Source organism: Furipterus horrens, unplaced genomic scaffold (genome assembly GCF_987537825.1).
Source record: "Furipterus horrens unplaced genomic scaffold, mFurHor1.1.pri manual_scaffold_9, whole genome shotgun sequence".
NCBI classification, from domain to species: Eukaryota; Metazoa; Chordata; class Mammalia; order Chiroptera; family Furipteridae; genus Furipterus; species Furipterus horrens.
The window spans coordinates 48,193,936-48,304,718 of NW_028327179.1; the positions used below are offsets into that span (position 1 = coordinate 48,193,936).

Here is a 110,783-nt window from a genome sequence, read left to right on the forward strand (position 1 = left end):
TTTCACATATTCATCTCATTCAGCAATTCAAGAAGTTATGTAAAATAATATACATATATATTCCCATACATACACACATATAAATATGCTTTCATAACTGAATCTTAGTTTTAACAATGCTTGCACAATGTGGGGAATTTAAATATTCACTAGATTTGAATATGTACATTTGCACTCCTTTACCACTCTAAATGGGTACACCAGCAGACGAGATCAAATACATGATTTAACTGAATTTTCAGTTTGTCTTTTTGCATACCTGACAGAAAACTTACTCACTATGAACCTTTATTAAGTGGCTCACATTTCAGTATAAATCACACTAAAAAAAATTTTGAAGCTATTTACACTACAGTGCTGACACATTTAAAATGAAAAAAGAAATTGGTATAAATAAGCTCTATGGAAAAGCCTTAAATTGTTGAAAAAGAATTCTGGCTCATATTACTATATATATATATATACATATATATATATATATGTATATATATATATATGTGTGTGTGTGTGTGTGTGTGTGTTAATGTCAGCTTTATTCTAAAATCTACAACTCCAATTCAAATAACTTTTTAAAGACTCCATTTGTTTAAACCTGCAATGTTTACAGTGCATCTGGCCCTAAGTGCTTTGATTCTTCACAGTTATGGACAGGCACTGAGGAATGTTACAAAGCTACATAAACTATATTTTGTAACAGACTTGGGAGCAAGTCCTTGGCTTGCTTTCATAATTCATGAATCTTTATTACATTATTAAATTTTTAAAAAAAGGATTTTAAATTGTATGTACATATTTAGCATCATCTTTTCTATCTTGATTTGAATGTGTTGAACTATTTTGCCTTGTATCAACTAGACTTAAGAGACTTCCAGGGCACAATTCCTCCTTTAAATCTCTGTTGCTATTTTCAAAGTTGGCGTCCACACCAATCTTAAATTCTGTAAATTGAACATGATCAATTTTTGCTTTAACATTCTTGCCATCCATATTATTCGGTGCTCTAGTCTTTTCAGAAACGTAAACATTCACAGGGTCTTCATTGATTCTTACAGATGCAATAGGTTCATGTTTAATCTGCTGTACTTCATATTTAGAATGAAGTTTGTCTGAAAAAATAGACTCCAAGGAGGTTTTGCTTACAGCACAAATCATACTGTCACTGTGAGATCCAAGAATTGATGATGCGGAATCAGGGCATGTGCCCGTTTCATGAGCAGCTGTATTCTGAGCAGTGTCTTCCTCTGAGTGATACAACTTCAGTCGAACATGCCATGCTAAACTGCATACAGCTGAAACTGTCTTGAACTGATGAACAACATTCCTTGGAATGAAATAAATGTCATTATCATATAGCTGAATCCTGGCATAGCGAATGCCTTCCCTCCTCAGTTGATTAAGTTTTGCATCATCAACCCACTGGACACACTAAAAAAAAAAAAAAAAAAAAAAAAAAAAAACAAGGAATACCATAAGTCTTTTTCACAATAAACATTAAACTGAAGTCAATATAATTTAAAATATACCTGGGACAGTGGAGGTTCATGTAAATCTAACTGCATTCGTTGAACTACTTCTAAGAAATCTTCAGCATGAAAACAAATGACATCTTTGGTTATTCGGGGTTGATCAAGCCTAAAAAAGAATGAGAAAAGGAAGAAACTACCATTAATGTTTCATTCTGTTAAGTCCTTATTAAATTCAAAGTGAAAATAGAACCAATGTATTTAGAAACAGTTAAATTATAACCAGCAGACCACTTCACATATGTAAACAAAGCAATAATGCCATGAGTTTCAACGTAAACAGATAAACAACTCATTTCATTTTATTATAGCTATGTGTAACTATTTTGAAAAATTAAAACAATCTCAATTGGTTAATTATGCAAATCAAAAAACCAGGTGTTTTGTCTTAAAGTTAAGGTCAGTGCTTCAACAAATTAAGTGCTAAAGTTGAAAATACTACATAAAAATTAGAGTTAAATATGGGGGAAGGGAATACTTTCTTTCAATAGACATATATAACTGCAGTGATACCTAACACCCCTACCTAATAACCCTTAATATTAAGAGATATTCATTTAAAAAGTATTAATGAAATAAACTGTTACCACTTTATTTGCTTGTCTTTAAGTATAGTCCTAAAAAGTCCCCATTTAAATAGGAATATACAAATACATTTTTACAGAAAATGCTTTAAAAATAAGATTTTGAAATAAAGTTTCAAGCAACTAAATACACACACAAAAAAGTCATAACAAGGCAAATCATAACCAATTTTTTAAAGACAGTGATAAAGAGAAAATCTAAAACTCATGCATTATATTAACATATAGAGAAAGGATTAAGAATGTTTACAGGCTTCTCTTCAGAAACAATGCAAGCCAGAAGAGAACAGACTGACTATCTTTAAAGTATTGGAAGAAAAAGTCAATCTAGAATTCTATTATCTACCAAAAATACCTTCAAAATGTGAAAGAAAAAAAACATTTTCAGATAAACAAAAGCTAAAAGAATCTGTCACCAGAAGACTAGCACAATGAAAAATATAAAGGAATTTCTTCAGACTGAAGGAAATGATATTTAGATGAGAATATAGATCTATCAAAGGAATGCAGAGCACAAGTAATAGTGAATATGAAAGGTATTTTATTAGCATTAAAAAAGTCTCTTTGGAAATCCTTATAGCTAAAGTGGTATACTGGGGAGTTTATAGCACATGTAAAGTATAAATGTATGACAATAATTGGCAAAAAGTACAAAAATGGGGGTGGAGGAATAAATGGCAGTATGCTATTGAAAGGTTCTTAACATATTACATAAAGAGGTATATACTTGAAGGCAGACTGTGATAATTTTAGAGTAACCATTAATAAGGAAATAGTGAATGTATAATGGAATGCTTTAAAAAGACAAGAAAGAGGGGAAAGGAATAAAAAAGCAAATTACAAAAAGATGGTAAATTTAAATCAAAATTTACTGGTACATTATATGTAAATGGTCTATATACGCCAATTAAAAGACAGATTTTCATTGCTTTTTTTAAAAAGCAAGACCCAGCCTGGCTGGCGTGGCTCAGTGGACTACACGCCGGCCTGCAAACCAAAGGCTCACTGGTTCAATTCCCAGTCAGGGCACATGCCTGGGTTGCAGGCCAGGTACGTGAAAATACATAAAACTTAAAAACAGAAAAAAGAAAGAAAGAAAAATAAATTTAAAAAAGCAAGACCCAAAACAAGATATATGGTATCTACATGAAACAATATAGACACACAGCTGAAAAGCCAAACAGTGGGAAAATATGTAACATGTAAACACTAATCATAAGAAAACTACTGTCTGTATTAACATCAGACAAAGTAGAGCTCAGGACAGGGAATATTACCAATGATAAAAAGAGTATTTTATAATGATAAAGAGGTCAATTCACTGAGAAGAAATAATAATTCTAAATGTGTAGTCACCTATTAACAGAGCTTCAAACTACATGAACCTTGAAAACATTATGCTAAATGGAAGAAGCTAATCAAAGACCGCATATTATGTCATTCCACTTATATAAATATCTAGAATAGACAAATATAGAGAGAAGAAAGAAGATTAATGGTTGCCTAGAGCTAAAAAGTCCAATCCATAAACAAGATGTATCCCTCTTTGGGCTGATAAAAATGTTCTAAAATAGTGGTGATAATTGTACAACTCTGTGAATATACTAAAAACCACTGAATTATATACCCTTTAAATAGGTAAACTATATGTTATGTGAGTTATATCTCAAGCTGTTACCAAAGAAAAATACAAAGAAAAACAAAACAAACAAACAAACAAAACCCTAGCAAAACTGAAAGGAGAAAAAAATCAAATCCAATGTTAGAGTTGGAGATTAATAACTAGACAAAAATCAGTAAAAATATATATAAAATTTGTACCACACTATCAACAATATGACTTAATTGGCATTAATAGAGCACTATACCGCCAATAACAATTTAATATACATTCTTTTAGGTGCACATAGAATATTCATCAAGATAGACCATGAAACAAACCATAGGCAATTAAGAAAGGCAAATTATACACAGTATGTTCCCTGACCACAGGGAATTAAGTTGGAAAGAAAAAAAACCCTAAAAAATCTGGAAAAAAAATCCTGAAATACTGAAAAGTAAGCAAACTTCTCAGTAATCTATGATTTAAAAAAAAAAAAAAAAAAAAGACACCAAACAGAAAATTAGAAAAATTATGAACTGTATCGTCGGCGGCGGCAGCCGTCCGTCTTGAGAGACGATGGTGTAGCTTCTTAAGAGTCTATCTGCACCGCCGAGAATGGTTGTGCAGTCCGACTCGGGAGTGACACGGTATCTGTCTCCTCCCGTGTTGAATCGACATCTTGCGATGACGCTGGAGTGTCCTCTCCAGTGAAGCTGAAGCTACAGAGCCTGGGCAGGGTGATATGGAGGGTCTGCTGTTGCCCATGCAGCAGACCCCCCCTCTCTTCGCAGCTTGAAGGATCCAAGGGAAAGACGGAGTCAATACAGCTTGGCTTCAGGTGCGCCGCAGGAGTTGCCGGTGTTGACTACAACGTCAAACCGCCTTAGGGACTCCGGCTCCGGATTTTCTGTCAGGGTTTACTCCCTTAGCCTTTCCCCTGAAGAGGTATGCCGCAAGGCAGTGGAGGTTTTTTGGAGTCAGAGTTTTCCTTCTCTGATGTACCCTGACTGGAAGATCGAACCAGCGACACTTAGCTCGCAGGCCGACGCTCAATCCACTGAGCCAAACCAGCCAGGGCAATGAACTGTATAATGAAAACACAATTATCAACATTTGTGGAATATAGCTAAAGTAATGTTTAAAATTTTAGTTTTAAATATTTATATTAGGAAGGAAGAGCTCAAATCAATAATCTAAGGTTCTAACAAGCTAGAAAGAGAAGAGCAGGTTCTTTCCCTAAAAGAAAAAAAATAAAGAGCAGAAATAATGAAACAGAAAACAAAAAAAGAAGAAAAAAAAAAATCAATGAAATAAATTCGCTGGAAAGATCAATAAAATTAATGAATTCTGGCAACACATTAATATAAATATAAAAATCAACAATATGTTGAATCCAACACTAATTAGTATATTATCATAAGTATTATCAGATGTATGTATATATGATATATGAACCATATTTAATTATGTTTGAAATTAGATATATATCAGATATACACATATACTTCCCTTGGTTATTCCATATTGTCATATATGTATATAATTAATCAATACAGATACGATATGTATGATAATAAAGAATAACCAAGAGAGGTTTTTAATTCAAGGAACAGAAATGGAATTATGGAATTATGGAATTATAGGGTCCTAGAGTAAGTATGTTTAATTTTGTAAGAAAGTGTCAAACTTTTTTATGGTTCCCAGAGCAGTATATGAAAGTTCTGATCAGTTCACACCTTCACTACCCTTTTGTTATGATCTTCTTAAAAATTATTATTATTATCAGCAATTTCAGTGTGTATGCTGTGCTATCTCATTGTGGGTTTTGTAAAATATTTTTTAAGTTAAAAATTTTTTTATTTTAAAAGGTTTGTTTAAACTATACTTTATTGATTATGCTATTACAGTTGTCCCAATTTCTTTCCCCTTTGTCCCCCTCTGCCTGGTACCTGCATTCCCTCCAGCAATCCCTCCACCCCCTTAGTTCACGTCCATGGGTCATGCATATGAGTTCTTTGGATTCTCCATTTAGTTTACTATTCTTAACGTCCCTGTCTATTTTGTACCTACCAATTATGCTTCTTGATCCCTGCACCTTTCCCCCATTCTCCCTCTTCCCCCTCCCTGCCGATAACCCTCCATATAATCTCCATATCTATGGTTCTATTCCTGTTCTACTTGTTTGCTTAGGATTTTTTTTTTTTTAAGATTCATTTGTTGATAGTTATGAATTTGCTGTCCATTTTTCATTGCGGTTTTAACTTGCATTTTTTTTATGGCACAACTGAAGAACTTTTAATGTCAATACTTGTGGAATATAGCTAAAGCAGTGCTTAGAAATTTAGTTTTAAATACTTGTACTAGTAAGGAAGAAAGGTCTCAAATCAATAATTTAAGCTTATAACTTAAGCTAGAAAGAGTAAGTTCTTTCCTTAAAAGAAAAAAGATAAAGAGCATTTGTGTATCTTCTGTAAAATGCCTGTTCAAATATTGCCCAATTTTAATTGGACTGTCTTCTTATTCTTGAATTCTAAGAGTTCTTTATATTTTTGGATACAAGTCATTTACACACTTGCACACCCACACACCTCAAATATTTTCTCCCAGTCTACAGCCTACCTTTTTTTCATTATCTCAATGACATAATTTTCTCTTTTGGTTCATGAAATTTTTGCCTAATGAAAAATTTCCTCCAACGTTTTCTTCTACAAACTTTATAGTTTTAATGGTTACGTTTCATTCTATAATCCACTTTAAGTTTTTTTTTATGGCATGAGATAGAAGTCAAAGTTCATTGTTTTTAATTGGATACCCTATTGTTCCACCACCATTTCTTGCAAAGACTGCTTCCCCCACTGAATCATCTTGGCACCTTCACTAAAAATCAATGAACAGTAGACATTATTCTGTTCCATTAATCTTAAAGTTTATCTTTATACCAATTCCATCCTCTGTTAATTACTGTAGCTTCAAAGTAAGCTTTAAAATGACAGGTATTGTATATCCTTCAACATTATCCTGCCCCCTCCCCCCAGACTGTTTTGCCTATAATAGGTTCTTTGTATTTCTGTAAAAAAGCTTTGTGGATTTTGATTGGGACTAAGGTGATTTATAGATCATTTGGGAAGTGATATAATATTGAGTCTTCCAATCCATAAACAAAGTATATCTCTACATGTATGTAAGTCCTTAATTTTTCATTAGTGTCTATTTTAATAGTCTTCAGCATGTGTCATATATTTTTAAAATTTATCTCTTTAAGTACTGTAGGTTTTTATGCTATTGTAAGTAGCATTTTCCATGTTTATTGTTAATATATAGAAATACAATTGATTTCAATGTTGTCTTATCCCGAGACTTCGATAAATTTGCTTGTTAATTCTAGTACTTTGCTTATAGACTTAAAATTTTCTCTGTACACGATTATTTTGCCTTGCTCTATCTAAGACCCTGTAATTCCAGTTCTGTGTACTTACAGAAATGAAATGAAATCATATGTGTATACAAAGGCATATAAGTGAATGTTCATAACAGCTTTATTCATAAAACTGGAAATAACTCAAATGTCTACCATCAGATGAATGAATAAATCAGTTCTGAGATAGCCATACAATGACACACCACTGAGCTACAAGAAGGAGTGAACTACTAATACATGTAACAATGTAGATGAATCTCAAAAACATTATGCTGAGTGAAAAAAGTCAGGCAACATGCATGATTCTATTTACATAAGATCCTAGACTAGGCAATACTAACCTATGAAGACAATAAAAACTCCAACAGATTAAAGGATGTCTGGAGCTGGAGTAAGAATGGGGGAAATTAACTGCCAAAGGATATGAAGGAAACAAAATTTTCTATTATCTTATTTGAGGTAGTGGTAACATGGCTGTATACATTTGTCAAAACACATCAATAATAGTATGTGTGTATGTTATTGAATGTAAATTATACTTAAATGGTTGGTTTTTAAAAAAATGATTTCAAAGAAGCAATCTCAAATATACAAATCTACAGAGTGGGACAAAAGTAGATTTACAGTTGTTCATATGGAAAAAATATGATAATTAATAAATAGTAATATAAGAATGAACTGTGTTTCACATACACAACTGTAAACTACTTTTGCTTTACCCTGTATATGAATTTTTTCTTCATAATACATGAAGTGATATAATTTGATCATTACTTCATAAGGCTATCTAGCTGAAGATTTCTATAAAGTCTAAATCAATCCTAGCCTTTTATTTCAAATTGGGGTTAAGCCTGGCTCTAAGATAAAGTTAAGAATCTAATTCTCTAATACCAAATGTCATCTCGAGAAGAATTCAAAACACCAAGGAATAAAAGGAAGCACCAACTTCCTTAGTATACGTATACCTAAATACCAAGAAATTTATTATTATAAAGGGATCATAACCCATGTTTGCATCAGAGCCCTCTTATAGCACCAAAAAAATTATTTTCTTGCCATCTTTAGTATTAAGAGATTAAAGCAGCACTGGTCTAGGAAACAAAATTTATTTTATAATAGTGGGAAAACGCATAGCTAGCAATATCTCATTCCAAAATCTGTCTCAAGCATATTCTTAAATTTGGCCACCTTACTTATTAGTATACTAGGTTTGGCAACAGTCCCTATACTATGAAATTACTAGTCACAGAAGTGTCTTTTAATTAATAGATATTTATTGGGAACTACGATGGGCCCATGAAGGAAAGGATGCAATCCAAACTCAAATCGCTCATAAAGTGGAGGAGGATGTATACGTTATACCAACAATAATTCAAAGAAGCTTAAAAGACTTTAACCAAGTGCTATGGTCATGAAACAGTAATATTTATCTCTGAAAGTAGTAAATAGGTAGCTAACTTAGCCGAACACTCTAAATGAGATATCACCCTAAGTAATTCTTAATGTCACTCTTAAATCCTTTAAATCAAACATTCAAGAGAAATCTCATTAATTTGAAATAGGAGTTTGTAGTGATTTCCACAGGGATAAATTGTTTTAAACTAGATTAGAAAAAGAACATAGAAACTATATGAGCATAACCACATATATCTGAAAATTGCCATTTAAGTTAAACATAATTCAATTATAAATTATTATTGAATTATAAACTATTAATATTATTTTCCTAAGGATCTATTAGGGTTAATTCAGTACTAGCTACTTTGTGTACCTGAAACTGACAGTTTCATTTATGTTAAGAAAGGTCAGTTTACACTGGCTTCTCTGCATAGTATTAATTTAAAAATACTATAATTTTTTAGAATATTATAAATTAACAAAGGTCAATTCTGTATTAGTAGCCCTTGAAAATAAAATTTCCTCATGTATAAAATACAGGTTATATTTTTCATTATATCTTAGAAAACTATGCAACAATATTGACATTTTATATTCTCAGAATTAAGTTTCCTTTCACAATTAGAAAATGTTCTTGCATATTTAGTGTCTAATTCAACTGCTTCAACTTCCGGCCAAGATGGAGGTCTAGACAGACACGCTGGTTCTCCCTCCACAACTAAGAAGTAATACAACTACCTCAAAACTAGAGACAACCAGAAGTTCCAGAAAATCGAGCTGCATGGAAGTCCAACAAACAAAGATATAAAGAAGTACTCATCCAGACAGGAAGGAGGGGTGGAAAGGAAGTGGTGGTGGTGGCAACGGCAGCAGTGGTGGCAGCAGCAGGCAGGTGGAAAGTGCAGTCACACATTTTAAAAGGTAGGACATCTGGGGAGCGCTCCCAGAACCAGACCAGACTGCACAGCTCATGGTTCCTGCGCCTCATTGCTTCTGACTGTGGAAACCAGTGGGGGTTCAGGCGGAGGAAGAAACAGCCGGTCTCTCAGCAGAGTCCACTTGTTTAAAGGGTCCCCACGGACATAGAACATCCGCAGACCCATCCACTCTGGGAACGATGACCAGGGCAACAGCTAGAGAGGCGTCAGTCCCAAACGAAAGTGGGAGAAGTGCCTGGAAAGGGGGCAAGTGCTGAGCAAGCGGCATTGTTCCCTCTCAGACCCCTCCCCCACATACAGCGGCACAACGTGGTGAAAACAGGTCGCCCTGTACTGACAAATACCTAAGGCACCACCGCTTACAACGTAATAGGAGCGACAACTCTACCTAAGACACAGAGGCAAACAAACACAGGAGCCTCTCAAGATGAGGAGACAAAGAGGTATGGTCCAAAAGAAGGAACAGATCAAGGTTCCAGTGGGAGAACTAAGCAACAAAGAGGAGATAGTCAACCTAACAGATATAGACTTCAAAACACTGGTGTTAAAGATGCTCACAGAATTGACAGATATGCTTAAGTACAGCAAATGCATAAGGGAAGAAGTGAAGGCTATGCTAAATGAAACAAACAAAAAAATTCACACAAAACCAATGGTGAAAGGAAGGAAACCAGGGTTCAAATCACTGATTTGGAACATAAGGAAGAAAAAAAAACAGTCAAGCAGTAGAGAATGAGGAAACAAGAATTCAAAAACATGAGGAGAGGCTTAGGAACCTCTGGGACAACTTTAAGTATGCCAACATCAACTGCTTTAAAAAGTAAAATATCATATTTCAACTTAAGTTTCATACCTAAACAGTACTCAGTTTGAAAACAAAAACCTAACTGAGCACACTTATCTTACAGTATCCACTGATCAATAAATGGAAAAGTTCTTCATTATGGGATACCTTAAGTATATTAAAGAGAATTGTCTATTTTTTAAATTATGAAATGATTCAACGTGAAGCTTGAAAGTGTAGCTGGAAAACAATAATACAGACGAACAAATACTTAATACAATAGATACCAAACCTCAGCAGGGAACAACAAAGTAGAATAGTATAAAGAGAAAACAGGAGCCTGGAGTCAGATCTGAACTCAGTATCAGCTCTACCACTTATTAACTATATAACTATGATAATGTTATTTGATGACCCCAAGCCTCAGTTTCCTTGTGATAAATATGGGCCTAAAAGTAGCTGAAAATATTTGTAAATGGGCATATGTAAGCACCAAGTAAATCTTAGTTTTTCTTTTACCTTAGATAAGACAATTGTTTTAATCTCTGGTCATTTAGAAAATGAAATTACTTCAGCCAAATCCAAAAGAAAAACTACATTCTAAGCAACTGAAAATCTTCTTTAGTGCAATCATAGTTACAATATCCAAATACATGGGAAAATACTCACCCCCCACCAGTAAGGAGAATTACTGAGAAACTTCCCAAAATTTTACAAGCCAAGAAAACATTTAATTAAAATAGCAATAATTAATATATACCACTCTCCACAGTGCACAGCCTTCAACACTCCAACAGCAGCTGTAGTCTGTCGTTCAAAACCTTGTCCTATATGATCTGCATGAGCTCTTGTCCTGTCTTCAAAAAGCATCTCACGGGGTTCACTAGTTCGAGGTAGGTATTGCAGATTTTTTATTTCATTGGTAGTTCTGTTTAAAAAAATTACACTTATATTTTATATATATTTTCTACAGAGAGGGGGAAGGGTGAGGTAGAAAGAGAGAGGGGTTGGATAGGCTTATGAATTAAGGATTAATTACCCTCAATATTTCTTTTGATGTACTGAGGTTTAACTGCTATCAAGCATTTAGTAATAATTCAGAGAAATAGAATTATAAATCATCTGCTCCCAAATCAAGTTTTATTTTTAAAATGAACAAGTACAAACAAGAGCATGTATATAATCTACTCCTTTTCATACACCTTTCATAAGTGGAAGTGTAAAGACAATATATACTTGGATAAGAAACTAAATTACAGGTGGTGTGCTTTACCCAGGTTTCCCTGTACCCAGAATCTTTACCTGAAGTTTGAGTCTAACCTGTGGAAGCATGCCCCCAATCAGGTCACATGGCTAACACAGGTATGCATCTGGAACAAACAGGTAACTTTAAAAAGTACATTAATTTAATATTTATGGAACACCTACTGTATGCCAGGTATGATCTAGGCACTAAAGCCAGTGAATAAGACAATAGTGAATAAGACAAGTTCCCTACTCTCGTGGACGTTTGTAGTCTAATGAAAGGGGAAAAAAATCAAATAGCAAAAAAACAACAAATATAAGTGCTTCCACAAAATATGCATGATTTATTGGAGGTAGAAAGGAAAACCTTAGCTCCCTTTTAGAAAACAGCCATCACCCACTGGACCTCTCCTCCACTGCTCACCACCCAGGAAACACACACACACAGAAGCTGACTACTTAGCCTGACTCACTGCAGAAACCCTCTCAAATTTTGCTGTAGAAAGAGAAAAGAGAAGAATTTTTTTGATTGGGAATCATCATCTTATTTATCTTCCTGTATGGTTTTTCTGTTACTTCCAAAGACAAATACAGATTGCCCCATAATTTTCTCTATCCCTTAGGGTCTCTTCCTTATTAGTTCTTTTAGTTTCTCACCCTCAATCTCTACTACTTACTGCTTTTTGTGTAATCATGCATTCCAATCTTACTGCACACTTACACACACACACACTCACACACACACACAGATGATGCTACAACATATTTTTTTGCTCTTTGTGATTTATGTTCTTCAGGTGTCAGAAAACTAGATGATGATGTTGCTTCCTTTTGAAAGCTAACAAACAAGTTTTCAAGGTCACAAGTTTGGTCTCATTAACACCACATTTTAATGAATTAAGACTTTAGCATAGTGCTGGGGCAATGTTATTAGTTTAGTAAGACAGTAATGTGATATGAAATTACTGAATGTACCACGGATTTGCAATCCCTGCAGTGCAGGCAAATTCCTTAAGGGGCTGATGTACTATCTGTATCATTCTGGGTAGAGGCTTTCAGATCCTCAAAACAATTTATAAATCCAAATTAAGAACCTCTGAGAAACACTAATTTTACCATTCACTACCAACTTATATATTATAAAAATTTCATTCAACCAATAAAAACGTATTAAGCACTAGGCATTCCTTTTAGGTGCTAGAGACATATTAGTAACAAGCATAACCTAGTCCCTGCATTCATGCAACCTATGGTTACTCAGTGACCGTTTTTCCGTTGTTTTTTTTTTCTTTTTAAATTAATCACTCTAACCAGTGAAACCATTTTTCGTTATCTAAGAAAAGGGTATTATTTCCCTTACCATCACCCTCTCCATTCCTACCAATGTTAACCTAGTGTACGTTTTTCCATGCTTTTTGCTCTGCTCATATAAATATTGGATTGGCCAAAAAGTTCACTTGGTTTTTTCCGTAAGTTAGCTCTAGTAGCACTTAGTTGTCTTTAATATCATTTGAAACAATTTTGTTAGATTGTATTGTGACAGCACACAACCTTACGCACACTGGGAAGAAGCCCTACCACTATCTTGACTGTGACAAAGAGATTCAGCCACAACTCACACCTCACCGCCCACCAGTACACCTACCGTGGAGTCCAGCTCTACTCCTGCCCCCTCTGCAGCAAGAGCTTCAGCAGGCGCTCCATCCTGCACGGCATGAAAAGATCCATACCACAGGGCCCAAGGTCCTGGCCATGCTGATGCTGGGGGCAGCAGGCGCTCTTGCAGCACCCCCACCTGCTCCCACCGAAGAGGCCCAAAGGGAGGGGCCAGGCCCTGGGAAGGAGCGAGGGCAGCTGCAATGGCAGTGAGAGGGGGTGTAGGGAATTTGGGAGGTGCTGGCATGGGGGGTGGGGCATGGCAACACCACAACGAGTTAGGGTTATGAACAGGTGGGCTAGCTGTAAATTAAAGGCCTTGGAATTCAAAACAAAAACAAAAACATCAGCATGAATGTTTTAAAAAAACTTATCAAAATTTGTGAATTTTTGTGCAGCCATTTTAATATTAAAGATGGGAAAAAATAAGCAATTTTTCAGCATATTATGCTTTATTATTTCAAGAAAGATAAAAACACAACTGAAATGCAAAAAAAGATTTGTGCAGGGAATGGAGAAGGTGCTGTGACTGATCGAATGTGTTAAAAGTGGTTTGCAAAGTTTCATGCTGGAGATTTCTTGCTAGTCAACTGGTAGAGCAGTTGAAGTTGATTGCAATCAGATGGAGACATTAATTGAGAACATCAGTGTTATACCATGAAGAAGACAGCTGACATTCTCAAAATATCCAAATCAACAAAGTTATTGGTGAAAATGAAAAATGTGTCTTTTATTATGTGGAAAAAAACATATGGGCTTTTTGGCCAATCCAATATATATTTATACATGTTTTTAATTTCTTCTCATTAAAACAGAATCATACTGGGAATATTACTCTACATTTTACTCTTTTCAGGTGCCATGGATATCCTTCCAGATCGACAAACAGAAATAATTCATTTATTTTACCTATCTCACCATATTCTTTAATAGGAATGTGTCAAAATGTAGCCAACCATTCATGTTAAGGGACATTCACACCATTTTACATCTTTTTCTCACTACAAATAATGCTGCAATCAATATTTTTATTACATTTACCTTTAGGGCTTTTATGTCTTGGGACAGATTCCAAAAGTTGGGGTGCTGGATTAAAGAATATATAGTATATGAAACTTTATGAGCTATTGCTGAATTACTTTCACAAAGTAATTACAGCAGCTCACCTTTCTACCAACAATATGTAAATAACTTGTTTTCCCCACGTATCTACCAGCCTATATTATTGCTCTATTAATAATTTTTGTCAATGTAATAAATAAAAATAGTATCTCATAAATATTTTAATATACACTTAACTGCCTGAGGACTATTTTTCTATTGGATTGTTTATATTTCTCTTTTCAATTTAGGAATGCTCTTTGTATATTAACTTTAGTCTGCCACATGGTACAGATGTTTTAGTCAATCCATCATAGTTTTGAACTTTGGTGCTGATGTCTTTTTTCTCACTAATACTACTGCCATTATATTTTTTATCTTGCTGAGAAAGATCTCTCCTAGGCTTAATTTTTTTTACTCAATTATTTTTATTTTTATCTTATGTTTAAATCTCAAACTTAGTTCTTATATGAGGTATGGTTTTATGTTCTTTCAGATGGTCTGCCAATTATGCCGTATTATTCATTAAATAAATCTTCCCCTCCCCAATATACTTTGATCTATTTGTGTACTCTACCCTTTTATAAATGATGTCTTTGAACTTTATCTTAATTTTTATTACCTAATAACAAATGGACCCCTCACTTATCTTCTTTCACAATTTTCTTGGCTACTTGTTGGCTTTATTTATTCTTCCTTATAAACTTTAAAATTATTTATCCAGTATTAGAAGTAAATGCTAAGTTTCACAGAAATAAATGCTAATTTTCAAAGGACAATCATTTTTATCCAATCTAAAATATACTAGGGTTTTTTATTTGTTTAGACCTTATTTTATATCATCTATAAGATGTTTTAGTTTTCTTAGTAATGGTTCTAAATACTTATTAAATTTATTTCACATAGTTTATAATGTCTCTATTGTGAATGACATTTTTTCCATTTTTAATTACAATTTATTGTCATTACCTACATTTCTGTCATTAATATTTGATATTTTTTAAAAATCATATCAGCATGGTAGTCATTTTTTAATTTACATTCCAATTACTCCCTAAACTTTCACCTCATTCTTCCTCCAATTTTCAAATAACATACACACCTCCCCAATATACAAACACCCACTTCCAGCAAATTTGTATCCAACATACCTTTTCCTTTTGAAAGGTGACTTTGGCATATCAGCCACAGGGATCATTTGTTCTCCTGGGCGTACCCACATGATGGGACCATCATCACTATCTTTTCGACTCTCTAATTTTAGACTAGATAGTGTCCCCCATGGCAGTGTACACTAGAGGCAAATAATTACATAGAAATCAATTATTGTCAAAATGTACTTTTAAATATACATTAAAGAATATTGCCCCCCTTTACAAACTTTCATATATACTTCTATACTTACACACTTGTAATATATACCTATGTTGAATATATTCCTATGTATTCACACATTTTCTCTCAAAAAATTCTATTTCAAACACAAAAAGAGTAATTACTTTTGGATGATTCTCTCCCTCAGCCATCTCAGATATGACTCGCTATACTCATCACGTATTATTCTTCCTACCAAATATATGATGTTAATAAGTTGCCAAAGTAAACAAGTATTCTCATGAGAATCAATAAAAAAGAATAATTAGTTAAGAAATGGTTACCAAAAAAAAAGATACTTCTTTGATTAGTTATAATCAAAACCAAAATCAAAATTTATTTCTGTTGAGTACCTTGAAGAGATTGCTAGTCTAAAAAGTGGAGAGTAAAATTTTTGAAGAGAGAGAAAGAAATGATGAAGGGTCCACGAAATGGTGAGAATGTTTTGTTTTGTTTTTTAATTTACCCCATACTCCTTTCCAAAAATGGGAGAATTGTCAAATTAAATTTCCCCAGAATTAATGCATTCAGTTCATGTTTTTTTCACTTAAAATCTGAAACACAAATATTTAAATAATGGTGTTTTTAAATACCATTCAAAATAAATAAAAGCAAATTTCATGATGTCACTAGTTGGGAGAAATAGAAAAGGAACAAAAAGTTTAAAAGAATAAAAAAGGAAATAAAAGCGAAATGGAATAGGGTGAAAAAGAAAAGAAAGAAAAATAACAAGTACATACACACACAGATTAGAAAACTGAGTAAGCAGTAAAAGAAAGAAGATATCTTCAACAGGTTATGTGGTAAACAGTAATGATAAAATGATCTTGTCACATTCGGACCTTTGAATTACTAATTGTATTTTAAATGTCTTAATTTATGGATGAATAAAATAAAGCCCGGAAAGTTTAAATGGCTTGCCCAACTCAGCTAAATATAGCCAAGAATGAAATAGAGATATACAGTTTTCCAGGCCAGTTTTCCACAATACGAGATCGCCATTCCCTTCTCCTAAGTACTTTAATTTAGTAGATATCCTTTCTGTATTTCTTAGATTCTCTAGTACTCAGTATATAGCTAATAGCAGATGAAACCTAATTTCCTGAAGTGGCAGCAACAGGCAAGTGTTATTTTCTAGTCTACCACATAGGTTTGCCATTACAATTAATACCTGAGAAGTCATAAACATAACACACCCTAGAATTTAGTTTCTTCCTTTCCTTCCCTCCAATTCAAATAAAAGAAAATTTTGAAACAACCATATGTATTCACCTGTAGCATGAAAGTAACACCCACAATTCAGATTGCTAGATACTGTTTTATCTTACCTTTAAAAATGGTGAATCTTCCAACATGTCAAGAAACTCAGGGAAGTAATCTCCTACTTCTTCATCAACTGCTCCCACCAAGCTGATTTGTCGCATTGGGCCAGCTCTATAAGTACCGTGAGAATACGTTCTTTTTACCTGAAGGGTATGGAATTAATTAAAAGTTGTAAGTATGCTTACTCTCACTGTGTAACACTAAATTATATTGTCCAAAAATATTAGAACATAATGTGAGGCAAGCAAAACAAAAAGCCTTTACAACTGTTAAAAAAAAATCATTTAAAAAACCCGCACTAAATCAAGCCATTTTACCTTCCCTAGCTATCTATACCTATGCACAGCTTACAGAAAGTTGAGATAAACAGCATACTTCTAGACAACTGACCATAACTTCTTATAATGCATGAGTTCATTATCTGATCAATGATGACACTGAAATTATATTCAAAAGTTCATATACCTACATTTTTCTAACGGTTCCCATCTTTTTATCAGAATTTTCAAAAGTATACACTGTGAATCACCAGTGGTTTGTATGTCTAAAAGACCACCAGGAATGATCTTTCCTTCTAGATCTTAACATGTTAATTAGGATCCAGTTACACTTCTAGCTCTGATTAAACTACTAGTGACTGAGAAGCCAGGATGCGTAGGTCTCAAGTCTACCTTTGCTATCTATCAGAAATCACTTCAATTCCTTGAATTTTAGTTTCATTAATTGGAACAATTTACCTCAGATTTCTCAAGAAAACTTAATAGTTATATAAAGCCACCTGCAGAGTGCTGGCAAATGCGTATTATTCAAATATCAACCAAAAGACAACAGCCTACACCTCAAAATTCATTGGTACATGACTTTTCACAAGTACATTTAAATCCTGCAAAGAAACCTATGCCTTTTCATATACTAACACTAGTAAACAAGTCTTTTTTAAGTAAGACAACTTCCTTACACAAACGAACATTAAGCTAAATCCTGATTATCTTTTTCTCTAGTATAGCCTTCCTGGCTACTACATTTAGGGAGATGAAACAGTCTTATTAGTTTGCTCGGTCTATCCCAGTTTTAAAAAATAAAACAAAAACCTTAGTATAACATTATTAAAGCACAGAGAAGGGATAAATACAATTAATAATCAGGAAACCAGAACTAATTATTAACAAATTTAACATTCAGCCTTCGTAAGAGTAAAATTTCTGCATTTAAATGTTAAGTAAAAACATGTATTATTTAGTAACCAAAAAATGGGTAAAGCTTCTTGGGTGGTAACATTAAAGACAAATGGTATGTTTTATCTTATACCTTTACTAATTTTGATTTAACCAGATGTTGTTACCTTAGGTTAGAATAACCATTTTGTTGACTGAAGAGATTACTGACCTAGCCATGTCATTTCATTCAAATTACACCTTTATATTAATTTCCAAATTTATAAATGTTCTTTGTTTAAAAATAAAATAAAACTACATGTCTAAATTAAGCACAGAATGAATATTAAAAACTTTAACATAAAGTAGGACAAACTTGATTCTCCCCCCTCTCCTATATGTTTTGGGGTTACCTAAAAATAATCTATATCTTATGATTTTTAAAAAGTATGGTCCTATTAAAATTCAAAAATATTTTAAGGGGTATTTGAGAGAAACTGAATTTCAAAAAGTAAACTAACATAGACTCTACCTGGATTATAATCTTAAATATTATCTCTGAATCTTTATAGTTCTTGTCACCCCATAGCAAAATACATATGTATTATATGTAAAATTCACTTACAAACATAATTTGCTATAATAAAAGTACAGGTCCCTCTCCTTTTTGCTAAAGCTAAAATATGCTAAAACTGTAAAGTATATCCTGTTTATCCACTATTAAAATCACAAGTAAATTGCACTAGAAAGTATGGCCTTTTAAAAACTATGTATACTTAGCTATCATGTTTAAAACAAAATAGCAATTTTCTTCTAAAACATTTATTCTCTAAATACTCAAGATACTACTCTGATAACCTAATCGGACGTCTACGGCCATATCACCCTGAATGTGCTCAACCTCATCTGATCTCATACACTAAGCAGGGTGAATATAAATATATTTAAATTTAAAATCAAATTTTAAAAATTAAATGAAAATCATCAAAATATTAGTTGTGAAACTAATCTGAATATTAAAAAGACACTGTAATATAATTTTAATTATATACTATTTAACACTTTCTAGTTTAATAACCCAATACTTCAAACATATATTAAATCAGAACCAATTATTTAATATTCTAAACATGGCAAATTACATATATAACAGTGTATTCAAATTCAAAGAGTATATACCTCTTAATGAAATACACAGACAGCACTTAAGTTGTTAAAATATAAGAATACAATCCACACACTTCACAAAAAGTAAATACTTCTTGATTAACATGACAACTATTTTACAGCAATACTATATACAGTAAATACCCAGTTTCCCATATTACCTGGAATAAAAGTAAATCTACGATATCGTTAAGAAAAAAAACAAAACCCTCAATTCTCCAAAACTAATCTATCCAACAATTACAACGCAAGGGTAGTGGGGTGAGCAGAGGTAACAGGTAAGGGCTGAAAGAATCTCTTAGAGCTAAAATAAATACCACAAAGACAGTGACTCTTAAAAGGATGCTTTTATTACATATATGTTTCTACATTAGGCATTATTGTAACTAATCTTTAAAATAATAATAGATTAAAAAAACACAAATTTAGAAGGGGGAGAGGGGCAAAAGTGACCATAGCTACAGCTCCACTAGGATAGCAGTATTATAACATCATAATGACAAACCTAGGCTGAAAATAAAAAAATTAAGCTGCATATGCTCAGAAAGAGGGCTATCTTCATTAAAATCATGGTACTTACAATATGTTTCCACTATCTAGAAAAGTCATTTATCTGGAAAACCTTGTATCCTGATGACACTGGACATGAGATCACTGTTGTTGTTTTCTTTATTCACTTCCATAAACAATCTAAGCATCAGTTTTCTGATGCAGTTAAAAAATAAACCTGAAAATATCAAATCATGTCACTGCTTTAAAACATATTCTATATGCTTCCCAAAAAAGAAATGTAGAGCTATACAGTATACATACTATTCTACCCAGTTTAGGTATAGCACTCTCAAAAGATGACACAATAAAAGATAGGAATAGTATTTATATATTTGTAAAACCTTAATTTAAATAAATTTATATTTAATTAGTGCCTTAAGAACAGATATAAGATTTTTAATCTAAATCTCCCTACAGCCCCTGTACCCCAAAAAACCACCATCATAACTGCATTTTAACTTTTCCCCTCTTATTTTTTCCTATAAATGTTATAAAATAAAAGAGCAGGAAATAGGATGCTTTTTATACCTACTGCCAATGAGCGTCAATAACAAAATCTCAAAAGTTTTAGTTAATGGTAAATTAATTCTTTAATTTATGTTTAAACTAAAATCCCATTCATTATTCCTAATATAACCTTTTAAAAAAGAACTTTATGATTCTGAAGTTGGCTTGCTACAAAAAGAAAAAAGTAGCCTTACTAACAGGAAATACACTGTCAAATATAAATCTCTAAAGCTGAATACTGCTTTCTCGTATTTTTAATTCAAAAATTGTTGCAAGGAAAGAAGCAAATACAGTAATAAGTAATTCAAAAAACATCAAGAATGACTCAGTTAAAACAACTTGCTGTTTCCCAAAATGTGTTTCTAATGTGTCAATCCTTGAAGGTAAGTCTATAAGTCCAATAAGTTTGGAAAACTTTTCCTGTTTAGGAAGTTCACCAGCATTATACAAACTATTTTGACCTCAAAACCTGTTTTTCTTATAGTTATTTTAGCATACCTAGCCATATCGAAGATATTAAAAGTTACAAAGAATACTTTAATAGTGATCCATAGTAAATCATTCAATACTGATAACTCCCTTTCTTTCCCTGTAAGATATTATAAATATTTCCAGCTAGTATCAGCATTAATCTGAAGAAAATACAAAAATACCCTAATTATTACAGCCAAAAATTTAAAGGGGTGAGGACAAGAGGCTGTTGGTTCAATTCTGGTTGGTTTCGTGCGGGGAGGTGAGGAGGAAAATGAGAGAGGACTCTCTTACTTTAAAAAACACAGCCAGCTCATTACATTCTTACTAAGGCAATCCAAACAACTAACATAAATGAACATGCCACACGGGGGAGCCATTCCCTAAAACACTTGGCATATCCTTTCAAATAAAAATAGGTAATGACATTTAATCAACATTTTATTTCAAAATATCCATATAACTTCAACTAAAAAACAATGCAAGTGTTATTCATTTTAAAATTAGTACAATAGAGGAAAAAGGCTCTTTTTCTCAATTAGATCATCCTGTTTTTGCCATAATATTTTGTATAGATCAGTTTACAAGCATTCCCTTCAATGTGACAGGCACAACTAGTCAAAATTAAAATTTAATACAAGGCAAGCAATGGTTCAAAGATGGCATATTAAATCATCTTTATTGACCTAGCACAGTGAATGGCCCTAGCATGAACTCAATAAATGTTACTTTTCACTCTTCATTTTTGCAGAGAGGCAAGGCTAACAGATCACATCAGGCTTAATAATTGTTTCACTATTAAAATATTAGCCATTTAATCATGAATTAACACCTTGACTTAAGTTATCTGATACAAATAAGATAGAACCAGTATAAAATATAAAATAAGATTTAGAGTTTGGGGGACAGGGAACAGGAAATTAAAAAGGAATTGCTTCAGTTTTCATTTTCTCACAAGTCCTTACTACAGGGTTCAGACTATGTGCTGATTAAATATTGAGTGACAAGATAGAAATCTCATATATTCTTTAACAGATAAAATTCCCATTTTAGCCCTGGCTGGTGTGGCTCAGTAGATTGAGTGCTGGCTTGCAAACCAAAGAGTCACTGGTTTGATTCCCAGACAGGGCACATGCCTGGGTTGCAGGACAGGTCCCCATTTGGGAGTGTAAAGAGGCAACCACACAATGACGTTTCTCTACCTCTCTTTATCCTTCACTTCCCCTCACTCTAAAAATAAAATCTTAAAAAAAGGAAAAAAAGCTAAAAAAAAAAAAAAGGTCCTGTCTTACTTGCCTTTTTGTTTCCTTACCATCAAAGAAATAGGAGAACAATAAATGGCTAAATGAGTATTTGAATAAAACATAGAAAAACTAGAATGAATGTGAAAGATTGCAAAACTCTTGGCCAAAAATTCTTCCCAAGTATGTATCCTTGCTTCTGAAGAGCAATGTGACTATGAGTGACTCTGGGTTTGGCCATGCGACTTCCTTTGGCACATTAGCAAACACAACACAAGCAGAAGCTTGAGCACTGGGGATTGCCCTCTTTCTGCACTATGGAACTTTGCAACTACTACCATGTGTGCCCCGGCTAACCTGCTAAACAATGAGAAAAATCTGATCATCAACCCAACGGACACTGCACCAACCACCAGACAAGTGAATGAAGCTATTAAGCCCCAGCAGAGCTGACAGAATTGTGAGAAATAACATTAAACCACTAAGCTTTGAGGACTTTTGTTTACTACAGCAAAAGAACTGATATATAGCAGACAGGTTACAAACCTTCAGCAAAAATCATATATGTATGTTTCTATTCTCAAACAAATTTTTATTATATAGTTGATATTATACCACTCACCTCAGAGCCATGACATTAGAGAAATGACATGACCTATTAACACAATATATAATTCCACAAGGTCTTCAAAATTTTCAGGTAACCTGAAAGGATATATGAAGATGGAAAACCAAAGAACAGGATATCTTGATCCTTGGTCAGTATCGTGTGTGTACATATATATGCACACACACACACACACACACACACACACACACAAACCCTCAAATTAACATGTTTCAATGATAAAGGCTGAACAGGTACAAAATGAGTTTTCTCTGAAAACTACACACGAGTAACAGTAGAGAGATAAACACCATCACTATAAAGATCAGGAAATTGCTCATAATTTGTCATTTTTTGTTTCCACAAAATTTAAGGCAGTTTATTTTGGTTGTTCTGGTTGTACTATTTTTTTTTTTTTTAAATGGGGGAAAATTCTAGTCTTCTCAGGTTGTAAAGCCAGCATGAACTTGGTTTAGGTTCCACAAGGCACTGGTAGTCAGGACCATCAGGTTACACATTCTGGGGAATGTTATTTACATTATTGTGAATGGCTGCAGTGACAATTTATGCCATCATACAGTACAGTGGCAATGCTGGTAGTATTTATTCCTTGGGTCTGATCTAAACCTGGACATAAAATTATGGGAACCTGTCTTAAAATTCAGATGAATGGGTTTTTATTTACAATGTTCCAAGCTTCACTATTTGCACAGATTACGATATTATAATACAAGAAAACACAAAAAACATATTTTAACATTATATACACTGTTTTATCCATTAAAAGTAGTGTTAATTATATATATACTCATTACCATTATCATGAATTTCTTTCTTTGACACTGCTAAATGTATTTTCCAACATAAGATTAAATAAAAAGAATAAAGATCAGATTCATACTCTTCTCTATTATCTCTTTTCATATGTTTCTGGATCTTCTGGATACTCCTTTTTGGTCTGGTTTTGACTGGATCAAAGGTTTTTCAGAATATAAAAGGTAGGGAAAAAATTATAGGATAGTTACTGAGTTACAAAATTTTACAATTTGAAAGTTTTCTCTATAGGTCTGCTTCCCTCTGCTCCATAAAAAGCATTATCTCATAACTAGAGCAGGTTCTAGTGAACCTAATTTATTGAATTTAGTGAATGAGAAGGCATCATGATCAAACGAACTATCAAGCTTTATTCCTGAACAACCACTGAACATGAATTTGACTTTACCCACAACTTGTCTTCGTTATGATTGATATTAAGTGAAACTACATTCCAATATTAATAACTCCTTTTCCCTAGAATACTAAAACAGCAATCCCTCTCTTTATCGTGGTTCACTTATCACGACCTCACTGTATCGCTGGATTTTTTAAAATATTATATTTAATTATTTACCACAGATTTTTCATTATATCGCAGGATTTTGCAGTACTGTTGTTAAAGTTACATAGGTTTAATAGGGTAGAATATGTTTAAGAACATAAGTAGTATTTATAAAAGTGTGAAAAAGGTTAATAAGGGAGTGGGAAAGGTTAATAAGGGACTGGGAACGGTTTATAAGTGTGTGGGAAGGATTTATAAAGCCTTAAAATATGTATAAATACTAAAATAAATGTAAGGTTCCTACTTCGTGGATTTTCACCTATCATGGGCGGGGGGGTATAGAACTTGCGATAAGTGAGGGAATACTATACACATTAGTTCAATTAATATTATCACCTCAACTAATTCTTTTGAAGACAAATTTGCATGGCAGTATCTAGGCTAATTTATTTCACATCAACAAATGTATAATGGGTTGGACAAAAAGTTCATTTGTTTTTTTCTGTAAAATGGCTCCAGTAGTGCTTAGTTGTCTTTCACCTCATTCAAAAGAATTTTGTTAAATTCTATTGTGACAGCTGTCATAATAGCCTGCATTTTTTTAAAAAACTTACCAAAATTGGTAATTTTTTTTGTGCAGCTATTTTAATAAAATGCACCTTTTCGGCATCTTATGCTTTATTATTTCGAGAAATGTAAAAACAAAACTGAAATGCAAAAAAAGATTTGTGCAGTGTATGGAGAAGGTGCTATGACTGATCAAATGTATCAAAAGTGGTTTGCGAAGTTTCTTGGTACTACTGACATTTTGCCCAAATAATTCTTTGCTGTGGGGCTGTCTTATATATTGGAAGATGTTTAGCAGCACCCCTGACCTCTACCCAGCAGAAGCCAATAGTGGGACATAGCCAGCACTCAAAATATCCAAATCAATAAAGTTACTGGTGTAAATGAAAAATGTGTCTTTTACGGAAAAAATAAAACGAACATTTTGGCCAACCCAATAGCTTCCCTATGTGATTTTACTAACAAACTTGTAAGATAATGACATAGGTAAGGGGGTGGGGGGGGACACTGAAAGAAAAATGATACAAAATATTTTCAATTTCTGAAGATGAGTTAACATCACACTCTAGTACATGCTCAGAGCTTCCAAATTCTCAAAAATAGTGATTAACAAAATGAAGCCCTCAAATAGCTAAAAATAAGTATAACAAGATGTGCAAGATTTGTAGGCTAAAACCAAAAAATATTAAAGAGAAAAAATAAACAAATATGATGAGAAATACCATGATCACAGACTGGAAGATTCAATATTGTGAGGACATCAATTCTACCCAAACTTATCTATAGATTCAATGTAATCCCAATCAACATCCCAGCAAATTTTTCTGTGGAATATGACATGCCAACTATAAAGTTTATATGGAAATATAAACAATCAAGGAAATCTTGAATAATAACAAAATTGATACTTATTCTACTAGCTATTAAGTATATTACATAAAGTATACCAATTAAGACAAACAGAATAATGAAATTAAAGAGAGCCCAGAAACCCACACATATATGATCAATTGATTAAAACCACGGTGGCAATGCAACTTAATGGGGAATAATGTCTGTTTGACAAATGACTGTGGCCACTGAATACCTTATGGAAAAATAGGAACCTTCATCTTTATTTTATACCATATGCAAAAATTAATTCCAGAATAACTGTAGATTTAAAGATGGAAGGTAAAACAATAACAATTTCCAAAAGAAAACTTAGGAGAACATATTAATTACCTTGGGGTACGCAAAGATTTCTTAAATATGATTCAAAAAGCACTAATAATACAGGGGAGGAGCTTGTAAATTAATTACATTAAACTTAAGAACTTCTGGTCATCGAAAGACACTCTAAGAGTGAGAAAGTAAGCCAACAAGTGAAAGGAAATATTTGCAATACACACAGCTGACACAATTCACATTCATAATATGTAAAGAACTCCAACAAATTAGGGGGAAAAAACCCATTGGAAAATGGGCAAAAGAGTAGACCAGGTATTTTTACAAAAGTGGATATCCAAATTAGTCCTCAGGGAAATGTGAATTAAATACACAATGAAAAATTATTATTACACAGCCACCAGAATGGCTAAAATGAAAGAGAAACAACCAAGTGTAACCAAGGATGTGAAACACTGCTGGTAGGAATGTAGAATAACATAAAACTGCAGTGGCTGGTATAACTGAACATTTGCATACCTTTGATTCTGAAATTCCAATATTATATATATACCCAACAGAAATAAATATATATGCTCACCAAAACACATGTACAAAAATATTCATAGCTGTCGCAACTGTAACAGCCACAAACTGGAAAGAATTCAAATATCTATCCACAGTAAACAAGGATAAATAAACCATGGTATATTCAAACAATGGAATATCATACAGCATTGAGAAAATAAACTGTTGCTACACACAAAATACAGAATCTCACAAACAATGCATAAGGAAAGAAACCACACATGACAATGTACATATTAATTGAATATATTATATAAAAGTTCAAAACAGGCAAAATTTATCTGTGGTATTCAAAGTCATGAGAGTAATAACCTGGGTGTTTATGTATTACAGGTGGTGGGGGTGGGCAGAACGGTGATAAAGAGGGGGTTGGGGAGAGCTTTTGGCTACTAGTAATACTCTACTTTTAAAAATCATAGATATGTTCATTTTGTAAAGATTAATCAAGCTATACATTTAGAATGTATGCATTCTGTGAACATATTATAATTCAGTAAAAAGGTTATTTTTAAAAATCAGTTTTAAAAAGCTTTAAAATGTTTATTTTTTAAAAGTTTAAAATAAAACATAGAACTACCACATGATCCTGCAATTCCACTTCCGGGTATTTATCCAAAGAAAATAAAATCACTGTCTTGAAAAGATATTGCAACTGCCATGTGCACTATACAGCATTATTCACAATAGCCAAGACACGGAAATGGAAACAACTCAAGTGTCCACTGATGGAAGAATGGATAAAGAAAACACACACACACTCACACACACACACACACACAACTAGTATTCAGCTATAAAAAAAGAAAGAAATCCTGCCATTTGAGACAACATGGATGGACCTTGAGGGCATTATGCAAAGTGAAAATAATCAGAGAGAAGACAAATAATTATATGATCTCACTTATATGTAGAATCTTAAAACAAACAAACAAACAAAAAACCTGAACTCACGGATACAGAGAACAACTAGTGGTTACCAGAGGGGATACAGAGAACAACTAGTGGTTACCAGAGGGATGAAAAGGATAAAGGTGGTCAAACGGTACAAACTTATTATTAGATAAATAAGTCACAGGGATGTAATGTTCAGCCATGTTGACCACAGTTAACACTACTGTATATTTGAAAGTTACTAAGAGAATAGAGATTAAAAGTTCTCATCACAAGAAAAAGAATTTGCAACTATTTGTGGTAATAAATATTAACTAAACTCTGCGGTAATCATTTCACAATAGATACATATATCAAATTGTTGTGGTGCAACCTAAAACTTATATAATGTCAGTTATCTCCAAAAAATATCAATTAAAAAAATTAAGAAAACTTCTTATCCACCAAGCAGTTACTTCCCATTTCCCCCTACCACCAGCTTCTGGCAACCACCAATCTGCTTTGATTTCTAATTTACCTATTGTGGATGTTTCATAAAATGGAATCATATGACCTTTTGTGACTGGTTCTTTCAGTTAATGTTTTCAAGGTTCATCTACACTGTAGCATTAGCAGTATATTACTATTTTTTATGGCTGGATTATATTTCATTGTGTGTACGTAACAGAATTTAATCAACTTTTATCTAAGTATTTATGGTAATTTTTGGTCTTCAGTACAGTATTCTCTCACTTATCACTGGTATTACGTTCATACCCCTCCCCCGCAACAGGTGAAAATCCGCAAAGTAGGAACCTTACATTTATTTTAGTATTTATATATATTTTAAGGCTTTATAAACCCTTCCCACACACTTATAAACCATTCCCAGTCCCTTATTAACCTTTTATAAACACTACTTATGTTCTTAAACATATTCTACACTCTTAAATCTGCCCTGGCTGGTTTAGCTCAGTGGATTGAGCGTCGGCCTGCGAGCTAAGTGTCGCTGGTTCGATCTTCCAGTCAGGGCACATCAGAGAAGGAAAACTCTGACTCCAAAAAACCTCCACTGCCTTGCGGCATACCTCTTCAGGGGAAAGGCTAAAGGAGTAAACCCCGACAGAAAATCCGGAGCCGGAGTCCCTAAGGCGGTTTGACGTTGTAGTCAACACCGGCAACTCCTGCGGCGCACCTGAACCCAAGCTGTATCGACTCCGTCTTTCCCTTGGACCCCTTAGCTGCGAAGAGAGGGGGGGTCTGCTGCATGGGCAACAGCAGACCCTCCATATTACCCTGCCCAGGCTCTGTAGCTTCAGCGTCATCACAAGATGTCGATTCAACACGGGAGGAGACAGATACCATGTCACTCCCGAGTCGGACTGCACAGCCATTCTCGGAGGTGCAGATAGACTCTTAAGAAGCTACACCATCGTCTCTCGAGACGGACGGCTGCCGACGACGACACTCTTAAACCTACGTAACTTTAACAACAATACTGCAAAATCCCGCGATATAACGAAAAACCCATGATAAATAAATATAATATTTTTTAAAATCCTGCGATACAGTGAGCCTGCAAGGGAACCGTGATATAGAGAGCCACTACTGTACTTGCTGAACTCCCTACCATCAATTAACACCTTTTAAGGATCTTCAGTCAGTCACCTACTAAACAAAATGGAAAGCTGTTGTAATAACACACTGAATCAGTATAACAACTCTCTTTGTAAAACTTGTTACAGTCTACAGAGCATTTCTAACCACTACCCTGTTAACTGAGCACTGTCATCATGATTATTTTGTAGGTGAGGAAACTGACACATAAAGAGTTTAAGTAGCTATTCAATGTCACAGCTGGTACATGGCAGAACCAGGACTAGACTCCTTCCCCTTTCCATCTACCTGACATTAGAGTTCATTCAACTACCCACACTAACCCAGTCACAACTTACTATTACATTGAAGTTAAAATAATTCTACAAACTAAATTTGAAAGAAAAGTTCTCATATTCAGGACAAGAAAAGCCTCAAGTTATAAACTGGTTTAGCTGTAAATATATGTCTATAAGTTAGCCCTGCAATTTACAAAGCATTTTCCTGAATGGAAAACTATGGAAGTAGTTTTTAAAAACCATTTCCTGCCAGCCAAGATGGAGGCATAGGTAGACACTATGCGTCTTGCTTCACAACTAAGAAGGAATACAACTATCTCAAAACTAGGGACAACCAGAAGTTCCAGAAAATCGAGCTGCATGGAAGTTCAACAAATAAAGATATAAAGATATTTAGTCAGGCAGACAAGTAAGAGGGATAGAGAGGAAACAGTGTGGCAGCAGCAGCAACAGGACAGCGGAAAGCACATTTACACATTTTAAAAACTAGGGAGGCACACTGGGAAGCGCTCCTAGCACCACACTAGACCTCACAGCTCACGGTTCCAATGCTGGGAAAAATAAAGCCTCATTGCTTCTGACTGTGAAAACCAGTGGGAGTTGGGCAGAGGAAGAAACTTCCAGTCTCTCAGCAAAGTCAGCTTGTTTAAAGGGCCCCCACAGTTCTAGAACAGCCTTAGACCCACACACTCTGGGAACAACAGTCAGGTCAACAGCTAGAGAAGCACCAGGCCAAAATGGAAGTGGGAGAAGTGCCTGGAAAAAGGGTGAGTGCTGAGCAAGTGGCATTGTTCCCTCTCAGACCCCTCCGCCACATACAGCACCATAACGTAGTGAAATGGGCCACCTGCACTGTGAGACAGCTCTAACTAAGACACAGAGGCAAACAAACACAGGAGCCTCTCAAGATGAGGAGATAGAGGTATGGCCCAAAAGAGGGAATGGATCAAGGTTCCAATGGGAGAACTAAGCAACAAGGAAATAGCCAATCTAATAGACACAGAGTTCAAAACACTGGTGTTAAAGATGCTCACAGAATTGACAGATATGCTTAAGTACAGCAAACAAAGAAAGGAAAAAGTGAAGGCTATGCTAAATGAAACAAAGGAAAATCCACACAAAACCAATGGTGAAGGGAAGGAAACTGGCGTTCAAATCAATGATTTGGAACATAAGGAAGAAATAAACAGTCAAACAGTACAGAATGAGGAAACAAGAATTGAAAAAAATAAGGAGTCTTAGGAATCTCTGGGACAACTTTAAATGTGCCAACATCCAAATCATAAGGGTGCCAGCAGAAGAAGAAGAGCAAGAAATTGAAAACTTATGTAAAAAAATAATGAAGGAAAATCTCCCAAATTTGGTGAAGGAAATAGACATACAAGTCCAGGAAGCACAGAGAGTCCCAAACAAGCTAGACCTAAAGAGGACCACACCAAGACATGTCATAATTAAAATGCTAAAGGTTAAAGATAAAGAGAGAATCTTAAAAGCAGCAAGAGAAAAGCAAAAAGTTATCTTAAAAGCAGCAAAAGAAAAGCAAAAAGTTACCCGCAAAGGGGTTCCTATAAGACTGTCAGCTAATTTCTCAAAAGAAACTTTGCAGGCAAGAAGGGACTGGCAAGAAGTATTCAAGGTGATGTAAAGCAAGGACTTACAACCAAGATTACTGTACCCAGCAAAACTGTCATTTAGAATGGAAGGGCAGATGAAGTGCTTCCCAGACAAGATAAAACTAAAGGCATTCATCGTCACCAAGCATTATTATATAAAATGTTAAATGGACTTAAGAAAAAGAAGACCGAAACTATGAACATTAAAATGACAACAAACTCACAACTATCAACAACTGAATTAAAAAATAAAAGCAAACTAAGCGAACAGCCAGAATTGGAACAGAATCATAGGTACGGGGATCATTTGCAGGGTTGTTAGCTGGGAGGGGGAAGAGGGAGAAATGTTGCAGGGATTAAGAAGCATAATTGGTAGGTACAAAATAGACAGGGCGATAGTAAGAATAATATAGGAAAAGGTGAAGCCAAAGAACTTAGATGTACGAACCATGGACATGAACTAAGGGGGTGGGGGGGGACTGGTAAAGGGAAGGGGGTACTGGGCAGAGGGGAGCAAAGGGAAAAGAAATTGGGACAACTGTAACAACATAATCAATAAAATATACCTAAAAATAATAAATAAATAAAAATCATTTCCTCTAGGGATAACACAAATTAGGTTAAGAAAGGGAGCTTTTAGTGAATGTCAAGAAACTGAAATAAACCTTAACCAAAGTAAGTATGCTCATTTTTGTGCTACTGCTCTCTTCTGGATCCCATTCATGTTCATGAAGACAGTGCATAAGGACAAACCCAAGGTTATCTGCCAGTCTGCAGGAAACACTTCCATGTTTAAGCTCTTAAAAAAATCAAACAAACTAAGAATCAAGAGTGGAGGAAATATCAAATGAACAGTTCATAGCAGCTTTTCACTAGATATGCGTCCCCACACCATAGAAATGACTGGATCTGGAGGGTCTTGGAATAAAGGCACAAAGACCTAGTACAGTCACCTTCCTACATTAAATATAAAGCTAAAGAGGTAAAAGCAGTCCTTGCAGCTGACAGATCACATAGATATGGGCCAGACCCACAGCTGGTAATGAAGAACACAAAACTGTCAGGATGGCACAGATCGTGATAGAGATCCCAATCACACAGCTGACCAGACAGCAAATATCTAATCTAACGAAGAAGCAGATAGGAAATCTTTCTGAGGCACAGTTCAGAGCTTTGGTTATACAAATGCTTACAGATCTAACAGCAGATCTTAAACAAAACGGGGAAGGAATGAAAGCTAGCCCTGCTGAAATGAACAAAAACACGTACGAAACTAGTGGTGAGGGAAAGAAAACCAGGGATCAAATCAACCAACTGGAACATAGGGAAGAAACAAACAGTCAACCAGTGCAGAAAGAGGAAACAAAAAGTGAGAAAAATGAGGAGAGGCTCAGAAACCTATAGGACAGCTATAAGCGGGCCAATATCCGAATCATAAGGTTGCCAGAAGGTGAAGAGGAAGAACTAGAAATTGAAAAATTATGTGCAAAAATAATGAAGCAGAACTTCCCTAACTTGGGGAAGGAAATAGACTTACAGGTCCAGGAAGCACAGAGAATTCCAAAAAAAACTGGACCCAGGGAGAACCCCACCAAGACACATTATCATCAAAATGTCAAAAATTAAGAATAAAGAGAATCTTAAGAGCAGCAAGAGAGAAGAAGAGAATTACGTACAAAGGGGTCCTAATTAGACTATCAGCTGATTTCTCAAAAGAAACTCTGCAGGCAAGAAGGGACTGGCAAGAAATATTCAAAGCAATGAAAAGCAAAAACCTACAACCATGATTACTCTATCCAGCAAAGCTGTCATTCAGAATAGAAGGGCAGAGAAAGTGCTTCCAGGGCAAAATAAAACTGAAGGAGTTCATCAGATCCAAACCACTGTTATATGAAATGTTAAAGGGACTTGTCTACAAGAAAGAGGATCAAAACTATGAACATTAAAATGAAAACTGTATCACAACAACCAACAACAGAAGATAGGGAACCAAAACAAAGGCAAACTAAGTAGGCAACAAGAGTGGGAAAAGAACTATAGGTATGAGGAACATTATGGGGGGAGGTCAGCAGGAAAGGGGTAGGGGGGAAAGGGAGGAAGATGGTATAGGAATTAAGAAGCATAGTAGGATGGAATGGAGTAGACAGGAAGATGTTGGGGAAGAACTATATGCACAACCAATGCGCATATACTAAGGGGGAGGGACAATTGGAGGGAGGGGTTCACTGGGCGAAGGGGAACAAAGGGAAAAGAAATTGGGACAACTGTAACAGCATAATCAATAAAACATATTAAAAATAATAATAACAATAATTCCTAACCTTAAAAGAAAATTTGAAAAGCAAATGTAAGAATTATGATAGCCGTGGCCAGTGTGGTTCTGTTGGTTTGAGTGTTGTCCCACAGACTGAAAGTTGTGGGTTTGACTCCTAGCAAGGCACATAGCCAGGTTATGGGTTCAATCCCCAGTTGTGGCGTGTAAGAGAAGGCACTGAATCAATGTTTCTTTCTCACATCAGTGTTTCAATCCTTCTCTCCCTTCCTCTCTCTCTAAAAGCAATTAAAATATCCTCAGGTAAGGATAAAAAAAATACATGACATTTTAAAGATGACTGAAATAAACTTGCATAGTATGACAGTGAGAAAGTTTGTGACAGTGAGAAAGTTTGTGACATAGTAGAAACAAACGGGAATGGAAGTCAAGAGGTCTTAGATAAAACCTGACAAAATCTTAACAGACAAATAATAAATGACAAACAAATGATCTCGTACTAAAGGACTTTGGACAAGTTATTTCTTCTCTCACTGTATCTCCTTCCTATTGCTAAAATAGATTGTAATGAAGACTGAATGGTGTATTGCATATAAAGTGCTTAGAGCAATTCTTGACACACTCAGTACTCAATCAATAATACACACTATTACCAGATCCCGGTATGGTTTTACCACTAAATTCGGGTGTAACCTCAGACAAGTTACTGGTTATTCTGGAATTCTATAAAATGAGAGAGCTCTGAAAAATATTTAAATTCTGATTCTCAAACATATTGTATTAGTGAATAATTCTCACACACATACATTGAAACTTTAAATACTACCATAATTTCCAGACTATAGCATATTACAGAGTATAGACGAAACATGTTGTGGGGGTGGGATGTTTGGTTTGTGTGGAAGTGACTGGACATCCAGACTATCACATAAGGTGGAGACTACAACTTAAACACATGCGTGTCTGTGTGTATACACAGATACACATATGTACACACACACACTCAGAATAAGGAAGACAGTCCTGGATGAAGATTAAGTAGATTTTGACCTATTCCTAGCACTGCTGCCAACCGTAAAACAGTAAGTTACTTCTGTCTTTGTCAGTTTATCTGTAAGTTGAGAAAGGTTGGGATAGATCATCACTAAGATCCTTCTGAAACTTTAACATTTTTCCTCCTTCCGAATTAGAATGATGTCAATTATTACCTAGAAAACCAGACATTTAAGCACCAATAAGTGTGAAAATTGGCTGATTTCCTGGCCTAAAGAGTCCCTGATCTGAGTGGGAGAAAACCTCACCAGGTTTTTAAATGGTCCTACATTCACCTTTAAATGTCAGCACACTTAATTCTGTTTCTGCTTTCTAAAATAATATATATTCACCTTGGAGAAGGGCAGGCAATGAAAATTAGCTCAATATATGCATTGATGTGTGAACTTTCTCACATAATCATAAAATTAACTGATGACTGCCTTGTTCCACAAAATTTTTAATAGCCAGAATTTGTTCACCATCTACTATGTGATGGATCTGGTGCTGAGCAATTTTAAGGCACTGTCACATAAACAAAGAAGATAATTTCAGGTAACTTTCAGGTAAGGACTGGAAAATACATGGCTGAATTCATTCATTTCATTTCCAAGGTAAATCTTTGAAAAAGAGCACAACAGAATCTTAATTATTTTGTTAATTACCTTTAAGAAAAAACAGATAAGTAGAATCCAATTTAAACTCCAATGTCCACAACAAGAATAATTTATTCTTAATAATCCCAAGAGGTTTCATTTCATTAGTCTTACCTTTTAATTTCAAAACTACAGCAAAATAAGAAACAACAGAAACTTGTCTAAAAATATAATTAAAAGTTTCTTTTTTAAAAAAAGCTAAGAACTTCTTACCTGAGCATGAAAATTGGACATAGTCGTTGTCTCTATATCCTTCTTTCCCAAAATCTCCATTTTCACTGGCGAATTGGGAAAATTAAACGAAAAGTAGTCTAAAAAGTCAGGTAAATAAGCAGCTGCCCCATGAACAATACCCATTACATAGAAAGCTGCAGAGTTTTCATTTTCACTGAATACTAGACCCACAAACTCTTCTGCAAACCTCTCCATCTCCACAGGAGACAGACGGGTAAGTTCATTACTGTAGGCATGGATAACTGACGCACCTCCATTAGGCTGATGCTCAATATGAATGAGCTGTCTGAACTCCAAAGTGTCCAACCTTTTGAGGTTATTCTGAACCCGTGGCTCCTTTAATGAGACAAATGGAAACTCACTGTTCTCTGGAATTCTGGAATCATAGTTCCTGGTATCCAAATTCTTTCCACTGTAATCCTTTATGTTATCATTTAGGATGCCTTTGGCTTCTTGATCTTCAACATCAGATAGCAATCCTGAGCAGATGGTTTGAATAGATTTGCTATACATTTTTGGACGCTTCCGTTTTTCATTCTCTTTGTGTTTCTTTTTCTTTTTCTTCTTTACCTTTTTAATTTGTAAGTCTTCTACATTTGTTTTTGGTTTCTCCTTCCCACCTGTTGGGAAAATATGTTTTTTTTGAAACTCCATATTTTAGTTTCTTAAAAAACCATGCTTTAGGGACTGTTTTATAATAAATAAGCAAAGTTTACTTAAAATTAAGTTTATATTTGGGACTCATTTTACACAGTATTGATAATCATAATTTAGTCACACACAAAAACCAAGGCTTAAGGCAGTTACACCTTTCTGACATATAGCAGATGCTCAATCAGTGTTTACTGAAGCAATGAAATGAGTGAATATTTTAGAAAGCATAATTTTCAAATTTTAAATATAGAAAATCAGAAATGAAAAGTTGAACAAAGATCAATACAATGCCCTCCAGATGTTTCCCAATGATATATATGATGATATATGAGATAATATATATTTTAAGTTCTTAAAAATTGCATACAGATATCAAGATTCATAAACCATTAAAGGAGAAAAATACTTGCTTAGTAATAAAAGCAACAATCAGCAATTTCTTAGTTTTTTACTATATTTCCTCCTTAGAAAACTACCCTTGCATCTAAAATGGGCTGTTTTAGGTGCACTAGAGTTTACCAAGTTCCCAGTGAATATCCTACCTTAAGGAGATGACAATACTAGAATAATTTCTGATGCCCGAAGCACAAATGATACCCATGCACTAACAGATATAAATTTAAAACAAAATTTTTTAAACACATGGAGTATAGGACTATATATTAACAAGCTTCTGTCACTGAAGGCAAGTACACTCTGGGCTCAGAAATTTAGAACTCCAAAGAATAAAATAATTAATCCACAGAGACTTTAAAGCTACAGAATCTAAGTGTATATATATAAACACTTAACATTACCACAGTATATTTATTTCTATACAACAGGAAAAAAGTAAACATTCTCAGTAAATTATGCTTTGTAAGATATTAAAAAGCCATTAAGCTGTTAAATTGAAAAAAAAAGCATTCACTGTTTTCACCTGTTATTTCACTTTTATAGATAACCTTCCTGAATTTAATCTTCCCAACCTACTTCTTCACCTAAATTTTTCCATCTTTACATATCTCTTTTATTCCTGTCTCCAGTGAGTAAGATGCCCTGCTTACTTTCCAAAATTAAGTCCCTCCATCCATTCCAAAAACATTTGCTTAATAGTTCTTTCCCCTTCTTTCATCATCAGAATTCTTGTAAAGGACAGTCTATGTCCAGTGCCTTCTCGTTTTTAGCTTACCATTATTCTCATCCCTTAAAATGTAGGCCTGCTTCCAGTCTACTCAAGTTTTCTTTCCCGGGATGTTCAAATTATTAATGATACCGTCTCACATTATTCTTCCTCATCTCTCTACGGTTAGACAGAAATTATCTAGCTCATTCTTATTTTTGACGTCCTTGATACAACTGCCTCATGGCTGTCTCTCATCCTGAATTCTGGAGCCATATTAATCTTTAAGTTTTATACACTGTTTTAATCATATTCATTCCTTGACTCAACTGTTTTCAAGGGTTCTCAATGCCTACCAAATAAAATATAACCTCTCCAGACTGGAAGACAATGCCCTCAAGTAACTCATGCTCTGGTCAATCTTCACTACTTATAATTTCTTATAAGATATAACCTAGTTCTACTTTATCTTTCTACCACAGACAAAGGCATTTCCTCTCCCTAAAATACACTTGCCCTGCCCAATACTACTGAACTCTTTCTTACTATTCCTTTAAAAATTCTTGTCATTTACTTCATTTTGCTTTCCTTTATCTCTCCAGTTGGGACTGGAATCACTCTAAAATTACTCTATATTCCACATATGTGAATATATGTGATACACTTACTATTTTTTTCATTCATAGGATACCTGTATATCATATGTCCTTTAGGACATTGTATAATATGAGTGAAACAAATAACTTTCATATAAATTCGGAGTGAACTGATACTTTTCTCCCCCCCATCAATGTGTCCCTCATGGCATCCAAAACATTGCTACTGATCACTTAAATGAATCTGAATGAAAAGATTTCTCTTACCAACTGACTACCTGAGGTTTATAGGTTTTTCCCTTGCCTCCTTCTCAGTTTTCCACTATATGAATACCACTTAATCCCAAAACTGGAAACAAAAATTCCCTCAAGTTGATAGCAATTCTAAAAAGGGGAAGTTTAATGTTAATAAACTTTCACTTCAAAAAATTCATGCATATGCAATGAAGACCAAATTAATATCATCATGAAAAATAAAAATAAAAATCTGTCATTGATTACATAGGTTTATAAAGTCATAAAGCCCTGGGTAGGTGGCTCAACTGGTTGGAGCATCCTCTTGTTACACCAAAAGGTTATGGGTTCGATTATCAGTCAGGGCACACACATAGGTTGCATGTATTAAAATCTGTGGGCCAGACGCTATAGTTGGCACATCCCCCATATTTTATCTCATTTAATCTTCACAACCTGAAAGGCAGTAATTAATTATTATTTGTTTCCACTTTACAGTAAATGTATTTCCCACTGTCATCCTAAAGGTCACCAATTCATTTCCTAATGTACTTCATTTTCTTATCATCACTAGGTTTCAGTTTAACTCAATTTAAAATATCTCCTAAATTTTTTGTCTACTTTAAAGTCAAGGATTCCTTGCATGTTACTAAAAAAAAAAAAAAGAAATTCCATTGTTTGAGGCTATTTTAACTTTCTTGTTTGCATATGTAACCTCTAAAGTCACATATTTCACATTAATGGTATGTTAGGAATCTAACAATTAACTGACTGACAGGAATTTACATCACTGTACATTTAAATGAATAAGAAAAGGACTATCTGACTGACCCAGTAAAAAATGACTGCATGACTAAACCACTAGGGTGAAGTAAACAATTCAAGCATTAATCATTAGCTGCTGTATATATCACTGGTGTAATTAGATTTGATTCCTGCCTCAAAGGCTTACAATCTAACTAGACAACACAGATAAAACACACTGGCAAAAGAAATAGAACAAAAGGACCATGAGCATTAACTAAGTAGCCATGAACTTAACCTCTGGCATGTTTCATCAACATCAACATAACTTTACAGAAAATAAAGTTCTGACAAGTAGAAAACAGAGCTTAAATAAAAGTGCCACCAAAGAACATGTGGAAACATGACAAAGAATGAAATGAAAATATAGAATCTATTACTGTTTATTCAAAATAATATAAATTAACCAGTTATTTCATTGCACATGAGGTGCTATGGCCTTTTCTCTGTTATGTAAATATAAAGGCTTATCAACCTATAATTTCAATATGAAATTAATCAAAGCCAAAATGTTTTGCTCTGCAAACTGTCAACTTGACAGGGCAACTAATGAATTTGTTAGCTGCCTAGCAACGAAATACCATTGATTCTTCTTACCTTGCTGAGTGAATTTAAGACTGTCCTTCTACTCTACCACAATTCCCTCTGAAACAGTTCAGATTTATTGATAGCATCTGTATTATTACCCAATGACCCGCCTCCATGTATAAACAGAAACTAAAAACAATTTTAACAATCAAGAAACAGAAAGAGAATATTGTTATGTAAGAAACATATAGTAAAACAGTATACCATCTAATTTAGCTCAGAATAAAATGTTTCTTCCCTCCAAATCCCAGACTATGATATAATGACTGTCAAATATTTTTAAGAACACTCCTTTCATCATCCTTTTTAAGCTACAAATAGCTTTAGTCTTTTATTATAGATGATCTAAATATGAATGAAGACTAAGCTTACCTTTACTACTTTTTAATGACTCAGTAAATAAATATACCAAAGACACGTTACGCTACAGATTAAACTCCCCACTATTACATTTAATTTTCATATTCTGACCATTTAGTCTCAGAAAATTCAGCACCAAACATTTCTTATTTTAAAACTAAGCCAGTAAGTATACCAAACAATATAATACAGTACAACTAAAATCACTGGATATAAACTTACTTTTCAGCAAAATCTTTACTTCTCCATTTTCTTTCTTGATCTCATTCATTGCTTTATATTTCTTTTTCTCTCTCTCTTTTTCTTTATCCCTTTCTTTAATTTTGTCTTTGATTTTATCTAAAAGACAAAAAAGGAAATATTTTAAACTATTTTACAATTTTGTTTTTCTCCAGTGAATTATAGTACAATTTCCAAAATTTCCTTCATATTTTGAACATGGAATACATGATACACGTCATAAACTACTAAAATTTATCATTATACATTTCCTTCTAAAGATTATTTTTCATTTACTTCATGTCAACCACACTATTAGACTAACTTCAAATCACTTAACATAATTGCTAACTTGAATTGACACAGTAAACTACAGTTGGAAAAGTACTAGCTTTGAAGTTGGGCATATCTAAACTGGTAACATAACATTGAAAAAATTACTCAGTCTTACGGTAAAATGGTAGTTGATATCTTTCTCAGAGGTTACTATAAAGACTAAATGGAAAAAGATAAAATGATTTCCCAGTGCCTGTTATATACTACTAGATGTTAGTTCCCTTACTTTGTACCTTTTATAAAGCATATGTCCGATCTGGTCAGTTGGTGATATTATATTAAGATAAAGGGTATAAAAACTCTAGGAATTACTGTCTACAATCTAAAAATTCAAACTTTAAGTTTATAAAATTAATTGATATCCTATTAATTCTTGTTTTTTCAAGCGCCTATGTACCCAGCAAAAATCAAGAGGTAGAAGAGAATTTAAAAATAGTGATATAGTCCTTGTCCTCAAAAAGCATACTACTAATTATAAAGCCATGACAGAAGCACGCAAAAACCATAAAATATCCTTCAATGTAACAGAAATTATATAGTTATATGCATATTGTATAATTTTTAAATCCTTCCTTACTATCCTTTCTACCCTCATTCAGGCCCTAATCACCTAACAATTGGGTTGCTGTTTAAATCAGCACTATCCATTAGAAATATAATGTTCATGACATATGTAAATTTAAAAATTTACTGAAATGAGTGGAATTAATTTTATAATATATTTAACCAATATATCTAACATTTTTTAAATGGAACACTAAAAAAAAAATACTGTGATTTTTACATTCTTCTTTCATAATAAGGTTTCAAAATGCAGTGTATACAGCACAACTCAAGTAAAGTATTAATAGCTCCACAGTAAGTGTTCAATAGCAACATGATAATAGTGACTACCATACTCAATAATCTCAGGTCTAGACCACTTAAAACAGTTCCCCAAAAAACTAAATCCTTATATTTAAATAAGCATCTTAAAAGTTACACTCATTAATGATAAAAATATACAGATTCAAATAAGATATTTTCACCTATCAAACTGACAATGTGGTTTTTTTTAAGTGATAATACTGAAGACAGATGAAAAGAGATTCATGCTGAGTATAAGAAAAGGGTTAGGGTACAGAGGTGAATAAGACACATAACGTCTTCATTGTTCACATATAACTTAAATTATACTAAATTAAGCTTTTCTCACATTTTTTATGAGTTTGCTATTCTTACTTTTTGATACTTAAAGTCCTTTTATAGGCTGTCATCCACCTTTAAAATGTTACTCCAAATACCTTGGGCTTAGACCATATATGTTACTATTTTCTAAAAAATCACACATTAAAAAAAAATTTTTGCACATCATTTAAAATCAAAACTGAATGCAGAGGTGGAGGTGGAAGAGACTACCGGGGGGGGGGGGGGTGGTAATGGGAAAACTACATACATACATACGTGGAATAATAATAACAATAAAATAAAGTAAAATAAAAATTAAAACCGAAAAAGTCATCTGAAATATATCTGCATTTCATTTTCCAGTTATCTCTATTAAGCTTATTATCCTAAACTGTTATTTCAGTAACTATTAATCTTCTAATATACACACAGGAAAAAGCATATAAATTCAATTTTCACAAAAATGAAAGCACCTCAAACCCCTCTGTGCTCCCTTCTAATATTTATGCAGCACCTCAAAGGTCAACCATGATCCTGACTTCTAACCACATAGATTAAAACTACTATACACTTTTAATGGCACATATAAAGAATATGGCATTCTATAACTATACTAGAGCCACAAAATATTTTACAAAATAAAACTATATTAAAGTGTCAGGAAATAATCTATAATATGGTATAACCCAAAGTTTTTATAGACTTAATTATAAATACACCTATAGACTTTATTTTTTAGAGTAGTTTTAGGTTCATAGAAAAATGAACACAAGGTACAGTTTTCCCACATATACCTCCTACACTTACACATACTAATTTTTAAAAATATTTATAACTGATATACACTTTCAAAAAACACAGCGAAAGTTAACAGTTCAAATTATTAAAAACCATTATTTTTTAAGCGACAAAAGTTTTTAAGATGCTGTAATAAGAACATGTTAGTTTCATAACACAGGAAAAAGGGTCTTCGTATATGCCTTCAAGTTAAAGTAAAGTTAAATAGCTCAAATAAAGATAAGTTCAAGGTGTGAGGTCATTATATGAAAAACATCTATAGAGGCTCTGGTCATGATGGCTGTGTAGGTAAAAGCAGTACTAGGAACCTCTAACAACCACATCAAAATAATAACTAAATAACAGAACAATCTTTATTCAGAAGCCTGAAATCTAGCTGAAGAGAAGTTCTAGAGACATTTTGCCAAGATGGGAGGCGTAGGTAGACATGCTGTGTCTCTCTCCACAACTAAGAAGGAATACAACTACCTCAAAACTAAAAACAACCATAAGTACAAGAAAATCGAACTGCATGGAAGTTAAACAAAGGAAGAAAGAAAAAAAGAAAGAAGAAATGCTCAGCCAAACAGGTAGGAGGAGCAGAACAAGGGCGGAGAGGACCCGGTGTGGTAATGGCAGAAAGCACAGTCACACATTATAGAAGTAGGGAGGGACACCTGGGGAGCTATCCCAGCACCACATCAGACCTCGAAGCTCATGGTTCCAGTGCCGAGGGAAATAAAGCCTCATTGCTTCTGACTGTGAAAACCAGTGGCGGCAGCAGAATCCATTTGTTTAGGAAGCCCCCATGGTCCTAGAACGTCCATAAACCCACGCACTCTGGGAACCACAACCAGAGCAAAAGCTAGAAAGGCGACAGTCCTATCCAGGAAGTAGGAGAAGTGCCTGAAAAAGGGGAGAGTGCTGAGCAAGTGGCCTTCTTCCCTCTCAGACCCATCCCCCACATAAAGCACGACAACCTCATGAATACCTAAGGCTCCACCCCTTACAATGTAACAGGTGCAACAGCTCAATCTAAGACACAGGAGGCTGTAAAGTTGAGGAGACAGAGAAGTACAGCACAAAAGAGGAAACAGGTCAAGGCTTCAGTGGGAGAACTAAGCGACGAGAAGATAGCCAATCTAACAGATGAAGAATTCAAAACACTGGTGATAAAGATGCTCACAAACTTGAAAGACATACCTGAGTATGGCAAATGCAGAAGGGAAGAACTGAAGCCTATGCTAAGTAAAACGAAGGGAAATCCACTTGAAACCAGTGGTGAAGGGAAGGAAACTGGGATTCAAATCAATGATTTGGAACATAAGGAGGAAGTAAACAGTCAACCAGTACAGAATGAGGAAACAAGAATTGAAAAAAAATGAGGAGAGGCTTAAGAACCTCTGGGACAACTTTAAATATGCCAACATCTGAATCACAGGGGTACAGAAGGAGAAGAGGAAGAGCAAGAAATTAAAAACTTATGTGAAAAAATACTGAAGGAAGACTTCCCTAATTTGGCAAAGGAAATAAACATACAAGGCCAGGAGGCACAGAGAGTCCCAAACAAGCTAGACTGAAGAGGACCACACCAACACATCATAATTAAAATGCCAAAGGTTAAAGATAAAGAGACTACATATCTTAAAAGCAAGAAAAACAAAGAGAGTTACCTACTTAGTAGTTCCTATAAGACTTTTAGCTAATTTCTCAAACTCTGTAGGCAAGATGGGACTGGAGAGAAGTATTCAAAGTGATGAAAAGCAAGGCCTCACAACCAAGATTAGTCTATCCAGCAGAGCTATCATTTGGAATGGAAGGGCGGATAAAGTGCTTTGCAGAAAATGTAAAGCTAAAGGAGTTTATCATCATCAAGCCATTACTGTATGAAATGTTAAAGACAGTTATTTAAGAAAAATGAAGGTAAAAACTATGAACACTAAAATGACAACAAACTAACAACTATCAACAATTGAATCTAAAAAATAAAAAAATCCAGCTAAGCAAACCAGAATAGGAACAGAATCATAGGTATGGGGATCATTTGGAGGGTTATCAGCTAGGAGGGGGAAAGGGGAGAAATGGGGAAATGGTGCAGGAATTAAGAAGCGTAATTGGCAGGTACAAAATAGACACGGGGAGAGACTTTCGGCCAGGATGGAGGCCTAGACTGACATGCTCCATCTCCTTCCACAACTAAGAAGGAATACAACTACCACAAAACCAGAAATAACTAGAAGCTCCAGAAAATAAATGCAAGTTCAACGTATGAAGTTATAAAGAAGTGGTGCTTGTCCAGATGGGTAGGAGGGGCAAAGCCAAGGCAGAGAGGTCAAGCTGTGCTGGTGGCAGCAGCAGCAGTAACGGCAGCAGGACAGCAGTAAGCACAAATACCCATATTTAAGGGAAGGCGAGAAGCATCTGGGGAGCACCCCTGGCTGCAGACCAGAACCATCAACTTGCGATTCCAATGCTGGGGAAGGCAGACCCCCACTGCCTTAGACTTTGAGGCTCAGAGGGGGTGGGGACAGAGGAGGAGGCTCCCGGTCTCTCGGCGGAGAATGAACAGCAGGAATCCATTTTGGAACACCAGCCCCACAGAAAACGCCACAGCGGTGGTGAGAAGGGTCGCCTGGTTGTGATGAGTGCACAGGGCTCCGCCCCCTGTAGCACAGGAGGTGTGACAGCCCTGCCAAGGAAGCAAAGGTAAACACAAAACTGTCAGGATGGCACAGATCATGATAGAGATCCCAATCACGCAGCTGACCAGACAGCAAATATCTAATCTCATGGCTCAGCAGATAGAAAATCTTTCTGAGGCACAGTTCAGAGCTTTGGTTATACAAATGCTCACAGACCTAACAGCAGATCTCAAACAAGACGGGGAAGGAATGAAGGCTAGTCCTGCTGAAACAAACAAAAACATGTAGGAAACTAGTGATGAGGGAAAGAGAACCAGGGATCAAATCAACAAATTGGAATACAGGGAAGGAACAAACAGTCAACCAGTGCAAAAAGACGAAACGAAAAGTGAGAAAAATGAGGAGAGGATCAGAAACCTAGAAATCTACGTGACAGCTATAAGCAGGCCAACATCTGAATCGTAGGGTTGCCAGAAGGTGAAGAGGAAGAACTAGAAATTGAAAAATTATGTGAAAAAATAATGAAGCAGAACTTCCCTAACTTGGAGAAGGAAATAGACTTACAGGTCCAGGAAGTACAAAGAGTTCCAAAAAACTGGACCCAGGGAGAACCACACCAAGACACATTATCATCAAAATGTCAAAAATTAAGAATAAAGAGAGAATCTTAAGAGCAGCAAGATAGAAGAAATTAAGTACAAAGGATACTAATAAGACCATCAGCTGATTTCTCAAAAGGAACTCTGCAGGCAAGAAGGAAATGGCAAGAAATATTCGAAGTAATGAAAAGCAAACACCTAAAACCATGATTACTCTATCCAGCGAAGCTGTCATTCAGAATAGAAGGGCAGAGAAAGTGCTTCCAGGACTAAGTCAAACTGAAGGAGTTCATTAGATCCAAACCACTGTTATATGAAATGTTAAAGGGACTTGTCTACAAGAAAGAGGATCAAAACTATGAATATTAGAATGAAACCTGTATCACAACAACCAACAATAGAAGCTAGGTAACCAAAACAAAGGCAAACTAAGTAGCCAACGAGAGTGGGAAAAGAATTATAGGTATGGGAAACATTATGGGGGGAGGTCAGCAGGGAGGGAAAAGGGGGGAAAGGAAGGGAGATGGTACAGGAATTAAGAAGCATAGTAGGAGTGAATGGAGTAGACAGGAAGATGTTGGGGAAGAACTATATGCACAACCAATGGGCATGGACTAAGGGGGGGGGGCAACTGGAGGGAGGCGCATCGCTGGGTGGAGGGCAACAGAGAGAAAAGAAATTGGGACAACTGTAGCAGCATAATCAATAAAGCATATTAAAAATAAAATAGATTGGGGAAGTTAATAATAATATAGGAAAGGGTGAAGCCAAAGAACTACATGCATGACCCATTAACATGAACTAAGGGGGGTGGGCATGCTGGAGGGAAGGGGAGTACTGGGCAGAGGGGAGCAAAAAGGAAAAAAATTGTAACAACATAATCAATAAAATATACTTAAAAAAAAAAAAAGACAAAGAGTGACTGAATGGATAATAAGACCCTTACTTAGGTGGTTTACAAGAGACTCACTTGAGAGCAAAAGACACCCACAGCCTGAAAGTAAAGGGATGTAAAAACATATTTCATGAAAATGGAAACAAAACAAAATAAAGCTGGGATACCAATACTTAGGCAAAAAAGACTACACTACAAAGTCTATTACAAGAGACAAAAAAGGATCCAGTAATTTCATTTCTGGGTATTTATCCAAAAAGAAAAAAAAACACGAAATCAAAAAGACATATATATCTGTATGTCTATTGCAGCATTATTTAAGATATGGAAGAACCTAAGTGTCCATCAACAGATTAATGGATAAAGAAGCAATGTTTCATATATACAATGGAATATGATTCAGCCATAAAAGAGAATGAAGTCTGTAACAGCATGGATGGCCCTAGAGGGTATAATGTTAAGTGAAACCTACAAAAAATTAAATAAACAAACAAGCAGAGCACAAGTAGACTCAAAGGTAGAACGTTTTGATGGCTGCCAGATGGGAAAAGGGCTGGGGAGTTGGGTGTAAAAGGTGAAGGGATTTAGAGTACACATTGGTAGATACAGAATAGTCATTAGGATGTAAAGTACAGCATAGGGAATATAGCGAATAATATTATAATAACTATACATAGTGTCAGGTGGGTGCTATAATTATTAGGATGATCACTTCTTAAGTTATATAAATGTATAATCACAGTGTTGTACACCTGAGGCTAATAGAATTTTGTATATCAACTGTAATTTAAAAAATAAAATGTTTTAAAATATTTATAGAAACAAAAACAAAGGCATAGCTAAGACAAGAGCAGTGACTGACAACATAATCACAGTTACTCCCACCCCACACACAAACTGTTCTAAGTAAATGAAGCAAACACATACCATCCATATACGCATAGTAGAAAAGCAGTTTTGTTGCACAACTGCTATCCAAAAATGTACACCTTTCTAGGTCTTTCAATCTACCTTTAACTCATCCTAGAAATTTTGACTTGTCAGAGCATGTACTTTTTCAAAATCCAACTACAAATTCTTCAATTAAGTTTCTGTAATCATGTTACAGATAACAAAGATGTTACGTTACATGTTACAGGTAAATACGTTATAGCTACAAGAAAGCAGAAAGTCTATAAGCTCGGAATACCTCCCAAGTTCAAACGCTGCAAACTTGATAATTAATAAACTTTCAGATCTATAGTTTCAGCTGTAAAATAAAGTTTAAGTAGAGACTAAATAGGAAATACATACAAAAGCATTTTATAAAGATATAAGCCTTATAAATGTAGAATATTATTATCTATTGAATATATCTAGATAGATACAGATACCTACCCATAATAGTGAGTCATAAATAAACATTTTTGGCCATGAGAAATCACAAAACCACTGTCTATAAAATCTTAAGTCAGTCACTACCACAATGTTATGCATTCATACTTAAAAGTCACTGCCAGAGCTTTTCACAAGGAAAATGGCTCCCTGGCATTGTGTTTACTGTAATATATTATTCTTAAGAAAACAAAAACAAAAACTGTCCTTCTTAGTCAGTTTTTACTCATTTTTCATTCATGACCAAAAAAATGTACAATTTTATCCTTCGTGGTCAAATCTAAAGCCTGAAAAGAATTTTTAGGTCACTTAACCATCACAATTCTCAGAATAAAAGTAAAAATTATTACACTATAAAGACAAGAAATGACCTGTTTTGAAAAGTGGAACTTAACATAAGGGTTACATTATTCCCTCACTTACTGCGGGTATTACGTTCTAGACGCCCCTGCGATAGGTGAAAATCCACGAAGTAGGAACCTTAATTTCAGTATTTATATATACTTTAAGGCTTTATAAACCCTTCCCACACACTTATAAACCATTCCCACTCCCTTATTAACCTTTTCCACACTTTCATAAACACTATGTTCTTAAACATATTCTACACTCTTAAACCTACGTAACTTTAACAACATACATATACAGTACTGTAATATTTTATATGTGTACTCACCAGTGAAGTATACTACAACTTGAATGATAAGATGATGAATTAGCTGTGCAGTACTGATGACGATACCCCTGGCTGGTTTGGCTCAGTGGATTGAGCGTCGACCTGCGAGCTAAGTGTCGCTGGTTCGATCTTCCAGTCAGGGCACATCAGAGAAGGAAAACTCTGATTCCAAAAAACCTCCGCTGCCTTGCGGCATACCTCTTCAGGGGAAAGGCTAAGGGAGTAAACCCCGACAGAAAATCCGGAGCCGGAGTCCCTAAGGCGGTTTGACGTTGTAGTCAATCAACACCGGCAACTCCTGCGGCGCACCTGAACCCAAGCTGTATTGACTCCGTCTTTCCCTTGGACCCTTCAGCTGCGAAGAGAGGGGGGGTCTGCTGCATGGGCAACAGCAGACCCTCCATATCACCCTGCCCAGGCTCTGTAGCTTCAGCTTCACTGGAGAGGGCACTCCAGCGTCATCGCAAGATGTAGATTCAACACGGGAGGAGACAGATACCGTGTCACTCCCGAGTCGGACTGCACAACCATTCTCGGCGGTGCAGATAGACTCTTAAGAAGCTACACCATCGTCTCTCGAGATGGACGGCTGCCGACGACGACTGATGACGATGAAGGTGATGAAGATGAGAGGAATGTACTGCACAGCAAAGAAGAGCATTACAGCTCTTCTAAAGGCACCACTTCATCAGGCGCTTCTTCAGGTGGTGCAGTAGTATCTTCGGCCTCATCCGCAACCTCTACTTCCGTTAAAGGCGTAGGCATAACCGACCTCTTCGTTCGCGCGATGAACATAACTATGGGGTGTTGCTGGCGCTGCTTCTTCTTCTGATTGAGAATGTTTTTGTAAACTGACATGGCACTGTCAATTGAATTTGCAAACTGCAACAAACGAACATATGGGGGTCCCATTCTTTAGCCACTCGTTGAAGCTCTTTGGCCATTCTGACCATGGTTGCAAGATGATCAAGTATTCGGCCAACCTACTCCTCTTCTTCAACCCGTTGTTCATCTTGTTCCTCATCCTCTTCTTCACTTGCTGACTTAGTCAGCTCCTCCAGGTCTTCGTCTGTCAATAGTTTAGAGTGCACATCGATCAGGGTATTTACGTCTTCAGTAGTCATGTCACTGAAGCCCTCTCCTCCCAGTATTTTTGCCAGCCTACGGCCTTATCCACCAGAGTGATGGATTTCATCAGGAGAGAATCCCTTGTAATCATGGACCACTTCTGGCCACAATTTTTTCCAGCCGGCATTCAAAGTCTCACTCTTCATCTCCTTTATGGCCTTTTGAATATTTTGGAGACACGATGCAATTGTGTACTCATGCCAGTACGCCTTTAGCAAGAAGTCTTCAACCGAGTCCAAAACTTCAACAAGGTTTTGCAGGGCATTTCAGGTGTAGAGCGCCTTAAAAGTGCAAATAACGCCTCGATCCATTGGCTGAATGAGCGATGTGGTGTTCAGCGGCAAGAAGTCCATCTGGTAGAATGTCAAGTGCCTTGCAACTGGATGTCTCCCCAATAAGACAATCTTACAGATTTAGAGACTTGTTTGTGGGTTATGTTACATAAATTAACATGTGTTTTCTGTTTTCAAAGGGCATAAGCCTATGACCACATTACCTGAGTGATTGTCTGTACGCATAAGCCTCACTTAATCCTCTGCAGCGCTGCCTCCTGAGACTCAATGGTTTGGCTGAACTAAATGGCTGGGTTGGTGAAGAATGGGATGGTCTGTGGGCTTCACTTTAAAACTGGTTTCTCTCTTCTATCCTAATGGCTTGGACAGAAAGGTCCCAGAGGTCTGAGAGGGGGGAAACCTAAATTATTTCCCTCAGCCCAAACTAAGTATGGTGGGCAAAAGGGTTTTGGACAGGTGAGATGTGCCTGGCACACCTTCCTCAAAAGAAGCCCTTCTTTTCCCTAATGTGGGACATTGAAAAATTAATCCCTGCCTTTTGTCAACTAGTGGTTATGGATTGAATGATGTCTTTTAACCCTTTTCGCCAAATCTGTAGCCCCCAGAACACAACAAGGATGCCAGCCTGTTAAACCAAGCATGCCGTTGTCCGGGGATAGCCAACTGACCTGGAGTCTGCACAATCCTTCCCCATGTGAGAAGGCCACCCTCCCCTCCACACCCCCACTATTATTAGGGTTTTCTGGACCCAAGGGTAGGTCGGACAACGACCATGTCCAGCTTGAAGCAGCTAGAGGAGCTTGAGACCTTCGCCCATTGTCCTTTACAAGATTACAAAGGGTCTTAATATCTGAGAGGGAGGGATAGTTATTTTTCACGAACCATGGGTATGGACTTGGGGGAGGGTTGCTGGGGGAGGGAGATGCTGGGGGGAGGGGAGTAAAGGGGAGAAAACTGGAACAATTGTAACAATATAATCAATAAAATACATTAAAAAAAAAAAAAAGAAGTCCATCTGGACACCATCACACGTTAGGTCAACAGCATGGCCTCCAGCATTGCCCATTATCTGAAGCACTCTGAAGTCAAGGCCTTTCTCTGCCAGATAAACCTTAACCTCCGGGATAAAACATTGATGAAACCAATCAGTTGTGAGGAGTTTTGGGATTCAAGCCTTAGGACTGTGCATCCAGTACACAGGCAACACATTCTTATTTTTGTTTTTTAGGGCCCTTCGGTTCTTGGACTTAAAAATAAGCCCTGGTTTTATCATAAAGCGTGCAACATTCCCACACGATTAAAGTTACCTTATCTTTTTGGGTCTTGAAACCAGGGGCTTTTGCTTCTTCCTTCATAATGAAAGTGCAAGACGGCATCCGTTTCCAGAATAAGCCCGTTTCATCCATGTTGAAAACTTGTTCAGGCAGGCTTATAGCCTCCTTCCTCGATGATGTCTTTGAACGTGTTGTTCATGAACTCCTCAGCTCCGGCTTTATCCGCACAATCAGCCTCTCTGTGCAGAGAAATGCTCTTGAGTCCGAAGCGTTTCTGAAATTCGTCAAACCAGCACTTGCTGGCACTGAATGGGGCTGGTCTGGTTGGAGAAGCACTTGAAGGTCCTGCTTCAGCATTGTGGTCGTCGCCCTCTTCTTCATTCTCATCATTGTCGTGATCATCCCTTTTTGCTGCTAAACAATCATACAGTTGCTTGGCCGTCATCCAGATGGTGTTTGTATCCAGCGATATATTCTTTCTTCTGCAATAGTTTATCCACATAGTTAGTGCAGACTACATCTTCACAATGATCTTATTGCGGGAAGTAACCACCCTCTTTGCTGTTTTGTTGAAAGTCACTGATGCCGTAGACCTGATATTCTTCTCGTCCTTCTTTATATAGCAAACTATAGACTCGTTGATCCCGTAATGGTGGCCAACAGACACATAGCTTCTCCCTTCCTTCAGCATGTTGAGAAGTTCCACCTTCTCTTTTATGGTAAGCATCTTCCTCTTGCGCTTGGGTTCACTGCCAGAATCCTTAGAAGATGCAGAACGTTTGGGTGGCATCATAGGACTTGCAATAAATTCAGCCTTTAAGGAAAATTTCACAAAACACAACACCGCTGAGCAAAACTACGCAGTGATCAGAGGTAGGAGTGAAGTGGACAAGGCCAGATGCTGAACATATGCGCACAGTACGGGTTAGCAGACAGACTGATGCTACGATTACTAAGCCAATCAGTGCCCAGGATACACAAGACAATGCCTTCCACCAATCAGCAAATCATGTGCCATGTACAATCTCACATAGGCAAACGAGCTCGAGCATACATCTCATTTTCAGCGTAATGTATGTGTTCGTCCGCAAAAAAAATACATACTGTAAACAGTGTGCAGTATTTTATTTCGATTTAATATTCTTTAAATGTTAGAATCATTTATTATATTTTTAAATATTTTTTGAAAAATTTTAGGTAAAAATCATTAAAATCATAAACACTACATTATAAATACATATACAGTACTGCAAAATCCCACAATATAGTGAAAAACCCGCAATAAATAATTAAATAAAATATTTTTAAAAATCCTGCGATACAGTGAGGCTGCGATAAGTGAATGCCGATATAGAGAGGGACTACTGTACAGTTTTATTTAAAAATAAAAAGGGGCACAGAGGGAAAACAGATGCCAACAGACCAATGACACAGTTTGAACCTAAAGAGACAAAAGAAATAGGAAAGGAGAAGGAATAAATGACTAAGTCCTTATCAACCCAGAACAAACTATAAATTATATATGTGAAAAAATACTGATAGGCTAAAGACATACCTTATATGTAAAAGTAAAGATATATATTTTTAAAAAGCTGACTAAATTAACTTAAAACAAAATATAAATGGGATTTTCAAATATATGGTCTATTTATGATTTTATAGCATATGGCATACATGCATCAGTGTAACTAACAAGTATTTCATTCACCCAATACATTTCTATTGTACACTTATGTGCAAGAGATAAAAATAAATAATAGTGGTCCACTAAAGAATCTTACAATTAATGAGATATCAGTTGATTCTTATTATAAGTACCACTTTGGAAAATCAGTTCTGAAATAGCAGAACCTTTTTATATATATACACATGAATATAAAAATATTAGCTGAATCACTTAAAACATAAAAAGCATTGTTAGAGAATCGTTTTAAGAGTTATTAAATAATACATCAACAACCTATTTACTTGGAATCTTCAGAATTAACTCATAGATTTCTAGATAGAGAAGACTGCCACTTTTTTCTTTCTTTTAAATTCTTGTACGTACCCTGACCCAGGATTGAACCCTCAACCTTGCAGTGTCACTTTAACCACCTGAGCTACCCAGCCAGGACAGTTAAGACTGCCACTTCTTAAAACCATTCTAATAACTTTCAAAAAGGTATTATGTACATACTTTAATGCTTTAAAGATATATAAGAAATATAATTTAGTCTTCTCACTATGAAAAAAACTTAAACTCTCATTTTCATACTCATATTGATGACCTTAAAAACAGGTAAAAAATTAAGTACACAAAACTAAAAACCAGTAGTTGAGTATCATTTCATTTTTATTGTCTCAGCCATCATTTATCATTCCAGGTCAGAGAAGTGATAGCTATAATTTCTGGCAGTCATTGACAGGCTTATTCTCATTTATTCTGCGCTAAGAAACTAAATCAGGTCCATTATTATTATACTGTATAATACAGTAAGCAAGTTCTCTTATCTCTAGCTCTGTTACAGGAACTTCGACACTACATTCTAGTTAGTTACAAGTTTCTATCTCTTTATTATCGTCCCTGTCCCTCCCAATATACCATCTTCTGGGTAGAGAAAGCTCTCGCCCTCAAATAAATGCTTATTAGATACATGAAATAGGTCTATTAATAATGTACATTATGACTTTCTCCTGTATAAGATGCTCTATGTTGATCTCTGTTAACCCTTTCTTCTTTTCCTCAGCCATGCCACAGCAAAGAAGGGAATTCTTAGACCTTAAAATCTTCTATAATTTATTATTTCCCTTTTCTAACTGGACTGTTATTTTTGACAAAAAGCTCTTAAGATTTAATGAAGCTACTCCAATAGTATTAGGGATCCACAATTTTTCTGGCTAAGTCTCAATAAAGACAATTCCTCCCTCAAAAGACAATGGGCTAATTTTTTTTTATATAGAGCTCTTTATATATAAAGCACTCTTACAACTCAATACCTAAAAAGAATAAGAAAAATAAAAAATAAAATGTAATTTAAAAAAGTAAAATATAGTAAATAGAAAAAGGTGCAAATTTCAAAGAATGTTAAGGTAAAGAAACATTTAAAAAGTCTTCAACCTTATCATTACTCAAAGAAATACAAATTAAAATAATATGAAACTAATTTTCACTTATCAAGTTCACCAATTTTCTTTAAAATAATAACCAGTGTTTAAAAGTGAAGTGAAATAGGCACTTGTATACAATGATAATGAGTATAAACTGTTATTTTTACTAGAGGGTAATTTAAAAATATGTTGAAAAGGCATTAAAACTGATCATTCCTTTGATTCCACTATTACACTGCTAGGATTTCATAAAAAGAAAACCACCACGTCTACACAAATACCCATATACAAGGCTCCTCATTCCATATTATTTATAATAGTGAAAAACTGTAAGTAACTTAAAATGTTTAATATGGAAATTGGTTAAATAAATTTGGGCATATTCATAAATGGAAAATTATTAAGCCATTAAAAATTTGAGTACAGTTAACATCATGGGGAAAATATTCATGACATGTTAGAGGAAAATTGCAATATATATAAATGTAAATCTATAAAAGGATCCCAAGTCTGTCACATATATGTGTATATGTACACCTATAAAAACATACATATAAAGGGGTGGGCAAAAGTAGGTTTATAATTGTATGAAAAATGGTTTATTCTTGTATCATTATTAATTATTGTATTATTTATTTGTAGTACAATTGTAATACACATACATCCAGGGGCAGGGCAAAACTAGATTTACAGTTGTGAGAACACAGTTTATTTTTGTATTAATATTTATCGTATTATTTTCCATAGGAACAAATGTAAACCTACTTTGCCCCACCCTGTGTGTGTGTGTGTGTGTGTGTGTGTGTGTGTGTATATATATGTATACATATATATATATGTGTGTGTATATATATATATATGCACAGGGTTCTTAAAAACAAGGGAAATTGTTTAAAAGTTTATATAAGTTACACTTCCAAGTCCTCCTACTCTCATCCCACACAGTCTAGTAATCCTTTCAATCTCATACCTTAAGGCACACATTGAATTTTCATTTTCTGGAGAAAATGAACAGACTTGATTCAAGACTCAGATTCCCCAGGCAAGGCAAAGGCTGAAGCTAAAAACAAGTTGACTGAACTTTCCTAATATGTTTAAACTGAATTAAATCTGGAAATTAAAAAAAAAAATCTCTTGGCAATTAAAAACACAATGGCAGAGTCAAAAAGCTTAATTAAAAGTTTGGAAGATGAAGTTGACATAATCTTCCAAAATACAAAGCAACATGATAAAGTAGTGGAAAAGAGCAGAATATAAGGTGACTTAAAGGATCTATTCAGGAGATCCAATATCAAATTAACTAAAATTTCAGAATAACAGAATTTTATAGGAAAGAAAAATATATTTTCTTAGAAAAAATCAGATTCCAAACTGCAGATTTCATCAAGGGAGGAGAACAAAAAATGGAATTTACCATTACAGCCCCCTTCCCACACACACCAGGCACACCATCATGAAATTTCAGTAAAATGGGGATATAAAAAGATCTTAAAAGCCTCCAGACTACAGGATTGGGTGGGGTAGGGCAGAAGAGAACATCACATATAAAAGATCAGGTAACAGTGTGGAACTGGACTCTTCATGTAACAGTAGATTCTATAAAGCAATACAACAGGGCCTTCAAAATTCTGAATGAAAATAATTTTTAACCTAAAATTCTAGAATATGCCAACCTATCAAGTATGAGGGAAGACATTAGCAGACAGACAAAAGTTAAAAATTTTTTACCACACATGCAGCATTTTTTAGTAAGTTACTTGAGTGTGTGCCCCACTACACTGAGTAAACAAAGGAACTAGAAGAAATGAGAATCAGGAAACAGGGGACTAAGCACAGGAGAACACACTAGAAAATATCAGTATGAAAGTTATTCAGCTGGCTCAACAGGGTGATCAACTAGTACAGATCAAAGTACAAGAACAGAGCACTGTGAAACAAAATCTCCAGGGATAAAGGGAAATTGCCAGATTAACTTATCACAGAACACAGAGAACAAGGCAGAAAATGAAGCAATAGGTATATATATAAATGAAAAAGAGAGGCAATTGTTAACTACATGAAAACTAAGAAGGCCATACAGGAAAGGATCTCATATCTGCATTGAACAGTATTTGCAAAGTCATAACAAGCACTGATTATTGCTTTAACTAGGTTTATTAAATTATTGAGAGAAATAGAAAAGCTAGGTTATTTTAAAAAGTGCTAAATCCTTATTTATATTAACAAGAATACAATATATGTCTAAAAATGATCAATACCCCTCAAAAAGTAATATAAGCATTTTATTCAGAAAGTTGGAATTAAAAGATGAGAACCAAAAGAGTTACTAAAGAGAACTAAAAGATCTTGGGTCAAGGAATGGAGACAGGACCATTTCTAACTGTAAACATTAAATGTGACAAACGTACCACACAAATGTAAAATCTAATAATAAGGGAGAATGAATATAGAGTTTGGGGGAACTTAGCAACTTTTCTGTATATCTAACACTATTTTAAAATTAAAAGCTTACTAAAATTTATATTTATATAAATTTATAAAGGCAAAACTTAAAAGAAATACATAGAACACACAGGTAGGTATGTATGTGTATAAATTTAACACTATGTAATGGACAGAGATACTGTTAAGTAAAAAGAACAAATTATAGAAAAATGCATCTAGTATATTTTGATTTTTAAAAATAAGCTATAGGGTCTTTTCTGTGTGTGTGTGTGTGTGTGTGAATGGTTTGTGAGACATGGATGCAACCTGGCAGCCAAGCAGAGTGGACTGGAATGAGCATGCGTGAACAATGACGACTTCGTTATACTAGAGGGTGGGGGTGGTCGGTGCTATTGAGTGAGCATGTGTACTGTGTGGCCGTTGCATTCAAAATGACTGAGCAAGTAGAGCAATGACTCTGTATAAAATTTTGCATTAAGCTTGAACATTCTTCCATGGAAACTAGTCTGATGATTCACAAGGCCACAGCTATTGGCAACCGGTAACTGGCAACTTCATCATGACTACATGCCTGCTCAAGCATCATGTCTCATGCAGAGATTTCTGGCAAACCATCACATCACCCAGGTGACTCAGCCTCCCTATTTGGCGCCCTGTGACTTCTGGCTTTTCCCAAAACTAAAATCACCATTGAAAAGGAAGAGATTTCAGACCATCGATGAGATTCAGGAAAATATAACAGGGAAGGTAATGACGATTGGGAGAACTGTGTGAGATCCCAAGGTGCCTATTTTGAAGGGGACTGAGGCATCATTGTCCTTTGTACAATGTTTCTTGTATCTTTCAATAAATGTCTGTATTTTTCATATTACATGGCTGGATACCTTCTGGACAGACTTCGCATTTCTATAGTAAGACAAGGAATAATGTAGAAATGGGTCCAGAAACTGGGAAGAAAAAGAAAACTTTTCCTTCCTAATTAAGAGATGACTGAGATCTGACAAACATGAGGCATATGGTATTTGAAACATGACTCCTCCTCTCTGGAGTTGTTTGCCCATCCATACTGAGGGAAACTGCTAGAAGGGTGAACGGTCCTCATGGACATAACTGTAAAAATGGATACATGTTAAGAACCCTGAGATCCAAAAGACTTGTGCAGATCCAGTCAACTAAGAACACAAGGACTTGTGAATTACTGTACTGAGAGAGTTCTGGAGCTTCCACTCCTTATACTTAAAACATTGGGGGCCTGTACTTACACTCCCGTATGACCCAGCAATCCCACTTCTGGGAATATATCCTAAGAATCCTAAAACACCAATCAGAAAGAACATAAGCACCCCTATGTTCACAGCAGCATTATTCACAATAGCTAAGATGTGGAAACAGCCCAAATACCCATCAGTAGATAAGTGGTACATTTAAACAATGGAATACTATGCAGCTGCAAAAAAGAAGGAACTCTTACCCTTTACAACAGCATAAATGGACCTAGAGATTATCATGCTGAGAGAAATAAACCATTCAGAGAAAGACAAATACCATATGATCTCACTTATATGTGGTATGTAATAAATAAAACAAACTAACAGAGGGGTTGGGGAGGTGGATGTGGGGGACTGGAAGAGATTAGCCAAAGGACATATATGCATATAAGCATAGCCCATGGACACACACAACAATGTGGTAAAGGCTAGAGTGGGGTGAGGCGGGGGGATGCGGGGGCTGGGTGGAAAGGGGCAAGGGGCTTATACTAACTGATCTTTTAAGACCCCTTCTCTTTTGTAGTATTCATTGATTCTATGTTTCTATTTTATTTATAACGGGGAAAACTTTGTACAATGACTCATACAGTAACAACTTCCCATGTTTTGTAGAGTAATGCAAAAACTTTCTGCCTATAGATATTATGAAGAAGTTCAAATTGTACAATACTTATTTCTCTTATGATTCAGGAATAGACAGGTTGCTTTGGCTAACATATTCAAGCCCCACCCCAACCCCAAAGGAACAGAATGTTGAAAAAAGGACACTTTAAGACAGCTGGGGATTAAGAAACCCTAAACGTACTATAATACAGTGGAAATAGCTGAGGCTTCGTAGTTAGACATGTTTAAGTTCAAATTCACCTTTCCCACTAATTGAACAACTGACACAAAACAAGCTACTTAACTGTTGTGCCTCAGTATTCTTATCTGTCAAATAGCGCTTATCTTTTATATTTTTATGAGGATTAAAGGCAACAAATGCGTTATTTCCAACACAATGCCCAATATGTAATAGTCATTCAACAAATGTAACTATTATTATTAAATACAAATAGAAGAATTCTATTAGGAAAGCATCTAGTAACATGCATAGAGTGACAAAATAGAGCAACAGTAGTCACAAAAACACAGGAAGAAGAGTTAACAGGTAAACAAAAAATAATTACATATATACCTACATGAAAGCCAAGTCAGGAGCAACATGAAAAAATGATTTGGACTCCCTCTTCTACCATTATGAAAAATTTCAGGTCATGTTTTCCTCCCTGACTTACCAAGGAAGAAGTACAATTACTTCTTCTTTTCTCAGTATATTGTAAAGCCAATACATGAAGCAGAGAAACATTATACTTGATATCTCAGGTACAGAATTAAATCACTCTAGTCACTTAGTATTATACTATAGCTATCATATAAAATGTGACGCACATATAATCTGGGGCATTCTAAACCTCTAAATCAACGGTTCTCAACCTGTGGGCGCAACCCCTTTGGGGGTCAAACAACCCTTTCACAGGGGTGCCTAAGACCATCGGAAAACACATATATAATTACATATAGTTTTTGTGATTAATCACTATGTTTTAATTATGTTCAATTTGTAACAATGAAAATACATCCTGCATATCAGATATTTACATTACAATTCATAACACTAGCAATGAAAATAATTTTATGGTTGGGGGTCACCACAACATGAGGAACTGTATTAAAGGGTTGCGGCATTAGGAAGGTTGAGAACCACTGTTCTAAATCAACATTATACAATTATATAATTTAATTAAAATTATAACTTATTATAAGGAAAACTGTAAATCATATAGTACTTTCTGGCTAATGATAACAATGTATGTGGGAACCACTGCTCTTGTTTTATACTCCTAATTATATTTTTCCATACAACCAACTAAAGTTAAAATTTTTTTTAACTTATACATTTAGCTAATATCACTGAATAACTGATATAGGTGTTTCATCTATTTTTAGTTCAATTTAAAATATGCTCTAAGTAAATTTTTAAAAATATTTTTATTTATTTTTTAGAGAGGAGATGGTAGAAGAAAGGGAAAGAAACATCAATGTGCAAGAGATACAATGGTTGCCTTTGCACACCCCCAACTGGGATTAGCCCTCACTTGGAATCAAACTGGTGACCTTTTGGTTCGCAGGCTGGCACTCAGTCCACTGAGCCACACCAGCCAGGGCTGTAAGTGAAATTTTACAAAACAAATATACCTATTAAGGCTTAAGGCCCTACTATGTGTAAAGGATAGGAAGGAATTGGTTCAGACTTCCAAAACTAGGTTATAAGTATCTTTGCTTCCACCCAGTTCTCTTAGAATCCTAAGATGCCATGTAAGAACTCCAACTATCCTGATGAAGGCATCATATGGAAAAGGTCCTGAAACGACTTGAAGAGAAGGGCTCAGCTCAGCATCTGACAAGGCACATGGGTAGAGTAATCTTAGACCTACCAGACAAGACCAGTCACCACTGAGCAATCAATCCCACATGAAGCAGAATCACCTAGTTAATCCTGCTGGAAATCCTGACCCACAAAATCATCAGGCATAAAATGTTAGTTGTTTTAAGCCACCAAGTTTAAGGTTAGTTTGTTACACAGCAATAGATAACGCAGCCTTTACAAAATCTTATAGTTAATAAGAAGTTTTCTTTGAATAAGTTATATGTTGGGATGGCCAAAAAGTTCATTTAGTTTATTCCATAAAATAAGACATTTTTCATTTTCACCAGTAACTTCATTGATTTGAATATTTTGAGTATGTTGGCCATCTCCTACATGGTATAATGTTAATTGTTCTCAATTAATGTCTGGATTTGACTGCTATCAATTTCAACAGGTCTACCCGACCATGGAGCATCTTCCAGCAAGAAATCTCCAGCACGAAACTTCGGAAACTACATTTAACATAGTCCATCAGTCACAGCACCTTCTCCATATACTGCACAAATCTTTTTTTATGTTTCAGTTGCAATTTTACCTTTCTTGAAATAACGCCAAAAATGCTGCTTATTTTCTTCCATCTTCAGTATTAAAATGGCTACACAAAAATTCACCAATTTTGGTGGGGTTTTTTAATGCACTGACATGACAGTTGTCACAATACAATCTAACAAAATTGTTTCAAATGAAGTTAAAGACAACTAAGTGCAAGTAGCGCTATCTTATGAAAAAAAAAACCAAGTGAACTTTTTGGCAAACTCAATATGTACAAGACATTCACCAACTTCACAAAAATATTAAAATCTGTCTTATAAAACACACTGATACTTTAAAATCTAAAAGTGAAGGACTAGAATAAAGATCCTTAGCAATGTTGAATATCAGAGCTATAACAAGAATCAAAATTATTTCCTCCCTAGGTTCTGTGACATTGCATAGCTCAGTTTTCCTATTTAGTTCCCCCATGAATGTTCCATTTACATAATCTCTCTACCTAGAACTCCTTCATCTCTTTACTGAAATCCTACCTGTTATTAAAACTTTTTCTCAAACATCCCCTCCATCTTCCTGCATTCCTCTCCTTTTCTTAATATCTGCCTGCCCCTATTACCACTAGTAATACTAGTACTTTCCATTTGTCTTATGGTATTTAACTTATTGTATTAAATGTTTTTTTAAGTATATTTTATTTATTATGCTATTACAGTTGTCCCAATTGTATTTCCCATTTAACCCCTTCTGCCCAGCACCACCTTCCCTCCAGCAATCCCTCCCTTTAGTTCATGTCCATGGGTCATGCATGTAAGTTTTTTGGCTTCTCAATTTCCTTTACTATTCTTACATCCCCCTGTTCATTTTGCACCTACCAATTATGCTTCTTAATCCCTGCACCATTTCCCCTATTCTCCCCCTTCCCCCTCCCCGCTGATAACCCTCCATATGATCTCCATTATTTATGATTCTGTTCCTGTTCTAGTGGTTTGCTTAGTTTGTTTTTGTTTTTGCTTTTGTTTTTTTGGATTCATTTGTTGATAGCTGTGAGTGTGTTGTCATTTTAATATTCATAGTTTTGATCTTCTTATTTTTCTTAAATAAATCCTTTTAACATTTCATACAATAATGGCTTGGTGACGATGAACTTCTTTAGCATTATCTTGTCTGGGACATACTTTATCTGCCCTTCCATTCTAAATGATAGCTTTGCTGGATAGGGTAATCTTAGTAATAGGTCCCTGCTTTTCATCACTTTGAATACTTCTTGTCAATCCCTTCTTCCCTGCAAAGTTTCTTTTGAGAAATCGGCTGCTAGTCTTATAGGAACTCCTTTGTAGGTAACTCTCTGCTTTTCTATTGCTGCTTTTAAGATTCTATCTTTAGTCTTTGGCATTTTAATATGATGTGTCTTGGTGTGGTCCTCTTCTGGTCCTACTTATTGGGGACTCTGTGCTTCCTGGACTTGTAGGTCTATTTCCTTCACTAAATTAGGGAAGTTTTGTTTCATTATTTTGTCAAGTAAGTTTTCAATTTCTTGCTCCTCTTCCTCTCCTTCTGGCATCCCTATGATTCACTGTTGGCTCATTTGGAGATGTCCCAGTCTTCTTATTCTCTCCTCATTTTTCTGAATTTTTATTTCTGCATTCTGTCCTGGTTAACTGTTTATTTCTTCCTTTTGTTCTAATTCATTGATTTGAACCCCGGCTTCCTTCCCGTCACTATTGGTTTCATGTGGATTTTTCTTTATTTCAATTAGTCTAACCTTCATTTCTTCCTTTATCATTTGCTGTACTCAATCATTTCTCTGAGCATCCTTATTACCAGTGTTTTGACTCTGCATCTAATATGTTGGCTATCTCCTTTTCACTTAGTTCCTTTTCTGGAGTTTTGAGCTGCTCCTTCATCTGGGCTATATTTCCCCACCTCCTCAATTTGGCAGCCTCCCTGCATTTGTTTCTGTGTATTAGGTAGAAATGCTGTACTTGTTGTGTTGTAAGGAGTTAAGCCTTAAGTATTCGTCAGTGTGGGGCTACCCATTTCACCACCTTGTGGCACTGTATGTGGGGGAAGGATCAGAGAGTGAATAACGCTACTTGTTTAGCATCTGCCCCTTTCCCAGTCACTTCATCTGTTTCCCGTTGCAACTGATGTCCTTCTAGCTGTTGCCCTGGTGATGGTTCTCAGAGCGGGTGGGATTGCGACTGTTCTAGGACAAATTCTCCAGAGATGAGCAGTTTCTTCCGCCACCCCAACTCCGCCTTCCACTGGTTTTTCACAACCAGAAGCAAAGAGGCTTTATCTTCCTGGTCCTGGCACCATGAGCTGCATGGTCTGGCCTGGAGCAGGGAGCGCCCCAGGTTTTACTCTGGCTTTTATCCGCCACACGAGAATGTGGGACCATTTGATTCACCGGCTGCTGCTGCTGCTGCTTTGCCACCCATTGCTGCCACCTCACCTCATTCTCCACCACACCTCATTCTCTATCTGGCTTCCTGTCTCCATCCTTCCTACCCAACTAGATGAATATTTCTTCTTTAATTCTTTGGTTGTCGGACTTCCATACATTTCAACTTTGTGGCAGTTCTGCTTTTTTTTGTTTTGAGGTAGTTTTAATCCTTATGGTTGTGCAAGGAGGCAAAGGATGTCTACCTATGCCTTCATCTTGGCCAGAGGTCTGCATTAAATGTTACAATTATTTTTTCTAGTATCGTGCTAGAATGTTTAAAGCTACTTGAAGACAAGGGCTGTATATTAATGATTTTGTCATTTTTGTTAACACCTGCCACAGCACCTAACTACCAGAAATGTTTATCAACAGTTATACTCTGCTAAAAGAGACCTCAAATTTCAAAGACAAACAGATGCCTGAATTACCGCAAAGAAATCACATCCTGAATATTACAAAGTGTCTTACTATAATTTAATCCGTCCCTAATTAAAAATAACCTTTTACTGCTATAAAATTACATATCCGATTATTAAATATATGTAGAAAAACCGAAAACTTTCTTATATACCAGAAATAATCTGCAAAAAACTCCCCAAAATAAAACAAAATACCAGCACTGGTCAGTGTGGCTCAGTTGGTTGGGCACTGTCCCACAAACTGAAAGGTTGCCAGTTCGATTCCCAGTCATGGCACATCCCTGGGTTGCAGGTTCCATCCCAGGTCACAGCACCTTCAGAAGACAACCAATCAATGTTTCTCTTTCACATCAATGTTTCTCTCCCTCTCTTTCTCCTTCCCTTCCCTCTCTCTAAAAATATCAAAAATAAAATAAAAAACTTTTTAAATCTTTAAAAAATATACCAGAAGACAACTCATAATCTATGTTAAATATCAATATTTTTTTACGGAAGTATAAAATAATACGAATAAAGAGATACATGTACTTTAAGTATAATGGTAATTATGCAATGATTACAATCTGCCACAAATCTAATCAATAAATTTACTAAAACTCCCCTACAGGACTGTGGAGGGTGGGATAACTCCACAAAATAATTCTCAAGTCAAGCAAAAAAAAAAAGGTTAACAGCAAGAGAACCCTGATCCACACCTCACATTCAAAAATTTTCCAAATGCACATAGATTTAAATGTAAAATCGAAAACTATGATGTATCTAAGAGAAAACATAAGAGTAAACCTGTGTGTGGACCTGGTGTAGGCAGAGCTCTCTTAGGTAAAACACAAAAAGCACAGACCATAAAAAGAAAATTATGAAGTAAACTTCATCAAAATTAGTTTTTCTATTGTAAAAAGGTGTGAAGGACAATTTTAAGGGAACAAAAAGCAACAGAAAAAGACTACATTTGCAAAATACATACCTCATAAAGAACTTGTAAAAATAATATGTAAAAAAACATTTCACAATTCCTAACAAGAACATAACCAATAACAATGTGAATACATACACACTTTGCCAAAGAAATAGGGATGGAAAATAAACATATGAAAAGATGCTGAAAGTAATAACTAGTTATTAGAGAACTGCAAATTAAATAACAGTGAAATATCATTACATATCCACTAGTGTGGCTAAAATTCAGTGAACTGACAATATCCAGGGCTAGTGAGAATAGAAAATGATACAGCCACTTTAGAAAAGTTTGGCAGATTACCAAACAACCCATCAATTCCACTTCTAGGTTTTTACTCAAGAGAAATGAAAACATAAGTCACCCCAAGATTTGTATGTGAATGTATGCAGTACACTTAATCGATTATCAAAAACTAGAAACGAGACTTTCAGCGAAGATGGAGGTGTAGACAGACATTCTGCATCTCCCTCCACAACTAATAAGGAATACAACTACCTCAAAACTAGAAACAACCAGAAGTTCCAGGAAATCAAACTGCATGGAAGTCCAGCCAACAAAGATATAAAGAAGTACTCATCCAGACAGGTAGGAGGGGCAGAGAGGACACGGTGTGGTGGCGGCAGCAGCGGCGGCAGCGGCAGTGGAAGGCCAGCAGAAAGCACAGTCACACGTTTTAAAAAGTCAGGAGGAACACCTGGGGAGCGTTCCCAGTTCACTGTACCAGCTCCGGAGAAAATCAAGCCTCATTGCTTCTGACTGTGCAGACCAGTGGGGGTTGCGGTGAAGGCAGACACCACCGGTCTCAGCAGAGTTCGCTTGTTTAAAGGGCTCCCACAGTCCTAGAAAGTCTGCAGACCCACCCTCTCTGGGAATGACGGCCAGGGCAGCAGCTAGAGGGGCACCAGTCCGAAGCAGAAGTGGGAGAGGTACCTGAAAAAGGGGCGAATGCTGAGCAGGAGACATTGTTTCCTCTCGGACCCCTCCTCCACATACAGCGCCACAACATGGTGAAACAGGTCGCCCTGCACTGACAATCCCTAAGGCTCTGCCCCTTACAACGTAACAGGAGTGACAGCTCTACTTGGGATGGAGGCAAACAAACACAGTTGCCTGTAGGAATGAGGAGACAGAGAAGAATGGCCCAAAAAGGGGAATGGATCAAGTTTCCAGTGGGAGAACTAATTGAAAAGGAGATAGCCAACCTCACAGATGAGGAGACAGACAACCTAACAGACGCAGAATTCAAAACACTGTGATAAAGATGCTCACAGGCTTGACAGATATGCTTGAGTATGGCAAACGCATAAGAGAAGTGAAGGTTATGGTAAGTGAAATGAAGGAAAACCCACACAAAACCAATGGTGAAGGGAAGGAAACCAGGGTTCAAATCAATGATTTGAAACAAAAAGAAGAAAAAAACAGTCAACCAGTGCAGAATGAGGAAACAAGAATTGCAAAAAATGAGGAAAACTTCCCAAATTTTGCGAAGGAGATGGACATACAGGTCCAGGAAGCACAGAGGGTCCCGGGTGAGCTAGACCCAGAGGGGACCACACCAGGACGAATCATGACTGAGATACCAAAGGTCAAAGATAAAGACAGAGTCCTGTGGGCAGCAAGAGAGAGGCGGACAGTTGCCTACAGGGGGGTGCCTATAGGACTATTAGCTCATTTCTCAGAGGACACTTTGCAGACAGGAAGGGACTGGCAGCCATTAGTCAATGTGATGAAAGGCAATCTGCAACCAGGACTACTCTATCCAGCAAGGCTATCATTTGGAATGGAAGGGCAGATGAAGTGCTTCCCAGACAAGGTAAAGCCAAGGGAGTTCATCGTCACCAAGCCATTATTATATGAAATGTCAAAGGGACTTACTTAAGAAAAAGAAGATCAAAACTATGAACACTAAAATGACAACAAACTCACAAGTGTCAACAACTGAATCTAAAAAATAAAAACAAAATCCAACTAAGCAAACCAGAATAGGAACAGAATCATAGGTATGGGGATCATTTGGAGGGTTATCAGCTGGGAGAGGGGAGGGGGAGAAATTGAGAAATGGGGAAATGGCGCAGGGATTAAGACGCATAATCGTTTGGTACAAAATAGACAGGGGGAAGTTAAGAATAATATAGGAAAGGGTGAAGTCAAAGAACTTATATGCATGATCCATGGACATGAACTAGTGGGGTGGGACTGCTGGAGGGAAGCGGGGTATTGGGCAGAGAGGAGCAAAGGGGAAAGAAATTGAAACTACTGTAACAACATAATCAATAAAATATACTTAAAAAGAAAAATAAAAAATACTAGAAACAATCCAAATGTTCATCAACTGGCAAATGGTAAAACAAATTGTGGCATCTCCATACAATGAACTACTTCTCAGAAATAAGGAATGTACTGAATGATGCAACAGCACTGATGAATCTCAAAAGCAATATGCTAAGTGAAAGGTGCAGCCATAAAAATAGCTAGACAGTGTATGATTCAACATATACTGCATAACATTCTAGAAAAGGTGAAAGTATTGGGACAGAAAATAGATCACCCTTGGATAAGCGAGCACGGAATGGCAAGAGGGAACTTTTAGAGATGACAGAAAATAAACTAAGATTAAAAACCTAAAATATCCTCTTTGTATAAAGCAACAATTTGTTTTGTTTTGTGGAGATTAAAAGTAAACAAAATAGCAATTCTGACTTGTTAGGTGTACATAATTCAATTAGCATTATCCACACAGTTCATTTCCTTCCTACCATTACTATCTGCCTCTTTTGCTTACTTGACAACCTGTTCATCTTTTGAGAGCCGATAATCAACTTCTCATCCTATTATCACCTTTCTGCTGTTCTCATTTTAAAGAATACCTGTCAAATTTCTCCTGAATAACTATCAGACGTGTCTTCTGAACAGGCGAAAAGTGCTGAAATGCAGTGCAATTCATTCACTTTCAAATAGTTATAGAGTACCTACTGGTTAAGGGCCTGACCTGAAACAAGACAATCATACTCTGGATTTCACAGAGCTTAACAGTCTAGTGAAAAAGAAAATGAAGTAAGTTGTTAAAATTAAGTGAAGGAAGTCGACAGAAGTATACAGAGATATGGGAAGAAACATTAAGAAGACCTAAAATAATCCAAAGAGTATCAAAGCCCTCCCTTTCAAGATGAATCCTAAAAGATGAGTGGACCATAGCGAGGTGTAGAAGTGTGGAACTAGGATAGAAGGACAATGGATAGAGAAAGTTCTGGGCAGCAAGGAGCACTGAGGAGAAGCTGAAGAGCTGAACACAGATATGATCATTCAGAATCTTGCGGGACATTTTAAGGAATTTGAACATCATCACATAAACAGAAAAGTGACATATTAAATGCATTTAGATCTCTAGTTGTCACTTAGACTGAGGAATGAAGAACGAATTGAAAGATCATAGATATGAAGCAAGGTGCCCAATAATGAAGCAAGGAGCCCAGTAATGAAGCAGTTATACAATAATCAGGCTAAAAGTAACAGTAATTTGACCTAGACTAGTAGAAAGAACAGAATAAAATTAGACATAAAACCGTGACTATAAGTGACTATAGACTGGATTAAGGTAAAGTGTAAATCCTCTTTCTAAGCTTGAGCCACTGGATATATGATGGCACTGAGATAAGGAACATACATAGTAAGACATATTTGGGTAAGAAAGACTATGAATTCTGAACATATTAATTTTATAGTTCTATGCAGTATCTAATAGTGGTTATGTTAAGGAGGTGGTTAAATATGTGGATCAAAAACTCTGGACTAAGCTAAGATTTTGGGAATGCTAACAATACACACTAGAAAATTAATAGGGCAATTAGCAAAGCCAGAGAGAAAAGCAGTGTAAAAGAGCCCAAATGTAAATTAAATACTAAAATAAGTAGCAGCTGAGAAAAGGATAAATGGAAGGGGCAAGAAGGGAAGGACAAATAAAAGGTGAATTGCTAAATTGTTAGAGCAGAGTAAAGGTTAAGAGACCTTGCCTAATCTTGTTATTTTTTAACCTTCACTAGAAGGATGTTTATTGATTTTAGAGAGGAAGTAGGGGCAGGAAGGGGGGAAAGAGGGGGACAGGGGGAGGGAGGAGGGGGAGAGAGACAGACAGACAGACATAGACAGACATCAATGAGAGAGAGAAACATCCATCACTTGCCTCCCCGTACATGCCCTGATGGGGGATTGAACCTGCAACCGAGGTATGTACCCTGACCAGAAATCGAACCTGCAGCCTTTGGTGTATAGACCGATGCTCCAACCAACTCAACCACCTAGCCAGGGCTAACCTTGGGTTTTTTAGAGACCTTTTAAAGGCTGTTAACAGACCTGGCTGGTGTGGCTCAGTGAGCTGGAGCACTGCCCATAAACCAGAAGGTCACAGGTTCAGTTACTCCATCAGGGCACATACCTAGGTTACAGGTTTAGTCCCAGTCTGGGTGCATAGGAGAGGCAACTGATTGCTGTTTTTTCTGTCTCTCTCTCCCTCCCTTCCCCTCTTTCTAAAATGAATAAGTATGTCCTCAGGTGAGGACAGAAAAAAAAGTTCTTAAAAATAAATAAATAAAAGCAGTGAACAGCCAGTTACCTAAGAATTAAGACAGGGTCTCAGATTATTTGCTCCTCAATGAAAAAGCGGTCATTGCTATCTGCCGCTGTAAGAAGACTTAAAAGGGTCCCCTTCAGATATGCACACAGACACTAATTGAACAGCTCTATACCTAGAACATTTTCAAACCTTACCTATTGACTCACCACTACTGTGACCTGCATCTGTTAATTAGAACTCTAATATAAGGTATCTGCCTGCATCTCAAACTCATATCCACATTTTTTTCAATGATACGCTTGTTCTCTCCATCAGAAACCACAGAATTATATATAAATTCTCCTTTCTTGCTACATATGTATTCGATATTGAGAGCTGCCTATCATATACTTGCTCTCAAAATCTCTTCCTTTCTGTGTCCAGTAGTATCATTTTGTCACTAAAATCACATTATTTTATTATTACAGTAGTCTCCAATACTCCTGTCTCTAATTTTTCTCAATCATCCTACACAATGCTATCAAAATTACCAATCTGACTATGTTATCACCCTACTAAAACAACTGTACCTTGCTGTTTCTGACCAGAGAATAAAGTCTAAACTTTGCATCCTGGCATATAAAAGGCAGATTTCAGAACACTCAACTGCCATGCCATCCTATCTCCCAACTTTGTACAAATCACCAATCCATCCAATGGTTCTGTTCACAGGCTACTGAACATGCCATGCACACTCCTATCTCTACAATCTTGTTCACACCACCCCCCTTCCCCGACTAAGAAGTCAGTATCCCCCTGTCTCCATTAACCCAAGTCCTATTTTTCCATAAAGGCCCAGCTCATTTATTTTGCAAATTATCTCACTATTAAGGATATATTTCTGGATGGAGATTTTAAAAATACTAACACAATTTGCACAGCTTAGAGATGGAGCTCTAAAGTCAAACTATCTAAAGATCTGAAACCTAGATTTAGTGCTTATTTTATATCCTTTGGCAAGTTACTTAAATCTTCTGAGCTTCCAAACAACACCTATAAAAGGCTAATATCTGACCAACCTTTTAAAAGTTGTGAAAATTAAATATATACATAACATGAATAGTTCTTTAAATGTTAACTATTTTGTTATTGTTGTTTTTGTACTCAAGAAACTTACAGTCTAGTTCAAGCTGTACCCATGTACTCACTTCATCAGCTTTTTACCCATCCAAAAAAGCTTGACAGAATTTACTAATTCCAATAATTTATTATCTTCAAAGAAGAAAACTAGAAAATGTTGAATATTCCCTTAAGATATAAAGTTCTTCAGTGATTCACCAGAAAATGAACCCAGGGCATTTGCTTTCCAGAATATTACTACACATGTCTAATCAGTGGAAAGGCTCTAAATTAATTAATACCTAAAGAAAACATATACCCATTCCATAAAAAAGCTAGAGGCCCTGACCTGTGTGGCTAAGTTAGTTGGGTGTCTTCCCACAAAGCAAAAGGTCACCGGTTCATTTCCCAGTCAGGGCACTGTCTGGGTTGCAGGTTCAGTCCTCAAATGAGATGGGTACAGGATGCAACCAATCAATGTTTCTCGTGTCGATGTTTCTTTCACTCCCTCTCTTTCTACTCCCTTCCCCTGTCCAAAAATAAAATCTTAAAATAAAAAAAAAAAAAGCTAAAGAGTAGCTACCTAAGTTGTAATGCGAAAAATACAGATAAAATTAATTTAAAATTGTTTATTTTTTTCATCAAATCAATCATTAAATGCGAGGCAAAGAGCATTTAAAGACTAAAAAGATGCCTGCTCAGAAAAAATTGATATAATCTAGTTAAATGGGAATTTATATAGGTGAATAATTTATATTAGTCAATAGAGGATTTTATGGAATAGACATTATAATTTTGAACTATATGTAGTATTTAACACACTGCATACTAATGCATATCCACTATACTAAAAGAAATTGGTAAGGATTTCTCATTTTTGGCGCATTTTACCTCGTCGTCGGCAGCCGTTCGTCTCGAGAGACGATGGTGTAGCTTCTTAAGAGTCTATCTGCACCTCCGAGAATGGCTGTGCAGTCCGACTCGGGAGTGACACGGTATCTGTCTCCTCCCGTGTTGAATCGACATCTTGCAATGACGCTGGAGTGTCCTCTCCCGTGAAGCTGAAGCTACAGAGCCTGGGCAGGGTAATACGGAGGGTCTGCTGTTGCCCATGCAGCAGACCCCCCCTCTCTTCGCAGCTGAAGGGTCCAAGGGAAAGACGGAGTCGATACAGCTTGGGTTCAGGTGCGCCGCAGGAGTTGCCGGTGTTGACTACAACATCAAACCGACTTAGGGACTCCGGCTCCGGATTTTCTGTCGGGGTTTACTCCCTTAGCCTTTCCCCTGAAGAGGTATGCCGCAAGGCAGCGGAGGTTTTTTGGTGTCAGAGTTTTCCTTCTCTGATGTACCCTGACTGGAAGATCGAACCAGCGACACTTAGCTCGCAGGCCGACACTCAATCCACTGAGCTAAACCAGCCAGGGCAATTAACGCATTTTACCAATATCGTAATAATTACCAATTGTGACTGGACTACAATCTTTAAGCATTCTGTACATAGCTTTCCAAAATACAAACTATTGTGAAATAAAGTATCAAACTAAAAGTGTCTACTATAAAATTCTAGTCATACCAATGAATTTATAGTATTAGCAGCTCTGAATTTTTTTAACAAATTATTTTTTAAATTATATTTTATTGATATGCTATTACAGTTGTCCCAATTTTTCCTGCTTTGTCCCCAGCTCACCCCACTCCCTCAGACAATCCCCACACCTTTGTTCATATCCATGGGTCATGAATATAAATTTTGGCTACTCAATTTCCTATACAGTACTGTACTTTACATCCCCATCACTTTTCTGTGACTACCTATTCGTACTTCTTAACTCCCTCACCTCTTCACCCATTCCCCAAATCCCCTGCCCATCTGGAAACCATGAAAATACTCTCTGTATCCATGATTCTGTCTCTGTTCTTGTTTGGTTAGTTTGTTTTTTAAACTCAATTGTTGATAGATATGCATTTATTGCCATTTTATTGCTGATATTTTGATCTTCTTTTTCTTAAGTAAGTCCCTTTAACATTTCATAATGGTTTGGTGATAACGACCTCCCTTAGTTTTTTCTTGTGTGGGATGCTCTTTAGCTGTCCTAGATTTCTAAATGATAGATTTGCTGGGCAGAGCAATTTGGCTGTAGGTCCCTGGCTTTTCATGACTCACTGAAGCTGGCTGTTGCTTGTTTGAGAGGATTTAGGAAGTTGAGGCAAGAGCCAAGTCAAGCCATTCATATGGAAAAGACACTGTTAACAGCTTGGGTGGGCCCCATAGGTTGGATTAGGTAGGGCCTCAGGGGATCTCCATGGCAGGGCAAACAGTGTTAGCCTGGCTGCTGGAGTCTCAGACATGGCACCAGCCTAATGGCTCTGTGGCTGTGTCTCGGCAGGGTTTAAAAAAAAAAAAAAAGGACAACGACCTCTGCCCACCCTTCCGTCTGGGAGAAAGCTGTCCCCCAGCTCTCACGTTGATTCCAAACACTCGTTTCTCCCTGTATGCCACTGGTGCCTTTCACACTGTTACCCCAGGACTGGAGCTCAGAGGATGGAAGTCTGAGTAAATCCATGTGTGGGTTCATTCAGAGGAACTGCTTGGGACTCTAGAAGTTTCTTCCATAGGCTCAGTCCCCACTGGTTTTTGCAGCCAGAAGTTGAGGGGACTTATCTTCACAGCTTTGGAACCCCGGGCTAGGGGTACTGGAATGGGGCTGGGACTCCTCGCTCCTGAGATATCCCTCCCAAATTGTTATCCACCACACAAAGATGTGGGACGAGCCTGTTTCGCATCTCCACCCCTCCTACCAGTGTGGATGGATGTGCTTTCTTTAATTTCATAGGTGTCAGACTTCCATTCAACTCAATTTCTGGTGGTTCTGAGTGATGGTTGTTCTATAGTTTAGTTGTAATTTTGACGTGGTTGTGCAAGAAGGCAAGCTGTTTCCCCCTCGCCTCCATCTTGACAGGAAGTCCCGCTGCTCTGAATTTTATGATCAATGTATCCATCCCACAAATTAAAAAAAACAAACAAGAATTTATAGTGTTTATTTTGGTGCCCAAAATCAAAACACATTGCTAAATTTTAATCTAGGTATAAGAGTAGCAGTACAATATAGGATATATAGTCAATAAGATTGTAAGAACTATGTATGTTGCCAGTTAGGTACTGGAAATATCAAGGAAAATACTTCATAAAGTATCTGATTGTCTAACCACTATGCTGTACATCTGAAACTAATATAAAATAATGTAAATCATAATTAAAAGGAGTAGCAATTTATTTTGAATTCCCCACCCCAAAACTAATTCATTTTTCATTTAGAAATAGTTTACTATCATTTTTTAACCCCCAATGAAAAAGGTTATTCAGGCAAGAATGATTAATTGACACCAGCCATGATGCAAAAAGATGGTTGGAAATTGGATATTGACAAAGCATCACATCACAGAGTACAAACTACATGCCAGGAGAAATGAACTATTAACAATGGTGACAATGGCCACCTCAACCAAGTGATCAAATTTAGCACCATTATTAATCCTCCTGATGAAATGTAATATGAAGAACTATGAAATAATCTTAGCAAGACTATTTAATCTGAATTTAATCAAGTGCTTACAGCAAACTTGTAGTTTACAAAAAATACAAAGGATCAAGTTAAATACCACAATAAAACAATTATTTTAAAAATCATGAACATAGCAAACGCTACAAGATAACAACAGTTTTGTTGAACTGTTATCTTCAAAAAGTCACTGTCATAAAAGGACAGAAAGATCTAGATTTAAATAAATAAGCAGATATAATATGTTTGAGAAAGAATAAGAAAATTGGGAGCAACTGGAAGCATTTGTATGGGTTGGCTATATGATTATTTTCTTAAGTGTTTTAATGTCACTGTGGTTATGTGGTTACTTTAGGAAATAAAAGCTGAAATACTTAAAAATGAAGTATTATGTCTACAACTTACTTTCAAATGACTCAGTGCATATTATACATGATTATATATATATCTGATAAAATATTGGAGTATTCACAGCTGTTGAATCTAGGAGAAAAATCTACAAAGGTTCACTGTATTATTCTTTCAGTTTTTCTGTATGCTTAAAATTTTTATAAATTTAAAAAATAAATAACTTGGAAAAATTTTTAAGCTTATCTTTACTTTCTTCTTCCTGTTTACCACAGTCCTAAGGGGAAAAAATTTAAGTTAACTGCCGCATTGTGTAGTTAGGCTCCAACCCTGGCAGAGATGAGGTTGATCCAAATTCTCTATACATTAGCTATGCAACTCCGAGCAAGTTAGAAAAAATTTAGAATTTTAATATAAAACCATTGAAATAAAGCATGGCGTATGGCAAGCACTCAATAATGTCCCACCTAATTCTAATATTTTATTTCCTTTTCTGATGTGGCTGAATGTACAGACTTCACAAGCATCTGCTTCATACTAAACAGCTATTGGTACATCCATGTTCATAGCAGCATTATTCACAATAGACAAAAGATAAAAGTACCCAAGTATCCATCAAAAATGAATGGTAAACAAAATGTGGTATGTCCGTACAATGGAATATTATTCAGCCTTAAAAAGGAAATTCTGACACATGCAGAAACAAGAATGAACTTTTGAAGACATTACACTAATTGAAATAAGGCTGTCAGAAGAAAAAATACTTTGATTCCAATTATATGAGGTACTCAGAGTAATCAAATTCATAGAGACAGAAAATAGAATGGTGGTTATCAAGGACTGCCTACGGGACGTTCTTCTTAAAAGGGTATGGAATTTCAGTTTGGAAAGATGAAAAAATTCTGGAAATGGACAGTGGTGATTATTGCACAACAATGTGAATATACTTAATGCCACTAAATTATACACTTAAAATGGCTAAAATAGTTAATTTTATATTATGTGTATTTTATCATAAATGTAAAAAAATTTTTTTAAACAGTTAACCTAAAAATATGCAAGCACATCTATTCCAAAGGAGATATACAAAATTGTTAATGACAATTTGGCACTAGGGAAGAATTTCACTCTTTTAAGTATACATATACATGTTAAAGTTTTATAAGCACTATTAGTTCTGTAACGGAAAAAATTTCAATCCTAGTTATTTGGGGGTGAAATGATGTATGTTAAGAATGTGCTTTAAGATACCAGGGCAAAAAATAAAAATAACTGGATGGGAAATGAAACATGAAATGTAAAGTGTTAAGTGTCGAAGGATAATAGATAGATCCAGAATTCATAACACTATTCTGGTTTCTCTTGTATTAATTAAAAATTTCATGATAAAAGATTAAATATTTTCCATCTATAATTCAAGATAAAAAGTGTACATGTTTAATGAAATGTTTGAAGTTAAAAAAATATTATTTTAGTTGATAAGAATACACTTTTATTATCAATTCTCAATCATACAAAAAAATATTAGCCAAAATATTTCATTATAATTCTTTTCTGTAACACAAATTAAGTATCATTATCTTTTCAATATTATTTTTTAAGTAGTTTTAAGTAGTTTATCATAATTTGATATTTTAATTCATTTGAGGATGATGGAAAACTAATGCCATTTACTATAATAATTTTCAACCTCTAAAATATAAATTTATATTAAAAAGTTAGTATGGTTTATCCTCAAACACACCAGAAATTCCTAGAAACCAGGATACCAATGGAATGAAACTAAATCTCTCCAATGAATTAAGTGGTAGGAAAAAAGGATTAGGAATTGCCTACAATATGCCAGGTTCATATAATGCCAACAACCATACTGTGAAAAAGGTTATCTCCATATAACAGATAAATATGGGCTTAAAAAGATTAAGTGACTTCACCAATGTCAGACAAATAGGAACAATCAAAATAAGGCTAAAATTTAAGATCTCTTCTAGAAAAACCTTCTAAAATAGAAAGAAAAAGAATCAGAAATCCCACCTTTGATATAAGTAGGAGACACTGTAACTGTAACCTGAAATAGTTATAAAGACAGAAAGCTGATGGTGGGATTGTAAGTGACTTAGAATAGAAGGTTAATGTTAAGTCACTACCAAAAGACATGACAAAAAAAATTTTACTCTGCAGTACCTCCGGAAGGCTTAGAAAATGGAGCCGCTGACTTAGGCAAGAGGGGAAAACCAACCCCTCTACCCCCGCCACACACACCACCACCACCACCACCACCTCCAAGGGAATGAGACATATGGTATCTGGCAAAACTGAATCAAAGTGGCTCCAGGTTTGGGGCCATAAAGTAAATGTTGGTATGAAAACAGGGAGAGTAAGTGAAAATTTATAAACTGAATGTTGAGACTTGTAGCTTCCTTCCCCTACCCAGGACTAGTAAGTACCCTGCCATCTAAACTTATAACCTCTGCCAATCAATTCCCTTTCCTCTTTATTATTATACTTACAAACACACACACACACACACACACACACACAGAAAAGTGAAGGCCTTTTAATGAAGAAACTGAAAGCCTTCTTACTCACCACCAGAGAAAATAAAGGTAAAAACATGGGAGTTCATTAGTCACTAAGCCATGCTCATGCATGCCCAATGAGCTTTCTATTACCTTTTAAACTTCCTCTTGATTGTGAAAGAACTGCTAAGAATCACACAGATATGAAGAAAGCCTCCAACAACAAAAGACCAAAACAAACAGAAGTCAGAGGAACCAAAAACAATGCAAGAACAGAAGAACACGTCAAAGAAACCATAATTAATATCCTTGAAGAGATAACAGATGTTGCACCCCATGAAAAAAGAACAAGATGCTGTAATACAATAACAATGAACAAGAGCTTATAAGACATTTTTAAAAGATACTTGAAATGTTAAAGTTGAGTGAAAGGGTTCAGATCTCCCAGGTAATTAACAAAAGACTACTTGAAGATCAAATTTTGAAACATCAACATTGCAAGCCAGGCAATAACAGAAGACCTTCAAACTTCTGAGAGAAAATGATTTCCAATATAGAAATTTCTCAACGGCCAAACAGTCAAGAGTGATGGTAAAAATAAAATCCCCAAAACATGTTCCCATGCCGTCCTTCATAGTAATAGTAGAGGAAACCAAAGGAAGAAACCAAACGAAGGAATAATCCAAAAGGAAAACATAGGATCCAGAAAAAAGGGACTCAACTAAAACAAAAGCAATTCCCAGAATGTCAACTAAGGGAAGTCCCAAAATGACAGCTTTGCAGCAGGCCTAAAAGGAAACAATCTAGACCAAAGCAGGAAGGACAGCTACAGAAGGGATGGATGGCTACAGGAACAAATGGAACTAGTAATAGTATCTGACAGATCTGAACATGTAGAAAATTGTACTGAGATTCATTTTATGAAGCTGCTGGAGAGTACAGAAAGACTCTGCCAGACAAAACTAACCAAATGAAAAAACAAGGTATCAAAAACAAAAGTTTACACAAGAAAATGAAATCATGAGACAAATATTTAGCCATAACGATGAAAACTCTGAATACAAATTTAACTAAAATTATGGAATAACAATATTAGAAATATGGGGAAAAGCCTAGTTTTAAAAACCTCTGAACATCTACCCCTTTAAAATCACTGACATTTATACCTCAACTTATTCAATTCTAAGAAAAGCCTCTATTTTCATTAGTTAAATTCTGTAACTACCCTTTCAAATAAAAAATTCAGTAAAATGCTCTGGTTCTGTCTTGGGATACTTCCCAGGGTCATTATAAGAAAAAGAAAGTTAATAAATACAAAGCAAATACTAAAAAAATGAGAAGATATAAGTTTTATTGGTTATTGGAATCAGTTACAGCATTTTGTTACCTAATAATGTGTTTGTTCTGTTGCTTATTATAACTCTAAATGTTGGATACCTTCAGTGCATGTCCCACTTTTACTTCCACATCTACTGATTCAGTAAGTTATTCAGTCTTACAGGAAAATAAGTTCTGAACTCTTCAGCAAATTACCTCTGTAAGAATCAAAGCCTGGTTGTTTTCTAGTTTTAAAAATCGAAAATGTTTTGCACATAATCTTTTTATAACTTTCACTTGATAACTCAGGCTGGCTACCATGCCAGACAGCTGCAACATTAACACATGCTTTAGGTGTATGAATAAGGCATCACCAGAATATTAAGTTGGTCTAGACTGGTATGCTTTTATAATTCTCTTGCTCATGACTCTTAACTTTAAAATCTGAAGTCAATGATCCTTCCTCTATCTAAATTGACCCATCTTTTAATTTGTTATGAAGTTAACAAAAACAAGTTATCATTTTTCCGACTCAAATAAAACTTACTAAATGTCCTGCCAAGCCCTTTCATACACATTTTCATTTAACACAAAATAATTAGCAGATCTTACTAAAAACTTTAAAAAAAAATAAAAACCCTACTACAAATAATAAAGGCATTTAATTGCTTAACAGAGCTGAGAGGCTAGATCTTTTTGATTTTTGGTTTTTTTTGTTTTTTGAAGGAAGGATCTAGTATTCCTTTTGAGGGTCTTAATAGCTAACTTCTGGTTGTTATTCAGATTGTTCAATCAGTGAGCTATGGGATAACTGAGGGGGAGCACTGAACTATCCTATGAATTATCCAACTTAGAGTAACACTAAAAAGAGGTATATATATATATCTAAAACAAGAAACCTGGTTATCCAATCACTAAGATTTTTTACAAAAAGCCCAGAGAAATAAGAACTATATTACAAATTAGGAGTTTTATATATGCAATCATAACTATATTGAATGTATGTATGTAATCTTGCTGTTTTAATACCACTTGGCATCTTAATTGATTAAACAGATCCTTAATTCAGTTATATCTGAGTTTTAGGATATAAGCACCTCCCAAATTAATATTTTCACCATTAAATTTACCATCAAGACACAGAAAAGCAAACCTCTTTGGTTTTTAGTTTTCCTCAACAAAAACAGTAAATTTTTGTCCAAAAAAAGAAAGTCTTACAATTGTTAATAATCTATAGTCACTAATCAAAGAAACCTAAATAGGCCATTAAAAAACATCTTCCCCACGTTCTTTTTTAAGTGATTTTATGTATTTATTCTTAGAGAAAGGGGGAAGAGAGAAAGAGGGAGTGAGAAATATAGAGGTTGCCTCTCATGCGAATGAACCCACAACCCAGGCATGTGCCCTACCCTGAATAGAACCAGCGACCTTTCGCTTTGCGGAAGGACACCCAACCTACTCACACTGGTCAAGGCTTCCCCGCATCTTCACGTAAAGTTATCACTGCTTATATTCAGGATTAACAAGGTAAGCTGTAGTCTGCAAGAGGATTCTAAATGTAATTTAAAAGACTAGGAAAAAATTCTCTTTTAACAGCCATTTCATTTTAAGGGCCATTTATGTGCTCCATATTTTAAGTCAGAATTGTTAAAGAATGCTTATTTACTTTCAGCCATTCCAGTACAGTGACAACATTATATCCACATTCACTTCCTCATTCAAAGAACTTAGAAGAGCAAATACTGTTTACACATTGCAATGCACGATTTCCAGGCACTTATAACTTTCAAATGTAAGCATTAAAACAAAATAGCTTTAAAACACTAACCATCTAAAATTCCAGGCTAAAAGTAGTACAAAAATCACTTTCCTAGAAGCAACACTCTCCAAAGCTTAGATCTTTAACTTGTGCCAGAGTACCTGATGCCTATGCTTAGATGTCAAAGCGTTATTACAGGCAAAACATCAAGGAATAACTAACTGTTGCTACAAAGTCATTTACAACATTTTTAAAAATTGTGAAAATAGCCATTTTAATTCAAATATACAAAGAATTTGTCATGATGTAAGGTACTATTAGATCAGCAACGCTAAAACTGTTCGACATTTTAATTTTTCTTTCAAAACAAACAGTAATACTTTGACAATACTGTGTATCAATGTATATTAAAGATTATTATGCACTTTAAGATTCTGGTCACATAAAGATCTAATTTTGAACCAGTGTTGTTGTTGTACCACTCACTGTCAGATCTTTGTGTATCAATACCTAAAAAGGTAGAACCATCTATTTTAAAGAAATGCTTTCTGAAAAAGTATATGGCTAGCCTACATTTTAAAACTAGCCGTGTCTGAAAAGGACGGATAAGAATTTGCCTTTTTCTGAGGCTAAAATATTTTGCAGCCACTTGCTCTGGCCCTAAAACGATAACGCTCCCGATTTTATCATTTGTTGCAAGAAAAAAGAAAGAAAGAAAACAAGAATATGGCTGAAAATTCTTCCTGAAGGACGGTATTTCATAAAAGACCACTCAAAACACTTAAGCCTATGGAGCAGAAAGGAGGTAGAAGGAGAGTACCTTATGAAACAGCACACTTCGGGCCCTGCACGCTACCTCATTTGCCTAATAGGGATGAAAAGCTCAGGCCTCCGGTAGCTTCCAGCTGACGCCAATACTCTCCACTCCCCTTTTTTTGACAGGATTTTCTGGCGCTAGAGCCTTGTCACAAATATGAATTCCATGAACAAAACTAAACGGTCTAATAATCAATCGCCCGTCTTTTACAAAACAAAACCCTTCACGATCCCATTGCTTCCCATCTCCCTCCGTAGCCAAACACTCCTAGACCGAATTCTACAAATCTTGCCGCGTATTGACAGGCTGAAGCGATAAAGAAAATGAGAGTTTCGCCTACTCCCCTAGCTGCGACCGAAATTACAAGCTCCATTTCCTGTCCCCACGAGGGCTGCAAAATCGCCCGCAGAAAACCCGACACCTCCCGCCCCCTCCAGGCTGGCGCACGCGGCCCCCGCGCTCCCCCTGCTCCAACTCCGCGGGCACGACGGGGTGGCGGGGGCCGGGGTGCCCTCCCGTAATCCCCTACCGGCGCGGCGACCCACCTCGCGACAGCAGCTTCACCTCCCCGTTCTCCTCCCGGGCGGCCCCACCGGCCTCGCCTGGCCGGCCGAGGCCATGCCTCCTCCTTTCCTTTTCTCGCTTCTCCTTGGGTCTGCGCGGCTTGGCGTTGGCCGAGGAGGCGGCGGCCGGCATGAGAGGGTGAGGCTGAGCGTGCAACAGCGTAGGAGGGACCAGCAGTTTGCGCGGCACCGGCTGAGACAAGGAAGCGGAGGCTAAGGACCGGACGGCCGTGCCAGCGGAGAAAGAGAAACTGCTCCGAGAAGAGGACGGGGAGGGAGCAGCAGAGAGAGGGGCGAAGCTCCAAGACGTGGTGCTGCCATAGCTCGGAGGCGAAGGTACCGCCTGCGGCTGCAGCTGCCTACTGTTCCCGCCGCTGCTCCCTTCTCCGTTTAGTCTCCGCGGCGCTTTCTTCTCCTCAGTCCGGATCTTCTTAGCGGACAGAGGACCCGATGAATCCCGGGAGGCGGTCTGCAGCTTGTTAAACTGTTCTTTCTCTGGGACGGTGGCAGTAGCTGCAGCGCCTTGCGCTGGGCTCGGCGGCTCCGCCATTTTGCGCTCCTGTTGTATTTACTCTCCCTTCGCTCCCCGGAGCAGGGCAGGGGCGGGCCCTAAGCGAGGGGCGGGGTAAGGTGGGGAAGGGGCGGAGCGTCCGGGGCACCGGCCAGGTTCTTCATTGGGCGAGCCATCCTGAGGGATCCCTCTAGAAACCAATCAAAGTGCGAATCTCGAGCCGAAGAGGCGGGATCGCCAAGTGGACCCGCTTAGGAGGTCACAGTTCCGCGGGGCGCGGTTAGTGGCCCAGAGACCTGCGAGGGGAGGGTCTTCTAATTGTTGCCAGCGTGAACTCCGGAGGCCCGTGAGTGGAAAGAATCCCCACTGGGGAGCCCACAATTTGCCAGATTTCGCTCATTTCTGCCTTGATGACTGTCGTTTCTGCCTTGATGACTTTGTCATGTCACTTTATCTTTTTTTCCCCTTGGGTCCTGTTGGTTCCTCCCTGCCTGTTAGTGCCCAGAAAGCCGCATTTCGCAGATGCCCAAATCAAAGGAGAAAATTTTTCCGTGAATTAAGTCGTTCCTCCTTGTTGGCCGTAGTCCGTTGATGGGAGGGGCTTAAAGTCACTTGGTGTTTGACAAGATTTCTTTCTTTTGGTAAAAACGTCAATTCCTAAAGTTTGAGGGAGATAACTTCCTGCAAACCTAGAACTTTTGGATTACTTCCGAACTTAAAGGTAAGCGTCTCCGTGGAGGTTTTCTTTTTAACTTCTTTCTTTGGACCCTTAAAGATTTTAATTTTATTACAATTATAACTCAGACTCGCTAAGAAAAATCCGTTATTTATATTTATAGATATTTGAAAAGCAAGGGTTTTTTTGTTTTGTTTTTTAAGTGTATTTTAGCGTTTAGTTAGCATCTTCACTGTTCGGTGTTCTATAAGCATGTACTTTGATTTCTAATTTAGAAGATAAAGAATTTGGGGAGACAGGTTACAATAATACGATTGCAGCCAAAACGAGGAGCACGATTTTAATTTAACTCTTAAGGTCTCACGTGAAATCGAAAGTCAAAATAATAGGTTGTAAAAATAAAAATGATCAAATCAGGAGATGACCATTCGGAGGGTATTTTGAGTCCTGAAAGGAGACCTAAAGTGCCTGTCAACTTTATGGAAAACAGAAGTAACTATTCAGGATTGCCAATACTTACTTGTGACTTTATGAAGTTGGATTTTTGTTCCCTCTCCCTTTATGTTTTTTCTTTTTTAACAATATTTTGTAGTCAAAATTTAATATTGGTTTAAAGACTTGTTTTTTATACATAACAACGAAAGCAAGTGGAAACTTTGTAGTTGGAATTGACAGGCAGCAGATGTCTACATGAAAGGTAGCATTTGTGGAAGAGTGGGCAGAGTGGATGGAGCTGGAAATCATCTGCTTCTAACTTTGTGACCTTAGGGTGCTTCCTTTGTCAGAACCTGTTTTATTTGTTGAATGAATTTGATTGCATGATCACTAAGGTCTGTTGCACACTTTAAACTTTAAATTTCTGCCTGCCATATTCAAGAAGCTTTTCAAAATTACACTGAAACCATTACAATTAAAATAGCTTTTTAATTGTTGACCCTCCAGATAGAGAAAAATGTCCTTCATTTACATTAATGTAGTACCTGGAAACTTGTACTACATTCCCTCATCTCCTACACAAAAGTTTAGAAAATCTGACTACATAAGGGCCCAGCTAAAGTGAACTCTCACCTGTGTGAATTTGTTATTCCTCATGCTATACTGTTTTAAATTTGCACACCCTGGGCAAGAATGGCCAGGGAGGCTCATATATCCTGTGTCCAAATATTTAAGTTACAAATCAAGATGATAAACTTTTAAAAATATATATTCTAGTTTACTACCTTGACAAATCTACTTAAATAGTAAACCAGATCAGGTTTAAATTTCAAATTCTCAGACTTTTAGAGATGTCAGACTGATCCCATTCTCTTCCCATTCCCAGCTTCACTGCATGCAATTGACCCGTCCAAGCTTATATCCACACCCTCAACCCCTGGAAATAGTGATGTGTAATCAGCAACTGAGTGTGCCCTCAGATCTAACCAATCTAAAAGAGACATGCAGGCTCCAGGTAGGCATGGCCCCTTGACCTCATAGACACTTGCCATTTGCAACAGAAGGCGGGTCTTTACCCAGGTCTAAGGGCAGTACTATTATTATAAAAAATACTCAGCCCTGGCTGGTGTGGTTCAGTGGATTGAGTGCCAACCTGCAAACTGAAAGGTTGCTGGTTCTATTCCCAGCCAGGGCCCATGCCTGGGTTGCAGGCCAGGTCCCCAGTTGGGGTTGTGTGAGAAACAACCAATCAATCAGTGTATCTTTCATACATATGTTTCTCTTCCTCTCTTTCTTCCTTCCCCTTGCTCTAAAAAATAAATAAATAAAATCTTTTAAAAAAATACTCAATTATCTGTTTTCTCTCTCACGTATTCAGCCATTCCCTTTCAACTGACACACTCCTAACAACATTGAACTAGGAGAGAATTCCTAGCACTGTTACCAGTTCCTACTGGCTTCATCTTTACTAGCACTAAAAACCATCCATTTCTCTCCATGTCCACTTTTGCCACCCTATTCTAAGTACCACCCCCTCTCACCTGAAAGACTACACTATCCTTTTTTTCTTGTCTCATATTCTAGTTTTCTCAAACCTGTTTTTCATTCTAGCCAGTATGTTCTTTTCAAAACCAGACAGGTTATATCTAGCTATCTATTTTTAACATTTTATCTATCCTTTTTTAATTTTCAATGCCTAGATCAGTCAGAGTGCCTACTTGGACAATCCACCTTGGTTAATTCTTTTAAAATATATATTTTTTTTATTTATTTATTTTTAGAGGGAGGGAAAAGGAGGGAGAAAGAAAAGGAGCGGAACATCCATGTGTGAGAGAAACATCAATCGGTTGCCTCTCACCAACCCCCAACTGGGGACCTGGCCTGCAACCCAGGCATGTGCCCTGACTGGAATCAAACAGGTAACCTTTTGAATTTCGGGACTACACCCATCCCACTGAGCCACACTAGTCAGGGCCCTCCAACTATCACTTTAACTGATCCCAATGTTCATGCTAATGATCCATCCAATATTTTTGCCTCAGTGTTTCTTCTTGGACCTCATTTCTATTGTTTCATCCACAAACTCCAATGAATCCATCTTGATCTTTTTCATCACTCTTCCATCTCTGAAGTTCTAAACTACAGTGTTTGAATATTCAGCTTTCTAACTCTTTAACATCATGCCCTTGCCCTTTGACCTCAGGATAGCTCCCAGACTCTAGGTCTTTCTTTTCCAACTAATTACGGTTGCCAGGTAAGATACAGGATACTCAATTAAATTTGAATTTCAGATTAACAGTGAAAAACTTTTTAGTATGAGTATGCCCAATACAATATTTGGGACATATTTATACTTTTTTTAAAAAGGTATTCTTTCTTTATCTGAAATTCAATTTTAACTGGATGTCCCCTTTTTTTAAATTTTTTTTTCCTGATAAATCTGGCAACCCTATGCAAATCCATCCTTTCTATACTTTCTTCCCTATTTAACCTGGAACCTTTGGTATATAATTTGTACAAAACATTTGTCAGCATCTCACTTCCTCCAACTCTTAATTCTCTTCATATGTGTGCCACCCCCAACCTCAGGTCATAACCTCTACCTGCTCTTCTACGTTAGACTGATGACCATCTCTTCCATTTAACTATTGGGGATTCTTAGAGATATGTCATTGCACTTTATCTCATTCTGCACACTTTTATGTGATATTATGCATCACCGAATCTTCAGATATATTATAAATGCTGACAATTCCCAAGTCTTTCTCTCCTGACTCTTGTCCAGATGCCAGGTGGACATCACCATCACACAGAATTATTTTTCACATCCTCTTTAAGAAGTTGGTCTACATACTGCAGCTCATTATCCCAAACTATAGTCACAGACATCTCAGACTTATAGTACCCATTTCCCTTCTCCCATGTATCACTCTCCTGCATTGCTTATCCACCTTATCAAGTCAAGCTACAAATCTGGGACCATTTTTTGACTTCTCGTTTTCCTTCACCCTTCTCATTCAGTCAGCTACTATCTCTAGTCAGTTTCGCTTCTCCATTACCATTGATTTTTCTTGCCTTTACGCCTCAAGTCAGCTTGGATTATGTCAGTTATTTCCTTCCTAACTGTGTCTATCTGCCTCCAGTCTTTCTTCTTCTAAAGTATCCTCCATTCTGCTACCAAAATTATATTTCTAAATTATAGACCTGGTAGCCCTGATGGATAGGTAGTTCAGTTGGTTAGTGTGTCATCCCCATATACCAAGGTTGCAGATTTGCTTCCCAGTCAGGGCACATACAAGAATCAGCTAATGAATGCATTAATAAGTGGAGCAATAAATTGATGTTTCCCTCTCTCTCTCTCTCTCTCTCTCTCTCTCTCTCTCTCTCTCCCTCCCCCCTTCTCTCTCCCTAACTCTTTCTCTCTCTTAAATCAATAAATATTTTTTATATTTAATAAGTAAATAAAATATAGACCTGGTTGTGCTTCAATCCCTTAAGTAATTCCTTTTTCATATGGAAGAAAAGTCACACTTTTTAGTGTAGACACAAGCATTCTTTGTGTTTGAATTTTCTTTTAGGATACATCTATAATTTTATTACAAAACCATTCTTTTGGCATTAGTTGGTTACAGTGATAGCAAGATACTGTGAGTGTGGCATAGCAACTCCAATGTAACAATTGCATTCCTTGCTTTCTGAACCAAAAGTTAAGTTACCTCATATTCATTACATACAAGTTATTTGCAATCATAAAAGCTGCAACTCCTGATGCATAAGGGATTAGAGTAAAAGTTGATAAGACTGCAAAAGTTCCTTTATGGGACTTTATTTCTTCTCCCTCCCCCCTAATTACTTTGCTTTAAACACTCAAATTTCTGGCTTGTGTGGCTCAGTGGATTGAGCACCAACCTGCAAATCAAAGGGTTGCAGGTTCGATTCCCAGTAAGGGCACGTGACTGAGTTTCAGGCCAGGTCCCCAGTTGGGGGTGCACAAGAGGCAACCACACATTGACATTTCTCTCCCACTCTTTCTCCCTCCCTTCCTCTCTCTCTAAAAATAAATAAATAAAATATTTTTTAAATAAAAATAAAAATAAAAAAACACTCGAATTACTTAGAGTTAATATGAACAGCAGTAGCACCCAAGATCATCACACTTAGTTATTGTTAAAAAGCGATACCTAGGCAATCCATGTTTTACACCAAAGGCAAAGGGAATGATTGCTCTGGTTTTAAGCTCCTACATTAGAGCCTCTTTAAGAAATAAAAGCATTTCATCCAGTTCTTCTAGATGGTATTCTTGATGTACATTTGTTTGCGGGTCACTTTCTGTGCTGTGTTTGCTTCGAAGGGATCTTCCAATATAGCTCCAGCATTGGTTTCTTACAGTGTCCTTTTCTTTAGCCAAGATTTCACATAACTCTAATGCTCTATTAAGAATGTCCTCCTTGTTGTCACATTGGTTTTCTAGCATATCTTCATAAATATCCTCAAGAAAGGCAATTAGGTAGGGGGAACTGTGACTTGGTTGCAAATCAAGTAATTGACTTACTACATTGGGATATGTATTTAGAAAGACCATGAGCCTTGAAAACTGCTTTCAGATACTGTAGTTCCATGCACTGCCATTATATGGTACTGGTTTGATTATTTCCAGAGTGTACTGGATTTCTTGAATCATTGTAGCCAGTGGTATTCGAAATTACAAAGTATCTTTGATTCCAGACAGAAGTACTTATCATGTCCTCTTTAAGAAGTTGGTCTACATACTACAGCTCATTATCCTAAAGTTTAAATTTCTGAATAACCCACTGTCAATGTTGCCAGGCAAGATAATTCTTTGCATCCTAATCATAAACTCAAGCTCCTAAAATGGATCTTTTAGTCATTCCACTAATACTTATGATGCCTAACTTCATAGTTTGGGGGCTGTTCCTCAGTTATTGCAGTGATGTAGTTCATTTTCTCATGTATATCCTTTTGAAGTGACTTTTAAAAGAACTCTCCAGAAATGCCACACTGCATATAATTCAGTAGCACCTCTGGTTAGTTTAAAAGCTTGTTCACTTCTTTCATTGTGCTGCAGAATGGCCCAGAAATAATCATAAACATCTCTAATTTTTTTTGCTATAAGTCACCCAGACAACTGAATTGGAACCATAGTTCTTTGGCACTGTATCTGTATCAGCTTATTCTGCTCTGTCTCTGTACAGAACATATGTGGGTGAGTCCAGGCTCATGAACCCATCGTCCATAAGGGATGCCACTGCTTTTCCAGCCTCAGCTGCCATACTCCTTGCTGCTGCTGAGGCTGTGGCAGCTCAGACTGATCAGGTTGGCTGCCTTACGTAGCCTCCCTGACTTCCTCAGTGTCCACCATCTTGCATAGGTCCCAACGCAAGCCATTCTTTTTTTTTTTTTTTTTTAATATGGTTTATTGATTATGCTGTTACATTTGTCCCAATTTCTTTTCCAATTGTTCCCCTCCACCCAGTGAGCCCCCCTTCCCTCAGTTGTCCCCCCATTAATCCATGCCCATTGATTATGCATATAGTTCTTCTCAACATCTTCCTATCTACTCCACTCCCTCCTACTAAGCTTCTTAATTCCTGTACCATCTCCCTCCCTTTCCCCCCTTCGCCTTCCCAGCTAACCTCCCCCCAATATGTTTCCCATACCTATGATTCTTTTCCCACTCTCGTTGCCTACTTAGTTTGTCCTTGCCTCAGTTCCCTAGCTTCTGTTGTTGATTGTTGTGATACAGTTTTCATTTTAATGTTCATAGTTTTGATCCTCTTTCTTCTAAACAAGTCCCTTTAACATTTCATGTAACAGTGGTTTGGATCTGATGAACTCCTTCAGTTTTATTTTGTCCTGGAGCACTTTCTCTGCCCTTCTATTCTGAATGATAGCTTCGCTGGATAGAGTCTTTGCTTTTCATTACTTTGAATATTTCTTGCCAGTCCCTTCTTGTCTGCAGAGTCTCTTTTGAGAAATCAGCTGACAGTCTTATTGGGACCCCTTTGTACGTAATTCTCTTCTCTCTTGCTGCTTTTAAGATTCTGTCTTTATCGGCTTCCAGAATCTTCTTCCTGACCTGCTGGTCTTGGTGTTTGTGTCTCGGAGCTGCTGATAGCAAGATGTCTTCTGGAAGTGCTAAAATTGGGCACCCTGCCCCCCACTTCAAAGCCACAGCTGTTATGCCAGATGGTCAGTTCAAGGATATCATCCTATCTGACTACAAAGTAAAATATGTGGTGTTCTTCTTTTACCCTCTTCACTTTACCTTTGTGTGCCCCACGGAGATCATTGCTTTCAGAGACAGGGCAGAAGAATTTAAGAAACTCAACTGCCAAGTGATTGGTGCTTCTGTGGATTCTCACTTCTGTCACCTGGCCTGGATCAACACACCCAGAAAACAAGGAGGACTGGGACCTATGAACATTCCCTTGGTATCAGACCCCAAACGTGCCATTGCTCATGACTATGGGGTCTTAAAGGCTGATGAAGGCATCTCATTCAGGGGCCTCTTTATCGTTGATGACAAAGGTATCCTTCGCCAGATCACTGTAAACGACCTTCCTGTTGGCTGCTCTGTGGACAAGACTCAGACTAGTTTAGGCTTTCCAGTTCACTGACAAACATGGGGAAGTGTACGCAGCTGGCTGAAAACCTGGCAGTGATACCATCAAGGCTGATGTCCAGAAAAGCAAAGAATATTTCTCTAAGCAGAAGTTAGCACTGGGCCATTATAGGGTCATGGTGGCAGTGTACAGCCATGAGAACAAAACCTCTCTTTTACTGTTGTAATGCTTAAAACACAAGACCTTAGATTTAGGCCAGATGTGATATGGGACAGAACAGGCCTTTCCTGCAGGATTTGGGGAGGCCAGCTTTTCTTTTTCTGGAGGAAATGCCCTGAACTTACAGAGCAGGCCAACTAATGTGTACACTAGTGGGGCATTACCTCTTATCTTTTGTAGTTTCTATTAAACTTGAACTGAGAAAAACAAAAAAAAAAGATTCTCTCTTTATCTTTAATTTTTGACATTTTGATTATAATGTGTCTTGGTGTGGTTCTCCCTGGGTCCAGTTTTTTTTGGAACTCTCTGTGCTTCCTGGACCTGTAAGTCTATTTCCTTCCCCAAGTTAGGGAAGTTCTGCTTCATTATTTTTTCACATATATTTTCAATTTCTGATTCTTCTTCTTCACCTTCTGGCAACCCTATGATTCAGATGTTGGCCCACTTATAGCTGTCCCATAGGTTTCTGAGCTTCTCATTTTCCTCACTTTTCATTTCCTCTGTCTGCACTGGTTGACTGTTCCTTCCCTATGTTCTGATTTGTTGATATCATCCCTGGGTTTTATTTCCCTCACCACTTGTTTCATATGTGTTTTTGTTCATTTCAGCAGGACTAGCCTTCATTCCTTCCCCATCTTGTTTCAGATCTGCTTTTAGGTCTGTAAGCATTTTTATAACCAAAGCTCTGAACTATGCCACAGAAAGATTTCCTATCGGCTGATCAATTAGATCAGATATTTGCTGTCTGGTCAGCTGTGAGACTGGGATCTCTATCATGATCTCTGTCACCCTGACAGTTTTGTATTTACCTTTGCTTCCTGGATGGAGCCCTCACACCTCCTACGCTATAGGGGGCGCAGCCCTGTGTACTTGTCACAACCGGGCGACCCTTCTCACCACACTGCGGCGTTCTGTGTAGGGGCAGGGGTCCAAGATGGATTCTTGCTGTTTACTCTCCACTGAGAGACCAGGAGCTTCTTCCTCTGTCCCCACCCTCTCCGACCTTCACAGTCCGAGGCAATGGGGGTCTGCCTTCCCCGGGGTTGGAATTGCTAGCTGATGGGTCTGGTCTGAAGCGGGGAGTGCTCCCCAGACATTTCTCGCCTCTTTTTAAATACAGGTGTCTGTGCCTACCGCTGCCGTTGCCAGCACAGCTTAACCTCCCTGCCCCGGCTTTGCCTCTCCTACCTGTCCGGACGAGCACCACTTGTTTATAACTTCATATGTTGGACTTCCATGTAGCTTTATTTTCTGGAACTTCTGGTTATTTCTGGTTTTGCGGTAGATGTAGTCCTTCTTCATTTTGGAGGGAGACAGAGCGTGTCAGTCTAGGCCTCCATCTTGGCCGGAAGTCAAGCCATTCTTGATATAACTGCAACACTCCTATTTCTCCCACACACTTACAGCTTCGCTCTGTTTCATCTATTCTGAGCTATGTATAGTTGCCATAAGTGTTGTACTCCCTTTCCTTCAAAGCATTGTTTCCCCTGCCAGGCATACCCTAACAAAGTGATACTTACTTTTCATGATTTGGTTTCAAGCATTTCCCTACCACCATGCTTCCTGACATGCCTATTTAAAGTTGATCATTCTTTGTACCATCTCATTCTGCCTCTGATCATTTAACACATTGGTCTCTGCCTCTAGCCTGTGATTTCCTCAAGGGCAGGGATAATGCATTATTTACATTTGTATGCATAGTTTTTGGGATGTGGTCAGTGCTCAATAAATATGTGTTGAAAAGAAGTATACAAAGTACAGATTTGTGATCTTTATAAGATAAAGATCAGAGCTTACAACTTAAATGCCAATGGTCTTGGTAGCTTAAAAAACAATAAGAGGGGACTTCCAGTCAAGATGAAGGCATAGGTAAACACTGCTCATCTCCTGGAACAACCACATCAAAATTACAACTAAATTATAAAACAGCCATCACTCAGTACCATCAGAGATTGAGTTGAATGGATGTCTGACAACTACGGAATATAAGAAACCACATCCATCCAGACTGGTAGGAGGGGCGGAAACACGAAATAGGCTAGTCTCACATCCACATGTGGTGGATAACAATTCAGGAAGGATATCTCAGGAGCGAGGAATCGCAGCCTTACACCAGGCCCCCCAGCCCATGGTTCCAGTGCCAGGAAGATAAGTCCCCACAACGCTGACTGCAAAAACCAGTGGGGATTGAGCCTATGGAAGAAAATTCTGGAGTCTCAAGCAGTTTCTCTAAATGAACCCACACATGGATTTACACAGACTTCCATTCTTTGAGCTCCAGCCCTGGGGTAGCAGTTTGAAAGGCACCAGTGGCATACAGGGAGAAATTGGAGTGTCTGAAATCAAGGCGAGAGCTGGAGGACAGCTTTCTCCCAGACAGAAAGGTGGACAGAGGCCATTGTCACTTTTTTTTTTTTTTTACCTGGCCCCCACAGAGCCACAGAGCCATCAGGCTGGTGCCATATCTGAGACTCTGGCAACCTGGCTAACATTGTTTGCCCTGCCATGCAGATCCCCTGAGGCCCTGCCCAAGCCAACTTATGGGTGCACCTAAGCTGTTAACAATTGCTTTTCTATATGAATGGCTGGTCTTGATTCATGCTTCACAACTTCCTAAGTCCTCTCAAACAAGCAACAGCCAGCATCAGCGAGCCCCCAGCCCACATACCTCTTACTAAGGGGCCCCAGGCCTGGTACTAGCAGCAGCCAATCTAGATTCACAGCTTGTCTTTGCCTGGGAAACTCTCCAAGCCCAGCACAAGTCGTAGCCAACTGCAGCTTATTTTGTAGCTCATTCAGGGTGGCCCCAGGTAGAACACAGGCCCGGCTGACCTTGTCCTGTACCACTAGGGAAACCTCAGAATCTTCACAGCCAGTGGACATCTACAGACCACATTGGAAGACCACCACCCTGCCCCTGACAGCTGATCCTGCATGGACTATGGAGGTTGGTGGTCAGAGGTCACAGCCAGTCCTTGCAGCTGACTGGCCTGAGTAAATCCCTCCCATTGACCTGCCCATAGCAATCACGGCTCAACTACAAGAAGAGTGTGAATGTACTCAGCCCACATGGAAGACTCACTTCAAATACCCAACTAGGATGATACGGAGGTTGTGCCACTGGACCCTGCAGGACACCTGCTATATTAGGTCATGCTACCAAGACAAGGAATATTAGCAGCTCTATGTAATACATAGAAACAAACACGGGGAGGCTGCCAAAATGAGGAAATAAAGAAATAAATCTCAAATGAAAAGACAGATCAAAACTCCAGAAAAAGAACTAAACAAAAGGGAGGTAAGCAATCTATCAGATGCAAAGTTCAAAACACTGGTTATAAGGATGCTCAAGCAACTTAGTGAGGACCTCAACACCATAAAAGAGATGCAGTCAGAAATGGAGGATATCCTAGTTGAAACAAAGAATCATTTACAGGGAATCATTGGTAGAGTGAATGAAACTGAGGATCAGGTCAATGATTTAGAACATAAGGAAGCAAAAAACAATCAGAACAAGAGGAAAAAAGAATCCAAAAAAAAAATGAGGATAATGTAAGCAGCCTCTGGAACAACTACAATCATTTCAACATTTGCGTCATAGGGATTCCAGAAGGAGAAGATAAAGAGCAAGAAATTGAAAATCTATTTGAAAAATAATGAAAGAAAATTTCTCTAATTTGGTGAAGGAAATAGACATGCAAGTCCAGGAAGCATAGAGAATCCCAAACAAGATGGATGCAAAGAATCCTGCTCCAAGACACATCATAATTAAAATGCCAAAGGTTAAAGATAAATAGAGAATCTTAAAAGCAGCAAGAGAAAAGAAGTTAGGTACCTACAGGGGAGTTCCCATAAGACTGTCAGTTGATTTCTCAGAAGAAACTTTACAGGCTAGAAGGGATTGGCAAGAAATACTCAAAGTTATGAAAAGTAGGGACCTACAGCCAAGATTGCTCTTGCAGCAAAGCTATCATTTAGAATCAGAGGGCAGATAATGAGCTTCCCAGACAAGAAAAAACTAAAGGAGTTCATCAACACCAAACCATTATTATATGAAATGTAAAAGGGACTTATTTAAGAAAAAGAAGATCAAAACTATGAGCAATTAAATGGTAATAAATACATATCTATCAACAATTGAATCTAAAAAACAAACTAAGCAAACAAGAAGAACAGAGACAGAATCATGGATATGGAAAGCATTTTAATGGTTCCCTGATGGAAGGGGGCTATGTGGGAATGGGTGAAGAGGTGAGGGGATTACGAAGTAGAACTAGGTAGTTACAGAATAACCATGGGGATGTAAAGTACAGTATGGGAAATGGAGGAGCTAAAGAACATATGCATGACCCATGGACATGAACAAACGTATGGGGATTGCCTGAGGGGGTGTTGCTGGATGGAGGGGAGCAAAGCAGGGGAAATTTGGACAGCTGTAATAACATTAAAATGTAATTTAAAAAGGAAAAATTAAGACAGGTTGACTATAATATACAGTAATAGGAAGTGATGAAGACTGTGGAAAACTGGGAATGTGTGCCTTATCTACAAATTACATTTGCTTCTTAGCTCTAGCTGATTGTTCCCTTATGGAAATGAAGTGGGCCTACTTGCTAAATATCTGTATATTTTTTTAATTTTTAAAAAGATTTTATTTATTTTCAGAGAGAAGGGAAGAGGGAGAAAGACAGGGAGAGAAACATCAACGTGGGAGAGAAACATCAGTTGGTTGCCTCCCGCACACCCCCAACTGAGGACCTGGCTTTTTCTGTCAAAAGCACCTCAAACTCAATGTGTCTGTGACAGAGATGACCAATATCTGTTTTGCCCCTTCTGACTACCCGAACCTTCATTTCATTCAGGTTGCAATGTGCCTAGGACTGCCTAACCTCCCTGTTAGGGATGGTAATGATGTCATGAAAGTCTGAGTGAGGCTTTCCAGGACAGCTCTGTTAAGAGTTGGGGGGGGGGGGGGGGGGGGGCGGAGCACGCAAGGGAGCTTAAGGTATAATATTTACCCTTCCCTACCAGGAACTTGGATAAGCTGAAAAAAGAAAGGGCAGTCACTATCAAGATTAAAAGCTTTCAGCCCATGTTTTTCTTATTTAACACTTCAGGGGAGATAAATTGTCATCTCATAACCATTTTACCACAAAATGGCACAACAGCTTGCTCAACCATGATCTGTTTCCAGTTTGAATATGTACTCAAGTCTAGGAGAAGTAAAGTTAAAAATTGTAGTTGAGGGACCAGCCATTGTTTAAAGGCTTCTTTGGAAATCCAAGTAGCAACCACAAAGCAGAAAGAAGGTAGGAGTAAAGGGGACAAATTGGGTAAATACAAGCCATGCATAAATGTTTCTTCGGGTCAGTTTTTCTGCCAGAATTTTTATATGGGAAGACATTACATCATTTTGTTACTTTTTTTGAGAAAATGATAGGGAGCCCTATAAAATGTGATGGGAGTCTTATTCAATGATATAAATCTCTAAAAAGAAAAAAGCATATGCTTTGTAGTTCTAGTCAGTTATCTGGGAAGAAGAAACAAAGAAAATTAAGAACTACTGAGTCGAGGGTAAAGTATAACATAACCTCAAAACCTAGGTGTGGCAAAAAGGTGTAAAGAAAAATTATAAACTCATTGAATGTCTGGATTGAAAACCCAGCCCTGTACCCAATTTGTGAATTGCCTTTATTACATATCATTCACTTCCTTCTTGAACAGGAAAGTTTCATCTCCAGAATAACTGTTTTCTCCTCATAGTTTCAGCCATATGATCAAACCATCACTGAGGGTAGGGGGATAATGTTTACTGAGTGCCTCATATGAGCTTCATATTTGTGGATATTTCACTTTCTTCTATACTTTGAAAAGTCTTCAAAGGCTTTTTTCAAAGCTGATTTGGAATTCTATGTTCTTTCTAACTCTAAACCAATTTTCTTTCTAATTTATCCTATCTTGCAAAAAAGGAAGCAAAAGTCTAAAGCATCAGAATTTTAAATCCAAACTTGATCAGGCCTTTTTAGAAGTTTCAGTTGATTAAATTGTTATATTCAGAAAATATACATTCAAAGATGATTCAGTGTTTTTTAGTGTGCTGGTAGACACAATTGCTTTTATCTCATAGAAAAGAATAGGCCAAGAGTATTTCTCAGGGTAGGAGTGAGAGTGGAAGAGAGTAGAGACAGGCAGACCTATATAAACAGTGGTTTGAACTTCCAGAGACACTACAATTCAGTTGCCCAGAGAGAGTTTTGGTACCTGAACATCCTGAAGCAAGTCTAACAGATCGTAAGGGGCTTGGGGGGGGGGGGGGGGTTACCCACATGTAGAAGAGAATAGTTTGTGCAAATGCTGCACATGTCCTAGAGACGAGAAGTTACAAAACTATGACTGTTAAAAAAGTTATCATTTCATTATTTTAGTTTCACAGATTCTACTTTGAAAAGTGTGTCTCTGTAATTTATGCACAGTGCCATGAAGCAACATGTATCTTGCCTCAGATTCACGTGCTGGTTCTTTTTGGTTCCCTTGAGAAGAATAACTACGTATGTATCGTTAGACTGGAAAATAGACATATAATTAAAACAACTAAACTAAAGAACCATCAAATAAATAATCACTCTTTTAGTTACCTATTAAATCTAACCCAAACTGCAATTTGTTTACATTGTAATTACGATTCTTCTTTTTTTTTTAAAAGATGTTATATATTTATTTATTTATTTTTAGAGAGAGGAAGGGAGAAAAAGAGGGAGAGAAACAGCAATGTGCGAGAGATATGTCAATCAGTTGTGTCTTGCATACCTTCAACTGGAGACTGGGCCCATAACCCAGGCACAACCCTGGGAATCGAACTGACAACCTTTCAGTTCACAGGAAGTTTGCAGGCTGGTACTCAATCCACTGAACCACACCAGCCAGGGCTGTAATTATGATTCTTAGGATTTGGGTTTCTAGCTTTTTCTGTTCAATTCCTATATTTGATTTCAATGAGTGGAAAATATTAAGTTTTAGACTAATGTCACTGGAAGTTTTACGTTGTTAGTGAAAAAGGACAGAAAAAAGTGGTACAAACCAGGTACCTGGAAACCTTTAATACTGAGTTGTGAAACCTGGGGTGTCCAGGTTTGCCCAAAATGGGTAAGTGCAAGTGCTTAGCAAAGAGGATAACCCCTATTTGTAAAAGGCTTGTAACTTTGCATAGAATTTGCCCAGAAGTCTTATTCTTGCCATCTGAGTTTACAAATACTTCCAGTGTTCCTTGCCCATCACCTAGATCTAGATCAAAAGTGTGAGTAATGGACCATTACTGCAGGAAAAGGTCCCGCAGAGCTCGGCAGTCAAGATGTGTGACTTCACTGAGGACCAGACCGCAGAGTTCAAGGAGGCCTTCCAGTTGTTTGACCTAACAGGGGATGGCAAGATCCTGTACGGCCAGTGTGGGAATGTGATGAGGGCCCTGGGCGAGAACCCCACCAACGCCAAGGTGCTCTAGGTTCTGGGGAACCCCAAGAGTGATGAGATGAATGTGAAGGTGCTGTACTTTGAGCACTTCCTGCCCATGCTGCAGACTGTAGCCAAGAACAAGGACCAGGGCACCTATGAGGACTATGTTGAAGGCCTTAGGGTGTTTGGCAAGGAAGGAAATGGCACTGTCATGGGTGCTGAGATTCGGCATGTTCTCGTCACACTGGGTGAGAAGATGACAGAGGAAGGAGTAGAGATGCTGGTGACAGGGCACGAGGATAGCAATGGTTGTATCAACTATGAAGAGCTCGTCCGCATGGTGCTGAATGACTGAAGACATTCCCAGTGTGCCCAGAGCCCTGTGCCTTCCCCTGCATGAGACAGTGTACGTAGCCCCGCAGGCTTCCTAAGTTCTCTTGTCACAGCACTTTCCCCAGCTTGTATCTTGGATGATGTTTGCCATCAGCACTCACCAAATAAACTTGCTCTCTGTGCCCTAAAAAAAAAAAAAAAAAAAAGTGTGAGTAATGTGGACATTCAGTCTCCTCAGTTTCTTCACAGTAAACTGTCAGTACATAGGCATAGGAATTAGAAGCATACAAGTTCTCTTAAATATTATTTGATGATGATACCAAGGGAAGTGCATCAGTGATTACCGTAGGAAAACAAGCCTAAAGAATGCAGCAGGTGTACAGTCTATAAATTACAGGTATACAGTCATAACATGGTGTGTTTATAAATGAATAAGTCAGTCTGGGGATTAAATACTGCCTATGATGCCCCAGATAGACATTAAACAGAAAACATAAATACTTTCATGGCAGATGTGAAGGACATCATTATTTTTATGTCTATTGACAGACAACTACCACTCTATAACTAATTAAAACATAAATCATATTAACATTAACTTATAATATATTGCCTGTCCCTCCCCCAATAATCTTTCATGTTTATAATGACATGTTCAGTAATTTTTTAAATTTTTGATAATAAATGATATTATCTACAGTTTCTTTATTCTTTTGTATACTACCATTTATGCTAGAGGTGCTTCTCTTACTACATATTTATGCATCCCCTTGTTCCATTTATCCTCAAGTAACTATCAGATAGTCTGCTGTTTTCCACATACATTAAGTATTTAGTTAGTGAATACTTGTTAAGCACGCACATGGTGCTAGGCAGTATGCTAAGTGCTAGGAATATAGCAATAAACAAGACTGACCTGGTCCCTGTCCTCATGGAGCAGCCCTTACTTTGTTGTCACAATTTCTGTTTCCAAACAAGCTTTTCATTGATGCTTTGTTATTCAAAATTGTCATCTCATTTCATACTCTTACACACAATAAACAGTACTGAGTATCTGTAGTGTACCCAGCACTGTGTGATGATATAATTGAGAAGATAAATTATAATTCATCAGATAAATTATAACACTTTGGTTAAAATAATGCACTGGTGGAATGAACTCTGTACAGTGAAAATACAAAAGGAAGATTAACAGCTCTTTGCTGGAGAAACGAGGAAAAGCACCCCAGAGAAGATGACATTTGAGCTGAATTTTTAAAGATTAGTTGGCAAAGAAGATAGAAAAGGACTTTTGAAGCTGAAGAAAAGAGCATTGGGGAAAAGATATGGAATAATGACATGTTCAGTGGGGTGTTCTGCGAGAAGTTCATTTTAGTTCAAGCATAAGGGACGTGAAGTCTGTCAAAGGAAAGGAGTCTCTAAAATGGACTAGAGCCGGATTGTGAAAGGTGCTTGCTGATGACTGCCTTCACATGCTGAAAAGTCAGTGAACACATTTGTTAACTTTAGGGCTTTAATGAGGAAGAATGAAAAATGTTCACATAATCATGCCTGGTAATTGCCCACCACCTCACCGGGTACTACTTCCTATCTTTAGCTGAATATTTATGCATGCTGTGCAGGATCCAGTTGCCTTTTAACTATCCGTGTAATATTTAAACACTATTTCAGTTATCACAATTTTTCTGCAAACTGAATGATATTAGGAAAAACTTGAAACTAAAATTAGATTTACCTTTGCTCTTACTAAAAAACTGTCTGAATTTTAAATGTCTTATCCATTTTATACAACTCATCTTTTTATATAGCTCTCCTACTTATATTCCCATTTATGTTACTTAATTGAAAGGATAAAAATATTTTAAAATTAAAATAGTGAAATATTTTGGTGTTGATTATGAAACAATACTCAGCTTCTTTGTGCTCTTTCTCTATTTTTAAAAAATATCAGTGTCTCTTTTGAAGACATTTTAACACACATACAGATAAAAAAGCAAGGAAAAATACTTTAAAATACTGTGGACCTAAATAAAGCCAATGATGCTTAAACCAATGGTTATTATAGGAGAGGTTGATTCAATATGTACCCCAACCTTGAAAAGGAAAATCTGAAAGTGGAATGTTTGTGGTATTACAGTAAGCTTTTCCTTAATTTCAAGAAGCATGTATTAAGTACTGATGCTAAACTCCATTTTAGTCACTGGAAATATAAAAATGATTAAAACAGCCTCTCCCCTCATAGACTTGTTGTCGAGTGAAATATGAAGTTGAACCATATGAAACTGCATCATTTTTTAGGACAAAAGTGGTCAAATATCGATCAGTTCAGCCTAACATAAATTTGTAAACAAATTTGTAATAATAAAGATATGAATAAGGTGCTACCTGTGCTGAAAGGTGCTTCCTGCTGCCTGGAACAGTCCATGAAAGCTTCCCAGAGATGACATTTGAGCTGAGTTTCAGAAAATTATTGGGAGTGCACCTTGTGTTCACAGGAAGCGAAGAGAGTAAGGGCATTCTAGAAATAGGAAACAGCATTGCAGCATTGTTGAAATGACAAAGAGCCTAGCACATGTGGGAAACTGCAAATATTTCACACTGGTTGGAATGCCGGATATCATTGGGAGTAACATGAGACAAGGCAGGCCAAGTAAGCAGGTCATGGAGAGTGGGATATATCAAGCCAAAGAGGTTGATTTTTCCTTGAGATTGATGAAATGTGTGTAATCCACGGAATGGGCAAGGCAATCTGTTAGGGTTCAGAAAGAAAATACTATTTCTACGTATATTTAATGTTATGTAGGTGTTACAGTGTATATAATTCTTATTGCACTACTGGATGTAAATAATTTATAAGTATATATGTATCATGGTGTGTTACGGGTTGAATTGAGTCCCCCACCCCCCCTGAAAAATTTATGTTGAAGATCTAACCCCCTAGTATCTCAAAATGTGACCTTATTTGTAAATTGGGTCATTAGAGATGTAATTTGTTAAGATGAAGTCATACCGGTATAGAGTGGGCCCCTGATCCGATCTGACTGATGTCTTTGTAAAAAGGTGAGCAACACGTGAAGATGGAGGCAGAGACTGGGGTGATGCTACTGTAAGACAAGCAACATTAAGATTTTCAGCAGCCCTGGGTGGTGTTGCTCAGTGAATTGAGCGCTGGTCTGTGAACTGAAAGGTCACCAGTTCAATTCCTGGTCAGGGCACATGCCTGTTTGGGGGGCATGTGAGAAGCAACTGGTCAGTATTTCTCTTGCATGTCAGTGTTTCTCTCCTTCACTTTCTCCTTCTCTTCCCCTCTCTCTAAATATATATAAATAAATAAATAATTTTTTTAATTGCCAGCAGACCATCAGAAGCTAGGGGAGAGGCATGGGACAGATCCTTTCTTCCCAGTTCTCAGAAGGAATCAACCTTGCCAAAACCTTGATTTCAGAGTTCTGGTCTCTAAAACTGTGAGACAGTATCTATTGTTTTAACCACCCGGTTTGTGATCCTTTGCTACAGGAACCCTAGAAAAACTAATATATGGTGCATGTCAAAAAGTTTGGAGACCTTGACTAAATGATGGGGAGCCATGGAAGAGCTGGATTATGTTTTAAGAGTTCAAATTATTTGTCCTGTCTTTATTTCATCTCTGTATGCAGTAATTAACTTGAAGTGATTTCTTGACTTCTTGGTACTTACTCCAGCCATTATAATGGGAAAACAATTTGTCACATTTGTTTGTAGAAGAAGGAATTAGGAAAATTTTGGCCTTATGCTCAAAACAGACAGGGTAATAGTATGCAACAGTTTTAAAGGGAAAATTTTACATTTAAGGGCGGAAAATATCGTTTAACCTCATTAGGGAGAAGTAGAGCCAAAATCAGAAATAAGGTTCTACAATAGGGGTCATAGCTGTGAGGAATTCAACAGTATGTCATCGGTGCATGGAGGACTATAGGCAAAGCATGCATTATTCTAGCTACATGATGTTCAAGTAGTAAGGACAGCCAGTCCTTTTTATATAAGTCATACATTAGTCATGTGCCTGGGGTTCCAAAACAGAAACACTGAATTTTCAAGAACAGGGATAACACCCTAAACTCAGATGTACCTCTTTGGAGCCCTTTTGTAGGTCAGCAAAATCCAGAAGCTGGCAATGTCGTCGGCGGCGGCGGCGGCGGCAGCCGTCCGTCTCGAGAGACGATGGTGTAGCTTCTTAAGAGTCTATCTGCACCGCCGAAAATGGTTGTGCAGTCCGACTCGGGAGTGACACGGTATCTGTCTCCTCCCGTGTTGAATCGACATCTTGCGATGTCGCTGGAGTGTCCTCTCCAGTGAAGCTGAAGCTACAGAGCCTGGGCAGGGTGATATGGAGGGTCTGCTGTTGCCCATGCAGCAGACCCCCCCTCTCTTCGCAGCTGAAGGATCCAAGGGAAAGACGGAGTCAATACAGCTTGGCTTCAGGTGCGCCGCAGGAGTTGCCGGTGTTGACTACAACGTCAAACCGCCTTAGGGACTCCAGCTCCGGATTTTCTGTCGGGGTTTACTCCCTTAGCCTTTCCCCTGAAGAGGTATGCCGCAAGGCAGCGGAGGTTTTTTTGGAATCAGAGTTTTCCTTCTCTGATGTGCCCTGACTGGAAGATCAAACCAGCGACACTTAGCTCACAGGCCGACGCTCAATCCACTGAGCCAAACCAGCCAGGGTGCTGGCAATGAATTAATGTATTAATACCAAGATAAAATATTTTTGTATATTACATTTGTGGCATTTTAGATCCTTGTGGTTCCATGGAATATTTGATCATTTTTTGGCCTTGTTTATGCAAATTGACTAAAGCATTTTGAAATACTGCTACTTTTTTAAAAAATCCACATATATTTGAAATAGTTCTGCCATCAAGTAATTTTCAGACTATTTTAAAGTAATAGAACGCTTTCATCAAATGAACTCTTATGTGGAAGCCCAATATGCATTCATTACTTAGGCAGTTTACTCTATCATAGAGGGCTATACCTTGATATTTTAAAGCTTTGTTTCTTATATCTAGTTTGGAAGTTTTATATTTTGTGATTATATATTGTGTATTCACTCACTGTGTAATCTATTAGCAGAACGAAAAGGAATTTACATGGAGGGGGATAATATGCTATGGACTTATGATCTCATAGGGCCTGTGCTTGGAGTTGCTTTCCAGTAGTGGGATTGCATCTATCATCTCTAATTTGGCCCGCTTTGTGACCAACACAGCAGTCTGTGACCTACTACTGCTTGTTGAAGAATATACTGTTTAATGCTCCATAGACACACATTTCTCTTTAAGGGATGTCTTTTTCCTTCTTTCACCATTATTCTTTTAACAATTTTTGTTTTTCCCCTAGTCATTTTACTACACTGTTGCTATCTTTGGACTCTAATAGATTCACAAACCTGTTTATTTCCAGTTTAATACATGGTTATCTTTCCCTCACCAATGACTTACAATCATATTGCTCTAAGCTGATAAATATTTGGAACTACAGTAGTCCCTCTCTGCATTGCGGTTCACTTATCGTGGCCTCACTGTATCGCGGGATTTTTAAAAATATTTTATTTAATTATTTATCATGGATTTTTCGCTATATCGTGGGATTTTGAGGTACTTTATACATATGTTGTTAAAGTTACGTAGGTTTAAGAGTGTAGAATATGTTTAAGAACATAAGTAGTGTTTATAAAAGTGTGGAAAAGGTTAATAATGGAGTGGAAAAGGTTAATAAGGGACTGGGAACTGTTTATAAATGTGTGGGGTTTATAAAGCCTTAAAATATATATAAATACTAAAGTAAATGTAAGGTTCCTACTTCATGGATTTTCACCTATCGCGGGGGCATCTAGAACGTAACACTGGCGATAAGTGAGGGAATACTGTATATATAGTTTTATGAGGGGGACCCAATAAAAAGGAATTTATTTATTAAAAATTGTGTATTTATTCTGACATATACTCTCCACTTGGTGCAATACACATACTGAGACTTTTTTTTCCACTGCCCAGAACAGTTTTTGAACTCATCGATTTTGATGCCTTTTAGTGCCTCTGCCATTTTTTGTTTCACTTCTTCCTTATAGGCAAATGTTTCCCTTTGAGAACTTTTTTTTATCTGGGAAAACAACACAAAAAAGTCTCACGGGGTGAGATCAGGTAAATAGGGAGGGTGGGGCACAGGGGTCCTGCCATTTTTTGGTCAAAAAATGCTTAACACTCAGTGCAGTGTGGACAGATGCACTCGTAAATCACCCATCATGAAATCGGCAAATGCATTGAGAGAGTCTGCAAAAAAAATTTCATTGAGACCTGCCCAGCATGGCTCAGTGGGTTGAGCATTGTCTTGCAGATCCAAAGGCCACCAGTTTGATTACCAGTCAGGGCACATGCCTGGGTTTTGGGCCTGGTCCCTGGATGGGGCACGTATGAGACGCAACCACCTGATATTTCTCTCCCTCTCTTTTCTCAGAACCTCCCTTCCCCTCTCTCTAAGAATAAAGTCCTTTTCAAAAAAAGATAATTTAATTTAGGTTGGAATGGCTGCCTGGGTTACTTTTAATCTTTTAATCTGTTTTAAGAGAAAATGAAGCAGTGATAAGACTTAAATTTACTAGATGCAGTAGACAGAGTGCCCTGTGTGAAGGCAGGTTTTTGTCTTAAGATTTGCTAGTCATTGCATCCTTTTTAATGAGGCAACTCACTATGTGCCTGCATAATTGCCATAATTATGCTCCCAGATCTTAAAGGAATCCCAGCTTCCAGGTGGGTAGGCCTCTGCTGGAATAATAATAATAACCAAAATAATTAAAAGCCAGATGATTGCCCTATTCCCTTCTCCCTACCCCATTCTTAAGCTATTTACATAACTGGTAAAATAGTATCAAGATACTTCCTTTGAGTTCTAGGATACCCATCCTCTCAATACCTTGCTTTTAATATGACTTGGTATTTCCCATTGCTGAGATACTCCCAGGTTCTGCAGAAAGGGGCAGCTATTCCCTTGGCTGCACTCTTCCTCTGCATATTCTGCACTGCACTGTCCCCTGTTCTTTCTTTAGCATCTATTCCAACGCTAGTTTTGTAATCCAGAAATGTAATCTTGCAGCTATGGACTGCTCTCTGCCATTCTCTTCATGTTGTGGTTTTACACCTTTTAAAAAATTATCCTTATTATAATGAAGCTCCTTGGGGGAAAAGAGGTAAATATCCACTGTCAGTCAGCCAACTTGAACCAAAAACAGTAACATGTATAGTCAATTGTATAAGCATATTAAAGAAACTTAGAAAATGAAAGTAAAAATCTGTAATTGCATCACACTAACAAACTCACATATCCATTTGTACATTTGTTTATTCAAGTCACCAGATATTTACTTAAATATCTATTATGGTCTAATCACCATGCCTTCAAGCAAGTAAAAGTCTAGTAAGGGAATTGTACCCAGGTAGAAATAATCACTAATAATATTTTTGTATATTTTCACTGAATCCTAATATTATCATAGTTTTTAAAAATATATTGCAATTGCACTGTCTATTCACTCTCATTTCCTTTACTTTTATTTTTTAATTTATAGCACAGTGGGAGTGACAAAAAAGGGACAAAGCTATTTTTCTAGATTCTTGGCCACCAGGAATATGATTGTTATTTTTAACTTGAGTCTGGAGTATACCAAAGTTCTGTAATTTATATAGCAAGCTCTGTTCCTTTTCTACTTCACAGAGCCTGTCTGTAGCTGTACTGTTTCTCCACCTTACACCTGGGGCATCAGCTGTGGATAGATAGGAACTCCTGACCACCCACTAGTCTTCAATAAGGGTGATATAGTTGATAGACCTCATTCTACCAAAATAGAAGCAAGGACAGAATAGGCATTAGTGTTGGGAGAGGATCATCAGCTCTTGTACCCTGGTCCAGCTGCTTCAGTCCCGTATAGGTCAGCCTACATGACAGAGGTCTTATGACCTAGGCCATAAGAGAATGACCGTATACATGTTTTCTCATCTTGTAACTCAACTCTTCTTCCTTCATTCCCCACAGTCCTCTTCTTTTACGCTTTCGCCTTCCAGAATCCTGCTTTTCACAGAAAGCTGCTTGATAATTTTTCTGTAATACCACCTCTCCCCTCAGAAAAAAATGAAGGACTAGTTCTTTGATCCCTTCTTGTGTCTTACAAATTATAGCCTCAGACTTCCATTCAAGATCTATAGCATTACCGCTTTCCTGATTTCTGCTCTCTTTATAATCACAATCATATTTTAAATATAACCAGACCATAGTCCAGTAATTTTTTTTTTACAATGCAGTGGTTTTTAGTATATTTACAAAGTTGTGCAACAATATCACAATTTAAGTTTAGAACATTTTTATGACCCCAGAAAGAAACCACATACCCATTAGCAGTCACTCCCTAGTTCCCTTAGTCTTTTGCCAGCCCAGGTCAGTAATGAATCTACTCTGTCTCTGTAGGTTTGTCATGATTGCTCTTTGTAGTGGGAATGGGGGACAGGTACAGATGGGGAGAAAGGTGAGCTGTGGTCTGGAAGTGAGCTTCTACTTCTGATCTCTGCTTGTCTTCTAACCCTTAATTATAACTTAAAACTTCTTGTCCCTTCAAAATTTTCTTCCAGAAATTCCTATCTGCTCTCCAAAAGATACTCAGATATGATATCTATAAATATATATATAACTAAATTTTGATATTATTTCATATCCTTAATCTGATTTCTTGTGAATGACTAACCCTAGTACTCATACATGCATACATATCCACCTTGCCCTGAGTTATAGTTCAAAGCCTTCTTGTCTGAACTTACAATGAGGAAACCACACCTCAAACACATTACCCTAATTCTCTAATTCTCTAATTCCTAGGTTTTTCAGATCTGGCTGCCATACCTGTATCATGATGATTTTAGCTAAGATATCCATAATACTAGGTTACAGTGAATGACAGGAGACAGTAGAATGAAGCATGGGGAATGGCTTGGAGGAAACACCCCTCTCTGCCATGTGCACAACTAGAATTGAACATGGGGAAAAGAAGAGGGGTGGGAGGTCAGTACAGGGACACTCTTTAGTGGATTCTTTTCTCCACCAGAGCATCTTGGCCTCCCCAGTATCACCACCCCTCAGGAGTGGTCCTTTGCGATGTCTGAGCTCCCCATAGCCACCATGGGCTGTGGGGAGGGCCCTGATGACCAAACAAAGCTGCAAGGGTGTGACTCCTCATTGCCCTGGGGAGGGGTATATATACAGAACACAGGACTCCTGGAGTAAACCATTGAGAACTTAAACATGGCAAAAATGACCAAGAAATCATGGGAGCCACAAACCACAAACACCAAGAGAGGGAAGAAGAAGAAGTCCTACTCTCATCCTGGATCAAAACGCAATAGCAAGGTCAGATGACCCTACCCAAGCTCCTCTTCTTATTCCCCATCTATGTCCTCTACCTGCCACCCTCCCCAGATAAACCTGCCTCTACCTGGCACATACCTCTTCCTTAGCTCCCCTCTTCCCACCCACCCTCTTTTTCTTCTTCCAACACAGTGCCCTCTGGGCTGACCATGTTGTCTTACCAGGTTCTGAAGAAATACAAGAAGATAAAAAGACCACTTCACAGGACCTCAAGGAAAAAATACTCTCATAAAGTTATAACTACTTCAAGAAAGCAGAAGAAAGGGAGAAAGGCCAACCAGTTTCAGCCATTACCATAGGCTGAGCTGAAAGCAGCCAGGCCAAGCCCAGTGGACCCATAGAAACACAACACTTCAAAATAAGACCCCTGCAAACAGCACCTGCAGTGCACGCTCCAGAGACCTGGCTGCTGGGAAACGGCCAACTGCATAGGAACCCACTCACATTAAAGTGGAATATGGACCACAAAGTGTGCTTATTAAAATCAACTAGGTATGAGAAACCCATCCAAAAAATAAAATTAAGCTTTCTGCACAGAAATTTTGTTACATTGGTGTTTGAGATTGTCCCTCAAAATGAGAGAAGCCCAGAATCTTTGCTGCAATATATGTCCCTGGTTCCCTCACATCCACCTGTGGAGAAAATGTATGTTATAGCTTCCAGAGTGGGAAGATATCCTTTCCACCAGATTCCCCAGCTATGGCAGACCAATTTAACAATTTATTTTTCATTTTTATTTTCTTTAATTTTTAATTTATAATTATATTTTATTTTTTTAATATGCTTTATTGGTTATGCTGCTACAGTTGTCTCAATTTCTTTTCCCTTTGTTCCCCTCCACCCAGTGACCCCCCTCCCTTCAATTGTCCCCTCCCCTTAGTCCATGCCCATTGGTTGTGCATATAGTTCTTCTCAACATTTTCCTGTCTACTCCACTCCCTGCTATTGTTATGGCTACATAGGCAAGATTGGACACTCTGAAGCAGTGTACAAAGTAAGCAGAGGATTTTAATAATGGCAGGCAGTCGGGCAGACTCTGAGCTGGTCTCTAACAAGCTCCAATGACAAAAGAGGTCTAAAAACTGGGTTTATATACTGATGATGTTCCTTTGTTTCTTCTTTGGCGGGAAGCAGCCTTAGGAAGAGGGGGCTGGGCAGGACTGCAGGAATGTCTTGGCAGTAACAGGAACAGAAATTCACAAGGCTATAAGGTTATCTTTTGCTTGCAGTTGCAGCCTTTTAGTTAGGTCGAATTCTTTGTAAACCAATTAATTTTGCAAAAAGGCTAGACACTTTGTAAGACATAAGTTTCAAGAGTTATAGAAAAGTTACAAGCAAATGGAAGAAGATAGGGGCTAAGATGGGGTCTTTTAACTTGTAAATCACTGAATGACTGTAACATTCTTTTTTTTAAGGCTTTCTAGCAGGCCTTTGCTACTTCTTACAAAGAACATATGAAGTCCCTACATATTTACATATTTAGCAGACTTCTGAAACTTTTTACAGGGAATATTTGGTTCCCCTACACTACTATGCTTCTTAATTCCTGCACCATCTTCCTCCCTTTCTCCTCTTCCCCCTCCCTGCTGACCTTCCCCCATAATGCTTCCCACATCTATAATTCTTTTCCCACCCTCTTTGCCTACTTAGTTTGCCTTTGTTTCGATTCCCTAGCTTCTGTTGTTGGTTGTTGTGATACAGTTTTCATTTTAATGTTCATAGTTTTGATCCTCTTTCTCATAAACAAGTCCCTTTAACATTTCATATAACAGTGGTTTGGATCTGATGAACTCCATCAGTTTTACTTTGTCCTGAAAGCACTTTCTCTGCCCTTCTATTCTGAATGACAGCTTCACTGCATAGAGTAATCATGCTTGTAGATTTATGCTTTTCATTACTTTGAATATTTCTTGCCAGTCCCTTCTTGCCTGCAGTCTCTTTTGAGAAATCAGCTGATAGTCTTCTTGGGACCCCTTTGTACGTAATTCTTTTCTTCTCTCATGCTGCTTTTAAGATTCTCTCTTTATCCTTAATTTTTGACATTTTGATTGTAATGTGTCTTGGTGTGGTTCTCCCTGGGTCCAGTTTTTTTTTAACTCTCTGTGTTTCCTGGACCTATAAGTCTATTTTCTTCCCCAAGTTAGGGAAGTTCTGCTTCATTATTTTTTCACATAATTTTTCAATTTCTAGTTCTTACTCTTCACCTTCTGGCAACCCTACAATTCAGATGTTGGCCTGCTTATATCTGTCCCATAGGTTTCTGAGCCTCTCCTAATTTTTCTCACTTTTTTTTTTTAATGTTTTTTATTGATTATATTGTTACAACAGTTCCAATTTTCTCCCCCTTGTCACTTTTCATTTCCTCTTTATGCACTGGTTGACTGTTTGTTCCTTCCCTATGTTTTGATTTGTTGATTTGATCCCTGGTTTTTCCTTTCCCTCACCACTAGTTTCGTATGTGTTTTCATTCATTTCAGCAGGACTAACCTTCATTCCTTACCAGTCTTGTTTAAGATCTGCTGTTAGGTCTATAAGTATTCATATAACCAAAGCTCTAAACAGTGCCTCAGAAAGGTTTCCTATCTGCTGATGCGTTAGATTAGATATTTGCTGGCTGGTCAACTGAATCACCGGGATCTCTATAAAAATCTGTGCCATCCTGACAGTTTTGTGTTTACCTTTGCTTCCTGGGTGGGGCTGTCACACCTTCTACACTATAGGGGGTGGAGCCCTGTGCACTCATCACAACCAGATGACCCTTCTCACTACTCTGTGGCATTTTCTGTGGGTTGGGGGTTCAAGATGGATTCCTGCCGTTCACTCTCCACTGAGACCAGGAGCCGCCTCCTCCGTCCCCACCCCCTCTGGGTCTCACAGTCCAAGGCAGTGGGAGTCTGCCTTCCCTGGCATTGGAATCGCAAGCTGACAGGTCTGGTCTGCAGCCAGGGGTGCTCCCTAGGCGCTTCTTGCCTCCCCTTAAATGTGGTGTCTGTGCTTATTGCTGTCCCGCCACCATTGCCTCTGCTGCTGCCACCAGCACAGCTTGACCTCTTCACCCTGGCTTCGCCCCTCCTACCCATCCAGATGAGCACCACTTCTTTATAACTTCACACATTGGACTTGCATTTATTTTCTGGAACTTCTAGTTATTTCTGGTTTTGTGGTAGTTGTATTTTTTCTTAGTTGTGGAGGGAGATGGAAGGTGTCAGTCTAGGCCTCCATCTTGGCCAGAAGTCTCCTGTGTGTTATATTTTATTGGTTATGCCATTATAGTTGTCCAAATTTTTCTCCCCTTGCCCCCCTCCATCCACCACTCCCCACTCCCGCAGGCAATCCTCATACCTTTGTTCATGTCCATAGGCCATGTATATAATTTTTTGGCTACTCAATTTCTTATACTGTACTTTGCATCCCCATGGCTATTCTGTAACTACCTATTTGTACCTCTTAATCCCCTCACTTCTTCACCCATTTCCCCAAATCCCCCTGCCATCCAACAACCATCAAAACACACTCTGTATCTATAATTCTGTCTCTGTTCTTATTTGCTTAGTTTATTTTTTAGATTCAATTGTTGATAGATATGTATTTATTGCCACTTTATTGTTCATAGTTTTGATCTTTTTCTTAAATAAGTCCCTTTAACATTTTATATAATAATGGTTTGGTGGTGATGACCTCCTTTAGTTTTTTCTCACCTGGGAAGCTCTTGATCTGCCCTTCCATTCTAAGTGATAGCTTTGCCAGAAGAGCAATCTTGGCTGTAGTTCTCTGCTTTTCATGACTTTGAATATTTCTTGCCAGTCCCTCCTAGCCTGCAAAGTTTCTTTTGAGAAATCAACTGACAGTCTTATGGGAACTCCCCTATCGATACCTAACTTCTTTTCTTTTGCTGCTTTTAAGATTCTCTCCTTTGGAATTTTAATTATGATGTGTCTTAGAGCAGGCCTCTTTGCATTCATCTTGTTTAGGACTCTCTGTGCTTCCTGGACTTGCACGTCTATATCCTTCACCTATTAGGGAAGTTTTCTTTCACTATTTTTTCAAGCAGATTTTCAGTTTATTACTCTTTCTCTTCTTCTTCTGGAACCCCTGTGATGTGGATATTGGAATGCTTGTAGTTGTCCCAGAGACTGCTTACACTGTCCTCATTTTTGGGGTTCTTTTTTCTTCTTGTTCTGATTTTTGTTTTGTACTTCCTTATGTTCTAAACCATTGATTTGATCCTCAGCTTCATCCACTCTACTGATGATTCTGTGTAAATTCTTTGTTTCAATTAGTGCATCCTTCCTTTCAGACTGATTCTTTTATGCTGTTGAGATCCTCACTAAGTTCCTTGAGCATCCTTATAACCAGGGTTTTGAACTCTGCATCTGATAAGTTGCTTATCTCCCTTTTGTTTAGATCTTTTTCTGGAGTTTTAATCTGTTTTTTCATT

At 37.1% G+C, this 110,783-nt stretch overlaps 1 protein-coding gene and 3 pseudogenes across 3 annotated transcripts; 2 read left to right on the top strand and 2 right to left on the bottom strand.

Annotated features, from left to right (window-relative positions):
• Window positions 1-504: 504 nt before the first annotated feature.
• Window positions 505-81,265, bottom strand: RSBN1L (round spermatid basic protein 1 like). Of its 2 annotated transcripts, XM_090287304.1 has the most exons (9): window positions 80,677-81,265; window positions 39,398-39,514; window positions 35,200-35,457; window positions 34,817-34,881; window positions 16,953-17,090; window positions 15,402-15,544; window positions 11,009-11,176; window positions 1,524-1,632; window positions 505-1,425 (listed from the first exon to the last, which is right to left on the bottom strand). In XM_090287304.1, the coding sequence occupies exons 1-9, from the start codon at window positions 81,242-81,244 to the stop codon at window positions 775-777; spliced, it is 2,217 nt and encodes a 738-aa protein (XP_090143430.1). In that variant the 5' UTR covers window positions 81,245-81,265; the 3' UTR covers window positions 505-774. The 2 variants fall into 2 exon arrangements, with proteins under 2 accessions (XP_090143430.1, XP_090143429.1); XM_090287303.1 differs by having other exon boundaries at window positions 34,817-35,457.
• A 2,839-nt stretch (window positions 81,266-84,104) lies between these two features.
• On the top strand, window positions 84,105-89,272 carry LOC150001692 (peroxiredoxin-1 pseudogene; annotated as a pseudogene). The gene is made up of 2 exons (XR_016513055.1): window positions 84,105-84,235; window positions 88,399-89,272. The product of XR_016513055.1 is annotated as a peroxiredoxin-1 pseudogene (transcript).
• Window positions 86,557-87,621, bottom strand: LOC150001693 (protein farnesyltransferase/geranylgeranyltransferase type-1 subunit alpha pseudogene; annotated as a pseudogene).
• Window positions 89,273-96,394: 7,122 nt separating the features above from the next.
• Window positions 96,395-97,101, top strand: LOC150001694 (myosin light polypeptide 6 pseudogene; annotated as a pseudogene).
• The last annotated feature ends 13,682 nt before the right edge of the window (window positions 97,102-110,783 follow it).

Coding starts and splice junctions, on each gene's coding strand:
- RSBN1L (XM_090287303.1), bottom strand. CDS start 81,244: ATGGCGGAGCCGCCGAGCCCAGCGCAAGGCGCTGCAGCTACTGCCACC. Junction 17,091..34,816: donor TGTCCAATTTTCATGCTCAG/GTAAGAAGTTCT, acceptor CATACCCTTCAG/GTAAAAAGAACGTATTCTCA. Junction 1,633..11,008: donor GCTGTGCACTGTGGAGAGTG/GTATATATTAAT, acceptor ATTCTTTTTTAG/GCTTGATCAACCCCGAATAA.